The sequence below is a fragment of the Argiope bruennichi genome, chromosome X1 (assembly GCF_947563725.1).
Source record: "Argiope bruennichi chromosome X1, qqArgBrue1.1, whole genome shotgun sequence".
Classification (NCBI taxonomy): Eukaryota; Metazoa; Arthropoda; class Arachnida; order Araneae; family Araneidae; genus Argiope; species Argiope bruennichi.
In genome coordinates this window covers 35,116,975-35,261,153 of record NC_079162.1, presented here as the reverse complement: position 1 = coordinate 35,261,153, position 144,179 = coordinate 35,116,975, and the positions used below count along the sequence as shown (strand labels likewise).

Sequence of the window (144,179 nt, the reverse complement as noted above, 5' to 3'; positions counted from 1 at the left end):
TTTAAATAAATTTTATCTATATTTCTCCATTATTCATACAGTTACTATGAATCATTCCAAATCATATATTTCAAAACAATATTATAAATTTAAAATATTTCTATACTTTATCGGAATTTTAAGAGTCAAGTTCCCGCACATGCGCAGAATCTATTAATATTCTTAGCATTGTGCTTTTAAAACCAGATTTACACAATACTTAAAACTTATTGCCGAGTCTTAATGAGAATCTTTGACCCTTCAGAAGCTCTCGAGGTACGAGTCTTGGTGGCGAGATCGGCAGCGTGTGTCATTGTATTTTGCTGGTCTTCTGTTCGAATCTCGATATCGACAAATAATTTATAATTTTTCTTTTTTTAAATAAATTTTATCTATATTTCTCCATTATTCATAGAGTTACTATGAATGATTCCAAATCATATATTTCAAAACAATATTATAAATTTAAAATATTTCTATATTTTATCGGAATTTTAAGAGTCAAGTTCCCGCACATGCGCAGAATCTATTAATATTCTTAGCATTGTGCTTTTAAAACCAGATTTACACAATACTTGAAACTTATTCCCGAGTCGTAATAAGAGTCTTTGACCCTTCCGAAGCTCTAGCGGTACGAGTCTTGGTGGCTAGATCGGCAGGGTGTGTCATTGTATTTTGCTGGTCTTCTGTTCGAATCTCGAGATCGACAAATAATTTATAATTTTTCTTTTTTTTAAAATAAATTTTATCTTTATTTCTCCATTATTCATAGAGTTACTATGAATCATTCCAAATCATATATTTAAAAACCATATTTTAAATTGAAAATATTTCTATATTTTATCGGAATTTTAAGAGTCAAGTTCGCGCACATACGCAGAATCTATTATTATTCTTAGCATTGTGCTTTTAAAACCAGATTTACACAGTACTTAAAATTTATTGCCGAGTTTTAATGAGAATCTTTGACCCTTCAGAAGCTCTCGCGGTACGAGTCTTGGTGGCTAGATCGGCAGGTTGTGTCATTGTGTTTTGCTGGTCTTCTGTTCGAATCTCGAGATCGACAAATAATTTATAAATTTTCTTTTTTTAAAAATAAATTTTATCTATATTTCTCCATTATTCATAGAGTTACTATGAATCATTCCAAATCATATATTTCAAAACAATATTATAAATTTAAAATATTTCTATACTTTATCGGAATTTTAAGAGTCAAGTTCCCGCACATGCGCAGAATCTATTATTATTCTTAGCATTGTGCTTTTAAAACCAGATTTACACAATACTTAAAATTTATTGCCGAGTCTTAATGAGAATCTTTGACCCTTCAGAAGCTCTCGAGGTCCGAGTCTTGGTGGCGAGATCGGCAGGGTGTGTCATTGTATTTTGCTGGTCTTCTGTTCGAATCTCGATATCGACAAATAATTTATAATTTTTCTTTTTTTTAAATAAATTTTATCTTTATTTCTACATTATTCATAAAGTTACTATGAAACATAACAAATCATAAATTCCAAAACAATATTATAAATTTAAAATATTTCTATACTTTATCGGAATTTTAAGAGTCAAGTTCCCGCACATGCGCAGAATCTATTAATATTCTTAGCATTGTGCTTTTAAAACCAGATTTACACAATACTTAAAACTTATTGCCGAGTCTTAATGAGAATCTTTGACCCTTCAGAAGCTCTCGAGGTACGAGTCTTGGTGGCGAGATCGGCAGGGTGTGTCATTGTATTTTGCTGGCCTTCTGTTCGAATCTCGATATCGACAAATAATTTATAATTTTTCTTTTTTTTAAATAAATTTTATCTATATTTCTCCATTATTCATAGAGTTACTCTGAATGATTCCAAATCATATATTTCAAAACAATATTATAAATTTAAAATATTTCTATATTTTATCGGAATTTTAAGAGTCAAGTTCCCGCACATGCGCAGAATCTATTAATATTCTTAGCATTGTGCTTTTAAAACCAGATTTACACAATACTTGAAACTTATTCCCGAGTCGTAATAAGAGTCTTTGACCCTTCCGAAGCTCTAGCGGTACGAGTCTTGGTGGCTAGATCGGCAGGGTGTGTCATTGTATTTTGCTGGTCTTCTGTTTGAATCTCGAGATCGACAAATAATTTATAATTTTTCTTTTTTTTAAAATAAATTTTATCTTTATTTCTCCATTATTCATAGAGTTACTATGAATCATTCCAAATCATATATTTAAAAACCATATTTTAAATTGAAAATATTTCTATATTTTATCGGAATTTTAAGAGTCAAGTTCGCGCACATACGCAGAATCTATTATTATTCTTAGCATTGTGCTTTTAAAACCAGATTTACACAGTACTTAAAATTTATTGCCGAGTTTTAATGAGAATCTTTGACCCTTCAGAAGCTCTCGCGGTACGAGTCTTGGTGGCTAGATCGGCAGGGTGTGTCATTGTATTTTGCTGGTCTTCTGTTCGAATCTCGAGATCGACAAATAATTTATAAATTTTCTTTTTTTTTAAATAAATTTTATCTATATTTCTCCATTATTCATACAGTTACTATGAATCATTCCAAATCATATATTTCAAAACAATATTATAAATTTAAAATATTTCTATACTTTATCGGAATTTTAAGAGTCAAGTTCCCGCACATGCGCAGAATCTATTAATATTCTTAGCATTGTGCTTTTAAAACCAGATTTACACAAAACTTAAAACTTATTGCCGAGTCTTAATGAGAATCTTTGACCCTTCAGAAGCTCTCGAGGTACGAGTCTTGGTGGCGAGATCGGCAGGGTGTGTCATTGTATTTTGCTGGTCTTCTGTTCGAATCTCGAGATCGACAAATAATTTATAATTTTTCTTTTTTTTAAATAAATTTTATCTTTATTTCTACATTATTCATAAAGTTACTATGAAACATAACAAATCATAAATTCCAAAACAATATTATAAATTTAAAATATTTCTATACTTTATCGGAATTTTAAGAGTCAAGTTCCCGCACATGCGCAGAATCTATTAATATTCTTAGCATTGTGCTTTTAAAACCAGATTTACACAATACTTAAAACTTATTGCCGAGTCTTAATGAGAATCTTTGACCCTTCAGAAGCTCTCGCGGTACCAGTCTTGGTGGCTAGATCGGCCGGGTGTGTCATTGTATTTTGCTGGTCTTCTGTTCGAATCTCGATATGGACAAATAATTTATAATTTTTCTTTTTTTTAAATAAATTTTATCTATATTTCTCCATTATTCATAGAGTTACTATGAATGATTCCAAATCATATATTTCAAAACAATATTATAAATTTAAAATATTTCTATATTTTATCGGAATTTTAAGAGTCAAGTTCCCGCACATGCGCAGAATCTATTAATATTCTTAGCATTGTGCTTTTAAAACCAGATTTACACAATACTTGAAACTTATTGCCGAGTCGTAATAAGAGTCTTTGACCCTTCCGAAGCTCTCGCGGTACGAGTCTTGGTGGCTAGATCGGCAGGGTGTGTCATTGTGTTTTGCTGGTCTTCTGTTCGAATCTCAAGATCGAAAAATAATTTATAAATTTTCTTTTTTTTTAAATAAATTTTATCTATATTTCTCCATTATTCATAGAGTTACTATGAATCATTCCAAATCATATATTTCAAAACAATATTTTAAATTGAAAATATTTCTATATTTTATCGGAATTTTAAGAGTCAAGTTCGCGCACATACGCAGAATCTATTATTATTCTTAGCATTGTGCTTTTAAAACCAGATTTACACTGTACTTAAAATTTATTGCCGAGTTTTAATGAGAATCTTTGACCCTTCAGAAGCTCTCGCGGTACGAGTCTTGGTGGCTAGATCGGCAGGTTGTGTCATTGTGTTTTGCTGGTCTTCTGTTCGAATCTCGAGATCGACAAATAATTTATAAATTTTCTTTTTTTTTAAATAAATTTTATCTATATTTCTCCATTATTCATACAGTTACTATGAATCATTCCAAATCATATATTTCAAAACAATATTATAAATTTAAAATATTTCTATACTTTATCGGAATTTTAAGAGTCAAGTTCCCGCACATGCGCAGAATCTATTATTATTCTTAGCATTGTGATTTTAAAACCAGATTTACACAATACTTAAAATTTATTGCCGAGTCTTAATGAGAATCATTGACCCTTCAGAAGTTCTCGGGGTATGAGTCTTGGTGGCTAGATCGGCAGGGTGTGTCATTGTATTTTGCTGGTCTTCTGTTCGAATCTCGAGATCGACAAATAATTTATAATTTTTCTTTTTTTTAAATAAATTTTATCTTTATTTCTACATTATTCATAAAGTTACTATGAAACATAACAAATCATAAATTCCAAAACAATATTATAAATTTAAAATATTTCTATACTTTATCGGAATTTTAAGAGTCAAGTTCCCGCACATGCGCAGAATCTATTAATATTCTTAGCATTGTGCTTTTAAAACCAGATTTACACAATACTTAAAACTTATTGCCGAGTCTTAATGAGAATCTTTGACCCTTCAGAAGCTCTCGAGGTACGAGTCTTGGTGGCGAGATCGGCAGGGTGTGTCATTGTATTTTGCTGGTCTTCTGTTCGAATCTCGATATCGACAAATAATTTATAATTTTTCTTTTTTTTAAATAAATTTTATCTATATTTCTCCATTATTCATAGAGTTACTATGAATGATTCCAAATCATATATTTCAAAACAATATTATAAATTTAAAATATTTCTATATTTTATCGGAATTTTAAGAGTCAAGTTCCCGCACATGCGCAGAATCTATTAATATTCTTAGCATTGTGCTTTTAAAACCAGATTTACACAATACTTGAAACTTATTGCCGAGTCGTAATAAGAGTCTTTGACCCTTCCGAAGCTCTCGCGGTACGAGTCTTGGTGGCTAGATCGGCAGGTTGTGTCATTGTGTTTTGCTGGACTTCTGTTCGAATCTCGAGATCGACAAATAATTTATAAATTTTCTTTTTTTTTAAATAAATTTTATCTATATTTCTCCATTATTCATAGAGTTACTATGAATCATTCCAAATCATATGTTTCAAAACAATATTATAAATTTAAAATATTTCTATACTTTACCGGAATTTTAAGAGTCAAGTTCCCGCACATGCGCAGAATCTATTAATATTCTTAGCATTGTGCTTTTAAAACCAGATTTACACAATACTTGAAACTTATTGCCGAGTGGTAATAAGAGTCTTTGACCCTTCCGAATCTCTCGCGGTACGAGTCTTGGTGGCTAGATCGGCAGGGTGTGTCATTGTATTTTGCTGGTCTTCTGTTCGAATCTCGAGATCGACAAATAATTTATAATTTTTCTTTTTTTTAAAAATAAATTTTATCTTTATTTCTCCATTATTCATAGAGTTACTATGAATCATTCCAAATCATATATTTAAAAACCATATTTTAAATTGAAAATATTTCTATATTTTATCGGAATTTTAAGAGTCAAGTTCGCGCACATACGCAGAATCTATTATTATTCTTAGCATTGTGCTTTTAAAACCAGATTTACACAATACTTAAAATTTATTGCCGAGTTTTAATGAGAATCTTTGACCCTTCAGAAGCTCTCGCGGTGCGAATCTTGGTGGCTAGATCGGCAGGGTGTGTCATTGTGTTTTGCTGGTCTTCTGTTCGAATCTCAAGATCGAAAAATAATTTATAAATTTTCTTTTTTTTTAAATAAATTTTATCTATATTTCTCCATTATTCATAGAGTTACTATGAATCATTCCAAATCATATATTTCAAAACAATATTATAAATTTAAAATATTTCTATACTTTATCGGAATTTTAAGAGTCAAGTTCGCGCACATATGCAGAATCTATTATTATTCTTAGCATTGTGCTTTTAAAACCAGATTTACACAATACTTAAAATTTATTGCCGAGTTTTAATGAGAATCTTTGACCCTTCAGAAGCTCTCGCGGTGCGAATCTTGGTGGCTAGATCGGCAGGGTGTGTCATTGTGTTTTGCTGGTCTTCTGTTCGAATCTCAAGATCGAAAAATAATTTATAAATTTTCTTTTTTTTTAAATAAATTTTATCTATATTTCTCCATTATTCATAGAGTTACTATGAATCATTCCAAATCATATATTTCAAAACAATATTATAAATTTAAAATATTTCTATACTTTATCGGAATTTTAAGAGTCAAGTTCGCGCACATATGCAGAATCTATTATTATTCTTAGCATTGTGCTTTTAAAACCAGATTTACACAATACTTAAAATTTATTGCCGAGTTTTAATGAGAATCTTTGACCCTTCAGAAGCTCTCGCGGTACGAGTCTTGGTGGCTAGATCGGCAGGGTGTGTCATTGTGTTTTGCTGGTCTTCTGTTCGAATCTCAAGATCGACAAATAATTTATAAATTTTCTTTTTTTTAAATAAATTTTATCTATATTTCTCCATTATTCATAGAGTTACTATGAATCATTCCAAATCATATATTTCAAAACAATATTATAAATTTAAAATATTTCTATACTTTTTCGGAATTTTAAGAGTCAAGTTCCCGCACATGCGCAGAATCTATTAATATTCTTAACATTGTGCTTTTAAAACCAGATTTACACAAAACTTAAAACTTATTGCCGAGTCTTAATGAGAATCTTTGACCCTTCAGAAGCTCTCGAGGTACGAGTCTTGGTGGCGAGATCGGCAGGGTGTGTCATTGTATTTTGCTGGTCTTCTGTTCGAATCTCGAGATCGACAAATAATTTATAATTTTTCTTTTTTTTAAATAAATTTTATCTATATTTCTCCATTATTCATAGAGTTACTATGAATCATTCCAAATCATATATTTCAAAAGAATATTATAAATTTAAAATATTTCTATATTTTATCGGAATTTTAAGAGTCAAGTTCGCTCACATCCGCAGAATCTATTAATATTCTTAGATTTGTGCTTTTAAAACCAGATTTACACAATACTTAAAACTTATTGCCGAGTCTTAATGAGAATCTTTGACCCTTCAGAAGCTCTCGCGGTACGAGTCTTGGTGGCTAGATCGGCAGGGTGTGTCATTGTGTTTTGCTGGTATTCTGTTCGAATCTCGAGATCGACAAATAATTTATAATTTTTCTTTTTTTTAAAATAAATTTTATCTTTATTTCTCCATTATTCATAGAGTTACTATGAATCATTCCAAATCATATATTTAAAAACCATATTTTAAATTGAAAATATTTCTATATTTTATCGGAATTTTAAGAGTCAAGTTCGCGCATATACGCAGAATCTATTAATATTCTTAGCATTGTGCTTTTAAAACCAGATTTACACAATACCTAAAACTTATTGCCGAGTCTTAATGAGAATCTTTGACCCTTCAGAAGCTCTCGCGGTACGAGTCTTGGTGGCTAGATCGGCAGGTTGTGTCATTGTGTTTTGCTGGTCTTCTGTTCGAATCTCGAGATCGACAAATAATTTATAAATTTTCTTTTTTTTTAAATAAATTTTATCTATATTTCTCCATTATTCATACAGTTACTATGAATGATTCCAAATCATATATTTCAAAACAATATTATAAATTTAAAATATTTCTATATTTTATCGGAATTTTAAGAGTCAAGTTCCCGCACATGCGCAGAATCTATTAATATTCTTAGCATTGTGCTTTTAAAACCAGATTTACACAATACTTGAAACTTATTCCCGAGTCGTAATAAGAGTCTTTGACCCTTCCGAAGCTCTAGCGGTACGAGTCTCGGTGGCTAGATCGGCAGGGTGTGTCATTGTATTTTGCTGGTCTTCTGTTCGAATCTCGAGATCGACAAATAATTTATAATTTTTCTTTTTTTTAAAATAAATTTTATCTTTATTTCTCCATTATTCATAGAGTTACTATGAATCATTCCAAATCATATATTTAAAAACCATATTTTAAATTGAAAATATTTCTATATTTTATCGGAATTTTAAGAGTCAAGTTCGCGCACATACGCAGAATCTATTTTTATTCTTAGCATTGTGCTTTTAAAACCAGATTTACACAGTACTTAAAATTTATTGCCGAGTTTTAATGAGAATCTTTGACCCTTCAGAAGCTCTCGCGGTACGAGTCTTGGTGGCTAGATCGGCAGGGTGTGTCATTGTATTTTGCTGGTCTTCTGTTCGAATCTCGATATCGACAAATAATTTATAATTTTTCTTTTTTTTAAATAAATTTTATCTATATTTCTCCATTATTCATAGAGTTACTATGAATGATTCCAAATCATATATTTCAAAACAATATTATAAATTTAAAATATTTCTATATTTTATCGGAATTTTAAGAGTCAAGTTCCCGCACATGCGCAGAATCTATTAATATTCTTAGCATTGTGCTTTTAAAACCAGATTTACACAATACTTGAAACTTATTGCCGAGTCGTAATAAGAGTCTTTGACCCTTCCGAAGCTCTCGCGGTACGAGTCTTGGTGGCTAGATCGGCAGGGTGTGTCATTGTGTTTTGCTGGTCTTCTGTTCGAATCTCAAGATCGAAAAATAATTTATAAATTTTCTTTTTTTTAAAATAAATTTTATCTATATTTCTCCATTATTCATAGAGTTACTATGAATCATTCCAAATCATATATTTCAAAACAATATTATAAATTTAAAATATTTCTATACTTTATCGGAATTTTAAGAGTCAAGTTCCCGCACATGCGCAGAATCTATTATTATTCTTAGCATTGTGCTTTTAAAACCAGATTTACACAATACTTAAAATTTATTGCCGAGTCTTAATGAGAATCATTGACCCTTCAGAAGCTCTCGGGGTATGAGTCTTGGTGGCTAGATCGGCAGGGTGTGTCATTGTATTTTGCTGCTCTTCTGTTCGAATCTCGAGATCGACAAATAATTTATAATTTTTCTTTTTTTTAAATAAATTTTATCTTTATTTCTACATTATTCATAAAGTTACTATGAAACATAACAAATCATAAATTCCAAAACAATATTATAAATTTAAAATTTCTATACTTTATCGGAAATTTAAGAGTCAAGTTCCCGCACATGCGCAGAATCTATTAATATTCTTAGCATTGTGCTTTTAAAACTAGATTTACACAATACTTGAAACTTATTGCCGAGTCGTAATAAGAGTCTTTGACCCTTCCGAAGCTCTCGCGGTACGAGTCTTGGTGGCTAGATCGGCAGGTTGTGTCATTGTGTTTTGCTGGTCTTCTGTTCGAATCTCGAGATCGACAAATAATTTATAAATTTTCTTTTTTTTTAAATAAATTTTATCTATATTTCTCCATTATTCATAGAGTTACTATGAATCATTCCAAATCATATGTTTCAAAACAATATTATAAATTTAAAATATTTCTATACTTTATCGGAATTTTAAGAGTCAAGTTCCCGCACATGCGCAGAATCTATTAATATTCTTAGCATTGTGCTTTTAAAACCAGATTTACACAAAACTTAAAACTTATTGCCGAGTCTTAATGAGAATCTTTGACCCTTCAGAAGCTCTCGAGGTACGAGTCTTGGTGGCGAGATCGGCAGGGTGTGTCAATGTATTTTGCTGGTCTTCTGTTCGAATCTCGAGATCGACAAATAATTTATAATTTTTCTTTTTTTTAAATAAATTTTATCTATATTTCTCCATTATTCATAGAGTTACTATGAATCATTCCAAATCATATATTTCAAAACAATATTATAAATTTAAAATATTTCTATACTTTATCGGAATTTTAAGAGTCAAGTTCCCGCACATGCGCAGAATCTATTAATATTCTTAGCATTGTGCTTTTAAAACCAGATTTACACAAAACTTAAAACTTATTGCCGAGTTTTAATGAGAATCTTTGACCCTTCAGAAGCTCTCGCGGTACGAGTCTTGGTGGCTAGATCGGCAGGTTGTGTCATTGTGTTTTGCTGGTCTTCTGTTCGAATCTCGAGATCGACAAATAATTTATAAATTTTTTTTTTTTAAATAAATTTTATCTATATTTCTCCATTATTCATACAGTTACTATGAATCATTCCAAATCATATATTTAAAAACAATATTATAAATTTAAAATATTTTTATACTTTATCGGAATTTTAAGAGTCAAGTTCCCGCACATGCGCAGAATCTATTAATATTCTTAGCATTGTGCTTTTAAAACCAGATTTACACAATACTGAAAACTTATTGCCGAGTCTTAATGAGAATCTTGGACACTTCAGAAGCTCTCGCGGTACGAGTCTTGGTGGCTAGATCGGCAGGGTGTGTCATTGTATTTTGCTGGTCTTCTGTTCGAATCTCGATATCGACAAATAATTTATAATTTTTCTTTTTTTTAAATAAATTTTATCTATATTTCTCCATTATTCATAGAGTTACTATGAATGATTCCAAATCATATATTTCAAAACAATATTATAAATTTAAAATATTTCTATATTTTATCGGAATTTTAAGAGTCAAGTTCCCGCACATGCGCAGAATCTATTAATATTCTTAGCATTGTGCTTTTAAAACCAGATTTACACAATACTTGAAACTTATTGCCGAGTCGTAATAAGAGTCTTTGACCCTTCCGAAGCTCTCGCGGTACGAGTCTTGGTGGCTAGATCGGCAGGGTGTGTCATTGTGTTTTGCTGGTCTTCTGTTCGAATCTCAAGATCGAAAAATAATTTATAAATTTTCTTTTTTTTAAAATAAATTTTATCTATATTTCTCCATTATTCATAGAGTTACTATGAATCATTCCAAATCATATATTTCAAAACAATATTATAAATTTAAAATATTTCTATACTTTATCGGAATTTTAAGAGTCAAGTTCCCGCACATGCGCAGAATCTATTATTATTCTTAGCATTGTGCTTTTAAAACCAGATTTACACAATACTTAAAATTTATTGCCGAGTCTTAATGAGAATCATTGACCCTTCAGAAGCTCTCGGGGTATGAGTCTTGGTGGCTAGATCGGCAGGGTGTGTCATTGTATTTTGCTGCTCTTCTGTTCGAATCTCGAGATCGACAAATAATTTATAATTTTTCTTTTTTTTAAATAAATTTTATCTTTATTTCTACATTATTCATAAAGTTACTATGAAACATAACAAATCATAAATTCCAAAACAATATTATAAATTTAAAATATTTCTATACTTTATCGGAAATTTAAGAGTCAAGTTCCCGCACATGCGCAGAATCTATTAATATTCTTAGCATTGTGCTTTTAAAACTAGATTTACACAATACTTGAAACTTATTGCCGAGTCGTAATAAGAGTCTTTGACCCTTCCGAAGCTCTCGCGGTACGAGTCTTGGTGGCTAGATCGGCAGGTTGTGTCATTGTGTTTTGCTGGTCTTCTGTTCGAATCTCGAGATCGACAAATAATTTATAAATTTTCTTTTTTTTTAAATAAATTTTATCTATATTTCTCCATTATTCATAGAGTTACTATGAATCATTCCAAATCATATGTTTCAAAACAATATTATAAATTTAAAATATTTCTATACTTTATCGGAATTTTAAGAGTCAAGTTCCCGCACATGCGCAGAATCTATTAATATTCTTAGCATTGTGCTTTTAAAACCAGATTTACACAAAACTTAAAACTTATTGCCGAGTCTTAATGAGAATCTTTGACCCTTCAGAAGCTCTCGAGGTACGAGTCTTGGTGGCGAGATCGGCAGGGTGTGTCAATGTATTTTGCTGGTCTTCTGTTCGAATCTCGAGATCGACAAATAATTTATAATTTTTCTTTTTTTTAAATAAATTTTATCTATATTTCTCCATTATTCATAGAGTTACTATGAATCATTCCAAATCATATATTTCAAAACAATATTATAAATTTAAAATATTTCTATACTTTATCGGAATTTTAAGAGTCAAGTTCCCGCACATGCGCAGAATCTATTAATATTCTTAGCATTGTGCTTTTAAAACCAGATTTACACAAAACTTAAAACTTATTGCCGAGTTTTAATGAGAATCTTTGACCCTTCAGAAGCTCTCGCGGTACGAGTCTTGGTGGCTAGATCGGCAGGTTGTGTCATTGTGTTTTGCTGGTCTTCTGTTCGAATCTCGAGATCGACAAATAATTTATAAATTTTTTTTTTTTTAAATAAATTTTATCTATATTTCTCCATTATTCATACAGTTACTATGAATCATTCCAAATCATATATTTAAAAACAATATTATAAATTTAAAATATTTTTATACTTTATCGGAATTTTAAGAGTCAAGTTCCCGCACATGCGCAGAATCTATTAATATTCTTAGCATTGTGCTTTTAAAACCAGATTTACACAATACTGAAAACTTATTGCCGAGTCTTAATGAGAATCTTGGACACTTCAGAAGCTCTCGCGGTACGAGTCTTGGTGGCTAGATCGGCAGGGTGTGTCATTGTATTTTGCTGGTCTTCTGTTCGAATCTCGATATCGACAAATAATTTATAATTTTTCTTTTTTTTAAATAAATTTTATCTATATTTCTCCATTATTCATAGAGTTACTATGAATGATTCCAAATCATATATTTCAAAACAATATTATAAATTTAAAATATTTCTATATTTTATCGGAATTTTAAGAGTCAAGTTCCCGCACATGCGCAGAATCTATTAATATTCTTAGCATTGTGCTTTTAAAACCAGATTTACACAATACTTGAAACTTATTGCCGAGTCGTAATAAGAGTCTTTGACCCTTCCGAAGCTCTCGCGGTACGAGTCTTGGTGGCTAGATCGGCAGGGTGTGTCATTGTGTTTTGCTGGTCTTCTGTTCGAATCTCAAGATCGAAAAATAATTTATAAATTTTCTTTTTTTTAAAATAAATTTTATCTATATTTCTCCATTATTCATAGAGTTACTATGAATCATTCCAAATCATATATTTCAAAACAATATTATAAATTTAAAATATTTCTATACTTTATCGGAATTTTAAGAGTCAAGTTCCCGCACATGCGCAGAATCTATTATTATTCTTAGCATTGTGCTTTTAAAACCAGATTTACACAATACTTAAAATTTATTGCCGAGTCTTAATGAGAATCATTGACCCTTCAGAAGCTCTCGGGGTATGAGTCTTGGTGGGTAGATCGGCAGGGTGTGTCATTGTATTTTGCTGCTCTTCTGTTCGAATCTCGAGATCGACAAATAATTTATAATTTTTCTTTTTTTTAAATAAATTTTATCTTTATTTCTACATTATTCATAAAGTTACTATGAAACATAACAAATCATAAATTCCAAAACAATATTATAAATTTAAAATATTTCTATACTTTATCGGAAATTTAAGAGTCAAGTTCCCGCACATGCGCAGAATCTATTAATATTCTTAGCATTGTGCTTTTAAAACTAGATTTACACAATACTTGAAACTTATTGCCGAGTCGTAATAAGAGTCTTTGACCCTTCCGAAGCTCTCGCGGTACGAGTCTTGGTGGCTAGATCGGCAGGTTGTGTCATTGTGTTTTGCTGGTCTTCTGTTCGAATCTCGAGATCGACAAATAATTTATAAATTTTCTTTTTTTTTAAATAAATTTTATCTATATTTCTCCATTATTCATAGAGTTACTATGAATCATTCCAAATCATATGTTTCAAAACAATATTATAAATTTAAAATATTTCTATACTTTATCGGAATTTTAAGAGTCAAGTTCCCGCACATGCGCAGAATCTATTAATATTCTTAGCATTGTGCTTTTAAAACCAGATTTACACAAAACTTAAAACTTATTGCCGAGTCTTAATGAGAATCTTTGACCCTTCAGAAGCTCTCGAGGTACGAGTCTTGGTGGCGAGATCGGCAGGGTGTGTCATTGTATTTTGCTGGTCTTCTGTTCGAATCTCGAGATCGACAAATAATTTATAATTTTTCTTTTTTTTAAATAAATTTTATCTATATTTCTCCATTATTCATAGAGTTACTATGAATCATTCCAAATCATATATTTCAAAACAATATTATAAATTTAAAATATTTCTATACTTTATCGGAATTTTAAGAGTCAAGTTCCCGCACATGCGCAGAATCTATTATTATTCTTAGCATTGTGCTTTTAAAACCAGATTTACACAATACTTAAAATTTATTGCCGAGTCTTAATGAGAATCATTGACCCTTCAGAAGCTCTCGGGGTATGAGTCTTGGTGGCTAGATCGGCAGGGTGTGTCATTGTATTTTGCTGCTCTTCTGTTCGAATCTCGAGATCGACAAATAATTTATAATTTTTCTTTATTTTAAATAAATTTTATCTATATTTCTCCATTATTCATAGAGTTACTATGAATCATTCCAAATTGTATATTTCAAAACGATATTATAAATTTAAAATATTTCTATATTTTATCGGAATTTTAAGAGTCAAGTTCCCGCACATGCGCAGAATCTATTATTATTCTTAGCATTGTGCTTTTAAAACCAGATTTACACAATACTTAAAACTTATTGCCGAGTCTTAATAAGAGTCTTTGACCCTTCCGAAGCTCTCGCGGTACGAGTCTTTGTGGCTAGATCGGCAGGGTGTGTCATTGTATTTTGCTGGTCTTCTGTTCGAATCTCGAGATCGACAAATAATTTATAATTTTTTTTTTAAATAAATTTTATCTTTATTTCTCCATTATTCATAGAGTTACTATGAATCATTCCAAATCATATATTTAAAAACCATATTTTAAATTGAAAATATTTCTATATTTTATCGGAATTTTAAGAGTCAAGTTCGCGCACATACGCAGAATCTATTATTATTCTTAGCATTGTGCTTTTAAAACCAGATTTACACAGTACTTAAAATTTATTGCCGAGTTTTAATGAGAATCTTTGACCCTTCAGAAGCTCTCGCGGTACGAGTCTTGGTGGCTAGATCGGCAGGTTGTGTCATTGTGTTTTGCTGGTCTTCTGTTCGAATCTCGAGATCGACAAATAATTTATAAATTTTCTTTTTTTTAAAATAAATTTTATCTATATTTCTCCATTATTCATACAGTTACTATGAATCATTCCAAATCATATATTTCAAAACAATATTATAAATTTAAAATATTTCTATACTTTATCGGAATTTTAAGAGTCAAGTTCCCGCACATGCGCAGAATCTATTAATATTCTTAGCATTGTGCTTTTAAAACCAGATTTACACAATACCTAAAACTTATTGCCGAGTCTTAATGAGAATCTTTGACCCTTCAGAAGCTCTCGCGGTACGATCTTGGTGGCTAGATCGGCAGGGTGTGTCATTGTATTTTGCTGGTCTTCTGTTCGAATCTCGAGATCGACAAATAATTTATAATTTTTCTTTATTTTAAATAAATTTTATCTATATTTCTCCATTATTCATAGAGTTACTATGAATCATTCCAAATTGTATATTTCAAAACAATATTATAAATTTAAAATATTTCTATATTTTATTGGAATTTTAAGAGTCAAGTTCCCGCACATGCGCAGAATCTATTATTATTCTTAGCATTGTGCTTTTAAAACCAGATTTACACAATACTTAAAACTTATTGCCGAGTCTTAATGAGAATCTTTGACCCTTCAGAAGCTCTCGAGGTACGAGTCTTGGTGGCGAGATCGGCAGGGTGTGTCATTGTATTTTGCTGGTCTTCTGTTCGAATCTCGAGATCGACAAATAATTTATAATTTTTCTTTTTTTTAAATAAATTTTATCTATATTTCTCCATTATTCATAAAGTTACTATGAATCATTCCAAATCATATATTTCAAAACAATATTATAAATTTAAAATATTTCTATATTTTATCGGAATTTTAAGAGTCAAGTTCCCGCACATGCGCAGAATCTATTATTATTCTTAGCATTGTGCTTTTAAAACCAGATTTACACAATACTTAAAATTTATTGCCGAGTCTTAATGAGAATCATTGACCCTTCAGAAGCTCTCGGGGTATGAGTCTTGGTGGCTAGATCGGCAGGGTGTGTCATTGTATTTTGCTGCTTTTCTGTTCGAATCTTGAGATCGACAAATAATTTATAATTTTTCTTTTTTTTAAATAAATTTTATCTTTATTTGTACATTATTCATAAAGTTACTATGAAACATAACAAATCATAAATTCCAAAACAATATTATAAATTTAAAATATTTCTATACTTTATCGGAATTTTAAGAGTCAAGTTCCCGCACATGCGCAGAATCTATTAATATTCTTAGCATTGTGCTTTTAAAACCAGATTTACACAATACTTAAAACTTTTTGCCGAGTCTTAATGAGAATCTTTGACCCTTCAGAAGCTCTCGAGGTACGAGTCTTGGTGGCGAGATCGGCAGCGTGTGTCATTGTATTTTGCTGGTCTTCTGTTCGAATCTCGATATCGACAAATAATTTATAATTTTTCTTTTTTTAAATAAATTTTATCTATATTTCTCCATTATTCATAGAGTTACTATGAATGATTCCAAATCATATATTTCAAAACAATATTATAAATTTAAAATATTTCTATATTTTATCGGAATTTTAAGAGTCAAGTTCCCGCACATGCGCAGAATCTATTAATATTCTTAGCATTGTGCCTTTAAAACCAGATTTACACAATACTTGAAACTTATTCCTGAGTCGTAATAAGAGTCTTTGACCCTTCCGAAGCTCTAGCGGTACGAGTCTTTGTGGCTAGATCGGCAGGGTGTGTCATTGTATTTTGCTGGTCTTCTGTTCGAATCTCGAGATCGACAAATAATTTATATTTTTTCTTTTTTTTAAAATAAATTTTATCTTTATTTCTCCATTATTCATAGAGTTACTATGAATCATTCCAAATCATATATTTAAAAACCATATTTTAAATTGAAAATATTTCTATATTTTATCGGAATTTTAAGAGTCAAGTTCGCGCACATACGCAGAATCTATTATTATTCTTAGCATTGTGCTTTTAAAACCAGATTTACACAGTACTTAAAATTTATTGCCGAGTTTTAATGAGAATCTTTGACCCTTCAGAAGCTCTCGCGGTACGAGTCTTGGTGGCTAGATCGGCAGGTTGTGTCATTGTGTTTTGCTGGTCTTCTGTTCGAATCTCGAGATCGACAAATAATTTATAAATTTTCTTTTTTTTTAAATAAATTTTATCTATATTTCTCCATTATTCATACAGTTACTATGAATGATTCCAAATCATATATTTCAAAACAATATTATAAATTTAAAATATTTCTATATTTTATCGGAATTTTAAGAGTCAAGTTCCCGCACATGCGCAGAATCTATTAATATTCTTAGCATTGTGCTTTTAAAACCAGATTTACACAATACTTGAAACTTATTCCCGAGTCGTAATAAGAGTCTTTGACCCTTCCGAAGCTCTAGCGGTACGAGTCTTGGTGGCTAGATCGGCAGGGTGTGTCATTGTATTTTGCTGGTCTTCTGTTCGAATCTCGAGATCGACAAATAATTTATAATTTTTCTTTTTTTTAAAATAAATTTTATCTTTATTTCTCCATTATTCATAGAGTTACTATGAATCATTCCAAATCATATATTTAAAAACCATATTTTAAATTGAAAATATTTCTATATTTTATCGGAATTTTAAGAGTCAAGTTCGCGCACATACGCAGAATCTATTTTTATTCTTAGCATTGTGCTTTTAAAACCAGATTTACACAGTACTTAAAATTTATTGCCGAGTTTTAATGAGAATCTTTGACCCTTCAGAAGCTCTCGCGGTACGAGTCTTGGTGGCTAGATCGGCAGGTTGTGTCATTGTGTTTTGCTGGTCTTCTGTTCGAATCTCGAGATCGACAAATAATTTATAAATTTTTTTTTTTTAAATAAATTTTATCTATATTTCTCCATTATTCATACAGTTACTATGAATCATTCCAAATCATATATTTAAAAACAATATTATAAATTTAAAATATTTTTATACTTTATCGGAATTTTAAGAGTCAAGTTCCCGCACATGCGCAGAATCTATTAATATTCTTAGCATTGTGCTTTTAAAACCAGATTTACACAATACTGAAAACTTATTGCCGAGTCTTAATGAGAATCTTGGACACTTCAGAAGCTCTCGCGGTACGAGTCTTGGTGGCTAGATCGGCAGGGTGTGTCATTGTATTTTGCTGGTCTTCTGTTCGAATCTCGATATCGACAAATAATTTATAATTTTTCTTTTTTTTAAATAAATTTTATCTATATTTCTCCATTATTCATAGAGTTACTATGAATGATTCCAAATCATATATTTCAAAACAATATTATAAATTTAAAATATTTCTATATTTTATCGGAATTTTAAGAGTCAAGTTCCCGCACATGCGCAGAATCTATTAATATTCTTAGCATTGTGCTTTTAAAACCAGATTTACACAATACTTGAAACTTATTGCCGAGTCGTAATAAGAGTCTTTGACCCTTCCGAAGCTCTCGCGGTACGAGTCTTGGTGGCTAGATCGGCAGGGTGTGTCATTGTGTTTTGCTGGTCTTCTGTTCGAATCTCAAGATCGAAAAATAATTTATAAATTTTCTTTTTTTTAAAATAAATTTTATCTATATTTCTCCATTATTCATAGAGTTACTATGAATCATTCCAAATCATATATTTCAAAACAATATTATAAATTTAAAATATTTCTATACTTTATCGGAATTTTAAGAGTCAAGTTCCCGCACATGCGCAGAATCTATTATTATTCTTAGCATTGTGCTTTTAAAACCAGATTTACACAATACTTAAAATTTATTGCCGAGTCTTAATGAGAATCATTGACCCTTCAGAAGCTCTCGGGGTATGAGTCTTGGTGGCTAGATCGGCAGGGTGTGTCATTGTATTTTGCTGCTCTTCTGTTCGAATCTCGAGATCGACAAATAATTTATAATTTTTCTTTTTTTTTAAATAAATTTTATCTTTATTTCTACATTATTCATAAAGTTACTATGAAACATAACAAATCATAAATTCCAAAACAATATTATAAATTTAAAATATTTCTATACTTTATCGGAAATTTAAGAGTCAAGTTCCCGCACATGCGCAGAATCTATTAATATTCTTAGCATTGTGCTTTTAAAACTAGATTTACACAATACTTGAAACTTATTGCCGAGTCGTAATAAGAGTCTTTGACCCTTCCGAAGCTCTCGCGGTACGAGTCTTGGTGGCTAGATCGGCAGGTTGTGTCATTGTGTTTTGCTGGTCTTCTGTTCGAATCTCGAGATCGACAAATAATTTATAAATTTTCTTTTTTTTTAAATAAATTTTATCTATATTTCTCCATTATTCATAGAGTTACTATGAATCATTCCAAATCATATGTTTCAAAACAATATTATAAATTTAAAATATTTCTATACTTTATCGGAATTTTAAGAGTCAAGTTCCCGCACATGCGCAGAATCTATTAATATTCTTAGCATTGTGCTTTTAAAACCAGATTTACACAAAACTTAAAACTTATTGCCGAGTCTTAATGAGAATCTTTGACCCTTCAGAAGCTCTCGAGGTACGAGTCTTGGTGGCGAGATCGGCAGGGTGTGTCATTGTATTTTGCTGGTCTTCTGTTCGAATCTCGAGATCGACAAATAATTTATAATTTTTCTTTTTTTTAAATAAATTTTATCTATATTTCTCCATTATTCATAGAGTTACTATGAATCATTCCAAATCATATATTTCAAAACAATATTATAAATTTAAAATATTTCTATACTTTATCGGAATTTTAAGAGTCAAGTTCCCGCACATGCGCAGAATCTATTATTATTCTTAGCATTGTGCTTTTAAAACCAGATTTACACAATACTTAAAATTTATTGCCGAGTCTTAATGAGAATCATTGACCCTTCAGAAGCTCTCGGGGTATGAGTCTTGGTGGCTAGATCGGCAGGGTGTGTCATTGTATTTTGCTGCTCTTCTGTTCGAATCTCGAGATCGACAAATAATTAATAATTTTTCTTTTTTTTAAATAAATTTTATCTTTATTTCTACATTATTCATAAAGTTACTATGAAACATAACAAATCATAAATTCCAAAACAATATTATAAATTTAAAATATTTCTATACTTTATCGGAAATTTAAGAGTCAAGTTCCCGCACATGCGCAGAATCTATTAATATTCTTAGCATTGTGCTTTTAAAACTAGATTTACACAATACTTGAAACTTATTGCCGAGTCGTAATAAGAGTCTTTGACCCTTCCGAAGCTCTCGCGGTACGAGTCTTGGTGGCTAGATCGGCAGGTTGTGTCATTGTGTTTTGCTGGTCTTCTGTTCGAATCTCGAGATCGACAAATAATTTATAAATTTTCTTTTTTTTTAAATAAATTTTATCTATATTTCTCCATTATTCATAGAGTTACTATGAATCATTCCAAATCATATGTTTCAAAACAATATTATAAATTTAAAATATTTCTATACTTTATCGGAATTTTAAGAGTCAAGTTCCCGCACATGCGCAGAATCTATTAATATTCTTAGCATTGTGCTTTTAAAACCAGATTTACACAAAACTTAAAACTTATTGCCGAGTCTTAATGAGAATCTTTGACCCTTCAGAAGCTCTCGAGGTACGAGTCTTGGTGGCGAGATCGGCAGGGTGTGTCATTGTATTTTGCTGGTCTTCTGTTCGAATCTCGAGATCGACAAATAATTTATAATTTTTCTTTTTTTTAAATAAATTTTATCTATATTTCTCCATTATTCATAGAGTTACTATGAATCATTCCAAATCATATATTTCAAAACAATATTATAAATTTAAAATATTTCTATACTTTATCGGAATTTTACGAGTCAAGTTCGCGCACATATGCAGAATCTATTATTATTCTTAGCATTGTGCTTTTAAAACCAGATTTACACAATACTTAAAATTTATTGCCGAGTTTTAATGAGAATCTTTGACCCTTCAGAAGCTCTCGCGGCACGAGTCTTGGTGGCTAGATCGGCAGGGTGTGTCTTTGTGTTTTGCTGGTCTTCTGTTCGAATCTCGAGATCGACAAATAATTTATAAATTTTCTTTTTTTTAAATAAATTTTATCTATATTTCTCCATTATTCATAGAGTTACTATGAATCATTCCAAATCATATATTTCAAAACAATATTATAAATTTAAAATATTTCTATACTTTATCGGAATTTTAAGAGTCAAGTTCCCGCACATGCGCAGAATCTATTAATATTCTTAACATTGTGCATTTAAAACCAGATTTACACAAAACTTAAAACTTATTGCCGAGTCTTAATGAGAATCTTTGACCCTTCAGAAGCTCTCGAGGTACGAGTCTTGGTGGCGAGATCGGCAGGGTGTGTCATTGTATTTTGCTGGTCTTCTGTTCGAATCTCGAGATCGACAAATAATTTATAATTTTTCTTTTTTTTAAATAAATTTTATCTATATTTCTCCATTATTCATAGAGTTACTATGAATCATTCCAAATCATATATTTCAAAAGAATATTATAAATTTAAAATATTTCTATATTTTATCGGAATTTTAAGAGTCAAGTTCGCGCACATCCGCAGAATCTATTAATATTCTTAGATTTGTGCTTTTAAAACCAGATTTACACAATACTTAAAACTTATTGCCGAGTCTTAATGAGAATCTTTGACCCTTCAGAAGCTCTCGCGGTACGAGTCTTGGTGGCTAGATCGGCAGGGTGTGTCATTGTGTTTTGCTGGTCTTCTGTTCGAATCTCGAGATCGAAAAATAATTTATAAATTTTCATTTTCTTTAAATAAATTTTATCTATATTTCTCCATTATTCATAGAGTTACTATGAATCATTCCAAATCATATATTTCAAAACAATATTATAAATTAAAAAATTTCTATACTTTATCGGAATTTTAAGAGTCAAGTTCCCGCACTTGCGCAGAATCTATTAATATTCTTAGCATTGTGCTTTTAAAACCAGATTTACACAATACTTAAAACTTTTTGCCATGTCTTAATGAGAATCTTTGACCATTCAGAAGCTCTCGAGGTACGAGTCTTGGTGGCGAGATCGGTAGGGTGTGTCATTGTATTTTGCTGGTCTTCTGTTCGAATCTCGAGATCGAAAAATAATTTATAAATTTTCTTTTTTTTTAAATAAATTTTATCTATATTTCTCCATTATTCATAGAGTTACTATGAATCATTCCAAATCATATATTTCAAAACAATATTATAAATTTAAAATATTTCTATATTTTATCGGAATTTTAAGAGTCAAGTTCCCGCACATGCGCAGAATCTATTAATATTCTTTGCATTGTGCTTTTAAAACCAGATTTACACAAAACTTGAAACTTATTGCCGAGTCGTAATAAGAGTCTTTGACCCTTCCGAAGCTCTCGCGGTACGAGTCTTGGTGGCTAGATCGGCAGGTTGTGTCATTGTGTTTTGCTGGTCTTCTGTTCGAATCTCGAGATCGACAAATAATTTATAAATTTTCTTTTTTTTTAAATAAATTTTATCTATATTTCTCCATTATTCATAGAGTTACTATGAATCATTCCAAATCATATGTTTCAAAACAATATTATAAATTTAAAATATTTCTATACTTTATCGGAATTTTAAGAGTCAAGTTCCCGCACATGCGCAGAATCTATTAATATTCTTAGCATTGTGCTTTTAAAACCAGATTTACACAAAACTTAAAACTTATTGCCGAGTCTTAATGAGAATCTTTGACCCTTCAGAAGCTCTCGAGGTACGAGTCTTGGTGGCGAGATCGGCAGGGTGTGTCATTGTATTTTGCTGGTCTTCTGTTCGAATCTCGAGATCGACAAATAATTTATAATTTTTCTTTTTTTTAAATAAATTTTATCTATATTTCTCCATTATTCATAGAGTTACTATGAATCATTCCAAATCATATATTTCAAAACAATATTATAAATTTAAAATATTTCTATACTTTATCGGAATTTTAAGAGTCAAGTTCCCGCACATGCGCAGAATCTATTATTATTCTTAGCATTGTGCTTTTAAAACCAGATTTACACAATACTTAAAATTTATTGCCGAGTCTTAATGAGAATCATTGACCCTTCAGAAGCTCTCGGGGTATGAGTCTTGGTGGCTAGATCGGCAGGGTGTGTCATTGTATTTTGCTGCTCTTCTGTTCGAATCTCGAGATCGACAAATAATTTATAATTTTTCTTTATTTTAAATAAATTTTATCTATATTTCTCCATTATTCATAGAGTTACTATGAATCATTCCAAATTGTATATTTCAAAACGATATTATAAATTTAAAATATTTCTATATTTTATCGGAATTTTAAGAGTCAAGTTCCCGCACATGCGCAGAATCTATTATTATTCTTAGCATTGTGCTTTTAAAACCAGATTTACACAATACTTAAAACTTATTGCCGAGTCTTAATAAGAGTCTTTGACCCTTCCGAAGCTCTCGCGGTACGAGTCTTTGTGGCTAGATCGGCAGGGTGTGTCATTGTATTTTGCTGGTCTTCTGTTCGAATCTCGAGATCGACAAATAATTTATAATTTTTTTTTTAAATAAATTTTATCTTTATTTCTCCATTATTCATAGAGTTACTATGAATCATTCCAAATCATATATTTAAAAACCATATTTTAAATTGAAAATATTTCTATATTTTATCGGAATTTTAAGAGTCAAGTTCGCGCACATACGCAGAATCTATTATTATTCTTAGCATTGTGCTTTTAAAACCAGATTTACACAGTACTTAAAATTTATTGCCGAGTTTTAATGAGAATCTTTGACCCTTCAGAAGCTCTCGCGGTACGAGTCTTGGTGGCTAGATCGGCAGGTTGTGTCATTGTGTTTTGCTGGTCTTCTGTTCGAATCTCGAGATCGACAAATAATTTATAAATTTTCTTTTTTTTAAAATAAATTTTATCTATATTTCTCCATTATTCATACAGTTACTATGAATCATTCCAAATCATATATTTCAAAACAATATTATAAATTTAAAATATTTCTATACTTTATCGGAATTTTAAGAGTCAAGTTCCCGCACATGCGCAGAATCTATTAATATTCTTAGCATTGTGCTTTTAAAACCAGATTTACACAATACCTAAAACTTATTGCCGAGTCTTAATGAGAATCTTTGACCCTTCAGAAGCTCTCGCGGTACGATCTTGGTGGCTAGATCGGCAGGGTGTGTCATTGTATTTTGCTGGTCTTCTGTTCGAATCTCGAGATCGACAAATAATTTATAATTTTTCTTTATTTTAAATAAATTTTATCTATATTTCTCCATTATTCATAGAGTTACTATGAATCATTCCAAATTGTATATTTCAAAACAATATTATAAATTTAAAATATTTCTATATTTTATTGGAATTTTAAGAGTCAAGTTCCCGCACATGCGCAGAATCTATTATTATTCTTAGCATTGTGCTTTTAAAACCAGATTTACACAATACTTAAAACTTATTGCCGAGTCTTAATGAGAATCTTTGACCCTTCAGAAGCTCTCGAGGTACGAGTCTTGGTGGCGAGATCGGCAGGGTGTGTCATTGTATTTTGCTGGTCTTCTGTTCGAATCTCGAGATCGACAAATAATTTATAATTTTTCTTTTTTTTAAATAAATTTTATCTATATTTCTCCATTATTCATAAAGTTACTATGAATCATTCCAAATCATATATTTCAAAACAATATTATAAATTTAAAATATTTCTATATTTTATCGGAATTTTAAGAGTCAAGTTCCCGCACATGCGCAGAATCTATTATTATTCTTAGCATTGTGCTTTTAAAACCAGATTTACACAATACTTAAAATTTATTGCCGAGTCTTAATGAGAATCATTGACCCTTCAGAAGCTCTCGGGGTATGAGTCTTGGTGGCTAGATCGGCAGGGTGTGTCATTGTATTTTGCTGCTTTTCTGTTCGAATCTTGAGATCGACAAATAATTTATAATTTTTCTTTTTTTTAAATAAATTTTATCTTTATTTGTACATTATTCATAAAGTTACTATGAAACATAACAAATCATAAATTCCAAAACAATATTATAAATTTAAAATATTTCTATACTTTATCGGAATTTTAAGAGTCAAGTTCCCGCACATGCGCAGAATCTATTAATATTCTTAGCATTGTGCTTTTAAAACCAGATTTACACAATACTTAAAACTTTTTGCCGAGTCTTAATGAGAATCTTTGACCCTTCAGAAGCTCTCGAGGTACGAGTCTTGGTGGCGAGATCGGCAGCGTGTGTCATTGTATTTTGCTGGTCTTCTGTTCGAATCTCGATATCGACAAATAATTTATAATTTTTCTTTTTTTAAATAAATTTTATCTATATTTCTCCATTATTCATAGAGTTACTATGAATGATTCCAAATCATATATTTCAAAACAATATTATAAATTTAAAATATTTCTATATTTTATCGGAATTTTAAGAGTCAAGTTCCCGCACATGCGCAGAATCTATTAATATTCTTAGCATTGTGCCTTTAAAACCAGATTTACACAATACTTGAAACTTATTCCTGAGTCGTAATAAGAGTCTTTGACCCTTCCGAAGCTCTAGCGGTACGAGTCTTGGTGGCTAGATCGGCAGGGTGTGTCATTGTATTTTGCTGGTCTTCTGTTCGAATCTCGAGATCGACAAATAATTTATATTTTTTCTTTTTTTTAAAATAAATTTTATCTTTATTTCTCCATTATTCATAGAGTTACTATGAATCATTCCAAATCATATATTTAAAAACCATATTTTAAATTGAAAATATTTCTATATTTTATCGGAATTTTAAGAGTCAAGTTCGCGCACATACGCAGAATCTATTATTATTCTTAGCATTGTGCTTTTAAAACCAGATTTACACAGTACTTAAAATTTATTGCCGAGTTTTAATGAGAATCTTTGACCCTTCAGAAGCTCTCGCGGTACGAGTCTTGGTGGCTAGATCGGCAGGTTGTGTCATTGTGTTTTGCTGGTCTTCTGTTCGAATCTCGAGATCGACAAATAATTTATAAATTTTCTTTTTTTTTAAATAAATTTTATCTATATTTCTCCATTATTCATACAGTTACTATGAATGATTCCAAATCATATATTTCAAAACAATATTATAAATTTAAAATATTTCTATATTTTATCGGAATTTTAAGAGTCAAGTTCCCGCACATGCGCAGAATCTATTAATATTCTTAGCATTGTGCTTTTAAAACCAGATTTACACAATACTTGAAACTTATTCCCGAGTCGTAATAAGAGTCTTTGACCCTTCCGAAGCTCTAGCGGTACGAGTCTTGGTGGCTAGATCGGCAGGGTGTGTCATTGTATTTTGCTGGTCTTCTGTTCGAATCTCGAGATCGACAAATAATTTATAATTTTTCTTTTTTTTAAAATAAATTTTATCTTTATTTCTCCATTATTCATAGAGTTACTATGAATCATTCCAAATCATATATTTAAAAACCATATTTTAAATTGAAAATATTTCTATATTTTATCGGAATTTTAAGAGTCAAGTTCGCGCACATACGCAGAATCTATTTTTATTCTTAGCATTGTGCTTTTAAAACCAGATTTACACAATACTTAAAATTTATTGCCGAGTTTTAATGAGAATCTTTGACCCTTCAGAAGCTCTCGCGGTACGAGTCTTGGTGGCTAGATCGGCAGGTTGTGTCATTGTGTTTTGCTGGTCTTCTGTTCGAATCTCGAGATCGACAAATAATTTATAAATTATTTTTTTTTAAATAAATTTTATCTATATTTCTCCATTATTCATACAGTTACTATGAATCATTCCAAATCATATATTTAAAAACAATATTATAAATTTAAAATATTTTTATACTTTATCGGAATTTTAAGAGTCAAGTTCCCGCACATGCGCAGAATCTATTAATATTCTTAGCATTGTGCTTTTAAAACCAGATTTACACAATACTGAAAACTTATTGCCGAGTCTTAATGAGAATCTTGGACACTTCAGAAGCTCTCGCGGTACGAGTCTTGGTGGCTAGATCGGCAGGGTGTGTCATTGTATTTTGCTGGTCTTCTGTTCGAATCTCGATATCGACAAATAATTTATAATTTTTCTTTTTTTTAAATAAATTTTATCTATATTTCTCCATTATTCATAGAGTTACTATGAATGATTCCAAATCATATATTTCAAAACAATATTATAAATTTAAAATATTTCTATATTTTATCGGAATTTTAAGAGTCAAGTTCCCGCACATGCGCAGAATCTATTAATATTCTTAGCATTGTGCTTTTAAAACCAGATTTACACAATACTTGAAACTTATTGCCGAGTCGTAATAAGAGTCTTTGACCCTTCCGAAGCTCTCGCGGTACGAGTCTTGGTGGCTAGATCGGCAGGGTGTGTCATTGTGTTTTGCTGGTCTTCTGTTCGAATCTCAAGATCGAAAAATAATTTATAAATTTTCTTTTTTTTAAAATAAATTTTATCTATATTTCTCCATTATTCATAGAGTTACTATGAATCATTCCAAATCATATATTTCAAAACAATATTATAAATTTAAAATATTTCTATACTTTATCGGAATTTTAAGAGTCAAGTTCCCGCACATGCGCAGAATCTATTATTATTCTTAGCATTGTGCTTTTAAAACCAGATTTACACAATACTTAAAATTTATTGCCGAGTCTTAATGAGAATCATTGACCCTTCAGAAGCTCTCGGGGTATGAGTCTTGGTGGCTAGATCGGCAGGGTGTGTCATTGTATTTTGCTGCTCTTCTGTTCGAATCTCGAGATCGACAAATAATTTATAATTTTTCTTTTTTTTTAAATAAATTTTATCTTTATTTCTACATTATTCATAAAGTTACTATGAAACATAACAAATCATAAATTCCAAAACAATATTATAAATTTAAAATATTTCTATACTTTATCGGAAATTTAAGAGTCAAGTTCCCGCACATGCGCAGAATCTATTAATATTCTTAGCATTGTGCTTTTAAAACTAGATTTACACAATACTTGAAACTTATTGCCGAGTCGTAATAAGAGTCTTTGACCCTTCCGAAGCTCTCGCGGTACGAGTCTTGGTGGCTAGATCGGCAGGTTGTGTCATTGTGTTTTGCTGGTCTTCTGTTCGAATCTCGAGATCGACAAATAATTTATAAATTTTCTTTTTTTTTAAATAAATTTTATCTATATTTCTCCATTATTCATAGAGTTACTATGAATCATTCCAAATCATATGTTTCAAAACAATATTATAAATTTAAAATATTTCTATACTTTATCGGAATTTTAAGAGTCAAGTTCCCGCACATGCGCAGAATCTATTAATATTCTTAGCATTGTGCTTTTAAAACCAGATTTACACAAAACTTAAAACTTATTGCCGAGTCTTAATGAGAATCTTTGACCCTTCAGAAGCTCTCGAGGTACGAGTCTTGGTGGCGAGATCGGCAGGGTGTGTCATTGTATTTTGCTGGTCTTCTGTTCGAATCTCGAGATCGACAAATAATTTATAATTTTTCTTTTTTTTAAATAAATTTTATCTATATTTCTCCATTATTCATAGAGTTACTATGAATCATTCCAAATCATATATTTCAAAACAATATTATAAATTTAAAATATTTCTATACTTTATCGGAATTTTAAGAGTCAAGTTCCCGCACATGCGCAGAATCTATTATTATTCTTAGCATTGTGCTTTTAAAACCAGATTTACACAATACTTAAAATTTATTGCCGAGTCTTAATGAGAATCATTGACCCTTCAGAAGCTCTCGGGGTATGAGTCTTGGTGGCTAGATCGGCAGGGTGTGTCATTGTATTTTGCTGCTCTTCTGTTCGAATCTCGAGATCGACAAATAATTAATAATTTTTCTTTTTTTTAAATAAATTTTATCTTTATTTCTACATTATTCATAAAGTTACTATGAAACATAACAAATCATAAATTCCAAAACAATATTATAAATTTAAAATATTTCTATACTTTATCGGAAATTTAAGAGTCAAGTTCCCGCACATGCGCAGAATCTATTAATATTCTTAGCATTGTGCTTTTAAAACTAGATTTACACAATACTTGAAACTTATTGCCGAGTCGTAATAAGAGTCTTTGACCCTTCCGAAGCTCTCGCGGTACGAGTCTTGGTGGCTAGATCGGCAGGTTGTGTCATTGTGTTTTGCTGGTCTTCTGTTCGAATCTCGAGATCGACAAATAATTTATAAATTTTCTTTTTTTTTAAATAAATTTTATCTATATTTCTCCATTATTCATAGAGTTACTATGAATCATTCCAAATCATATGTTTCAAAACAATATTATAAATTTAAAATATTTCTATACTTTATCGGAATTTTAAGAGTCAAGTTCCCGCACATGCGCAGAATCTATTAATATTCTTAGCATTGTGCTTTTAAAACCAGATTTACACAAAACTTAAAACTTATTGCCGAGTCTTAATGAGAATCTTTGACCCTTCAGAAGCTCTCGAGGTACGAGTCTTGGTGGCGAGATCGGCAGGGTGTGTCATTGTATTTTGCTGGTCTTCTGTTCGAATCTCGAGATCGACAAATAATTTATAATTTTTCTTTTTTTTAAATAAATTTTATCTATATTTCTCCATTATTCATAGAGTTACTATGAATCATTCCAAATCATATATTTCAAAACAATATTATAAATTTAAAATATTTCTATACTTTATCGGAATTTTAAGAGTCAAGTTCGCGCACATATGCAGAATCTATTATTATTCTTAGCATTGTGCTTTTAAAACCAGATTTACACAATACTTAAAATTTATTGCCGAGTTTTAATGAGAATCTTTGACCCTTCAGAAGCTCTCGCGGCACGAGTCTTGGTGGCTAGATCGGCAGGGTGTGTCTTTGTGTTTTGCTGGTCTTCTGTTCGAATCTCGAGATCGACAAATAATTTATAAATTTTCTTTTTTTTAAATAAATTTTATCTATATTTCTCCATTATTCATAGAGTTACTATGAATCATTCCAAATCATATATTTCAAAACAATATTATAAATTTAAAATATTTCTATACTTTATCGGAATTTTAAGAGTCAAGTTCCCGCACATGCGCAGAATCTATTAATATTCTTAACATTGTGCATTTAAAACCAGATTTACACAAAACTTAAAACTTATTGCCGAGTCTTAATGAGAATCTTTGACCCTTCAGAAGCTCTCGAGGTACGAGTCTTGGTGGCGAGATCGGCAGGGTGTGTCATTGTATTTTGCTGGTCTTCTGTTCGAATCTCGAGATCGACAAATAATTTATAATTTTTCTTTTTTTTAAATAAATTTTATCTATATTTCTCCATTATTCATAGAGTTACTATGAATCATTCCAAATCATATATTTCAAAAGAATATTATAAATTTAAAATATTTCTATATTTTATCGGAATTTTAAGAGTCAAGTTCGCGCACATCCGCAGAATCTATTAATATTCTTAGATTTGTGCTTTTAAAACCAGATTTACACAATACTTAAAACTTATTGCCGAGTCTTAATGAGAATCTTTGACCCTTCAGAAGCTCTCGCGGTACGAGTCTTGGTGGCTAGATCGGCAGGGTGTGTCATTGTGTTTTGCTGGTCTTCTGTTCGAATCTCGAGATCGAAAAATAATTTATAAATTTTCATTTTCTTTAAATAAATTTTATCTATATTTCTCCATTATTCATAGAGTTACTATGAATCATTCCAAATCATATATTTCAAAACAATATTATAAATTAAAAAATTTCTATACTTTATCGGAATTTTAAGAGTCAAGTTCCCGCACTTGCGCAGAATCTATTAATATTCTTAGCATTGTGCTTTTAAAACCAGATTTACACAATACTTAAAACTTTTTGCCATGTCTTAATGAGAATCTTTGACCATTCAGAAGCTCTCGAGGTACGAGTCTTGGTGGCGAGATCGGTAGGGTGTGTCATTGTATTTTGCTGGTCTTCTGTTCGAATCTCGAGATCGAAAAATAATTTATAAATTTTCTTTTTTTTTAAATAAATTTTATCTATATTTCTCCATTATTCATAGAGTTACTATGAATCATTCCAAATCATATATTTCAAAACAATATTATAAATTTAAAATATTTCTATATTTTATCGGAATTTTAAGAGTCAAGTTCCCGCACATGCGCAGAATCTATTAATATTCTTTGCATTGTGCTTTTAAAACCAGATTTACACAAAACTTAAAACTTATTGCCGAGTCTTAATGAGAATCTTTGACCCTTCAGAAGCTCTCGAGGTACGAGTCTTGGTGGCGAGATCGGCAGGGTGTGTCATTGTATTTTGCTGGTCTTCTGTTCGAATCTCGAGATCGACAAATAATTTATAATTTTTCTTTTTTTTAAAATAAATTTTATCTTTATTTCTCCATTATTCATAGAGTTACTATGAATCATTCCAAGTCATATATTTAAAAACCATATTTTAAATTGAAAATATTTCTATATTTTATCGGAATTTTAAGAGTCAAGTTCGCGCACATACGCAGAATCTATTATTATTCTTAGCATTGTGCTTTTAAAACCAGATTTACACAATACTTAAAATTTATTGCCGAGTTTTAATGAGAATCTTTGACCCTTCAGAAGCTCTCGCGGTGCGAGTCTTGGTGGCTAGATCGGCAGGGTGTGTCATTGTGTTTTGCTGGTCTTCTGTTCGAATCTCGAGATCGACAAATAATTTATAATTTTTCTTTTTTTTAAATAAATTTTATCTTTATTTCTACATTATTCATAAAGTTACTATGAAACATAACAAATCATATATTTAAAAACCATATTTTAAATTGAAAATATTTCTATATTTTATCGGAATTTTAAGAGTCAAGATGGCGCACATACGCAGAATCTATTATTATTCTTAGCATTGTGCTTTTAAAACCAGATTTACACAATACTTAAAATTTATTGCCGAGTTTTAATGAGAATCTTTGACCCTTCAGAAGCTCTCGCGGTGCGAGTCTTGGTGGCTAGATCGGCAGGGTGTGTCATTGTGTTTTGCTGGTCTTCTGTTCGAATCTCGAGATCGACAAATAATTTATAATTTTTCTTTTTTTTAAATAAATTTTATCTATATTTCTCCATTATTCATAGAGTTACTACGAATCATTCCAAATCATATATTTCAAAAGAATATTATAAATTTAAAATATTTCTATATTTTATCGGAATTTTAAGAGTCAAGTTCGCGCACATCCGCAGAATCTATTAATATTCTTAGATTTGTGCTTTTAAAACCAGATTTACACAATACTTAAAACTTATTGCCGAGTCTTAATGAGAATCTTTGACCCTTCAGAAGCTCTCGCGGTACGAGTCTTGGTGGCTAGATCGGCAGGGTGTGTCATTGTGTTTTGCTGGTCTTCTGTTCGAATCTCGAGATCGAAAAATAATTTATAAATTTTCATTTTCTTTAAATAAATTTTATCTATATTTCTCCATTATTCAAAGAGTTACTATGAATCATTCCAAATCATATATTTCAAAACAATATTATAAATTAAAAAATTTCTATACTTTATCGGAATTTTAAGAGTCAAGTTCCCGCACTTGCGCAGAATCTATTAATATTCTTAGCATTGTGCTTTTAAAACCAGATTTACACAATACTTAAAACTTTTTGCCATGTCTTAATGAGAATCTTTGACCATTCAGAAGCTCTCGAGGTACGAGTCTTGGTGGCGAGATCGGTAGGGTGTGTCATTGTATTTTGCTGGTCTTCTGTTCGAATCTCGAGATCGAAAAATAATTTATAAATTTTCTTTTTTTTAAATAAATTTTATCTATATTTCTCCATTATTCATAGAGTTACTATGAATCATTCCAAATCATATATTTCAAAACAATATTATAAATTTAAAATATTTCTATATTTTATCGGAATTTTAAGAGTCAAGTTCCCGCACATGCGCAGAATCTATTAATATTCTTTGCCAGATTTACACAAAACTTAAAACTTATTGCCGAGTCTTAATGAGAATCTTTGACCCTTCAGAAGCTCTCGAGGTACGAGTCTTGGTGGCGAGATCGGCAGGGTGTGTCATTGTATTTTACTGGTCTTCTGTTCGAATCTCGAGATCGACAAATAATTTATAATTTTTCTTTTTTTTTAAAATAAATTTTATCTTTATTTCTCCATTATTCATAGAGTTACTATGAATCATTCCAAATCATATATTTAAAAACCATATTTTAAATTGAAAATATTTCTATATTTTATCGGAATTTTAAGAGTCAAGTTCGCGCACATACGCAGAATCTATTATTATTCTTAGCATTGTGCTTTTAAAACCAGATTTACACAATACTTAAAATTTATTGCCGAGTTTTAATGAGAATCTTTGACCCTTCAGAAGCTCTCGCGGTGCGAGTCTTGGTGGCTAGATCGGCAGGGTGTGTCATTGTGTTTTGCTGGTCTTCTGTTCGAATCTCAAGATCGAAAAATAATTTATAAATTTTCTTTTTTTTTAAATAAATTTTATCTATATTTCTCCATTATTCATAGAGTTACTATGAATGATTCCAAATCATATATTTCAAAACAATATTATAAATTTAAAATATTTCTATACTTTATCGGAATTTTAAGAGTCAAGTTCCCGCACATGCGCAGAATCTATTAATATTCTTAGCATTGTGCTTTTAAAACCAGATTTACACAAAACTTAAAACTTATTGCCGAGTCTTAATGAGAATCTTTGACCCTTCAGAAGCTCTCGAGGTACGAGTCTTGGTGGCGAGATCGGCAGGGTGTGTCATTGTATTTTGCTGGTCTTCTGTTCGAATCTCGAGATCGACAAATAATTTATAATTTTTCTTTTTTTTAAATAAATTTTATCTATATTTCTCCATTACTCATAGAGTTACTATGAATCATTCCAAATCATATATTTCAAAAGAATATTATAAATTTAAAATATTTCTATATTTTATCGGAATTTTAAGAGTCAAGTTCGCGCACATCCGCAGAATCTATTAATATTCTTAGATTTGTGCTTTTAAAACCAGATTTACACAATACTTAAAACTTATTGCCGAGTCTTAATGAGAATCTTTGACCCTTCAGAAGCTCTCGCGGTACGAGTCTTGGTGGCTAGATCGGCAGGGTGTGTCATTGTGTTTTGCTGGTCTTCTGTTCGAATCTCGAGATCGAAAAATAATTTATAAATTTTCATTTTCTTTAAATAAATTTTATCTATATTTCTCCATTATTCATAGAGTTACTATGAATCATTCCAAATAATATATTTCAAAACAATATTACAAATTAAAAAATTTCTATACTTTATCGGAATTTTAAGAGTCAAGTTCCCGCACATGCGCAGAATCTATTAATATTCTTAGCATTGTGCTTTTAAAACCAGATTTACACAAAACTTAAAACTTATTGCCGAGTCTTAATGAGAATCTTTGACCCTTCAGAAGCTCTCGAGGTACGAGTCTTGGTGGCGAGATCGGCAGGGTGTGTCATTGTATTTTGCTGGTCTTCTGTTCGAATCTCGAGATCGACAAATAATTTATAATTTTTCTTTTTTTTAAATAAATTTTATCTATATTTCTCCATTACTCATAGAGTTACTATGAATCATTCCAAATCATATATTTCAAAAGAATATTATAAATTTAAAATATTTCTATATTTTATCGGAATTTTAAGAGTCAAGTTCGCGCACATCCGCAGAATCTATTAATATTCTTAGATTTGTGCTTTTAAAACCAGATTTACACAATACTTAAAACTTATTGCCGAGTCTTAATGAGAATCTTTGACCCTTCAGAAGCTCTCGCGGTACGAGTCTTGGTGGCTAGATCGGCAGGGTGTGTCATTGTGTTTTGCTGGTCTTCTGTTCGAATCTCGAGATCGAAAAATAATTTATAAATTTTCATTTTCTTTAAATAAATTTTATCTATATTTCTCCATTATTCATAGAGTTACTATGAATCATTCCAAATCATATATTTCAAAACAATATTATAAATTAAAAAATTTCTATACTTTATCGGAATTTTAAGAGTCAAGTTCCCGCACATGCGCAGAATCTATTAATATTCTTAGCATTGTGCTTTTAAAACCAGATTTACACAATACTTAAAACTTTTTGACATGTCTTAATGAGAATCTTTGACCATTCAGAAGCTCTCGAGGTACGAGTCTTGGTGGCGAGATCGGTAGGGTGTGTCATTGTATTTTGCTGGTCTTCTGTTCGAATCTCGATATCGACAAATAATTTATAATTTTTCTTTTTTTTAAATAAATTTTATCTATATTTCTCCATTACTCATAGAGTTACTATGAATCATTCCAAATCATATATTTCAAAAGAATATTATAAATTTAAAATATTTCTATATTTTATCGGAATTTTAAGAGTCAAGTTCCCGCACATGCGCAGAATCTATTAATATTCTTAGCATTGTGCTTTTAAAACCAGATTTACACAATACTTGAAACTTATTGCCGAGTCGTAATAAGAGTCTTTGACCCTTCCGAAGCTCTCGCGGTACGAGTCTTGGTGGCTAGATCGGCAGGGTGTGTCATTGTATTTTGCTGGTCTTCTGTTCGAATCTCGAGATCGACAAATAAATTATAATTTTTCTTTTTTTTTAAATAAATTTTATCTTTATTTCTCCATTATTCATAGAGTTACTATGAATCATTCCAAATCATATATTTAAAAACCATATTTGAAATTGAAAATATTTCTATATTTTATCGGAATTTTAAGAGTCAAGTTCGCGCACATACGCCGAATCTATTATTATTCTTAGCATTGTGCTTTTAAAACCAGATTTACACAATACTTAAAATTTATTGCCGAGTTTTAATGAGAATCTTTGACCCTTCAGAAGCTCTCGCGGTGCGAGTTTTGGTGGCTAGATCGGCAGGGTGTGTCATTGTGTTTTGCTGGTCTTCTGTTCGAATCTCAAGATCGAAAAATAATTTATAAATTTTCTTTTTTTTTAAATAAATTTTATCTATATTTCTCCATTATTCATAGAGTTACTATGAATCATTCCAAATCATATATTTCAAAACAATATTATAAATTTAAAATATTTCTATACTTTATCGGAATTTTAAGAGTCAAGTTCGCGCACATATGCAGAATCTATTATTATTCTTAGCATTGTGCTTTTAAAACCAGATTTACACAATACTTAAAATTTATTGCCGAGTTTTAATGAGAATCTTTGACCCTTCAGAAGCTCTCGCGGTACGAGTCTTGGTGGCTAGATCGGCAGGGTGTGTCATTGTGTTTTGCTGGTCTTCTGTTCGAACCTCGAGATCGACAAATAATTTATAAATTTTCTTTTTTTTTAAATAAATTTTATCTATATTTCTCCATTATTCATAGAGTTACTATGAATCATTCCAAATCATATATTTCAAAACAATATTATAAATTTAAAATATTTCTATACTTTATCGGAATTTTAAGAGTCAAGTTCCCGCACATGCGCAGAATCTATTAATATTCTTAGCATTGTGCTTTTAAAACCAGATTTACACAAAACTTAAAACTTATTGCCGAGTCTTAATGAGAATCTTTGACCCTTCAGAAGCTCTCGAGGTACGAGTCTTGGTGGCGAGATCGGCAGGGTGTGTCATTGTATTTTGCTGGTCTTCTGTTCGAATCTCGAGATCGACAAATAATTTATAATTTTTCTTTTTTTTAAATAAATTTTATCTATATTTCTCCATTACTCATAGAGTTACTATGAATCATTCCAAATCATATATTTCAAAACAATATTATAAATTTAAAATATTTCTATACTTTATCGGAATTTTAAGAGTCAAGTTCCCGCACATGCGCAGAATCTATTAATATTCTTAGCATTGTGCTTTTAAAACCAGATTTACACAAAACTTAAAACTTATTGCCGAGTCTTAATGAGAATCTTTGACCCTTCAGAAGCTCTCGAGGTACGAGTCTTGGTGGCGAGATCGGCAGGGTGTGTCATTGTATTTTGCTGGTCTTCTGTTCGAATCTCGAGATCGACAAATAATTTATAATTTTTCTTTTTTTTAAATAAATTTTATCTATATTTCTCCATTACTCATAGAGTTACTATGAATCATTCCAAATCATATATTTCAAAAGAATATTATAAATTTAAAATATTTCTATATTTTATCGGAATTTTAAGAGTCAAGTTCGCGCACATCCGCAGAATCTATTAATATTCTTAGATTTGTGCTTTTAAAACCAGATTTACACAATACTTAAAACTTATTGCCGAGTCTTAATGAGAATCTTTGACCCTTCAGAAGCTCTCGCGGTACGAGTCTTGGTGGCTAGATCGGCAGGGTGTGTCATTGTGTTTTGCTGGTCTTCTGTTCGAATCTCGAGATTGAAAAATAATTTATATATTTTCATTTTCTTTAAATAAATTTTATCTATATTTCTCCATTATTCATAGAGTTACTATGAATCATTCCAAATCATATATTTCAAAACAATATTATAAATTAAAAAATTTCTATACTTTATCGGAATTTTAAGAGTCAAGTTCCCGCACATGCGCAGAATCTATTAATATTCTTAGCATTGTGCTTTTAAAACCAGATTTACACAATACTTAAAACTTTTTGACATGTCTTAATGAGAATCTTTGACCATTCAGAAGCTCTCGAGGTACGAGTCTTGGTGGCGAGATCGGTAGGGTGTGTCATTGTATTTTGCTGGTCTTCTGTTCGAATCTCGATATCGACAAATAATTTATAATTTTTCTTTTTTTTAAATAAATTTTATCTATATTTCTCCATTACTCATAGAGTTACTATGAATCATTCCAAATCATATATTTCAAAAGAATATTATAAATTTAAAATATTTCTATATTTTATCGGAATTTTAAGAGTCAAGTTCGCGCACATCCGCAGAATCTATTAATATTCTTAGATTTGTGCTTTTAAAACCAGATTTACACAATACTTAAAACTTATTGCCGAGTCTTAATGAGAATCTTTGACCCTTCAGAAGCTCTCGCGGTACGAGTCTTGGTGGCTAGATCGGCAGGGTGTGTCATTGTGTTTTGCTGGTCTTCTGTTCGAATCTCGAGATCGAAAAATAATTTATAAATTTTCATTTTCTTTAAATACATTTTATCTATATTTCTCCATTATTCATAGAGTTACTATGAATCATTCCAAATCATATATTTCAAAACAATATTATAAATTAAAAAATTTCTATACTTTATCGGAATTTTAAGAGTCAAGTTCGCGCACATATGCAGAATCTATTATTATTCTTAGCATTGTGCTTTTAAAACCAGATTTACACAATACTTAAAATTTATTGCCGAGTTTTAATGAGAATCTTTGACCCTTCAGAAGCTCTCGCGGTACGAGTCTTGGTGGCTAGATCGGCAGGGTGTGTCATTGTGTTTTGATGGTCTTCTGTTCGAATCTCGAGATCGACAAATAATTTATAAATTTTCTTTTTTTTTAAATAAATTTTATCTATATTTCTCCATTATTCATAGAGTTACTATGAATCATTCCAAATCATATATTTCAAAACAATATTATAAATTTAAAATATTTCTATACTTTATCGGAATTTTAAGAGTCAAGTTCCCGCACATGCGCAGAATCTATTAATATTCTTAGCATTGTGCTTTTAAAACCAGATTTACACAAAACTTAAAACTTATTGCCGATTCTTAATGAGAATCTTTGACCCTTCAGAAGCTCTCGCGGTACGAGTCTTGGTGGCTAGATCGGCAGGGTGTGTCATTGTGTTTTGCTGGTCTTCTGTTCGAATCTCTAGATCGAAAAATAATTTATAAATTTTCATTTTCTTTAAATGAATTTTATCTATATTTCTCCATTATTCATAGAGTTACTATGAATCATTCCAAATCATATATTTCAAAACAATATTATAAATTAAAAAATTTCTATACTTTATCGGAATTTTAAGAGTCAAGTTCCCGCACATGCGCAGAATCTATTAATATTCTTAGCATTGTGCTTTTAAAACCAGATTTACACAATACTTAAAACTTTTTGACATGTCTTAATGAGAATCTTTGACCATTCAGAAGCTCTCGAGGTACGAGTCTTGGTGGCGAGATCGGTAGGGTGTGTCATTGTATTTTGCTGGTCTTCTGTTCGAATCTCGATATCGACAAATAATTTATAATTTTTCTTTTTTTTAAATAAATTTTATCTATATTTCTCCATTACTCATAGAGTTACTATGAATCATTCCAAATCATATATTTCAAAAGAATATTATAAAATTAAAATATTTCTATATTTTATCGGAATTTTAAGAGTCAAGTTCGCGCACATCCGCAGAATCTATTAATATTCTTAGATTTGTGCTTTTAAAACCAGATTTACACAATACTTAAAACTTATTGCCGAGTCTTAATGAGAATCTTTGACCCTTCAGAAGCTCTCGCGGTACGAGTCTTGGTGGCTAGATCGGCAGGGTGTGTCATTGTGTTTTGCTGGTCTTCTGTTCGAATCTCGAGATCGAAAAATAATTTATAAATTTTCATTTTCTTTAAATAAATTTTATCTATATTTCTCCATTATTCATAGAGTTACTATGAATCATTCCAAATCATATATTTCAAAACAATATTATTAATTAAAAAATTTCTATACTTTATCGGAATTTTAAGAGTCAAGTTCCCGCACATGCGCAGAATCTATTAATATTCTTAGCATTGTGCTTTTAAAACCAGATTTACACAATACTTAAAACTTTTTGACATGTCTTAATGAGAATCTTTGACCATTCAGAAGCTCTCGAGGTACGACTCTTGGTGGCGAGATCGGTAGGGTGTGTCATTGTATTTTGCTGGTCTTCTGTTCGAATCTCGAGATCGAAAAATAATTTATAATTTTTCTTTTTTTTAAATAAATTTTTTCTATATTTCTCCATTATTCATAGAGTTACTATGAATCATTCCAAATCATATTTTTCAAAAGAATATTATAAATTTAAAATATTTCTATACTTTATCGGAATTTTAAGAGTCGAGTTCCCGCACATGCGCAGAATCTATTAATATTCTTAGATTTGTGCTTTTAAATCCAGATTTACACAATACTTAAAACTTATTGCCGAGTCTTAATGAGAATCTTTGACCCTTCAGAAGCTCTCGCGGTACGAGTCTTGGTGGCTAGATCGGCAGGGTGTGTCATTGTGTTTTGCTGGTCTTCTGTTCGAATCTCGAGATCGAAAAATAATTTATAAATTTTCTTTTTCTTTAAATAAATTTTATCTATATTTCTCCATTATTCATAGAGTTACTATGAATCATTCCAAATCATATATTTCAAAACAATATTATAAATTAAAAAATTTCTATACTTTATCGGAATTTTAAGAGTCAAGTTCCCGCACATGCGCAGAATCTATTAATATTCTTAGCATTGTGCTTTTAAAACCAGATTTACACAAAACTTAAAACTTTTTGCCATGTCTTAATGAGAATCTTTGACCATTCAGAAGCTCTCGAGGTACGAGTCTTGGTGGCGAGATCGGTAGGGTGTGTCATTGTATTTTGCTGGTCTTCTGTTCGAATCTCGAGATCGACAAATAATTTATAAATTTTCTTTTTTTTAAATAAATTTTATCTATATTTCTCCATTACTCATAGAGTTACTATGAATCATTCCAAATCATATATTTCAAAAGAATATTATAAATTTAAAATATTTCTATATTTTATCGGAATTTTAAGAGTCAAGTTCGCGCACATCCGCAGAATCTATTAATATTCTTAGATTTGTGCTTTTAAAACCAGATTTACACAATACTTAAAACTTATTGCCGAGTCTTAATGAGAATCTTTGACCCTTCAGAAGCTCTCGCGGTACGAGTCTTGGTGGCTAGATCGGCAGGGTGTGTCATTGTGTTTTGCTGGTCTTCTGTTCGAATCTCGAGATCGAAAAATAATTTATAAATTTTCATTTTCTTTAAATAAATTTTATCTATATTTCTCCATTATTCATAGAGTTACTATGAATCATTCCAAATCATATATTTCAAAACAATATTATAAATTTAAAATATTTCTATATTTTATCGGAATTTTAAGAGTCAAGTTCCCGCACATGCGCAGAATCTATTAATATTCTTAGCATTGTGCTTTTAAAACCAGATTTACACAATACTTGAAACTTATTGCCGAGTCGTAATAAGAGTCTTTGACCCTTCCGAAGCTCTCGCGGTACGAGTCTTGGTGGCTAGATCGGCAGGGTGTGTCATTGTATTTTGCTGGTCTTCTGTTCGAATCTCGAGATTGACAAATAATTTATAATTTTTCTTTTTTTTTAAATAAATTTTATCTTTATTTCTCCATTATTCATAGAGTTACTATGAATCATTCCAAATCATATATTTAAAAACCATATTTGAAATTGAAAATATTTCTATATTTTATCGGAATTTTAAGAGTCAAGTTCCCGCACATGCGCAGAATCTATTAATATTCTTAGCATTGTGCTTTTAAAACCAGATTTACACAATACTTAAAACTTATTGCCGAGTCTTAATGAGAATCTTTGACCCTTCAGAAGCTCTCGAGGTACGAGTCTTGGTGGCGAGATCGGCAGGGTATGTCATTGTATTTTGCTGGTCTTCTGTTCGAATCTCGATATCGACAAATAATTTATAATTTTTCTTTTTTTTAAATAAATTTTATCTATATTTCTCCATTATTCATAGAGTTACTATGAATCATTCCAAATCATATATTTCAAAACAATATTATAAATTTAAAATATTTCTATATTTTATCGGAATTTTAAGAGTCAAGTTCCCGCACATGCGCAGAATCTATTAATATTCTTAGCATTGTGCTTTTAAAACCAGATTTACACAATACTTGAAACTTATTGCCGAGTCGTAATAAGAGTCTTTGACCCTTCCGAAGCTCTCGCGGTACGAGTCTTGGTGGCTAGATCGGCAGGGTGTGTTATTGTATTTTGCTGGTCTTCTGTTCGAATCTCGAGATCGACAAATAATTTATAATTTTTCTTTTTTTTTAAATAAATTTTATCTTTATTTCTCCATTATTCATAGAGTTACTATGAATCATTCCAAATTGTATATTTCAAAACAATATTATAAATTTAAAATATTTCTATATTTTATCGGAAATTTAATAGTCAAGTTCCCGCACATGCGGAGAATCTATTAATATTCTTAGCATTGTGCTTTTAAAACCAGATTTACACAATACATAAACTTATTGCCGAGTCTTAATGAGAATCTTTGACCCTTCAGAAGCTCTCGCGGTACGAGTCTTGGTGGCTAGATCGGCAGGGTGTGTCATTGTGTTTTGCTGGTCTTCTGTTCGAATCTCGAGATCGAAAAATGATTTATAAATTTTCTTTTTTTTAAATAAATTTTATCTATATTTCTCCATTATTCATAGAGTTACTATGAATCATTCCAAATCATATATATTTCAAAACAATATTATAAATTTAAAATATTTCTATATTTTATCGGAATTTTAAGAGTCAAGTTCCCGCACATGCGCAGAATCTATTAATATTCTTAGCATTGTGCTTTTAAAACCAGATTTACACAATACTTAAAACTTTTTGCCATGTCTTAATGAGAATCTTTGACCATTCAGAAGCTCTCGAGGTACGAGTCTTGGTGGCGAGATCGGTAGGGTGTGTCATTGTATTTTGCTGGTCTTCTGTTCGAATCTCGAGATCGACAAATAATTTATAATTTTTCTTTTTTTTAAATAAATTTTATCTATATTTCTCCATTATTCATAGAGTTACTATGAATCATTCCAAATCATATATTTCAAAACAATATTATAAATTTAAAATATTTCTATACTTTATCGGAATTTTAAGAGTCAAGTTCCCGCACATGCGCAGAATCTATTAATATTCTTAGCATTGTGCTTTTAAAACCAGATTTACACAAAACTTAAAACTTATTGCCGAATCTTAATGAGAATCTTTGACCCTTCAGAAGCTCTCGCGGTACGAGTCTTGGTGGCTAGATCGGCAGGGTGTGTCATTGTGTTTTGCTGGTCTTCTGTTCGAATCTCTAGATCGAAAAATAATTTATAAATTTTCATTTTCTTTAAATAAATTTTATCTATATTTCTCCATTATTCATAGAGTTACTATGAATCATTCCAAATCATATATTTCAAAAAATATTATAAATTAAAAAATTTCTATACTTTATCGGAATTTTAAGAGTCAAGTTCCCGCACATGCGCAGAATCTATTAATATTCTTAGCATTGTGCTTTTAAAACCAGATTTACACAATACTTAAAACTTTTTGACATGTCTTAATGAGAATCTTTGACCATTCAGAAGCTCTCGAGGTACGAGTCTTGGTGGCGAGATCGGTAGGGTGTGTCATTGTATTTTTCTGGTCTTCTTTTCGAATCTCGATATCGACAAATAATTTATAATTTTTCTTTTTTTTAAATAAATTTTATCTATATTTCTCCATTACTCATAGAGTTACTATGAATCATTCCAAATCATATATTTCAAAAGAATATTATAAATTTAAAATATTTCTATATTTTATCGGAATTTTAAGAGTCAAGTTCGCGCACATCCGCAGAATCTATTAATATTCTTAGATTTTTGCTTTTAAAACCAGATTTACACAATACTTAAAACTTATTGCCGAGTCTTAATGAGAATCTTTGACCCTTCAGAAGCTCTCGCGGTACGAGTCTTGGTAGCTAGATCGGCAGGGTGTGTCATTATGTTTTGCTGGTCTTCTGTTCGAATCTCGAGATCGAAAAATAATTTATAAATTTTCATTTTCTTTAAATAAATTTTATCTATATTTCTCCATTATTCATAGAGTTACTATGAATCATTCCAAATCATATATTTCAAAACAATATTATTAATTAAAAAATTTCTATACTTTATCGGAATTTTAAGAGTCAAGTTCCCGCACATGCGCAGAATCTATTAATATTCTTAGCATTGTCCTTTTAAAACCAGATTTACACAATACTTAAAACTTATTGCCGAGTCTTAATGAGAATCTTTGACCCTTCAGAAGCTCTCGAGGTACGAGTCTTGGTGGCGAGATCGGCAGGGTGTGTCATTGTATTTTGCTGGTCTTCTGTTCGAATCTCGATATCGACAAATAATTTATAATTTTTCTTTTTTTTAAATAAATTTTATCTATATTTCTCCATTATTCATAGAGTTACTATGAATCATTCCAAATCATATATTTCAAAACAATATTATAAATTTAAAATATTTCTATATTTTATCGGAATTTTAAGAGTCAAGTTCCCGCACATGCGCAGAATCTATTAATATTCTTAGCATTGTGCTTTTAAAACCAGATTTACACAATACTTGAAACTTATTGCCGAGTCGTAATAAGAGTCTTTGACCCTTCCGAAGCTCTCGCGGTACGAGTCTTGGTGGCTAGATCGGCAGGGTGTGTTATTGTATTTTGCTGGTCTTCTGTTCGAATCTCGAGATCGACAAATAATTTATAAATTTTCATTTTCTTTAAATAAATTTTATCTATATTTCTCCATTATTCATAGAGTTACTATGAATCATTCCAAATCATATATTTCAAAACAATATTATAAATTTAAAATATTTCTATATTTTATCGGAAATTTAAGAGTCAAGTTCCCGCACATGCGCAGAATCTATTAATATTCTTAGCATTGTGCTTTTAAAACCAGATTTACACAATACATAAACTTATTGCCGAGACTTAATGAGAATCTTTGACCCTTCAGAAGCTCTCGCGGTACGAGTCTTGGTGGCTAGATCGGCAGGGTGTGTCATTGTGTTTTGCTGGTCTTCTGTTCGAATCTCGAGATCGAAAAATGATTTATAAATTTTCTTTTTTTTTAAATAAATTTTATCTATATTTCTCCATTATTCATAGAGTTACTATGAATCATTCCAAATCATATATATTTCAAAACAATATTATAAATTTAAAATATTTCTATATTTTATCGGAATTTTAAGAGTCAAGTTCCCGCACATGCGCAGAATCTATTAATATTCTTAGCATTGTGCTTTTAAAACCAGATTTACACAATACTTAAAACTTTTTGCCATGTCTTAATGAGAATCTTTGACCATTCAGAAGCTCTCGAGGTACGAGTCTTGGTGGCGAGATCGGTAGGGTGTGTCATTGTATTTTGCTGGTCTTCTGTTCGAATCTCGAGATCGACAAATAATTTATAATTTTTCTTTTTTTTAAATAAATTTTATCTATATTTCTCCATTATTCATAGAGTTACTATGAATCATTCCAAATCATATATTTCAAAACAATATTATAAATTTAAAATATTTCTATAGTTTATCGGAATTTTAAGAGTCAAGTTCCCGCACATGCGCAGAATCTATTAATATTCTTAGCATTGTGCTTTTAAAACCAGATTTACACAAAACTTAAAACTTATTGCCGATTCTTAATGAGAATCTTTGACCCTTCAGAAGCTCTCGCGGTACGAGTCTTGGTGGCTAGATCGGCAGGGTGTGTCATTGTGTTTTGCTGGTCTTCTGTTCGAATCTCTAGATCGAAAAATAATTTATAAATTTTCATTTTCTTTAAATAAATTTTATCTATATTTCTCCATTATTCATAGAGTTACTATGAATCATTCCAAATCATATATTTCAAAAAATATTATAAATTAAAAAATTTCTATACTTTATCGGAATTTTAAGAGTCAAGTTCCCGCACATGCGCAGAATCTATTAATATTCTTAGCATTGTGCTTTTAAAACCAGATTTACACAATACTTAAAACTTTTTGACATGTCTTAATGAGAATCTTTGACCATTCAGAAGCTCTCGAGGTACGAGTCTTGGTGGCGAGATCGGTAGGGTGTGTCATTGTATTTTGCTGGTCTTCTTTTCGAATCTCGATATCGACAAATAATTTATAATTTTTCTTTTTTTTAAATAAATTTTATCTATATTTCTCCATTACTCATAGAGTTACTATGAATCATTCCAAATCATATATTTCAAAAGAATATTATAAATTTAAAATATTTCTATATTTTATCGGAATTTTAAGAGTCAAGTTCGCGCACATCCGCAGAATCTATTAATATTCTTAGATTTTTGCTTTTAAAACCAGATTTACACAATACTTAAAACTTATTGCCGAGTCTTAATGAGAATCTTTGACCCTTCAGAAGCTCTCGCGGTACGAGTCTTCGTAGCTAGATCGGCAGGGTGTGTCATTGTGTTTTGCTGGTCTTCTGTTCGAATCTCGAGATCGAAAAATAATTTATAAATTTTCATTTTCTTTAAATAAATTTTATCTATATTTCTCCATTATTCATAGAGTTACTATGAATCATTCCAAATCATATATTTCAAAACAATATTATTAATTAAAAAATTTCTATACTTTATCGGAATTTTAAGAGTCAAGTTCCCGCACATGCGCAGAATCTATTAATATTCTTAGCATTGTCCTTTTAAAACCAGATTTACACAATACTTAAAACTTTTTGACATGTCTTAATGAGAATCTTTGACCATTCAGAAGCTCTCGAGGTACGAGTCTTGGTGGCGAGATCGGTAGGGTGTGTCATTGTATTTTGCTGGTCTTCTGTTCGAATCTCGAGATCGAAAAATAATTTATAAATTTTCTTTTTTTTAAATAAATTTTATCTATATTTCTCCATTATTCATAGAGTTACTATGAATCATTCCAAATCATATATTTCAAAACAATATTATAAATTTAAAATATTTCTATACTTTATCGGAATTTTAAGAGTCGAGTTCCCGCACATGCGCAGAATCTATTAATATTCTTAGCATTGTGCTTTTAAAACCAGATTTACACAAAACTTAAAACTTATTGCCGAGTCTTAATGAGAATCTTTGACCCTTCAGAAGCTCTCGCGGTACGAGTCTTGGTGGCGAGATCGGCAGGGTGTGTCATTGTATTTTGCTGGTCTTCTGTTCGAATCTCGATATCGACAAATAATTTATAATTTTTCTTTTTTTTAAATAAATTTTATCTATATTTCTCCATTATTCATAGAGTTACTATGAATCATTCCAAATCATATTTTTCAAAAGAATATTATAAATTTAAAATATTTCTATATTTTATCGGAATTTTAAGAGTCAAGTTCGCGCACATCCGCAGAATCTATTAATATTCTTAGATTTGTGCTTTTAAATCCAGATTTACACAATACTTAAAACTTATTGCCGAGTCTTAATGAGAATCTTTGACCCTTCAGAAGCTCTCGCGGTACGAGTCTTGGTGGCTAGATCGGCAGGGTGTGTCATTGTGTTTTGCTGGTCTTCTGTTCGAATCTCGAGATCGAAAAATAATTTATAAATTTTCTTTTTCTTTAAATAAATTTTATCTATATTTCTCCATTATTCATAGAGTTACTATGAATCATTCCAAATCATATATTTCAAAACAATATTATAAATTAAAAAATTTCTATACTTTATCGGAATTTTAAGAGTCAAGTTCCCGCACATGCGCAGAATCTATTAATATTCTTAGCATTGTGTTTTTAAAACCAGATTTACACAAAACTTAAAACTTTTTGCCATGTCTTAATGAGAATCTTTGACCATTCAGAAGCTCTCGAGGTACGAGTCTTGGTGGCGAGATCAGTAGGGTGTGTCATTGTATTTTGCTGGTCTTCTGTTCGAATCTCGAGATCGACAAATAATTTATAAATTTTCTTTTTTTTAAATAAATTTTATCTATATTTCTCCATTACTCATAGAGTTACTATGAATCATTCCAAATCATATATTTCAAAAGAATATTATAAATTTAAAATATTTCTATATTTTATCGGAATTTTAAGAGTCAAGTTCGCGCACATCCGCAGAATCTATTAATATTCTTAGATTTGTGCTTTTAAAACCAGATTTACACAATACTTAAAACTTATTGCCGAGTCTTAATGAGAATCTTTGACCCTTCAGAAGCTCTCGCGGTACGAGTCTTGGTGGCTAGATCGGCAGGGTGTGTCATTGTGTTTTGCTGGTCTTCTGTTCGAATCTCGAGATCGAAAAATAATTTATAAATTTTCATTTTCTTTAAATAAATTTTATCTATATTTCTCCATTATTCATAGAGTTACTATGAATCATTCCAAATCATATATTTCAAAACAATATTATAAATTTAAAATATTTCTATATTTTATCGGAATTTTAAGAGTCAAGTTCCCGCACATGCGCAGAATCTATTAATATTCTTAGCATTGTGCTTTTAAAACCAGATTTACACAATACTTGAAACTTATTGCCGAGTCGTAATAAGAGTCTTTGACCCTTCCGAAGCTCTCGCGGTACGAGTCTTGGTGGCTAGATCGGCAGGGTGTGTCATTGTATTTTGCTGGTCTTCTGTTCGAATCTCGAGATTGACAAATAATTTATAATTTTTCTTTTTTTTTAAATAAATTTTATCTTTATTTCTCCATTATTCATAGAGTTACTATGAATCATTCCAAATCATATATTTAAAAACCATATTTGAAATTGAAAATATTTCTATATTTTATCGGAATTTTAAGAGTCAAGTTCCCGCACATGCGCAGAATCTATTAATATTCTTAGCATTGTGCTTTTAAAACCAGATTTACACAATACTTAAAACTTATTGCCGAGTCTTAATGAGAATCTTTGACCCTTCAGAAGCTCTCGAGGTACGAGTCTTGGTGGCGAGATCGGCAGGGTGTGTCATTGTATTTTGCTGGTCTTCTGTTCGAATCTCGATATCGACAAATAATTTATAATTTTTCTTTTTTTTAAATAAATTTTATCTATATTTCTCCATTATTCATAGAGTTACTATGAATCATTCCAAATTGTATATTTCAAAACAATATTATAAATTTAAAATATTTCTATATTTTATCGGAAATTTAAGAGTCAAGTTCCCGCACATGCGCAGAATCTATTAATATTCTTAGCATTGTGCTTTTAAAACCAGATTTACACAATACATAAACTTATTGCCGAGTCTTAATGAGAATCTTTGACCCTTCAGAAGCTCTCGCGGTACGAGTCTTGGTGGCTAGATCGGCAGGGTGTGTCATTGTGTTTTGCTGGTCTTCTGTTCGAATCTCGAGATCGAAAAATGATTTATAAATTTTCTTTTTTTTTAAATAAATTTTATCTATATTTCTCCATTATTCATAGAGTTACTATGAATCATTCCAAATCATATATATTTCAAAACAATATTATAAATTTAAAATATTTCTATATTTTATCGGAATTTTAAGAGTCAAGTTCCCGCACATGCGCAGAATCTATTAATATTCTTAGCATTGTGCTTTTAAAACCAGATTTACACAATACTTAAAACTTTTTGCCATGTCTTAATGAGAATCTTTGACCATTCAGAAGCTCTCGAGGTACGAGTCTTGGTGGCGAGATCGGTAGGGTGTGTCATTGTATTTTGCTGGTCTTCTGTTCGAATCTCGAGATCGAAAAATAATTTATAAATTTTCTTTTTTTTAAATAAATTTTATCTATATTTCTACATTATTCATAGAGTTACTATGAATCATTCCAAATCATATATTTCAAAACAATATTATAAATTTAAAATATTTCTATATTTTATCGGAATTTTAAGAGTCAAGTTCCCGCACATGCGCAGAATCTATTAATATTCTTTGCATTGTGCTTTTAAAACCAGATTTACACAAAACTTAAAACTTATTGCCGAGTCTTCATGAGAATCTTTGACCCTTCAGAAGCTCTCGAGGTACGAGTCTTGGTGGCGAGATCGGCAGGGTGTGTCATTGTATTTTGCTGGTTTTCTGTTCGAATCTCGATATCTACAAATAATTTATAATTTTTCTTTTCTTTAAATAAATTTTATCTATATTTCTCCATTATTCATAGAGTTACTATGAATCATTCCAAATCATATATTTCAAAACAATATTATAAATTTAAAATATTTCTATATTTTATCGGAATTTTAAGAGTCAAGTTCCCGCACATGCGCAGAATCTATTAATATTCTTAGCATTGTGCTTTTAAAACCAGATTTACACAATACTTGAAACTTATTGCCGAGTCGTAATAAGAGTCTTTGACCCTTCCGAAGCTCTCGCGGTACGAGTCTTGGTGGCTAGATCGGCAGGGTGTGTCATTGTATTTTGCTGGTCTTCTGTTCGAATCTCGAGATCGACAAATAAATTATAATTTTTCTTTTTTTTTAAATAAATTTTATCTTTATTTCTCCATTATTCATAGAGTTACTATGAATCATTCCAAATCATATATTTCAAAACAATATTATAAATTTAAAATATTTCTATACTTTATCGGAATTTTAAGAGTCAAGTTCCCGCACATGCGCAGAATCTATTATTATTCTTAGCATTGTTCTTTTAAAACCAGATTTACACAATACTTAACCCTCTGAGCGTTTTCATTCTACGTCTGAAACCTCTAAAAAGTTAACTAAACTTGACTAGTATTCTCTCTCACAATCGTTTCGGTTTTCCTAAAGAAATGTACAGCAAGCGCGAGCACTTTTTTCTTTCCCCTTTTCTTCTTCATGGGTGGTCTACACACCCTGGGGTATGCGCAAATTACCGTTCATTCATGTCAGATCTTATAGCTTTCGTTTATGGCTAGAAAAGTCAGATGGTTTCTAGGAATAGTGTATGGGGATCCAGTTTTGTTGCTTTTTAACCCCGATAGTAGATAATATCGCTCTGTAAAAAGTTGTACAGAGCAAATATAAACAGAAGGGTTTTCTCTTAATTTTTGCTAGGTAATTTAAGCACACAAACTCTCATCGGTCTCACTATATATATATATATATATAATAAGTAATTAATGAGGATTCAAATTCCATTCATATTCCTTTATTATTCTTTCAAATAAGTCATTGTAATATTTTTTACTGAGTAATCAATATTTGAATAGCATTTGTCTAAAATTAGGACTAATCACAAATAGTTATGTCAATCAGATGTGTATAAATAACAATATATAACCGATTTATCATTAAAATAGCATTATTTTCTATTATAATAAAATATGCAAATCAGCAAATTGATTGAGTAGCTTAAAAAATATCCAAATCTAGAGCCATATGATTTGGTACTTATGTATTAATGACCCAGGCTCTAAAATATATCACATCAATTTTTTTTAAAGTTCAATACTTTTTTTAATCATTTTTTTATTGAAAAATAATGGCATATTCGCTTTTAAATGTTTCAAAATAATGAAAATTTCAATTAAAACCTCATCAAATATATCAGGGTAAATGCAGATTAAATGACCTTATTTAAAATTTATTTTTGAAATTATAGACTGTTCTATTAATTTTAAAATGTTTTAGAAATTTATTAAAATTATCGACTTTTTTTTGCTATTTTTTCCCACCTTTTTTCACTATTTTGTGTGCATATTCAAAGAAATTGCTATCTTCAATAATATTCAAAGGAACAAACAAATGATTCTTTTAAAATATTATACAGGAGTATTTCATTCCTCGTAAATTTCGATACATTTATGATGTTCTTTAAAAAAATACAATGGACGTAATAATTTTCTAATTTTCGTACATTCTAAAAAAGAAAACACTATTTATTCATTGCTATTTCTGCTAGTTTTATCCAAAAAAAATTTAAATGACAAAAGTTTCAATTGTGCTTACATATTTTTATAAAATTTACTGTGCAAAAGTAATTGATGATTTAAATATGTAAAATTAAAATTGTAAAGCATATGTTGCATTAACGTATCTTTGCAACATTCCATTTTCTTTCTCTTTCTAATGATCGCTAGGAGTGAAGATAACAATCACCGAAAACATTTTTTTTAACAACAATTCATGACTATGGATTCAATAAAAGAATAAGCGTCTTGCTTTGGTAGGAACCGCAACAATTCCACAATTGAATTAAGAAATTTTATGTCTTAGAACTGTATTTGAAACAAAGTTTGGAAGTTTTAATTGCTTACTAGAAAAGTTTTTACTTTTGTTGATTACCTCCATAGACATTGTAAAAATATCAAACTATATAAGTAAATGGATTTAGTGAAGAAATAGTGATATTCGTATTTCAGTGAAATTGGGATGTATAAATTTTACAAATATTTGACAGCATAGTTTGAAAATTCTCGAAAACCAGCGTAAGAGGTAACTGGTTCCTTATTTAGAAGTAATTACCGGTGTAAGCAATTACTTTCATTTATGAAAGAAGCCTTGTTATATCCAGAATCATTGACATTAGCCTTGAATCGGTTTTGAAATACACAAAAATAAAGTTTTTTTCTTTTCTTTCTTTTTTTTTTAATTAGTAAAAAAAGGTTTAGTAGTTGCGCGTAGGACGTAAACACTTCTTATTTTGATTATAACTTAATAAACCGTATTCTTAATTATATTACAACAATTAACATACCTGAAAATCATAAATAACATTTACATCTCCTGTTCTTTCCTCTAAATAAATCAATATTATGATGTTTGTTTTGAAATCTGTTTTATGATGATTTATGTCATGAGTGCTATGGTGATTTATGATATGATTATTCAGAGCAATTCAAAATAAATCTGAAGATCGCATTTAGTAAATAAACACATTCAATATTAGAAGGAATATATTATTCGCATACCTTAGTTCATTAAGTATGAAGCTATCTTTTACCATAACTAAATAATCACTCTTTGCATTTCGTTATTGAAAAGAATAATTCACAGATTCTCGAAATTCGATACTTACAAAATATGCCCAGTCTTAGAACATCACGTCATATTATTATCAAAAGTTGATTTTAGTTTTTAATCATATTTTTCGTCGAAAATTAATAATAGTGTTTAAACGATTACATCTACTGACTTAATTTCACAAACTTATCAAATTAAATCTTGATAAAAAAAAAAGTCTTTATAAAGCAGTTACTTTCTAATTTGTAAGCTATTCCATTGATTTATGGATCCCCCCCCCCCTTTAAATCAGAAAGACCATTTCGCGATTAACCATCCGCGTGGCCCTAAGGCTCGTCTCACGCTATACGGATTCAAATGCCACCCGTGTCGCTATGAGTTTGGGCCGCCGTTTTTCTACAGACCGAACATTTTACTCAACTCAACATTTTACTCAACAGAACATTTTACTTACTGTACTTCTTGATAACTTCCAAAAGAACTAACCAAAAATTGAAATCTTTTTCACAGTGGTGTAGGATGTTGGATTTAATACAGGAAAACGCATTTTACTTTATAAAAACTTTATATAATTAAATAACAGCCATTTCAATAAAAAAAAGTTGATATACTTTTTAAATATTTTCAATGTGTTGTTTATTCTTGCGTTGTTTCTATATCCTCACAATAAGGACAATTATGAACAGAATTCAACAACAAAATCTTTTAAAAAAAGTAATAGAATGAAAATATTTTAAAAGGAAATACTTCACGTGACAACAAGAATAATAAACGCATTACTAAAATACACAAATTCAGTAATTTTAATTTTTTTAAGAGGAAATACATATATAGAAACCAATACTAAAAAGGAGCCATGCAAAAGGAACAAAAGTATAAATTCATAGCCGCAGTATAAGCTCATAGAGGAATCATGAAGAGAAATTCATTTCAACCTCAAATTCCTGTCGCTTTCTTTTGTCACTTTATAATATATATTATATAAAGAACAGAAAATTTTTAATATATAAATTATTAGAATAATTAAAATATTATGCAGTATAGTTATACCGAATTATAATATTCATTTAACTAGTTTTAAGCATTACAATGCATATCTGCTTCAGTAAAATATTTATAAACTTCAAGTATCACAGAACTGGTTTTCGTGAAATTTATTATACAAAGTTATTCGCATGTTTCGCAGAAATTCTGTATTCACGTTCCCCAGCGCGCAGAGAAACATGGTTACAAAAAAAAAAAAAAAAAAAAAAAAAAAAATGTTTGAAACAAATTGTACCCATCCACAACGCTTGATACTTTATTTTTATAATTAATCAAATATATCTCCAAGCGGTAGAAAAAATTAATAAACTTGATTGAATTGTTGATGAATCATGCAGCCAAATAGTGGAAAGAAATAATTTATTTATTTCAAAATGAAAATACATTAAAAAAAGGCGTTTTTTTCTTCTTTCGAAATTGAAAAATTATATAGAGCAGACGATCATTGATGATATATCTAATGGCCAATGGTTTTATTATGAAATATAAATTGACAGATTTGGTCGAATGACTGGGGTAAGTAGAATACCAAAAGGTTTTGGAAGCAATTCCGCCATAGACGTATCAACTGAATATACTGAGAAGATGTTATATATGATAGGTGATCATTGATGATATATCAATAGTCATTAGCCCTCATATAAAAAGAAAATTAATATATGATTGACAATATTATTTATATAATTGGTTGGTTTAAAAAATAAACAATTGTTTCTCAAATTTCAGTTTAATATAGCATACTGGATATGGCTTAATCCCTTTTTTCAACCCTTTAAAACCCTTTATTAACTTTTTTTTAACCTCCCCATTCAATAGCTTGGGTTAAAAAGGCTGAGGATTCACTAGGAATCATTCCAGTCAAAGAATTTGAGAAACGATTTCTTTATTTATCGTAAATCAACATATAGCAACCTTTCTATAATTAATTGTAATTAATTTATATGTAATCTTATCTTCAAATATTAGATAAACTGACTGATGAGAAATCTGTATGTAAAAGTCATGTATGCATGTACATGATATCCCAAAATGGAAGCATCGAGATAAATTAAATGTATCATGCAATTTTATCAAAATGTAGATTTGTATTAATTTTTTTAAATGTATTCTGACAAAGGATTTATTACACATGAGTGTTTAAATAATTATTTGAAATCACACGCACACGTACAAAATAGATAAATGAAGTTTGGTAAGTTGGTTTGATATCGTTATTGCGAATGTGTCGAATTTTTGCTCCAGTCTGAAAGGATAGGAAGACGCACCAAATTCATACTTGATTCTATTCAAAATGTGCTAAGAAATATAGATAGCGCTACACTGCATAAGCAGATGAATAGGAAAAAGTAAGAATGCTGATGCTACCATTGATCTTTACCTTGATTGTAAACCTTGGATTGCTTTTAATAATAATAATAATAATAATTGTTTTCCTCTTTGGGCCCAACAACCTTTAAGGTCGATCCTGCATTAGTGTGCAGTTTATGAAGTTTTCTTCCATAAGTAACACCAGCATCAGTAACAAAATCTGAATAAAGTAATGCAAAGTAATTTATTTGATAGGAGAAAATAGGAGGTTGTGATTTCAAGGCAAAACTATGAATGCTAAGCTTTTGAATATTCAAAAATAATTTATTATCCATGCACCATTCAGGAATTTATCTGCACCATTTTGTATTAGAACATCCTTAAAAACGTATAGTTAAAACTCATTCTGTACTTAGCACAAGATTCACCAAAAGTTATCTCATTTATCCACTCAGATTTTATTCTATATTGAAGAATGCTCATTAACTTATCTACAAAAAAAAAAAAAAAAAAAAAAAAAAAAAAATACTGCTTCAAAGACCTGTAAAATAAGGACAGAATTTTTGAACTACCTACTTATTTTTTTAGAAGTGCTTTAGAGATCTATAATTTTATCTAAGAAATATATCTTCTTTGATAAACTGTTGAAAAAATATCTTCAGATAGTTTACAATGTTAAGACTTTTACAATGCGATTCGTTTCTTAATATTCCTAACAAAATAAATCAAACCCTGAATTAAATTTATTTTACTATTTGCTTTCATCTACATCAAGGTATATTAAGACTAAATATTAATAATTTTCTGAATAGACATAATTCTTAAAAAAATGTTTTTGTTTCTTTTATGAATTTGAATGAAATTATTCTATTAAGTTCTTTAAAAAAAAACTTTGAAAAGGAGTCGCATTATAAAAAGCGACACATTATTCCAAATTTTTACAAGATAAGAGAAACAATATAATAATATATATTATTATATTCTGTGAAATTTAGACTGCTTAAAAACGCAAAATTCATTTGCATGTATTTACTTCGTGAAAAATAATTGGAGGTATAGATTAGCATAAAAATATAAATTTGAATCATAATAACAGTTGAACTAAGAATGAAAAATATATTTAATATTTTAAATATATATTGATGGCAATTTTTCAAATATATCCCTTTCGAGTTGCTAGTACTTCAATGTGATGTTTAATCACAAGTAAGCATAAAACTGCATTAAGAAAAAAATAACTCAATGGAACTTTGAGGCAACGCTTAGATCAAAGAAATCCTATCCCTATCGATATCAAACAAAAACTATTGAAACAAAATGCAATTTAAATTTAAGTCCACATAGAGCCATTATAGGAGACACAATTGGGGAAAAATTCCTGTTCCTCTTTTCTTGGGCGAGCCCTTTCCTTTTTCACCCCTCATTCTTCCATAACGCCGGCACTATCACAATGCCCTATGCCTAAAGGAATCTTCGGGCTCTCAGATCCTGTGACTTCCTTAAATGGCAGTAAAACTTCATTGTGTTGTCTCCCCTCCAATTCATCAAGATGTCGAAACTGGTAGGGGGAAAGAAATACGTTAAAATACGTCGACACCATCTGCGGTGCAGTAACACCCCTACGTGATTTTCAGTGCAAAACGAATTTGCATCGTTCTTTACCCTACGTTAAAATTCGTGCAGTGCACTTTAAAGACATCTATGGGGCTACGTCGAAATACGTGTGGAACCCTTAGAGGGTTAAAATCATAATTATACTGATATTTCATTTGGGTGAAATCATAGCATTATTGATATTATATTTAATAATTTAATACTTTATTTTTAACTTAATAACTTTGTTGAGTCAGATTTTATAACATTTAAGATAATATAGGCAAATATGCCATAGACTGCTTTGATTAAATTAAATTTAATAGATGAGTTTCTACAGAAAAATAGCTTTGTGCATAATATCATTTAAAATTTTATTTTTTGGTTATTACTGTTGATTATTAAGGTTTTTATATAATATTTTTCATAAATATAATTATTAATTTTTTTGTGTGTGTTTCGAATATAAAATGATGAATTGAATTTCTGTATAATGTAAAGGCCAGGGAAACTGAGGTGTCACTTTCAATATACTTTTAAATTAAACTTACTCAGACACCACTGTAAGGTCTGGTTGTGTGTTAAAGGGCCCCGGCGCACTTCCACGTTTTGCGGTGGATGGGGAATTGTAATGGTATTTTAAACTCTTAATTTAATCCAAATTAATTTCCAAAGCTTTATCTTAATTTAGCCCATAATAATTTCATTCTCTTATTTCCTGATTCAATTCCACTTTCGGTTTAATTAATTCAACGGAAGCTGTGTAAAAATTACTGCGCCATCAATTGACCTTACCAAGGTGAACACTATTCAATTGAAACGTGGCCGGAAATCCCATGTTATATAAGTCTAGTAATCATTTGTTTCGCCTTTCCCTTTTCTTACTTCTGCTTTTGTGGTGCGCTGTGGCGGACGTGCCTCTGCTTGTAAATAAAATTGCCTTCCCTGGATGGATATTAAAATTAATTTTAAAATGTAAAATATTTCTTCACTGCTTGCAACCTGCATTCTTCAACCAAAATAAGTTTATATATATGTAATTAAAATAATTTATGAAGAATTAAATGATTAAATTTTTTAGGATTTATGAAGGATTAAAATTGCCTTCACATTCAATTATTATTCTTTTAAATATATCTTTATTTGTAATATTTTTGTATTGAGCAATCAACATTTGCAATATATTAGTATTTGCCCAGAGCAGGAACTAAATAATTATGGTAATCTCATACTTACAAATAATAGCATGTATTAAATTTTAGAAGCAGTAACATCATCATTTATAATAATAAAACAGAATTTTAATTGCGAGTCAGTTAATTGACTGGATAGCTGGAAAAACAAACTATACTAGAGGCACATAATTTGTTACTTATGTACTATTGATCGATACCCAAAAATATTCCATCTCATTTTTTTTTTTTTTCAAAAATTCGATATTGCTTTTTAAGCATTATTTATTTTTTATTGAAAAGTGATGACATTTTTGCTCTCATATGCTTCAAAATAAATAAATTTTCAGCTTAAAACTTTATGAATTATGCCATGTTAAACGTCTATAAAGTGTTTTTTATTAAGAATTTATTTTCGAATTTCTAAATTGTTCTTCTTATTGAATGCATTTGTGAAATTTAACAAAAATATTGAATTTTTTTCCCACCTGCGTCAACCATTTGTAATAGATTTTAATGAAGTAGTCATCCTCAAAAACATTCAAAGGCAATTAGAGTAGATAAAAGATTCTCTTAAGATGTTTTACATAAGAATATTTTTTTCCTCCCAAATTCCAATTAACTAAGTATTATTATTTAAATGTAAGTTTCTAATATATGTATTCTTTTTATAAAAAATGCAATACAAATGAAGTAAATTCTAATTATCTGCCTTTCTAAAAAAAAAAAAAAAACACTGTTTATTGCTACATTTGCTAGTTTTATCAAACAAGTGATTGACAGCAGTTTCAGTTACAATTAGGTCTACTTTTTTTTAATTTGATGAATTAAATATGTTAAACACTTATGCTATAAAAAAATTTCGCAGCATTTAACTTTCTTGCTCTTATTAGTGACCGCTTGGAATGGAAATAACAATGAAAAATCTTTTTATATTATTATTATAGTTTGTAATAATGGATTAATTGAAAGAAAGCTGTTTTACTTTAAAATGAACCATAATATTTTACCAGTTATCATTTATTAATCATGTTATGGAGACGTACCATTTTAAAAGTAAATGTTTTAGAAGGCAATAAAATAACGTTACATTTTATGTGACAACAAATATTTAAGAAACCGAACTAATATAAAAAATAGAATTAAAAAATTTTAGAACTGAATTTGAAAGAAAGCTTGAAAATCTTAAACACTTAAAAGTTCTCTTTATTTCGTAGATTATTTCCTTAGATATATAAGAAGTACCAAATTATACAAGAAAATGGAGATAGTGATGTTTAGATTCAGTGAAATTGGGATACATACATTTTACAAATGCTTGCCAGTCTACTTGAAAACTCTCGAAAATTGACGTAAGGAATTATTCCATGTTTAGAAGTGTTTATCGATGTAGGCAATTAATTTCACTTATGATAGAAATATGTCCTCTCCTATATCCAGAAATGCTGACATTCACCTTGAATCAGTTTTGAAATAATAAAAGATAGAGTTTTTTGTTTCCGGAAATTCATAAACTTCTATTTTACTAATGCTTCATGTAGGACATAAGCACGTTTTCTATTGACAGAGCCATCATAGACCATGTTCTAAATTAGCTAGCAATTAACATACTTGAAAGATTATTTCATTTTTTTATATACTTTAATACTTTTTTAAATAAATCTAAAGCATACATTTAACAAATAAGTGGACTCATTATTAAAAAGCATAGGTTATTCACATCCTGGTTCAGCAAAGGACGAAGTTAACTTCTAATATGTTCAAATAAATAATTTTTTTATTCTGTGCTTTGTTAGATGAAAGAATAATTCCTGGATTCATTAAATTTTATACTTATATATTATGGTCAGATGCTAAAACTTCTCATTGTGGTTTTAACATATATTCAGTTTAGTTTTCATCTATATATATATATTTTTTTTTTATCAAAAAGGATCGTTCCATATTCTCACAATATGGAACGATAGCGTTTAAACGATTACAGTTACTGACTTAATTTCCTAAATTTATCAAATTAAATACTGATAAAAATGTCTTTATTTTACAATTAGTTTCAAACTTGCATACTGATCCACTGATTTATGATGATTTTTCTTTAGATTTGACTATTTCGCATTTTTTTCTGTTTGTTTTCACAATTTTGAAAACACATTGAAAATGTCGAACTGAAACATACAGCGAAATTATTATCCTCAAGAACGTCCAATAGCAGCTGAAACAAATTAACAATTATCTTAGGAAATTACAAATGATCATTTATAAATGAATATTTCTTTCTACATAAATTTCAGTTTGCTTAGAACTTATGTCATCATAAAAAAATGAAATTAAATATGTTTTATTAATTTTGAAATGCACATATGTTTTATTGCTGTTTTAGATATTTGTTGTTGTTTTAGATATACAGAATTTTGTTAAATATAGCATAGAGATTTAATAATCCTTTTTCTTCTTTGATTCTAATAAAAACAATTTACAAAATTATAAATTTTTTATACCACAGAAATTTCACATAAATTAACTGCTTTTTCTTGAAATAAATATCTAAAACATGTTTTGTATACATATAAATTCATGTCATCCATAATATTTTACATTATATCGGGAAAACAATTCATAAATAAGGTAGTAAACAAAATAGCACTTAAATCTGGTATTCTGAACTTAATTTGAAATCTATTCTATGTTTAACGAGGAAGTGAAACCCACCACTATCCACATTATTTGTAAATATAACAATTTGAAGTATTAATCATTAATTGGTGCAGCCCAATAATTCACAATATTTAACTATAAAAATTGTAACAAACATTCACAATACGTAATAATATAAAAAAATTCACAATATGTAAAAATCACAATTCAAATTGAATAATTTTCACAAAAAATCATAATATAAAATAAAACAATAATTGCACCTGTCGTGATATTTCTCTAGTTGTTCTTAAAGCAACACATAACAAGCTACCATGACTGTATCTCATTCTTATATATATAAATTAACGAATATTATACATGTTTTGTTGTAAGATATGTGTAAGCTTCTTGATATAATTTTCTCACAATATGGAAGTAGAAATGAAAATAATAAAATGTTGCTATTTCCTGGAATATGAATCTAACATTTCTCAATATTTAAAAATAATTTGTTGCTCATACACCGTTGAAGAAATTATCTAGATTATTTTGCCCTAGAGTTCCATAAAAAAACATTTAATTCGAATTTGCGCTGTACTTCATACAAGATTCAAAAAAGCTATTTAATTTATCCATTCAAATTTTATGATTTATAGAAGAATATTCAACAGCATGCCAATAAGAATCTTTTGCTTAACAGAAATATGGAATGAATAGATAAATTTTGATGTTCCTGTTTATATTTTTTAGAAATGTTTTTAAGCTCTATATTTTTATCCCAGAAATATATTATTATTTGTGTTAATTATTGAAGAAATATCTTGGGCTAGTTAAGTTACAGATGTTATCAGGCTCTTTATATTCGTAATAAATTTACTCAGACATTTAATTTGGTATATTTTACTCGTTGTTTTCATTTATTTGAGATAAAATTAATGTGCGTAATAAATATAAATAACTTTCCAAATAATAATAGTTTTAAAAATAAATTTTCTAATTTATATTTTTATCATTTTAAAAGAAATTATTTTCTACAGTTCTTTAAGGAAGTTTAAGAAATCTTCACATTTAAAAAACGAACACAAACACCCATGTATTTGCACGTATGCCCCAAAATCAAAAAGTTTCCTTTTATTAACGCAATATTAAATGAAATAACTACTATAATCTGCAAGAATGAATCTAAATCTCAGTACAGAAGCAATATAACGATATATTTTTATATATTTCTTGAAATTTAGACTGTTCTAATTTTTTTAATTGCATCAGCTCATTTTGTGAGAAGAAAAAAATTGTTGGCAGGGATTAAATTAAAAAATATGGTTTACTATCATAAAAATAGTAGAACTAAGAAAAGAAAAGCGTCGATTAAAGAAATATGTTAACTGAATATTAATAGCAGTTTGTAACCCTTTCGAATTTCTTGTGCTTCGATGCGAGTTTTAATCACAAGTGAGCGTAAAAATACATTTTGAATAAAAACTCAATGAAATTTACCAACAACATTTCGATTAAACAAGCTATTTCTAAGAAATACTACTTGCCGCTACAATTACTACTTGAATATACAATTTCATTCTAAGTCAACATAAAGCCATTATCACTTACGCGGGTAAGAAAATCCCCTTTCTAAAGAATGACCCCTCAACGCGAGTTCCACACCTAAAGGAATAAGCGGGGCGTCGGATTCTATAATATCTATAAATGACCGCAAATCCAGCCGCCTTGTCGGAATTCATTGAATTTACTACCCTTCAATCTATGAAAATGACAAACCTGTTGGGGAAAAGAACTACATTGAAATAAGTTCAAAACCTTTTTCGAGCAGTACGTAAATATTCGTGTAAAACCGAACTGGAGCCGTTACCGATCACCCGTCGAAATGCGTGCACAACGATCTTGAAAAAGGCCAGGGGTTACGTCGAAATGCGTGTGGAATCTTTAGAGGGTTGATTTTAATTATTTGGATAATAAGAGTCAATCCTTTCATTTATTTTAAGGGACATAGTCTTCATTTTTTCGGTTATTTGTTCTTTTATATTTTTTATAGTGGTATTTATTTTTACAGCTGTCGTGTAAAAATAAATACCCCTATAAAAATCAGATTTCTTTGATTGATTATAGATTCGTCTCGCCCCAGCAGTTGTGGCTGTCACGTAACTAGATTTTTTTTGACTGATTATAGATTCGTCTCGTCTCAGCAGTTGAGATATGGTCTCTGCATTTTAGTTCTAAAATGTCCTTTTCTTTCATATAAAATGGACATCTTCCCGATGTGACCTTGACAGTATATGCATTTTTGTTGTGATTGACAAATGCCCGTGTGAGCCGTCACCGTGTCGCCACACAGATGACAAATCTTTGGTTTTTCACATACCCTTGAAGGGTGCGTGAAACTAAAACAATTTGAGCACTGCCGTGGATTGTCAATAAAAGGTTATACTTTTTGATTTGTAAACCAAATCTTTATATCCACCTTCAAGCGTGTTTGAAGTTTCGTGATAAGGGTGGGTGATGTCTACCGGAGTCATTTTGTTTTAGAAATCGCCTATACTCTACAATTTCAATTTCATTATTAGGTTTTTTTTTTTTTTTTTTTTTTTTTTTTTGATGATGATTCTTCGGCAATTTCTAGCAGCGAGACTTAGTGGGGATATCATAAAGGAGAAAACGGGAGCTTATGTTTTCTCATACAGTATCCGTCGCTACTGGAATGTTTACTATGGTGTCTAGATTAAGTATCAGGGCTGCACAAACAGGATCCTATGTTGTAAACATGATTTTTCCATTGCGAGTAAATTTCATGTTTAGTATGTTTGCATGACGGTTTATTTTATCTTTAATGAAAGTTTGTAGCTTAAACGGGTTTATGTGGGGAATTCTTACTTTAGAATCCGCATTTGACATTACAGTATTAATTTCTTCATATTCATTTTGTCCAAGATGTTATACCTGTTAATTTTGGATTTTCCACACTTGAAGAATTTTTCAGAAATTGAGGATGATGTTTACAGCATAATAGATATCATTTTCTTCCATTACAGTAACCTTTGAATGGCTCAGTTTTACTGAAATTCAAAATAGAATTTAAAAAAAAGGACAAAAGTGGACAGGTGTCACCTGACTTCAGTGCATTATATCAAACACTAGTTGAAAACAGAATTTCTACTAAAACAAAAGAAAAAGAAACAAACGCCTTTGCTTCAAATATAACAGTACAAAACTACTCAAAATTCAAAAGTACCGGCTCTCTCGACCAACCAACTACACACCCTGTGATAAATCTACCCTCACTTATGTTGTTTACATTGAATATATATCTTGAATACAAATGTTGTATTCATGAATAACTATTCCATCAAGGGCACTATGTTAATTTAGTTTGATTTTGTATCCAGCTGGTTCTGAACATCTCTAATTCATTTCATAATTAATGATAAAAAAACAAAACAACCACTATTTCTCATTATTTGGAAAATATGCCTTTTTAAAGATTTTGAAGCTCATTTGATTTAATCGTATGTTTAATATTGACTTCTCATGGAGAAATATGATGCTAAAACTATCCCTATCCATTTCATCTGATGGCATTGTAAATGTAATGGCCTTTTCTGGGGCGAGTGCAAGGAAATTAGCTTATTTACCCATTAGTCAAAAAATTGGAAATTAGAATTTTTTTTCCTGATGAACCGATTCCGAGGTTATCTATTTTAAGCCAATGGGAGATGACGATTCGCCTTGGATACTTTACAAGATCTAGCCGTCAATGCTACAAGAATGATTCAATTCCGTCATTTTACCCTTTTGAATTTTTTTAGGCTAACTCTTTATACTACTTTTACTTCTACTTCCTGTGTCAGTTTCCAGTTATTTGTTTATCTGCACAGTGTTATGATATTTTACTATGATTTTTCTAACAAATTAGAATTAACTAAAGTTTTTAATTAAATACGCGTATATTTCTTACGATCAGAGAAAAATCTCGTGATTTGATTCTGTTTTACCTTCCCCATTGTGACAATTAGAAATTCAAAGGTTGCCGGATGTGTTACTAGTTCATTTGGAGCATATTGTTATATTGCATCTTCTAGTAAAAATGGAACATTTTTTGATGAAATTTTCAGTATCTTTTGATACTAGATGTATATAAAATCTGTTTGAAAGTTTTTTTTTCTCCCCTGTTACGGATATAGGAATTGACATGTGTGTTTTGTTTACATTTTTGATGACGGCTTCATTTGGATTTTGAAGGGGTGAATGAATTGTGTTTCTGTATTAATTTGTGTCAGTTCCTCTTTATTTGCTTATATATAGCGCATGCAATTTAGAGCTATTTATATGCTGAAAGATGTCGTTCTTTAGTAATTTTCGGAAGATTTTCAGTATTGGAAATGTTACTGGTTCAGAAAATAAACGTAAGAAAGTTTATAATAATATTAGATTCAATGAAAATCCGGAGGACTTTTGGGAATTACTGGGTGAATTAGGAGATGGTGCTTTTGGAAAAGTCTATAAGGTATAATAACTATGTGTCTATATTTTTATATGTCCATAAAGTCAAGTAATTTATTATTAGGTGATGCCTGTTTTAGTGTTTTTTTTATTTTAAATAATTTAACATATTTATTTTTGCCTATTATGTTTCTTGTGACTGCTTTAATATACTTAATATATCAAAATATAATACTGATATTTAAATATTAATGAATGTTGTAAATCATATTTTGAAATTTACTATGTGCCAGGTTAGTATTAAAAATTTTATATTACCTGTTGATTACACAATTAATTTAATCTGGGCTATTTGATATATAGGTTTGTTATATGCATGCATGTATGTGTGAATGTAAAGTTATATATATCATTTTTATAAAATTAGCAAAATATTTACAGATATCTTTGAAGTAGTCATTGAAGAGTATGTTTTTACTTGAGTTTTCATGTTCAATTTATATGTTAGAAGTTTCAGTTTTGTTTGATTATTTATTTGAAGGTGAAAAGCAAATATATTAAGATACTAATTTAACGATGTATTAAAATAAGGTACTATTTAAAATATTTTAAGCTGAATATTAGATTGATTTTTTATTCAATAATCTTTATTTTTTCATTTATGATTTGTAATAATTCTTTATTCCTGCCTTTTTATTTTATTATGTAAGCTATGTTACTTTTAAGTTTTTTAGCATGCTTTTTGAAGTACTGAAAGATTTATGAAAAGATTAAGTGCTCTCAAACCTTAATTTGATTTGATTGTAATTTTATATAGTTTTCTCCTCTCAATTTTTCATATACTTTTAAATGAAAAAAAAAATCAATAAAGGACTTGACTAAGTGATTTTCAGCTATGCAAAATAATTAATTAATGAAAATAAATAATATATAAAATCTAGTCATCAAAATTTTATGTCATCTTATTAGACAATACTTTTTGCTTTTTGATCTAAAAATAGCTTTTTATTTAAAGATATTTGCAAGGATGTGATTCTTCCTCAGATTTTCATTTTTACGCTTTTAATTTTTGGATCTTTTCATCTTTTCCCATTTTTTTTTAACAAAAACATATCTGAGAAAAATTGCAGTTTATAAAAAAAAAGGTTTTTACTATGATTAAAAAAAACCTGTCAGTAATGTGTTCGAGATATGCGGCAAAGGTCCTTTGGGAATTAAGAAAATATATACTAAAATATGTTAGTGAGGTATATTTGCAATGAAGTACCGTCTTTAACCTCATATTTGTTATCTTATATATATTTAAATTTGTCCTAGGCAATATATTTCTTAAAATGTCTTTGAGAAAAGACATTTGCTATTAATTTCGTATGCTATTAATAGCATATGAAATGCCATTTGCTATAATCATATGCTATTAATTTCTTATTTAAAAAAATATATTTTGAAATGAATATAAAGGCCATTTAGGCTGTAGTTTTGATAATTTTTTCAGTATTTTAACAATTTAATTCCTACTTTTTGCATGTTTTCTTTCATGTGTCGTTTTATTGTTGCATTTTTAGATTTCCTCTTTTTTGCCTTTAGTTCAGTCACATCCCTGTATTAAAATAGTTCTAGTTCTGCCTGTTCAACATTGTTATTCATGTAGATACATTCATTTTTTTAAAAAATGTTAACTTTTATAATATTTTGTCGAAAAGAAAAGGGATTGTATTATAATATCTAATTTATAAAGTTGCCTTTCTTGAGCTAGCCAGATCTCCACCACATTAAAAAAAAAAAAAAAAAAAAAAAAACTCAGAAAGAAAGAAGGGAAAAAAAAAAACCCTTGTAAAGGAGTATATTGTTTATCTGGGTTCTCTCATAGGTGTTGTATGTATTAAAAAGAATTGTCAGGCGTTAGCATTTCACTCTTGGCAGTGATAATTAGATCATTTTGGAATACTATACAATTCTATTTTTAAAAAAATTAGTTTTTTAATTTTTGAATTACAGTTTTCTTTCTACAGAAAGAAAAGATTTTCCATTGTTGATTGTTATCAATACTTCATCAGCAATTTTGAGAAATATTTCTTCTTGAAAATAGCAGATCTCTAATGATTTGAGTATATTCATAAAATGGAAGAAAAGACTAATTTACTTTTTAACTGAATTAAATTCTTATTGATATCCTTTTAGTGTATAATTCAGTTTTTAATTAATGTATAATTCAGTTTTTAATTAGTGTATAATTCAGTTTTTAATTGCTTACATAACTTAAAGTCCCCCCCCCCTTTGTCATCTTTTTATAACCTTTTTGAGCTTGAGTACATTAAATATCTGATAACAATGGGTTGAATAGAAATTTTTGATTATTTACTGAAATTATATTTCAAGAGAAATCCTACCATAAAATAAAACAAAGCTACTGAAAATTGTTAATTTCGCACTTCATTTTTTACCAAGTAATATGTTTGCTTTGAGAATGATATAGGATCTTGTTCATGATATCCTATGACATGGATCATTTTGTCTTTTTTAATTTAATAAGTTTATATTTGCCCAGTGATACTTGAGGTATATGATTTTTTGATTCTCAATTCTTAAATGGTATCTGGGTACTGCAATGTTTTTTTTCCTACCCCCTCAAGGTAATTCATTGTAAAAGCCGATTTAAATGTGGTAATGCTTTGTTCCTATGGCTTTCTTTTCTCTATGACTGACACTCAAGGCATGCATACTCCCCTTGGACCATGGTCACTTAGCTAATGCTTTAGCCTTGTTTCTCGATTGTATTATATATTATATTTTTGACAATAATATTTGAAAAAATATGATTATTTAATTTTAAATTATTTTTCATTATTTCACTTGCAATATAAGTAAATTTCATTTCCTGGTATCTATGTTGTTTTATATCTTTAAAAAGATTGAAGTTTTCTTTCATAATGATTAACTTTCGTGTAGCTTTAAAATTATTTATTGCACCAAGTTGTCAAATTTTTATCATATCTCTTGTAAGACTACAGTGTTTTCAAAGAAGGATATTAAAAATATTTGTGATATATAATTAAATTTTAGACTTAAATTGTGATATAAATGGAAAGACTGACACTAAATACTTGTTTTCTGAACTTGTATGATTGGTTAGTATAATTTATGATAGTGAAAATGATGATGGAATAACGTTTATTGATTAACAGGTTGTATAACATCATTAGGGCGATTCTCCCAAAAGTGAACCATACCTTCAAAAAATAAAATTCAAAAAAAAAAATTTTTTTTTGTTTATAGATTAGTCAAACACACAGTCTGAGCTATTTAATTCATGTATTTTTTTGTTTTTAAACAGTTTGTTTTTATACGTTCATGGAGATCAAAAATAGTGCTTACAATATTGAAAAAATTTTGAATTCATACATTTACACTTCAATAATGTCTGTAAACAAATATTCTACACTTTTATTCAATTTTTGGCTTTTCAAAGTAGCTACAGGTATATTTTTATTTAGTTTCAAAAGGAAATTACTTTCATTTTAATTTTTTCAAATTGTAGTTCATGATTTTAGATATATCTTAAAGGATGTCCCATGCATCACATTAAAACTGCTATAAGTTTTACTAGCAGTACAAATTTTTTTTCTGACAAATAATTTCTAATCTACTTTGTACTTTTAAGAAGAAAAAAAATTCTATTATTAAGACAAATTCATATTAATCATTTGTCAAAATATAAGCATTTTAAATTTGTCCCGTGTATCACACATCCTTATCCTGTGCATTGTTCATGTTAAAATAAGTGTTTAAAAAAGGGGGAAAATAAAAGACATTCAGAAATTTTTGGTGTTTACATATTTATTTATGTTAAATGATAAAAAAAAAGGGTTTTTAAAAAATACAATTTAATTGATTGTTGTTACAAAAACATACATCATCTGTCTTTAATATAAATCTGCAAAACTGTAGTATCCTTGTGAATTTACAATTTCAGGAGCTTTTATCTTTTTTACTATATTATTCTGCGTGTAGAACAGTTTGTCTTCATGTTTAGGCCATTTCCAATATGCACCATTTGTGCTCTTCATCATCACAGATACTTCAGTTTCTGCACCTATAATTTGAATTACCAGTCCAGAGTATTCCTTACCATCATAATTTACCAAGATCCAGTTTCCTATCTTTATGTTGGTATCACTATGAGATTGTTCCTGCATAATTGGGTTAGCTGCATTTAGGAAGAGGGATAGTCCATCATTTCGTGTGCATTTCATTCCGTGTAACTTTGAAATGTTCAAAATAGGCACAGCATTAATCCATACATCATTATTTCGTGGAATATTTCTTTCTTCAACAAATAAAACTTTTGTTGCTGACATTAAAACTTTTACCAGGTAGTAAAAATTGAAAGCAGATTGTACAATGTCGGAAGATGTTTGCTTGCTCATAACTTTTTGACGAACAAGTGATTTTGCTCTTCCCCCTATACCGTCTACAACCTTCCCATGGGAAGTGGCAAAATACTTCCAGCTAAATGTTTTCTGGTATTTAAGGCTAAGTTCTTGTAGAAAAAGAGCCATAAATTTATTCTTGAATTCAGATGATGGGCCAAAATAAATCATATTTTTAAATACATTTTTAGCTGATTTACTTTTTTAAACATTTCAAATTATGCATACACTAGTGCCATCTACTGTCAGTTATTTTATGTAAATAAATATCTGCATCATGTGAATACATTATTAGTATCTCACCTGTCATGTATTCTCTAAATATAACAACCTAAATATATTGAGAAATGTTATAAATCTCAGGTGTGTGCAAACAAATCACACTTGTCCCGTGCATCACAGCCAAAAAATCAACATAAACTATTAATTAAATTTTATATTTACTTAATATTATGTACCACATCAATCTACTGATTGTTCTTCATTAAAAAAAAAATTTATAGTCAGTAAATCCAAGAAACATCACAGAAATTAATATTAATACCAGTATGATCAGAAATTCTGATTTTTTGTGAATCTCGTGCATCACACATGCATTTTAATTTTTTTGTTTGCTTAGTTTTTAAATGTAGAAAAAAAAATTGCATATCATTTTGAAGTGCAAGTTAAGGGCTTATACCTCATAATTTTCAAACATTGAATTACCTTAATTTCAGTAAAATTTATTGATTTAAACACATGTAAATGTCCCGTGTGTCACGCAAGAATAGCCCATTAAAAGTTCTTAAAAAACTGCTTATTTTTAATAATCATTATATAAGTACTAATTTTTTTTAATAGTGCTAATTAATAGTAGTGCTAATTTTTCTTAGATCTTTAGATAGATAAATTTTCTTTCTTTAGATAGATCTTAATAATGCTAATTTTTTTTTGTTGTGTTGTTATTTTTCTTTCTGAAGATAAAACTATTGATGAGGAAACTAAACAGATTGATAGTTATATTAGGAAATTTCCGAAAAGAAACATTGTTTTTTTTTGCATATTTAATTAAATCAGCATGAATTTTGTATCTAGATTTGTTTTCTTGCATCTTTAACCTCTCCCTTTTTTTTTTAAGGAATTGATATCTTAATGAAGTGACAGTTTATTATTTATTTATGGATTTTTTTTGTTTTGTTATGCAGCTGGCTGCAATGTGATAAAGTGATTTTAGATATGCAATGATAGATATGAGATTTAGATATGAAAGTGCATGACTTGGATTTTTTGTAGGAAATATGCATAGAAAAAATTTAATTAACTTAGCTGAACCATTAGTGAAAAATGTTCAATAATTACTGGTGATATTTTGAATTAATATTTGTATAAAGTTAGATAATTTGGTGCCCAACTTAATTTCATTGCAACACATAGTTCTATAATCAAAAATACTACCTTGGTATTGGTTCTTATTTCTCTTTAAAAAGGGCTTATAAAATGCTGATAATTATTATATTTTTCAATATAACGTTTGACTACTCATCCTGATTAAGAATTTATGCAGAATAATTACCAAATATAAGATGGGAAACAAAGTTTGCTTTCCTAATTTAAATTTTTAACTTTGTTATATTTTTTTGTGAAGTTTATTTTAATGAACGCTGAAAAGAAAAGGTCCTACAAATTACCACTAATTATTACTACATTAAACTAACTGTCTAAATATATTTATGATTGCAATTTTTTTCATAAATTATAAATTTATATTAGAAGGATGAAAGTAAATTTCTTACTTATGTATTGCAAATTTCTTAGTTTCAGAATTTGCCAACTTCGATAATTTATTTGTTCATTTTATGACTGATCATAAATGTCTAAATGTAATTAATACTAACTTCTATATGCTTTTGACAATTTTTTTTTAAAATCAGATTATCATGCACTTGAATGATAAACTCTTTAGAAGAGGTACATCAGTCTTCTATAGTGTGTTTGCTTTAAATTATTTTTGTTGTTTCTTAAAAGATATCTATCAGTTAATGAATTCAAACAAAGGCATCACCCCCTCCCCCATGTACACAGATATGTCATCCTTCTCCAATGTAAACTCAAATTGAAAAAGTGAAGGGTTTTTTTTTTTTTTTTGTCAATAACAGATTTATGAGTCATTATTGTTTTAATTTACAGCTTCATTTTGGAGTGCTACATGAATTTATTTAACAGGAAGGCATAAAAAAAATAACAGATATGAATGAATGGGAATAAGTATTAAATTATTATATCTATTTTAATTAAATTTATCATATGCACTATATGGTATCCATTATTGTTCTATCCCATTTATGATTTCTAACCACATTTGCTTAAAGGTAGAATTGGCTTCATTTCCATTCTTTGAGTGATCAGTCCAATCTTTTCTTTTCTATATACTTATCTCCAAAGCTAATAGTTCACAATTATTTCCCCCTGCACGGGCAGGGGGAAAAAAACACCCCTTCATATTTTGAAGATTAAATTGCATATAAAAAGGTGGAATTTATCTACATTATACATTCATTTGTCTGAGCTGAAATTTATTAAATTAAATTGATTATGTGCTTTAGTGAATTAAATATGTCCCTAATGAAACAAACAAAACTTTATTTTTTTTATTTTTTTTATTTTGAAACATTCATGACTTTATATAAGAGAAGATGACAATTTTTTATTAATGTTACCATATTTCAAACATATTTTTTTCCAAAACCCAGAAAATGCTGATTGTAGGATTTTTTGGAAGTGGGGGGAGGGGGAGGGTTACATCACACAGCAATCAAACATTTCATTAAATCGTCTTTACATATGACTAGATGTTTGTTTTATGCAACTATATGTGCTAAGTTTAAGACATATTCCATGTAAGGAAAGATTTAATTTATAGAATATGGCCAATTTTCTACAAAATTAATACTTGACTATAGATTTATCTGCTTAGGAGTGCTGAATATATTCTTCTGTGTCTTGTTTAGTATATATGATGCATATGCAGTCATAAATTTTTGTGATATCAGATTTATATTTTAGATAAGGAGATTTGTATTCTGAAGTTTTTTATCTAGAAATAATTAAAAAATATTTTTTTAAATTGAAGTTTTATTTATTTTAATTTTTGAATAATTTTCATATTTTGCTCATTTATTGTGTTAATTGCTTGTGATATAGGCTATAAATAAGGAAAATAAAGAATATGCTGCTGCTAAGATATGTGAACTGAAAGGTGAAGATGATCTAGATGATTTTACTGTGGAAATAGATATTTTAACAGAATGCCGACATCCCAATATTGTTGGCTTGGTTGAAGCTTTCTTTTATGAAAGTAAATTGTGGGTAAGTTTTTATTTTTTCTTTCAATTTTGTGTTAATTGTAGCTTTAAAGTCTTATTATTTGATTTTGTTGTAGGCAAGCTTGTATAATCTACTCACCTTACATTTTTTTGCAAGTAACCAATTTTAATTTTTTGATTTTGCTTTTTTTCTAGATTTAAAAATAAGAATTGGTGATTAATAAAATTGCTTTTAAATAATGAATATACAATAAAAATGTTTGATAAATACGTTGTCTTAGTAAAGTTTTTTCATAAACTATATTATCATTAATAGAATGACTATAATTTAAAATGAAATCGATTATAAAAAGTTTGTAAAACATTCCTTTACTTAGAGAAGAATTGCATTATTTTTACTGTCATGTTTACATCTTTGATTTCTATTAAAATACAATGTAAAAAATTTTTTAATAAAATTTTCCTTATTTCTTTTGTTCTGAAATTATAATTTCTTTTTCTTTAACTAGAAAATTAAAAAAAAAAAAAAAGAAGAAGAAGAAGCCTTTCATCAAATGAAAGCATCACCTTACAAAACTGTTTTGTCGATTTATCATACATCAGCTTCTTAGCATCATTATAATAATAAAATAATATATTAATTATAACTTGGAGGCTATTTTTAATATGTCAGATTTGTATTACTGATTTTTGATCAAAATTATTGCTTCCGATGCTTTTATTTCATCGTCTAAATTTATTTACTGATTATTTTGCAGATGATGATTGAATTTTGTGAAGGTGGTGCTGTGGATAGCATAATGATAGACCTAGAAAAACCTCTGACTGAACCTCAAATCAGATATTTATGTCATGAAATGGTCAAAGGTTTAGATTTCCTTCACAGCAAAAAAGTTATTCACCGAGACTTGAAGGCAGGAAATGTCTTGCTTACTTTAGATGCTGGTGTTAAATTGGGTGAGAGCTGATTTTTATAATAGTGAATATTTTTTTGAAATTTAAAAGTGATATCATGAGGGACTGAATCTTGTCCTATTCATTGTTTCATGTGTTTTAAATTTGATTTATCTGATATTAGTAATTTTTTGACCTTTTTTCTTTGTTTATTGTAGGGAACAATTTTTATCTTTTTATTTTGAGATAGTGAAACAAGTAGTTGTGTTATTTCATGAACTTGTTACTACACTCCTCCCCATCCCCCCCCCCCCAAAAAAAATTGAATGTATCTCAGTGGCCTGGTTATTATGCTATTTTGCCTAACTTATTTCAGAGGCATTTTTAACATTACATTTTTGATGGAACTGATAACAAAATAATCAGTGACATAAAAAATAAGGGGAAAATTTGTATTACAATGGAAGCTCACTTAACGAGTATAATTCATTCCCGAATCTTACTCGTGATATGTAACATTCGTTTAGCGAAACAATGTTTTTCATAGGATTTCATATTAAATAGAACAATGTGTTCTTTCCGAAAAAACAATACAAACTTATTTATAATGATATAATTTATTATTTACAATGCTTCCTTTTCTTCACAAAGACATTTGTCTTTTACTACACATTAAAGTTTGGCAAAAATGAGATATGGTATATTATCTTTAAATGAATTTGTAACGCACATAACTATTACTTTATCAGGGTATTGCTTCTCTACATATGATACAATACTTTTCTATGCTTTTAGCAGGCTGTTATTTCACTAGAAAGTTGTTCTGTTATGTCTGTTATTTCTTCCTCTCTTGACCAAATTTCTTCTGCAGCTTTTTGCAGTGACACTGAGTGCAGCTCCATAACCTGTTTGGTAGTTCTAGTTATGTTCTGCAAGTTAATTGATGTCGTTACTATACACCTCTAGCTCAAAATTATGGCAGAGAGAAAATCTTGTCTATCATGGCTCCTCAGGCACTTGCTCACACCTCTCGGAGTTGCATTTAACAATGCAATCCAGCAAAAACTACTTTCATCTATATATAAGCACTCTCTTCAAACAGACTGAAACAAGCCAGTTCAGCATGTTATGTCACAGTGTCTCTTTGCCAATGATTCTGCAAAATAACACTTCCTAAGCAAGTCACCTTTTTACATTTTGTTTTGCTTGTTATGTGAAGTTCGACTGTGTGACAATTTGAGATGAGCGAGGATAGAACCTGGGACCTTGTGATTCGCAGCCCAGTAACATGACCACAATACAAAAGCAATTGTTCAGATAGTGTAGCTGTTAACTGACTTATAAGCTTTCACCACAACTGTATTTTTTAAGATGATAGCTAATCTTGTGGATAACTATCAAATTGGTAACCATAATGACAATGTTTTTAGCATTTATGGTTAATTCCTGTATAAAATAACATATGATACAATTCTAAAGTTCTCTGAGAGTTATGTTTATTTTATCTTTATTTTTTCTAAATGGTTTCATTTTTGGACTATTCGATCCATCTGAAAGGAAGCTAATTTTTCAGTGCAATAAGTATGTTTCCAAAATCAAAACTTAGGAATTGTGCAGTTTAGTTTCACAGTAACTTGGAAATAGCTTTCACAGTCGAGAAATTTTTTTGATTCATCGTGCTCAGGCATTTGAAAAATTTTATATCCTGCCCTGAAATCCCATTTTTATTTAATCATATATTTATTAATTCACTAAAAATTATAGATGTAATATATTATTGAATAGAGTTTCAAGTCCTGAGCATACTTCTAGTGTCTCATGACAATTGTTGATTTTTGTTTTCCTTGGTATCAGAAAGGGATATGGAGCACTATTTTTGTTAAGGATTTCTGCTTATGAGGTGATCTTATATAACTTATGTGTTATCGCCCCATTAAATTATATATCCAAACTAAATTGCCACTTAGTATATAGTTATTAAAATTCAGACAAGCATGTTACTTTAATGTGTTTAGCTATCTTATAAATGCAGAATTTTTGAAATTTGATTCATTGAACCATAGACATGCTGGATTTCATTCTGAAATAACTGTCATTATTTCTTGTATCTTTCTACATTGAATGTTTCTCATGTATGAGAATTTTAATTTTTTATTAAATCAGATATAAAAATATCTTATTCCAATAAAGGATTTATAGATTTCTGAAATATAAAGAATTTCTTTACAGTAAAATATAATTAATCTATAAAAGTAATGAACTGAGCATACCTAAATATATCAAAATATACTCACAGAAATAATTCATAAGGTTAAATTTTGTGATGTTAAGATTGAAATGTTCATGGTCATGATTTTAAAAATGGACTTAACTGAATTACTCCAATTTTTATCACAATTGAATAAGTATAGAAATATTTTTAAAATTATATTTTTGACGTTTTAAAATAATTGTATATAAATATTTTACACAGATTTTTCTTTTTTTTTTATATTATTTTAGAAAGTATGGAGTTACATTTTTTTTTTTCAAAAAGTAAATTTAAACTTGAACTGTTTTGAAATTTCAGTGTTGCTTTTCAAACAATGTAAACTTAAAAATTTAATGCATAGAAATTATTATGTAAGTTAAGACCATGAATTAATTGTTCTTAATAATTAAAATTTACTTAAGATATTAAAAAAAAAGATCTTTGATTTGTTCTTTGATGGTAGTGCCTGAATAATATCGTAGAAATGAAAACTTAATATATATTTAATGCCTATTATTAAATTCAACATTTTAAAATGTAGAGAAAAAGCTTAGCCTCTTTATTAATACTAGTTTTATTAAATTGTATCTTTTTTCTTTCAATTGCTGAAAGACATACAGGCATTTTTTTTAAAAAAATAATTTCAGTGGTATTATAAGGACTTGAGGAGTAAAAATAACTTGTCTTACTGAACAATTATTAAATTCATGAAATGCTTATAATTTCATGACTGCATTTATATAAATGGCACTTTTTTAATTCATTATATGGATCTTCCAAAATGAAATGAAATTCTTATAGCTTCTTTATTGGGAATCTGTATACTGCTAAAATTGTTAAAATACAACGATTGCTTTAAAACACATTGAAGCTATGAGTTGTGATTATAAATTTGCTATTATTGGTTCAAAACGATATTATTTTTTTAATTGCATAGATGCAAAAAATGAAATTTTAAAAACTATTTAAGAAAAAAATATTTACATATATTGAATTAATATAAGACTGTTTAATGATTTATCATTTTTACGTTTTTAAAAATTAAATTCCTGCACAAATATTCTTAAAGAAAACGAAATTAATAAAAAGTATAATTTTTTTAAAACTCAATGTGAAGCTTGCAATTCTTTATATTTATTTGTCATATCCTTATTTAAAATAAGTAAATACCATCATGTTAGGAAACTGTTGTAAATACAGTTGCTTTGATTTTTTATTTGAAATTCATTATTTATATATAATTATTTTATGTATAAATTATGTGAAATAAATGAAAAAGAATTGAGTAAAATCTCAAAGATTTGTGTAAATGTTAAAAAAATTGAAGTGAGTTTGAAACCATTAACATGCACTCACTTTATATAAAATGTGCATTATTTTAATTTAGTTATGATAAATACTATCAGTAAATATGAAACAAACGAGATGGAATTTCTTTGAAATGACCATATCATTTGTTCTTTTCTTTTTTTTTAACAATGCACTGTAATATTATTTAACAGCAGTACTTGAAAATTCGTGAATATCAGTATAATGTTTTTTAACCTATCTCTTACCTTGTGTTTCCAGCCCTTTACATATTTTTTTAAATATATTGATATACTAATATATTGCTTGAGATATACTGTAAAAATACTAAAAATTAGATTATTTCCTTTATAATAGTGTAATCATCAAAACGTCTTTTGACAAGCTTTGCGATTTAATGAGAATTTCAAAATTCTACAAATTAAACTGAATAGCATTATGTTAAATTCATTAATAACTTGGGTTTTTAAAACATTTAACATGTGATTTTTAATTTTCTTAAAGCTGACTTTGGGGTTTCTGCTAAGAATAAGGACACTCTTCAGAAAAGGGACTCATTTATTGGTACTCCATATTGGTATGAACACCGATAATTTATGTGCTTCTTTTTTTGGCATTTTCATTATATAATTCTTTTGTCATCTACTTTTTTGTAAATTAACTTAATTGTATTCAGTATTAGTTATTTTTACTCTAATTATATCCATTATTTATTAATTTAGGATGGCACCTGAGGTAGTAATGTGTGAAACATTTAAAGACAATTTGTATGATTACAAAGCAGATATCTGGAGTTTAGGGATCACTTTGATTGAGTTTGCTCAGATGGAACCTCCTAATCATGAATTGAGTCCCATGCGAGTTCTTTTGAAAATACAGAAGTCTGATCCTCCAACTTTAAGCCAACCATCGAAATGGTAACAGTATTTTTTAAAATAATGTAACTTATGTGTTGCTACATTTGGTACTTAATTGTTCACATTACTTATTTGTATTTTCATAGGTCTAAGGAGTTCAGCTTATTTTTGAATAAATGCCTTATTAAAGATCCACAATCCAGATTGACAGCTTCAGAACTTCTTAGAGTGAGATTATTAATTTATTTTTCTTTATTGTATCATAACAAAAGTAAAACTTAATCTGTTGATACTTATTTCCCCTTAATAATACATTTATATTATTTGTAGCAACCATTTATTGTTGATGCGACGGATAAAAAGCCTCTATTTGAGCTCATAGTGGAATACAAAGCAGAAGTATTTGAAGAGGTGATGGAAGAAGTTGATGATGAATCTGTTAGTATATTCTTAATATTATTCTGATGCTAATCATGAAAAAGCATACTTTTTGTGGGTTGAAGATACTAAAATATTTTAATATTTAATTCACTTTTTAAAAATGCTTTGAATTCTTGTTTTTTAGTTTCATTATTTAACTGAAATAAGCATGCATAAGTAACAAATAAAGATATTTATCATAGTCTCTGGGAAATAATTCGATAATTGCTGCTGAATGATTCAATTTTAGAAAGTGATGCACAAAGGCTTATAGAAACTGCTTAAAATAATTAATTCATTGTGAAAAGATTTTTTTTGTGATTAAATTTATCATCACTTGTTTATTTCTAGGAAATTTTTAATGAACTGAAATTAAGCTTAAAGTAAATTGTATGAATTCTTATTGATTTCTTTTTTTTTTTGTATCTGAGTTTTTCTATAAGACTTTTGTACAATCATCATCATCAGCATGAAATAAATGCATAAGTAATACAAATTTAATATCTTTTAAATGAATTTTTAAAGATCAATGTGCGAAAAAAGTGAATTGCAACATAGTAAAATTCTTGCATGGGAGCATAGCTGACATGATAAAATGCTGGAATTAAAAAAAAACAACAAAAAAAAACTGCACATACCCCAAATAGTGTTCGAAATATTCACGAAAATTGTAAAATTCCCTAAGTCCATTTGTAATCCCTACTTTTTGAGGGACAGTATATTAAATTTATTTGTATTTATAGATCTAGTTTTCATGTAGCCCAAGCTTTTATGGCCAAGCTGTTTTAATATCGTAGTTAGTTAAATACTAAATTTATTTTCAGATCAGACAGTTTTAATTTAACATGAATTTTGCTTTCTTTATTTTTTATAAATGATTTTTATTCCATGCATACGATATAAAATTTGATTGCAAGACTGATTGACTATTGGAATATTTAATTAATTTTTGCTCTTTGAAGGCAGTTATCGTTCTTAAATACATACAATAGAGATGCAAGGAAATCCGTGTCATTTCTTACCATTTAGTAAGTTAATTAACGTTAAATAAAATTAATTAGGATATATTATTTATATATTCAATGGATTAATGTTGAGTACTCATTCATAAATTTCTTTAATTATGTTGAGAGTATTTTAAAAATATCCATAAAATGCATATCTCGATTATAGAATAATTTTCTCTTTGCAATTGCATTTATGAAAAAACATAGTTTTCGAACCTCTAGTTCGAAATATTGTAGCATGATAATTCGCTTGCTTCAATTCCTTTGTATTTATTTCTCTTGACTACATCAGCCCTTGCATAACAAAGAATGTCAATCATTCTGTCATTCTTACCGTAGCTTAAAGTTATATTTGAAATAAACTATCTATCCAATTAACAATTGTTTACATCTGATAATACACTCATTTCCATAAATTAAGGATAATTCAGAGTTACGCGGAAATCGGACTCTAAAATATGTATATCACCCGTAAAATGACTACACACATCTTCGAAAATCACATGCAAATTGCAGGAAGCAACCAAATGACACCGATAGTACGTCACAATGACGAGAGTGGAAGAGAGTGATGTATAAAGAATACAGGCAAAGAAGGAAAATTGTACGCAAGAGCTTTATAAGCCTTTCATTGCAATAACCGCTTAATTATGACACAAAGGACGCATTTGGATGATTTTTTACGTAGTAGAATTATCGGCCATCTGGAATGTGGGCGTACCCAGCTGGAAGTATCCGAGGAACTTGGAATCGCCCAGAGTATCATCTCTTGGCTTTGGCAATGATTCCAAGATGATGATAATGTTAGTAGACGTTACAGCACAGGCCCCCCCCCCCGAGTTACAACGCCGAATGAGGACCGGTATTTGGCAGTTACTGCCAAAGGAAACAGATGGAGCACAGCATCAGACCATTTTTGTCAGCTCCTCAGCCACTGGTATTACAGTTTCGAGGCAGACCGTGTACAGACGCTTAGGGCAAATTGGTCTATATGCTCGTAGGCCTGTCAGATGTGTTCCACTTACTGCAACTCACTGTCGCCTGCGGTTAGCCTGGAGTAGAGAGCATGCATTGTGGACGCTGTGGGTGGCTTGTGTGATGTTTTCCGACGAGTCCAGGTTTAACTTACAGTCTGATTCTCGCCGGACTTTTATATAAAGAGCGCCAGGTACCCGCTACCACCAAAAGAACATCATTGAACGACACCGTTACGATAGTACAGGATTGCTCGTTTTTGGAGGAATTATTCTGGGTTCCAGAACTGACCTGCATGTTCAAATTGGAACAATGACAGGTCAAATCGATCGGGACGTCATTCTGGAACAACATGTACGTTTGTTTCGGCGCGCCATGGGTGCAGAATTCGTATTTATGGATGACAACGCCCGTCCTCACTGTGCAAGCATCGTAAACGAATGCCTTCGATCGGAGGATATCACCCGTATGGACTAGCCAGCATCCTCACCAGACATGAATCCAGTAGAGTATGTGTGGGACATGCGTGGCTGAGGAGTTTCTGCCCGTCAACCACCTCCTACATGTCTACCGGAACTTCGGAGAGCATTGCCTGATGAGTGGTGTAATATGCTCCAAGATCAGATTGATAATTTGATACTCATCATGCCTAGGCGTTGTACGGACTGTATTGCATCGTCCGGGAGACATACTATGTATTAACCATCACACCAACCATGTAATATTGGTTTTTGTAAATAGGTTTTTTTTTTTTTTTTTTTTTTTGTAATTTGCTCCAGGGAGCAAAAAAATTACAATTTTTATTAATGATATCAAACATATAGCATCTTTTTTGCTCTTTATTTTTTTAATAAACAGGCTTTACAAATAAGTCACATTTGTTTTGCTTCTGACTCTTTCTTTTCCTGAATTTGCATTATCCTTAATTTATGGACATGGGTGTAAAGGACTAACCTTTTAATATCCGATAGTTTCATTGGCATAAAATGTTCTTTACATATCTGTATTTCATCAACCATCGAATTTTTTCAGAAGGAACAACGCATTTCCTTCACCATAAAAATTAAGATGTATGTTAATTTCTTAGGATGGGATCAATTAAAAAAAACTTAAGCGATGAATTGATTTTAAAAGTAATGGAAAGGCTTCAGTATTTAAATAAAAAGAAAAAAGTATTTATATTTTTAAAAATTTTACTCATATTAAGGATAAATCTGTTTTGTCTGTTCCTGAGAAATTCCCGTAATTAAAACGCGATAAAAGTCGTATTTTGTTATTAGCTAGCTGAAATTTAATTAATGTACAATCCCTCGTGGGCAGGCTGTTTTTGTGTGTAATTTTCAAAAAATAAAATTAAGTATATCACAATATCTACTGTGAATTTCTGAACGAAATTTGATAAACATACTTAAAAAAACCTGATTTAATCGAGTTACTAAAAAAAATCTGAATTTCGTAATAGGAAAATTTTGAGATTGCAATGAACTCAGTTAATCAGTTTGTGTCTCTCAACTAACTTGTCCCTTTCAGCCTTTTGAAGATGCGATAATGAATTACAAAGTTACAGGGGTGTTCCTTTAATTTAATTTATTGCTGACGACTATACCTATAGTATATTCTTATACATAAAGTCCTAGTTTGTTAGAATATTGCATACAATATTTATGCTTTCTAATTTTAATGTTATTTCTTCTATAATACAGATTTAAAATGGTTTCTTTTGTAATTACTTTTTATTACTTTTAGGAATCTACAATATCTACGACATGCAGAAACTCTCAGTTGAGTATGGATAGTGAAGTATTGGACAATGTTTCAAATTTTAGTGAGCCTATTGAAGATATTTCGGGGATATCAAAAAGCGATTACTTAGGTAATATTGCAATTTTTTTTTTATTTCTTGTACCCCCCCCCCCCCCAGTAAATTCTAATATAAGAAATGTTTGCTACATACATTTTATGATATAGGCTACCCCCCCCCCAAAAAAAATAAGAAAACTGAAATAAGCATTTATTTTCCTAAATATTGCAACTAGAGATGCATTTCCCGTTTCAAAGTTTCGTTAAATAAGGTAGGCAATGCTTTGCAAACGCTTTGACTTATGTGGACATAGAAATTAAAAAGTTTAAAACTTAAATTTTTATGCTGGCTCGTGAGCCGTAGGGTTTCAGGTTCGAGACCTAATTCCACCGAAGAATCGGCGTGTAAGGGGGTCTGTTGCACGTTAAATCCGTCAGGTCCAAACGTCCTCGTCATCTGACCGTGGTTCAAAGTTACGAGGTCCGTCCCAAAATAGGTCTAGTGTTGCTTTACAACGGGAAGTTAATATAACTAAACTAAACTAAAACCTCTTATATCACCTGACTTGACTGCTGCTGACTTTTATTTATGTTGTTGCCTACGTCCTTCTGTGTATAACCTCCCCCTGCAGATTCTTCAAATCTTTGAAGATGAATTCAAGAAGCATGTCTTGATGTTACAAGTTATAAACTGGTTGACTTGCATGCAAATATTATTAGAAAAATGCAGTTTTGTCTAGCTGTTGGTGCTCATTTTGAATGTTTTTTTTGCGTACTTCAATTAGTGTTTTATTCGACTATTTTTCAAAATTTAGTGAAAGTTAATAAATACATAATTATTCAAATGCATTATGATTCTGCCTTTTTAATAACCTTTTGTAATATATATATTATTCCTGAAAAAGACTATGAAAGACTGACTCAAATACCTGTTTGAGTTATGGAAAAATGGTCTAAAGTAATAATTTTGCCTTTAAATATCTCAACAAATTTTACTGACAGAAAAATGAAACTGTGCTTGTAGATTAGTATGAAAAAAAAAAAAAAAAACTTTTTTGCTATGAGGACTGTGTAAATATTTAATTTTTGTAAATTTTTATCTCATCTTGAACTGAAGCAGAAATATTTTCACACATTTGGTGCCTTATTTGATAAAAATTTTCCATTGCAAGTACTGTCTGTCCACGACAAGAACACTGCTAGACAATCGTCTATGTTTACTGCGGGCGTTATAGAAACGGGTTCCGGTAGGGACTATCCATTTTGAATGGGTGGAATCGGATAGAAGTCTGGGGGGGGGGGGGGGGTATTCTTTTTCTTGGCGTCAATGTGAAGCGATAAAAGAAAACCTGTTGCTCATTCGTCTTCTCGCTTTAGTCGCAGTTGCATGTATCTTTATATTTGCTTAGCTTATTTCTTTTATATTTTATTAATCTTTTCTTTGGTTAATATTAACTGCATTTTATTATTTAATATTTTTTTTTTTTTGTGTGTCTCTTAAATTTTGACATCCTTTAAAATGCCTTTTCGATTTAAGAAAGGAAAGACTTTAAAATCACAAGCACATTACTATGGGCTAAATTAAGATAAAACCTTGGAAATTAATTAAATTGAAATTAGAGTTTAAAATATCATTACGTATATATATATATATATAATATACTTTTTTAGCTTTTTCTGGATCAAAAACTTTTATTTAATGTTATAAACTGAAATTTAATAAAATAATTGGCGTAAATTAGAACTTAACTTTTTAACATAAATAAGATCACCTTTTGAATTGATCGATATATGGAACTGGAAAATATAGAAATCCATTTCAGATCATATTTATAAAAAAATGAACAGTTGAAACTTTTATAGCAAATTATACTCAGTTGTTTGTATAAGTAAAATTAATTGATTATTGATTTTGAATTTTTTATTTGAAAAGTATATTGAAAATTTATTAAAAAAACGTTCTTGCAGGGAACTTTGAATTTCATTATTTTTAAAGAAGTATATTTTACATTTCAGTATTTTATTTTCATCGAAATTATTGAATAATTTCTTTAAATCTACAGGTATAATTTATTCAGTTACCTCCTAACACAATCATTGTCAAGATAAAAAAAAATGAGAAGCAAAAAAAAAAAAAAAAAAAAAAAAAAACATTGTTTTAACCTTTGGTTCTTAGTGTTAAATAATAATTATGAGAAATTGAATTGATTGTTTTTAAAAGAAAAAAAGAATTATTTTGAAATTAAAAATGTTTCTATTATGCTATATGAAAATATTTAGAGATTAGAACGATTTAATTTCTTTTCTGGAATTGAATGAGTATATGCAATTGTTAAGAAGTAATTCTATTAAATTTTTATTGCGAAATATTATTCAACTATATAATGGTATGAAGAAAATATTATATTATAGGTAGCGCATTACTTTTTTTTCAATAAAATAAAGAAAAATAGTCATTTATTCAAGCTTGTTTTCTCGCCTCCCTGCTGTTTCAATAGCTTTCCTTCTTAACTATGATTCCAAGAATCTAAAACTTTATGCACGTTAATGTGAGTTAGAAGGATTAAAATATTGAACAAGATGCCTTTCTACTCAGGTGAACTGATTGTGATAATAAAACGATAGCAGATAAGTATTCTCAAACGGCATTGATGGGCTTTGAATAGAAATGTGAAGAACATTGGAAATGATAAAATGCATGCAGGAATTTGGATCCTTTATTGCTCGAGCTCATGACTACTGATATACATTGTAAGGAAAAGCTCATTTATCACTCTATTATTTGAATTGACAGTTCGCGAGAAAAATTTTTCTTTGAAATAATTGTATTTCCTTTTCAAGCCGGGGGAAATAAATGGTAATTCTGGGATACAAAAACAAACTTTTACCGCGTTTTCTGTAGAATAATGTAAAGCGCTGTTGGGCTTATTTAGTTGGGTTCCTTTAAGTCCGGGACATCTGGCACGGGCATGAATAAACACTTGAATTATCTTCAGATTCGGAATACTTTTACATATAAATTTTGCGAAATTAATTATGCTGTAAAAAGCTTGTGCATATTGAAAATAAGTTACAAATCAAAGTTTGATTTTAAAAAATATCTGAAAATTGATAGTATGGCAATCGTTAATTTTGTGTTTCGGGAAATAGTATATATATCAGAAAAATAAATAAATATAAATTTGGAAAGGTTTCAAGCATATTTAACAATGAACATTTTACTTTATAACATAATAAAAGCAACCTTTTGTAAAAATTATGAAATAATTACGATTAATTATGTTATAGTTTTTATCTTAAATTAGACAGATTACCTCGCGTTTGCTGCGGAGAATTTGATATTAATAACTTATATAAATTTAAAACAAATGAAAAGAAGACGATTAATGTTTTGTCATGCATTATTTTACTTCTTAATTATTTTTTTCCTTCTTGTGCAATCGTTAGACATACAAATAATTATTCAGTTTTTCTATTTGATTTGTTTTGTTCTTTGAATACATATAACAGGAATATCAGATATTTTCAATATTCCAAGTATGCAAATGATTTTCAGCTTGGTGAATTATTTTTTAAATTTGTTTTCAAGAATTAAATGTAATAATACCAAATATCGCCAATTTGGCGCTAAACATGCCAACGTAAGAAGCTTGAATTAATTTCTACCTCTGCAAAATGAACTCTTCCTACAGTAACCTGTTTCTATAATGCCCGCCGTAAACATAGACGATTGTCTAGCAGTGTTCTTGTCGTGGACAGACAGTATATGCCCAATTGTCATAGTTAAAGAAATAAATTCTTGTTTTATTTTTTTAAGGAACCCTGTGTTGTGCCAACTCATACTGTGGATGTTTCATAGTATAATTGTGAGAAAACTAAGTTTTATTCCATTCATGTTAGAAATTGAAATAAAATATATCAGCTTGTTGAGAAAACTTAAATATTGGATCTATTAATGCATAAACATTTAAGAACTCTTAACAAGTGCGCATTAGTGGTAGGAGATAATGATAACTCATTGGAAAGAATTATATCATCAAAAATGCTTTCAATTTTGTGCAGTAACTGAAATTGCGAAAGAATCTTCAAAAGTATCCTAGATCAGAACCTTTTTTATGACAAATACCATATTTTTTTGACAAAAAATAGTAATTAAAAGTGGTCAATAATTAATAATTAATTTATGATTTATTTTCATTGAGAAACATGAACAAATATATAAAAGTTATAGTTTCAATAGTATAAATGTGTTATAGAAAAATATTTAGATAAATCCAAGTATTGGCATCATACATGAAGTTCTGTTTTTGCTGTCAATAATGAGTTGTATACTGTGAGAAATTGTATGAAAATATTATTCAATAATAATTTTCAGTGATCTTTTCAAATCATGGCTTTATTTTACTTCTTTCTTTAATGTTGGTATTAAAAATATTTAAAGTTAAATTTTTAACAAGAGTTATAAAATTAGATTAATTCTTGTTTTGCAAGTAAACATTTCCAAAATTTTGTATTTAAAATTCTATGTGAAACTGTCATTTATTATGGAATTGATAACGGCATGTTTCTTTAAGTATTGATTGGTATTTGTGATGGTTGTGTGGATTATTTCAGAAATGGCATTTTTTTAGTTTTCTTATTTAACCTGTATTACTGCAGTTTTAAAAGTCTTAGTTTTATTGTTTTAAATTGACAACTAAAAAAATATTTCTTTGTGAAAAAAATTTCACAAATTATATTAGGCATACGCTATTTAACACATACAATACTTTTGTGGTTTTATGTCTTTTGTTAATAATCTTGATGAAATGGTTCCTATTAAATTATATAATTGTTTATTTGATTCTAATATAAATATAAAAAAAATGTTTTCTATTGTCTTTGAAATTGCGAAATTTTTATCATGCTAATTTAAGAATTACTAACAGCTCTTGTTGATTACACCATGCAGAAATTACCATGCATTGTTATTCACCATGCAGAAATTGTTTAGTTATGCTTTGTTCTTTTGATTTTCTTTTATTTTTCTTAGAAAACGAACTTTGATACCATTTTCCCCATGTGCAAATAATATCTTTATATTTCATTGCAAATAAAACTAGATGCTTTAATGGAAAATTTTATTCATTAGCTAATCAGTTTTTTGTCCACTGTTTAAGATGTTATTTTGGATATGAGCCATGAGATGCATACTACGTTGTTTTGAAATCAAATCTAAGAATTTTTGTGTCATAATCTATATTCATTCTATATTTAAAAATGACTACTTCATTTCAATCAAATAGCTTGTGTTTTTAGTCAGAATTATGCCATCATCATATTTTGAGGAAAAAACATTATTCAGTTTTAAGTATTGTATTTAAAACGAAATTTGTGTTTGGAACATAGCTATACTTTGTGAAATATGATATTCAGAGTTTGTTTAAAAATGAATAAATTCTTTAAGTGGTATTATCTCTGTTATTTGCAAACATTTTGTAGTATAAAGTATATTTTAACTTTGTCTTTAAAACAAACAAAATTATTTTACTGACATTAATATTCATTATACTATTATATTATACTCATACTGTTAATGAATATTCTTCTAAAAAAACTTTTAATGCCTTAAAACTTAAAACTTTTAGTACACCTGAAAATTCACCAGTCTTAAAAAATATGCTTTCAACATGCATATATTATTTACAATATTTCTGCAGATATGAACTTATCTAATTACTTTTTAATCTGAATTATTTTTCTTTTTAGAAAATGGAGAAATTAAGTCAATAGCATCAGAAGACTTGAAAACTTCAGATGGAAACGAAGATATTTTTAAACCAGATACCACATTGACAAATGATATGTCAAACAGTACAGTGAGCTCACCAAAAAGTTTTGAATCAGTTTGTTTAACTTCGAATATATTGTCGGAGGCTGAAGATTCAGAATTAAATATAACAATTTTGCACTCTGGTGAATCAAAGAGTGAATCTGATCTTTCCTCTGATGTTAAACAAAAACTGTATAAAGCTCTTTCTGAAAGTAGCTTAAATGAAGTAAAATCTGAACAATTTCAACGATCTATGTCATTACAAAATGCTGAAAGTAATAAAAATGGAGCCGTTTGTGATAATGATAATTTTAGTGATCAGAACTTATCAACAACTATAGAAAAACTGCATAATTCCTCTCAGTACTTGGAACTAGATAAAACTAATTCTATGCTTGAAAATGAAGTTTTATCGGTTGAACATAATGTTGCTGAAGGTTCTGGTCAATCTGATTATGTAGATATAAACACTAATGTCGATGCCGATTTGCTGAAATCTGAAAAAGAAGACAAAATATCAACTGAATGTACAAATGAGTATGTCATATTTGCTAAAATTTATTTTTTAAGTTTTGTAAACTTTTATGATTTGTTTAAGTTAATAAGTGCTTCTGGTTTAAAAAGCTTGTATTAATTTATTACATTTGTTAATAAATTACTAATTACATTCCTTAAATTCAAAATCTTATACAAATAAGGTTCTTATTTATAGGTATTAAAAGTTGATGCACATTGGTATTTTAAAATTGACAAGATGTTTGTTTTATTCAATTCAGTAGTGCCCCCCCCCCTCCCTCTGAAAGAATATTTTAATAATTTAAAAAACATCAAAATTTTGTTTCTAAATCTTTTAGGTATCATTAACTATTTTTTTAAATTAATATTGTTTAGTTATGTAATATGTCATCTGTATAAAGAAATTTAGTTTGCAATGCTGGTATTTTGAAACTGTTTGCTCTTATTTCTCAAACGCTTCTCTGCAGTGAGCTAGAATTTGCTTCTTCTTAAACTGTTTGTTGTAAAACCAAGAAGATTTATATGTAGAAATAACGGCGAATAATATAATTCTCGATAAAACAATGTACTTATTTGAAATTAACATTGTGTTTTGTCAAACAAAACCTGATACAGATTCTCTCCTCCATTCTATTCATGTTATCTGCCTGTGCACTTTTTATCATTATGAAGAAACATTTCTCGAATAGCTTCTGTTGATCAGTTAATGTATTGTACAAAACCTTAGGATTTTGAAGGTGGTTATCAAAATGAGAGATTTGATTTCATTGGGATTTATTATAACTTTAGATGGTGAACTCATTGATAAGCTGCTGCTGAAGTTCTAGGAGCCCATTATTCTTTATGCATTTAAGAAGAATCTATAAAGGAATATCACACAGTGGAATATTTATTTTAGGGTAAAAGCCAAATAAGACTTCCTTTACAAAATCCCATTTCCTTTCTAATAGATTTTTTTTCTTAGAATTGATTAATTTCTGCTGTCGGGAAATTTTTTAAAGAACTCTATCTGTGTAAGAGTCAGTGTATTACTATTGTATAACACAAGTACAAGCCTCAAATTTTATTTCACCCCATAACTATTGGTTTTCCTTGGTGGAAGTTATTTTGACACAGATTTTAGGTTGCTGTATAATGTATTGTGCACATAAAAAAACTATCACACATTTTTATAGCCTACAGTATTTCCTTTTTAATGCAAAAAAGTAATAATAAAATTATTATCAGTATTATTTTTTACTTAAAAAAATTTGTTTCAGATTCTCTATTCTCTGGAATTGTTGAATAAAATGCAAACCTTTGTAAATATTTTTATTCACTTCCAACTCTGGAGGATTCAAAGAAAACTCATTTTCAGATATTTTCTACATGAGTTATAAAATGATACTGTTCCTTAAGTGGTAATATTTACATGTAAAGGGAAGCAATTGCTACATGACCATTCCTTAATTGATGCGATTTTTCAAATGATTTTAAACAAAAAATGACAAGTGTCTATTATATAATGACCATAGCAAAGTGTTGTGTTGGATACCAATATTAAAATGAAATTATGCATCTTTTCTGTACCATTTCATTAAGCTTTATCCATTTATTTGATATCTAAGATATCTCAGATTTCATTTTAAAAAAACCCCTTTTGATGGTATTACTAGTGATCTCCATGGTGTGAATGGAATAGGATTGTGGAAAAGTACATTCTTTGGATCATAAAAGTACATTCTTTCGGGAATCCATTCTTGTTTATAATTGGATTGTGAGACTACCAAATCAAACATCTTAATATATTTTTTATTCAAAATAACTTTGTTATTTTTTCTTTTTCAAAACAGATTTTTAAATGTTATTGAAAATAAACTTGTAGAGAAATAAAAATAAACATATATTGTTCCCTCTGCTAATACATGATTGGGTACATATCTGTAGTAGGTAAAGCCAAGGAAGTTCTTTTGAACTCGTCTCATCTTGATTGTTTATCACTGTTTTAAAATACTTAGTAAACTTTGTGAATTTAGGTTTTAGTTATGAAAAAAAAAAAAAAAACAGCCTTTGAATTGTTCTACATTTCTTAGTATTAAGATAGAAAATTAGTGTTGTATACTGTTTACTTTTTTTATCTTTACTAAAACTCTTTGAAATTCTTTTTTTTTTCTATCAGTGGAAATTGAAAATATATACTGTATCAACAAAGAAAATTGAGTTTGTTTAGGAGCAGTATAGTTAACAGCAACATTTTCCTATCACATATGTGTAATTTTTGTTTTAAAATTTGGTTGTAATGGTTTTGAAATAATATAATGGTGATTTCCTGAAATCTGTGAGAGAAATGAAAGAGCTTCTGAAAGGAAGGGTATATCTTTGAAAGGCACTCTTTACAAAATATTCCTGATAATTGGTCATTTTTCCAGCTAGTTGACTTTCATTGTTTTTACTCATCTTTTAAACCTTGAAATATCTAACTTCTCCAACTCATATCCAGATAGTTGGAGTAAGTGACAACTAACTAAGTTACTTACATTTAATTTTTCTATAGTTATACATAAATGTGAGAGTAGTTTGGCTGTTAACAGTTATTTCCCTGAAAATATTTATTCTTAATACAATAGCATTTTTCAGTTGAAACATTTTTCTTTGTAGTTTTTTTTTATATATATAAAAATCTTACTCCTGCTTTTTTAAAGGTGTGAAAAGGTTGCTGGAAATATTACAGAATCTGAAAAAAAGGAAGAATCAGCTTGCATGATTCAAGAATCTATTATTAATCTATCAGAAATCTCCCACTCCATAAAGCAAGATCATATACCAGGTAAAAAGACTAATTTTCTTATTTAAATTATTCATATAAAGTTTTATAATACATTTCTGAGATAATATGAGATAATGTTAGTATATTTTATGTAAATGTTGTATAGTTACATACAGAAGACAATTTTTGTTCCTTAAAGTCAACTAATCAAATAAGCAGAAAGTTCCTTCATTTAGCCGTTGATTTGTAATTGAATAACTATAATTGAATTAAGTTTTATTTATTCTTTCTTTTCATTATATGACTCTTTTATGAGTTAAATATTTTTTTTAAAAGTATTTTCTCCTAATTGTATTTTCTTTTAAAAGCATATTATCTTTATAAAGCATAATCTCTTTGATAATTATAATAATTATACAATTAAAAAAAGCACCAGGGCAAAACTTAATTTGTGATAAAAGCTATTGATTTGAAGAATTTATTGCAAAAATAAAGCAATAAAATTAAATATGATTTAAGGTATTTCAGAAACAAAATTTATGTGTTGTGTAGCTGCAGAACTGGCAATTTCCAAAAGAGAAATATCTTGAGTAAAGTGGATTTTCTCTCATAATGTGACAAAATGATATTAAAAAAAAATTGCATGGCATTCAAAGTATATAGATAATATGTTTTAGTATGCAGTTTATGTTAATAAGGCATAGTGAAGGGAGAGAATTATTTCATTTTTTTTTGTCTTAAGTATGGCCAGTTTCACAGCTCATTTTGGATATGACTGGTTTTGTTACAATTTGAAATCTAAAGAAATATCCCAAATTGTATAGAAAATGAAATGTATAATAATTTTTGTGAAATTTTATTGGAATTAATAAATATATATATTAATCATAAAATATCGATTCAAATTTAAATAAAAACAGAATATCATAATCATATTTTTTCCACTGTTGTAGAAAAATTTTGCATCTTCCTATGGATTTCTTTTTCTCACTTATCCTTGAGTTGTTGATTATAAAACGGTTCTATAGAAAGTAGTTTTTTGACACTCCATTTTGGTCGAAAATGCTTTGTCAATAATCTCACTAAATTTTTTTATGTTCACAATTAAGCCTGGTGTCCTGACTTTTTAAGTTTTCGTGTGGTAAAATTTTTCATCCTCTTTACTATTGATTTTCTTTCACCTATTTCAAATGTATAAAATTAAAATATTTAATTTTGTTACATTATTAAAATATTGTTCATCAGACTAATAGGAAATGCCAGCTTGCATGTTGTTTCATGAAAATGTGTAAGTTTTCTTCCAGTCATAATTGAGATATTCTCTCCTGAACATGAAAACTGTTCCACTTTAAAAAAAAAAAAAAAAAAATTCTTACTGTTAGTCTCACTCAAGTTTCTCCATTTTCTTCAATTTGTGTGAATATCGAATCTAGGGGAAATACGCACTGTCAGTTTAAGGCGCTCGTGAGTATGCTAAGCCAACCAATATTAGAACATTAACATCAAGGTGGTGTTTCTGTTTTGGTCCATACACATCAGTCATACATTTTGGAGAATGTAACACTTGTGATGTCAATATTCTGTAGCATGTGAAACAATGCTTAAGCAATTTCATTAGAATTGTTTAGGTATTCATGTTCTCCTCACTCTAAAATGAACGTGAAAACATTTTTGTTGAGTCAAAGGATGTTTTAAAGAGTTATATATGACAGATAAATCATGCAGTTTCAGCTACTTACGTAATGCATTGATTGGACAGGCATTTTTGGCGAAGCAATTTTTTTTATCAGTCAAAACTTAAGGCATTATAGGTCCTACCTCTTTTTCCTGAGCAGAGGGAAAAAGTCCAGGCTTGTATTTTATGTTGTATCCATTCATTCACAAATGCCTGCTTCTCTTCATCATTCTTAGCTGCTTTAATTTGCTTCTTCATTTGCAGGTATTATTTCAACTCTGATAAGCACAAACTAATATTGCACGTAGTGTGAAATAGAACTTTGAAATACCAGAAAGTAATTATGACTGACTTATCTTGAGTATCAGAGTTGTGAATTCGCCATATCTTTTTAATATTTATATAACTAATAAGGAGTTTTTTCTCTTAAGTCTTACTAAAACAGTAGTGGGATTCAGTGAATTGATAGTTTTTATGAAAATAATCGAATGCTCTTTTTTGTCTCAAATGCCTTTGATCTTAAACTTTCCCTCTCTTTTATGAGGGCAACAATCCATTATTAGTTAAAATTTGAGACATTTAAAACTAAATCTGATACCCAGAGTACTTCCAAAAATGCTGATCTGTATGCAGGAATATTCACTTCTTTATGCTCTAGTGTATATTAGATACTTCATACTCAACATTTTCACTACTCCCTTCGGTAGCCTGATGCTGACTTATTTCTAATTTCAGTGTATTACTGGATGAGTGCATTGCACCTTGCTTTGCTTTGTCATAAGGATTGTAGAAATCCTGCTGAAACTTGATTATGTCATTTATAGTTAATAAAGAGCTTTCATTTGCTTTTGACAAATCCTCTCAGGTTCGGTTTCTTAGGGCTTCCAATGGAGCAGTACCAATAATGAAATTAATGGCGAAAAAAGTATGCGAACAAGTGGGTAAAAAGGCTGAAATGATGACAGTGAGATTCATTTGAGTGAGGGTGAAAGGAGAAATGAATGAATAAAAGAATTTGTTGTGGAGGATACTGATGCTATTTGTTTTTTTAATTTTAATATTTATATATTATTTTCTTTGTACTATAAATTTTGTTTATTTCGCGCAATGGGTGTATTTTGATAGTTTAGCATTGTTGATGCATTTTTCAACTATTTCTTATTGTTTATGCTGCATATTCTATTGTGCATTTTTATCTTAATGCTTATTAATTTTTATTGTACATATTTATTGTATGTACTTATATATTATGAGTATTTTGTGTTTATATTTCATATATATTTAGTAATATAATAATTTTTTGAGTGCATTATTTATATATGTTTTTTGAAATGTTATTCAATTTAATTATCACTTTTGAAAGTTAAAGAAAAAATATCAAATTAAAACGCATAAGCATACAATCACATTTTGCCATTTATACAGCACTGCTGTATAATTTTAACTGCTGTTTTAAATACTTTTGGCACAAAACACTTCCTTGGTCTCTTACTTCCTCTCACCTTAAAATTATCTTCCATAAACTCATTTATGCATTAATCAAAATATAATTATAAATAGAAACCAACTATTGTTGTTTTCTGCCTTTTACTTCCTGGCATTATTGGATCTCGAACAATTTAGCAGTTTTAAATGTCACTTTTGTGCAAAAAGAATTTGTCCAAATAAAGATTGTAATAGTATTATTTATGAGCAAAAAAAGACAACATTAATGCCTAGTTGTTTTGTTATGTTTTAGCAGCAAAAGAATAATTTTATTGTATTATGCAACAAAGGATCAAATGAATCATTCATCAAATAGGAAAATGAATTTCTGGCTTGTAAAGTTTTCTGTATTACTCTATTTGTACATATTTCAGTTAGTTTTATTTATAAATTCCTGAACAAATGTAATTTAACCTTCCTTTATAGGCTCCAGATTAATTTCTGAAGTTTTATTTTGAAAAGATTTAATGTATTAACTGTTGTGTGATTTGTATTTAACTTATATTAGAATGCTGTAGTTTTGCTAGAAGCTATCCTATAATTAGACAGTGTAGTGTGAAATAAAGGCAGCAGAAATTCTACAGTTTCATTTTGATTCCCTGATTGTTCATTATAATTTCTCATGGAATTTCATTTTATTTTGAAATTTATTTTAAAGGCTTTGTATGCAACAAAGGCAATTTCAGAAAGTGATGAATTATGTGAACTATTATGAAATCAAAGTGAAGAATTATTAAGTGCAGAATTATGAAATCAAACTAATTGTGAACAGTTGTTTTTCTATATTTTTATCAGTATGATTATAAATGTTATCCTGATTGTTAACATAAACTGATTCTCAATGTTTCCTCCAATTTTTATTTCCGTACAGATGCTAGTAATTCCAGTGTATGCAAAATTGCTCAACAAACTGAAGACAATGAAAATGTAGATACTCTTACACCTCCGAGTTCCGAATTTACAGAGGAATCTGATTCTAAGAGAGAATCTATATACAAGTAAGGACTTTTTCAGTAGTACGGAAAATATTTTGGCTATTTTTAGAAACATTTTATGAATTTATTTTATCGAATTTGAAATAAGTGGTATGAAAAATAATTGCTTTATTTTTTTTATCGGCATATAATAAAGCGCATTGAGTTTTCTGATATGCAGGATAAAATACTTATTCAGATGTGATATTTCTTTATGTAAAAAGAAGTTATTCATTGCTAAAATTTCATGATTAAACTTTTCAAGATATGAAATCAAATTAGGTTAGGGGGACTGAGTTTCTCTGTTGATTGCAATAATATTATCATAGAAATCTTGGTCTTCATTTTTAGACATTTTTAATGTCTTCTGTTATTACATGATAATGAATTAAGGAACAAAATATTTTTTTGCATTTCTTTTCACCAGAGAAAAAAAAATTCCTACCTCCATAAGTTAACAAAATTGCTTATTGATTGCATCTTTTGTTTTTGTCATGTTGCATTTGAAACTGTTTGCTATTTGTAATGTAGTAAAAGAAAAATAATGAAAATGGAATGTGCTTAAATGTGACTGTTCCTTTAAACAAAATCTTTAAACATATAATTTTTGAATACACTATTTAGATTAGTTATTATATTTGATTTTAGAATATTAACATTTAATTAATTCAAAAGATGTTCTTAAATAGATTTTGAGTTTTCTTGTCATACGCCAGCAAATTAGGGAAATTATATCACTATGTGTAATTTTGACATAAATATATTTTAAAATATGAGCCAGTCGGTCTATTTATACCCTTTTGAGCCTAATGGCATGAATTTGTACCTCTGCTCTTGGAAGTTGTTTCAAATCCATCTTAAAATGGTTAAAGTTATTACTTTATCTACACCCGACTCAATGCTGCCTCAGTGCTACACTCCAAGACTCGGCGCACAGCGCAATTCACAATCCACTTATCGCTTGAGCTCCACTCAATGCTTGCGCTTCGCTGGACTGATCCAACTAATTCGACGTTATACGACTAAGTATACCACTGTCTTCGACTTGGACTGCCTGCCTTTTATAGTTTCCGGAGTAGGGCAGAGAAGGTCCTCGAATGACCAAGCATAAATCCCCTCCTATTGGTCCTATCGTTACATTTCTTAAAGATTCTGGTATCATCCATTTTGCCACCAAGTCCAGGGATAATTAATCGGGCATTTGATCAGCGTCCAATAGAGTTGGCCGTAAAACTATCTTTCCTACATCTAAAACTAAAAATTAATATCAAAAACTCCTTAAGTTTCTTCAAATACATTTTTTCATATTTCATTTGCATGGTGGTTAATGAGTAACTGAGTGAAATAGTATAATATAAACATCTGATTAATTAACGTTAATAATTATCTTTTTGCCATCGAATCTGCAATATACAGTATATTTTTAATACAGTTCTTATATGAAAAGAGCATTTTTTAAAATTCAATGTTTAATTATTAATTATATTTTTAGTGCATAAATAATGAATTATAATTTCTTTTTCAGTAGAGAAGAAAAAATTGGAGAAGATTGTATTGATAGAGCTATTTTAAAAAGCAATATCGAAGATGTAGAGAAATTTGTTTCTGTCCAGGAAGATAAGGCTGGCAACACTGGTGAAAAAATAGTTATTCCTAATGAACTAGAATCCATTGACACAGATTTAAGCAAAGAATTGCAAATGAAATCTGAAACACGATGTTCATCAAAATTATTCAATTTAGAAGTTGCTGAAGAAACAAGTTTTATTTTAGAAGATAAAAATGTATCAGAGACAATTTCAGATAGTTCAAATTTAATTAGTCCTGAAGCAGAAAAACAGTCTACTTCAAAATCAAATTTAGAGGGAAATTCAAAACATTTAACAGATGTTCCTGTTATTGAGCCCGTGAAAACTTCTAGTATTTGCGAAAAGAATGTTACCATTAATGGGGAAGAAATCTTTAAAACTGACAAAAGTGAAATTCCGAAAGAAAAAGATAATTGTAAAAATAGGAGCGATGAAGATATACCTCTTCCATCGACTGTTAATCAATGTACTAGTGATGCTAAGGATTTGACTGATATGGATTCTTGTGGTAAAACAGGAGGTATGGATATGGCTAAGGACATCAAAAACATTTGCGAACATGTAGAATCAAGTAATAATGATCAAGCTCAAATTATTTTAAGAAGAAAGGTATGAAAAATTGTCTGAATAATTCTGTTTTTCATATTTAATATTTCTCTCACGCCTTTTTTTTTTTTTTTTTTTTTTTTTTGCTGACATACTCCTCTTTTACAATATAAATAATAGAAGTATATATTTGTGGCATTTTCTTGGCCATATTTAAATTTATTCTGCCTTTTCTCCTGAATATTGAGGGAACGAAACACATTTGTTTCCAATTCAAGCTGGAGATAATAAAGTCTACTTCTAATAGTCTGCATATAACTTTGAAATGGATTATTAATTTGATGAATCACATTATAAAAGTGCTATATAAAGTTGTAATGTGGCCAAATTTTTTGTCAAAATTATAAACTTTTAATGCTATTTATATATTTTAATATTACACGGTGAAAGTAAACTTTTTAATTAGAAATATCTCTTTTCACAACAATCATTTGCATGTTTGAAGCAAAAAATTTTTTGTCTGTAAATTAAATTAATTAATTGTTGAGAGATGAAACCATTTTAAAGTATTGATTACTCTGTTCTTAAAACATCAATTATTTTTTTAGTGTAAAACATAATTTATCTCTTTGGTAAGACATTAATTAGATTTTCATAAACATTTTTTATATTCTTTGTAAAATGAAAAAAAAAAAAGTTTATTTTTCAAAGTAATGATTTATTTAGCCCATCTAATTCTTTGAAGCTCTATTTTATTAATAAAAATATTAATAGTGTTGAAAAGGTTTCTTTTATCATTTAAATTTATTATATTGGAACTTACATTGATTTTTCACAGCATTTATTGTGAAACTTGATTTATAGAAATATTAATAAAGCATTTTCAATTTTTTAAGTATTTTTTGTAGAGTTTTTACATTTTTTTTTAAAGTGACATCTTTAAATATATTATTGAACGGTAACTGTCTTATTATCTATAATTTTTGATTTTAATGTTGTTCTTAATTTAATTTTTTAAAGGAAAGAACGCCTGGTTTGCATGTTAAAAGACCAAATGCTCTAAATAATGCCTCACAGAGAATAAAGCAAAAGACACTGAAAAAAACTAGAAAATTTGTTATTGATGGAGTAGTTGTCACAACAACAACAAGTAAGGTGATTTATGGAGATGACGATAAACCAGTGAAAGAAGATCATGTGTTAAGGTATATGAATTGTATTAATTTATTACTATTTGTCATTTGCGTTTATACTATCTGATATACCTGGTGTTGCTTTGGATTAAAATATTTTCATATCTGACATTTTTAATGTGAAAACTTCTTTTGTATCATTTAAAATGTTTTCATTAAAATTGAAATGAGAATATCGATTAAACCAAACGATTTTTTAAAACTTCTGATAGCTAATTTTATCTCCAAATTGTTAATTTTTATTATAAATACTTCAATTTGTTTTTGATGCACGTTTTGAGCCAATTATTAAATAGTTGGTTTTTTATTAATAAAAAATAAAATTAACCAAATAAAAAAATTTTTTAAAAAATAAAACAAATTTCAAAGAATGAATGTAGAGTAGTTCAAAGTCTTGCTGTTTCTTAGCAATGGAGTATCTCCGAATTTCCTTATTTCAAAATCATCAGCATCTGTTCAGTTATTTTTTAAATTTTGAAAAATTATTAAAAATTGAAGGAAAAATTGCTCAAAAATGAAATCGGTATTATTGAAAAGATACAGTTTTGAATTTTAAGAGATTATTTGCTCTGAAAGTGTGAGAGTCCAGCAAGATGTTGATTAATTTCTAATTATTTGAGTATTTAATAAACTTTTGCTGTTTGAAAAGTTGGCAGTAATCTGTCGTATATCTAAAATAATAAATTAGCAAAGTTTTACTAGAATTGATCCAATTGCTTAGGAGATGCGGAATATTCATACATAGTCTTTCATTTATTAATGTCTTTCATAATATTTCATTTATAACAATGTCTTTCATTTATATAAAGTTTAAATTTATGAAGATTAAATGTACATAGTTATGAATTTTCACATATATAGCCACCACGGCTATTAGTTGTATTAATTGAATATATAAAGTTATACACTGCTTGACAATTGCTAAGGAACAGTTACGTTTTTCGGAATAATTAAGCACAATGATTGAAGAAATGAAACGGAGTACGCATTTAGTTGCGAGAATGTGCATTTATTATAGTGCAAAATGGTGCAGATATCGACACATTGAAGAATTAAAAATAAAAAAAGATGCTCCTTTTATGATTTCCAAACAGCCTTACAAAAATTGATCTTCACATCAGAATGATGCAGAGATGAGTACCTTAGTAAGATGTGTGATGACCACGGACTCTAATGCACATTTTGTATCTGTTCTCCACTAAACTATCGAGGAGTTTTTGGGGGATATTGTCCCACTCCTCTCTCAAGGCGATTTTGAGCTCTTGCACTTTTCGGAGAGGAATGGTTCTTTGTGAAACACGTCTGCCAAGAGCATCCCAGGCATGTTCAAAGAGATTTAGGTCGGGAGAGTATGCAGGCCATTGAATACGGACAATATTTTCACTTTGCAGCGTGTCTGATACCTCAACGCTTCTGTGTTACCGCACATTATTGTCCATAAACAAAAAGTGTGGACCTACAGCACCTCTAAAAAGACGAACATGATCCAGAATAACCTCTCTGCAATACCTTTGCGATGTAACGCTTCCTCGCTCAAAGATGTGAAGTGGTGTTCTGTCATTGTGCATGATGTCTGCTCACACTATCACGCCTGGGCCGTACCGCTCACGTTCACTAACTGTTGTGCATAACGTGTTCCACACTCTCTCCACGGTAATTGGTGGCCAGAATTACTTGTCACGCTGAAAACGAGATTCGTTTGAGAACATTACTCTAGGCCAATTTTAGATATCCCAACCATGTTCCTTACACCAGCGTAATCTCTCACGACGATAGCGTAGTTGAAGCGGGATGCAACGAACAGGCTTCCGTGCATACAAACCAATTTGATTTAATCGCCGTGAGATGGTTCTTGCAGAAACATGCGTACCGGTAGCGGTTGCAAGGGTTACAGCTATCTGGCCAGGAGTTAAATTTATGTCCCTTTTTGCCGCAAGGGCTACATAGCGATCCTCTAAAGGTGTGGCATGACCTACTATGATCCCCGGCATGCTTTTGCAAAGCATTTCCACCTTCAGCGGCCTTCTTTAATCACGAGATGACATTCTTTGATACACCCATTGCAGCAGCTACAATGGTGACACCTTGACCTGCTTCCAGTCTTCCAACTGCTCGCCTACGATCGTAGGTACTCAAATGATGTTTTGCTGACATTTTGCTCTTAATTATTGCAACAACCAAACAGAATTTCAGAGAAAAAACTTTTATAATATCCTGCCTACTTTGAGTCAAACATCAAACAGCATGAATTTTCGTATGAATCTTGAGCTTGTATGCAATGTCTTTTATTCATACAGATAACGAGTCCTGGTCTACTACGCCCTCTCAACTTGAATTTACTTTTATTGGTCAGCTGTCTGAGACGTAATTTTGCATAAATCACTTGTTCCGTAGCAATTGTCAAGCAGTGTAAATTTCATTATCAAATTTCCTTGTCCACATGGCTATTAGTTGTATTAAAATTTATTAAATATATAAAATTTTAAATTTTACTATCAAATTTCCTTGTCCTTGCTTACATTTTCTTATCCTTTTGATACAAAATTTTAATAAAAGCTGGAGTAAAAACTTTCATGCAGTCTAAACTAATGATTATAAGCGAAATCGAATATATATTTAAATGTGGCTAGTAATTCTGTGGCTTTTTTAATATCCTTCATTCATTGAAAGCAAACCATAATAAAACACTTAAAAGACTGAAGAAATCTTAAGTTTCCTGCTATGTAAAATGTCTTCCTATTTTGTTTCATCCATTATCAATATGCACTTTATTATTTTTATATTATATATAGTAAAATTACATAATTAATAATCTCCATTTTTTTTTTGCATGCATTTTGGGATTTATTGGCTTAACTTGATAGTATGCAAAAAAGTTTGGGGGAGACCACTGCTGCTGGTTTATTTGTATGGGTATATAATTTTCTTCATACTTTATTTTGTAAAAATTAATGACTCGTGTTTTCAAATTTCAGTCCAAAAATTCATGAGGTAAAAAAAAAAAAAAAAAAGAGATAATGAAATGAAGCAAGTGTTTAAACACAATATGAATAGTTAAAAAATTCTTTTCCCGTTATAGATTTTTTTTGTTATTTGTATTAATTTTTTTATATGTTTAATAAAGTATTTTTTGAATTGTCTTTCATTACATATTTTCTTTCTTGTTTTTTCTACCAGGAAACTGGAACTAAGAGAATTAAAGATGCTACAAAAACTTGAAACCAAACAATTTCAAGATTTAAGTGCTAAAGCAGTGGCAGCTCGTGAACAATCTGAGAAACGTTATGAGCAGGAAATGGCGGTAAGTGTTTATTTCATTTTATATTTTGGTTTCATAAATTTTTTAAAATGTGTAATTGTTTAGTTAATTATATATTGCAACTTTCCAATTTTGCTGCAGTGTTTTAGGAATTTTCTTTTAATGCCTTTTGCATGGCATATTTGAAATCTTGGCTATAAATGTTATGAAACACTCCTTGTGTTTTGTGAAATCATTCGGTCCTTCTTCCATTTTATCTGCTGGATGGAATTTTTTTTTTCTATGCCTGTTGAAATACTTATATAATTTTTAAACACTAGACTAACTGTGTTAATTTATAATTCTGATAATGTGATGCATTAAAAGTTTAGAATAGAGTGTAGTTTTACTCATTTATGTAAAAAAAGAATTTTTTTTTTAGTATTACAAAACTAGTTTCTAAAGAATTGTTATTTATTTGGTGATTTCAGTACGATGCTGAGTATATACTTGAATTGGAACAGTAATTCAATTAATCTGGAGTAATATTATATTTTTTTTTACCTGCAGAAAGTTTTTGGAAGCTGAGCACTGCTTCAATATTTTGCTCTTTTTTATTTGATTTTGTTTCATATGCTGTATTTTTTAGTTTGATGTTAAGGTAAAATGAATAAGATGTTTGGTCTGAATTATTATATTTGACATGTAGAATTAACAAAATTGATATTATTGTTATGCTATTTAAATATGTAGTTTTGACTTTTATAAGTAGAAACTATAAAGTTGGCATTTAAAATTTTGATTCAAATTTTTATATAACAAAAGTCTATAATCACTGATGTAATTTTTAATTTCTCCTTTAAAATATTTCCTCAGTTATTAATAATAATATGCCTAGTTTTATAAATAAAGATAGTTGCCTAGTTTTATAAATAAAGATAATTGCCTAGTTTTATAAATAATCATACTTTGGCTTTTAATATGCAAATTTTATTCATGTCTTAATTTTAAAATATTAATGTAGTATTTTTAGTAAGAATTCTTTTGAACTTGAAGTGTTTTTAATAAGTTTATATTTCATTTTTTTAATTATATGAATTCATATTTATATAACATTCTTTATAAATTTACACATTCTAACACTTTATGTGAAAAACTGCCTTTGCTTGATGACTTTGATAATATATTTCATTTATTATGTGGCATGATCTACTGCTTATATATGATTAAAACGAAATAATGGAGCTAAATTTTCTTATCAATATGATTGAAATTTTCATATCAATATGATTGAAATTTTCTTATCAATTTATATTCGGTTTTCAAAAATATTTTTGTTGTAAATTAATTTTTTATTATATGAATTAAACAATATATTTTCCTTGAAGACACTGATTCGTGGATATGATGCCGATCTGGAAGCTCTAGTTAGACAACAAAAACAACAATTGGATAGAGCTGAGCAACAGCAAGAAATTGATCTCAAAATAGCATCTAAGAAAGTTAGAGCAGAGCAGGTAATTGACCAAATTTATTGTCGTTTCGGAAGTTTCATATTTGCTATGTTCAGCAACTTATAATGTAATCTCATTGTATCTTCATTATTGCATTCTCATTACACAAATAATGAAAGAGTTGGTATCTAATAAATATATTTGAAAGTGTGCTAACCAGTGTTAAATAATGTAATTGGCAAAGTAAATGGCTAATATAATTCTTTTCCAACAACATGAATGCACTCTCTCATACAGAAAAGCAAATGACCATATCTAATAATTTTAGTTAATATATACCATGTTTAGTTAATCGTACCTTATTTACAAATTAGATTTTAATTAATATTCAGAAATTGATTCATAATCGTTATAATATTTAGTACTGTGCTGTTAAAAAAAATCAAGTTCATATTTTTTGCTCTAAATTATCCTGAATTGAATCTTTTTTTTTTTTTTCTTTTTTTTTTCTTAAATTGTCATACAGTGTGTATTTTTAGGTATTCGTTCGGTGCATTAGCCACTGACAATTCAAACAGCTAAAAATTAATTAAAATTAAAAAAAATAATTTTAAATTAATTCAACATAAGCAAAATTTAACACGTTGAAGTCTATTAAAAATATACAAAATTACCAAATCGATGAAAATTTGAATTTCATAATAATACTTGGTGGCAAACTTTTTGAGACCAATAATAGCATGGCACCTATAAGGCAGAGAATCGAGAAGAATTTGGATGAAGGAGAGAGGGATCTTCCTCCTCAAGTTGTAAGAATTTTTCATTGGCATTCCTTCCTACAAGACGACGCTTCAGCTTGGTCCATATACCCTCGTTAATGTTAAGGTCTGACATTTGACAGCTAATGAAAGCGGATCACATGACGGTGGAAGAATCAGTTCTGTATATTCGTGGATCTGTGCGTCGGATCATTATTCTGTTGAAAAATCAGGTCGCAACCATGAGAATTGCGTTCATACGAAAGTGTGGTATTAGCAATTAATATTTGCATACTGAAATATATCCATGATTTCATGTATCCGTCTCAGGGGACCCATGGCAAGGCAAAAGATGTATCCCCAAACCGTGACATTTCCATTCTGATGCTTCATTGTTGGTATCAGATACTTGTAGTACTGGTCTGGGCCGAAACAAGTGCCTTGGGGGTGAAGAATCCGTTGTATCTGTCCCGTACCAAGTAGCAAATATTTGCTTTCATTACTACAAAGGACAACTTCAAACTGTTTCTTGGTACACTTACTGTGCGCCTTCGCCCAGTCCACACATGCCATGCGACTCTTTGAAGAGATCATCGATTTCTTGGCTGAGCGTTTTCCATTCATTCCAACTGCTTGAAGTTAACGCCGGATAGTACGATCGGACAGTTTCGAAATTTGATGGTTGCAAAAACCGCTTCAAATGTCTACAGTTGTGAGATTGATACGAGACTGACGTGTGATATTCCAGTTGAAAAGATCGGATGTGCAAACTTAGGTTGATTAGAGAGAATTGCTTAAGGTTCCTATCTCTTCAAGAATTTCGATATTCCACTGTCAGATATATTGAATTGCTTCTGAAGTACGCGAAGGGTCTGATCTTGAGCTATTAACTATGTCTTCCTGTTGCTGAATAGTCAAATTACGAATGCCACGGTGGAAACCCATTACCGGCAAGAATCAAGGAAGTTTAATTAATCAAAACTTTGATATAGAAGCGACCTTAAAGAAAACTGATAAGTAAAAAGGATATCACCCCAAATGTGATGATATTTCAAATTTTTCGAATTGTTGTTATAACTGTTGTAATTATTACAATAGTAATAATTATTAATATATCATTATTGCTATTTACTACTCTTTCTAATTAGGTTTACGGTACTTCCGAAAACGCGGAATCGTTATTTAAATTCAACTGAGAAATTTAAAATAGTTTCTGGCAGCACTCTAAGAAAATATGCTAAAAAAATGTGAACTTGACACTTTTTTGACCGGAAATGTATGTTTTCTTTTAATATTTTATTGTTTGCCTCTTCCTTTCCCACTTTGGATTCGTGAGTTACTGATAATTTGAAGAATAAATCTGTTAAACATTTATAAAATCTACTGTAAACAACAGTAGTTAAACTAGAATTTAGTATTAATAATTTTTTCCAGTAAATCATCTACACTTCTGTATGCAAATTATTTTTAATTTTCTATTTAAGTATATTCAAAGTAAGAAAGTATAATAAAGTAATTTCTTTTTTAGGATCGAGAATTAAGAGCATTTAGAGAAAATCTGAAACATGAGTTGAAACTTCTAAAACATGAAATCGATTTATTGCCAAAGGAAAAACGAAAAGATGCTTTTAAAGAGCGAAAGGAAAAACTTGATATTGAACATTCAGAAAAGGTAAATGAAATTGCTTTTCCCATAGTAAAATGACATTATAAAAAGTATATACTGTAAAGAAATAGTTTAATAAGTTTAATATCATTCATTTTTTACTCAAAGAATTTACACTTTATCATTTTGGCATCTATTTGTATAATTATTGAATCTTCTCTTGTATGTTGTGCAATGAAAAGTATTTTGTACTTAAGATAAATGGTGAGCGTATTGAAATATGATGCGTCTCACTGATTTATTTTTAATTGTGCATGTATGGAGTAATGCTGTCATTTATTTTTGATTTTTCATTCATTGCAATATATAAGTTCTGAATTTATGAAAAAAAGATCTACGATACTTATTAAAATTATTATTTTTTAGGAATTAGCATTTTTGAAAAAGCTTAATATAAATCATGAACTTTCCATGAAGAGACTGAGTGATAGTTATGCCGCCAAAATTGCCTTACTGGAACGTCAGTTTTTGCAACAAAAGCAACAGCTTTTGAGAGGTACTATTAATTTTTTATTACTTAGTAATTGTATGTACACTGATGTCCGAAGGTAAGCATAATTTGTAAAATGTGAAAAGTGAGTAAATATTGTTAAATTTGTTTTAAACAATATGATGAATCATCTGTTGAAAGTGAAAATTTATCTTTATACGAACATTTTAGTCGATATCTTCATGAGCAGATCACCTGCACACGTCGGAATGCGGATAAACCTGCTTACCCGGTGTAAGTAGTTCAGATAAGTTTCGTGCAATTCATGTGTGAAAGAATGTTGTTAACGATTAAACAGTTTCAGTGTAGCCAGACGACCGGGAAACGAGGAAACTGGGAATGACCAGGGAGTTCTAAGAGATCGGGGAAAATCAAGGAAAAGGCAGGGCAGTTGATCTAAAACTGGATTTAAAAAAAAATCTGATCATTATTATCGTAGACGATAATTAGCAGATATTTTTTTCTATATTTAGAATGGAACATCGTTGGCAGCCAGTAATTCATTTACTGAAGTCAGAAACGGAAGCCATCGGCGTTTCTGCGCACGCACTTGACGGCGGGGTATATACATATAAAATTTCGAGGGTCCCGAATTTTCTTTTGTGTCGGATCATAAGTTCTCGCACCTACTTTATGGTGAATTCTGCGTCCTCTGACTGATTTTAAAACCACTTTGTTCAATGCTTCACTTATATTCTATATTTTACATTTTGTCTTGTTTTAAAAATTTAACTCGTCGCGATTTTTTACATAATTAAAATTTTTCATTTAATTAAGAAAAATTTCATGATAAGAACCACAATTTCACTTTTCATTCTATAATATAAATTGGTTAATCGTTCTGCCATTTGCAGATGATTTTTTTACCATGTGTGACAAGCTGAAATTTAATGCAATTTTGCTGTCGCTGAATAATTTATTTTATTTTGATACAATACCACCTCCTTTTAGTTTAAAAGTACAAAATATTATTGCAAATATTATTTTGTAGCTTTTTTTTTAATATATAATTTTGTGTTAGTAAATGATAACTTTTCTGTTATTATTATTCAGTGTTGGTTGGGTGATAGTAAATAGTATAAATAGAGAAGATTGCACTAAAAGGAAATAGATTATTTAATTCTTAAGTATTCTGCCAATATCCATGTGATTTTGTATTACATCTTTCATGAATAAATTTGGAGGATCGGTTCTGAGCAAAGCCTATCTGGCCGAGTGCACATTTTCTAGGATATTGTATATGTTGATTAGTATGTTTGCAAAAATTCGGTAAACGTTTACAAAAATTATGCTTATACGAAACCTAATGATTGAATATATATATGTAACATTATTTTGTGTGAAGCAGAATGCGGTTTGAAGACAGTGAAGATACTTTTAATTTCGTGAAGTCGTTTTATATCATTTTGAAGAAGCAGGCATATGTACAAGCGATGAGCACACAGAACGACACAGAAAAGGAATGAGGATAAAAGCTCTTGGACATTTTATCCCTGCGCTTATATAACCTATGATTTTGATAGGGAAAATATTTCTTTACAGTGCTAATATATTTTGAGATTTCGATAGGGATTTTCGTTACATGCGTGGACAAGGGATAGGGATTTTCGTTACACGCGTGGACAAGGGATAGGGATTTTCGTTACACGCGTGGACAAGGTAGGGGAAACAGAGGGAGATTTTAAAAAAGAATTTGCCTGATCAGCGGTATTTTATCTCTTCACGCGGAGTGTGGGAAAGTTAGTTTTAGCTGATTCAGCAGTTTAACAAAGCTTCTCTTGAATTAATTAAGTAGAGACAGTGGAATTGGATCACGAAATAAGAGAATATTTTAGAATAAAGTTACTATGGGCTAAATTAAGATAAAATCTTGAAAATTAATTAAATTGAAATTAGAGTTAAAATATCATTATATATATATATATATATATATATATATATATATATATATATATATATATATATATATATATATATATATATATATATATATATATATCATTAAATCTTTATTCTTCATTGATTTTCGTAAAAAATAGTAGAACACTAGTTTTTGCATACTAAATACATAAGAGAAAAAGAAATAAAACAAAATCAATTCTGAAAATTTTAGATGCTTTCTAAAAAAGTTTTTTATAAAACTTGGAAATAACAGGGAAAAGTCATGAAAAATCAAAAAGCAGTAATACTGGCTACCTTGAGATTAAATGATAGCACTAAGACATCAACTGGACATATTGCAGTCGATCACAAACTCGAGTTTCTTGAATTCTGAATGTGCTTTAGCGTATCTCAAGATTATGGCAAATGTTTCTAAAAATAGCATATGTCGGTTAACGACTAGTATCAGGTCACCAAGAGTCACAGCCGTTCACCAAAATTGATATCTGGCAATAATGGCGCGACACCAGAGGAACAGGTGTGTCAGGGAACTTGGTCCAATGCTCACAGATGTATGAACAAACTGCCCAGACAAGCTGTTTACAGGCGATTCAGTCACGTTTGTCTTATGTTAGATCACCAAAAGATTGCATTCCCCTCACATTCCCGCATAAATACGCTCGTTTGAACCAGAATTTGAAACAGTAGTGGAGTTTGGGACAGTGGACTAATGTGATGTTCACTGACTAATCTCGTTTTAGTTTGAACACTTTTTTTCATCGGCAAAATATATGGCGAGAACTTGGAATTTATTTTCACCTTCACGGAAAGATATAATTTCCATTAAGGTAAGTCATTTGGATAGACATCTTACTGGACGATCGAACAGACCTCTATATCTTTGAGACAGGTTCTATGACTGTTAAGGAATGAAATTCTTGAGCCTTATGTTCTGCTATTTCGAGGTGCTGTTGGTCCTGATAACATAATTATGGATAATAATGCGCCTTGTAATCATGCGAGCCTGATCGATGACGTCCTTTAAATGGGAAATATTCAATGACTGTGGTGGCCTGTTCGCTCACATCATTTAAATCCTATTACGTGTGTGTGTGTGATATATGCTCAGAAAACAATTTGCAGCGTTTCTGTACCCACCAAACCCCGTTTCAAAACTAAAATGAGATTTATATGAAGTTTGGAATTTTTTGAGTTCGCAATTCATCTACAATGTCATAACAAATATGAGAAATCGTTGTGTAATGTGCTTGGCTGTGAGAGGTGACCATACAATTTATTAAACTGCTGCATCATTTTTTTTATTTATTTTTTATTAAAGTATGAACTCCCTTTATTCCCAGTTTTCTTTCAAACTATTTCTTTGAATAATAATGGAGACTAATATGGTTATTTGCATAGTTTTCTTTTTTTATAGTCGTTTTACTCTAGCATATTACATTTTCGGCTATTCCGACTTCTTTCTTTTTGCCCGTTACCAATACCAATTATGCTAAAATTTTGGATATCAGTATACATATCTTCTCTTATAATGAATGTCCTTGTATATATGTTAAACCTTAAAACAAAAAATGATATTGTTTATTGTAAGTGCAATATACATTGTTGCAATTGTTTTTTGAATTATATATTTTGAAATTAACCCATTTGTTGTTTTGAAGATGTAATAAAAATTATTGAATACTACTAATATTCAGTTACATTGTTTTTTTTTTAAATTTAGTTTTTAGAATGCTGCTGACGTTTTATACTTGTAAAGAAGTGTTCAGTCATCTTGCACTGTTTTATGCTTTCGAACCTTCTCCATTTAGAATGGAGGTATTTTATGAATCAAGTAATTTCAAACATTTAACACCTTTCTCTTAATGGAAGGAGTTAGATAATTAACATTAAGATTTCACTCATGTACACAAGCTCGCAAGCATGCGTATAGCATTGTGGTTGCTGCTTAAATCTCGTATACTCCTCATAATTTCTGAACGTCATCATCTATAGTCATGAAATTGGCGTTTACGGATAATAAACGTCTTCACGTTATGCGGTGAGACCGCTTACAGCGTCATTTGGTGAAAAACTTTGGAGTTAGTCTTCCTATCTCGAAAACGAGCGAATAATTGTTAAAAATAAATTTGTTCATTTTATTGTTTATGTTATCGTGTTTATTTTAATTCTTGGTATTTGTTTATTACAATGAACTATTTTATAAAGTCCAGCTTTCTTGTTCCAAGCCTGTGTCATGTTTAGTTAATTTTAATTTTTCTTTTATAGTAACAACAAATCACCAAGTTTCCTATGCCACTCTCTGGCTTTCGGGCGAACAATTACAGCAGCAATCGTCCATTAAATCATGGACGATTGCTGTTTTTCCTAAATTAAATTATCCCAAAGTGCAACTTTCTCCCTAAATAACATGCTATGCATTATATATTCAGAGAATGTCTCTCATAGTAATAATTCTAGCTTCTGTTCATTTTTTTTATCTGTAGAAATACCACAATTTTGTTTGCCTTACTATCAATTGTTGAGGAATGACTTGACTCATATGCACTGCAGGTGGCAATGTCATTCCTATTTTACTGATATGTTTGCAACAGCGGGCTTTTGTGCCCTAAAACACAACATGCAACATAACCAACTATTTTTACTGTGTGTAGAAATAACAGAAATGATGACCCTTTTGTAGTTTAATATTCTATTACTTTATCTTTTTTATTCGTTTTGGACAATTCGGCAAATTTTTAAAACCCATTAATTGGTCAATCAAGGACAGATTGAAAAATGAGCTAAGCTGTGCTAACCTGCTAATGTTTGAAAACTTGAAACAAATCATAAATATATTGTCTTGAAATTTAGGCTGAATTTTAGAAAAATTTAATTATATAGTTAAAATATCATATTTTGAAAAGTTTTATTTTCGTTAACATTAAGTTCTTTGACCCCATATGGGTATGTGGCATACAGTTTGAGAAATGTGAGGTCAAAATACAGCTTACATAATCTAATCTCAAAATTTGAAGTCAAATAGAATGTTTAAATTGTATGAAATGAAGCATGTCTTTCTATTTTTAAAATGCAAAATATGAAATTTAAATATTAATTGAAAAATTAAAGTTATATTTCTCTTATAATCTAGTTTAAATTAACAGTATTTGATTTTCTGTGTTTTTATTAATGCAACTCTGTGTCTAAAACATTCATAATGCCAGAATTATGAGATTATAAATTATTTTATTAATCGTTAGCTCGAGAAGCTGCTATCTGGGAATTAGAAGAAAGACATCTTCAAGAAAAGCACCAACTATCTAAACGTCAATTGAAAGATATATTCTTTCTTCAGCGACACCAGATGTTAGTACGTCATGAAAAGGTATTTTTTCAAATCATATTTTATCTGTTGTTACTCTGAAGCATATATTATTTATAACATTCAAAATTATTAGTAATATCTTGCCAAAGAGAATTACTTTTAATATCTTGTAGGAACTGGAACAAGTCAAAAGAATGAATACATGCAAAGAAGAAGAATTGCTTAAATGGCAAGCTGTTGAAAGGAGGCAATTGCCAAAGCGCATTCGAGCTGAAATGAAAACTAGAGAGTTGATGTTTAGAGAAAGCTTGCGAATAAGTGTAGCAAATCTTTCTGAATCTCCTGAAGAAGAAAGAGAAAAAATTAGAAAAGTAAATTAGTTTTCTTCCATACAAATTTGTTATGCTTTTTAAGCAGTAAGCTGTGATGTGTCTCTAATATTTGCTAAAAAATTTGGTATAAAAGAAGATTTTTTTGAATTGTTATCAAAAGAAACAACTTTATTTCTTTATTTTAATTATTTAATAAGGTTTATGCTTGCAAATTTTTTAAATGTCTGAATATTGAAAGTTTTTCTAGATAGATGGGCAGAGAGGTAAACATCTGCCTTGTGAAAAATAATTGTTCATCTTCTGTTAAAAATGAGAATTATTCTAAATTCAAAATAAATAATGAGCTTTTTCCGTTCTGCCTAGTTACTTATTTTTTCATATTCAAAGCATTAAACCTATCTGTGCAAATTCGGTTTCATTACAATGTAAAATTTTATAAAGCTTTATTTCATAAAACAACGAAATGTCTATGAATGCTAGCTTTTATATTGTTTCTGAGCTATTAAAAAGCAGTGCCGAATTTTAGCTATTTGCATGTGCAAAGACATACATAATTTGCTTTCTGCTTCAAGAGAACATAAAATTCTGTGATATGCTCTGCATCTACTCATGGTTGCTTGAAAACTAAGATTATTTTAAGGTATAAGAAACAAAATTACTAATTTAGCCATTTCAAACGTATGGGCTTTTTTTGACAGTCATTTCTTTTCTGAAACATGATGTTGTCTGCTTTAAATTATATTAAAATGTTGATAAACGATGAGTACATTTAAAAATTAGAGCAAGAAATGTAGCATGACGTATTTAAGCACGTTCTAAGAAATTATATATTGTACAAGTGGTGAAGGGAAGTTTGAAATGAGTTTTAATGTAAAGTTTACTGATGCAAATAATTTTAGTATGTTGTAATTTTGGTAGAAAATTTAATTTTATATTATCTGTCAAACGCTTTGCATTTTTCTGTTTTCATTTTAAACCCTTGGAGCAAAAACAATTTCATGCATGGAGTCAGGTGATTTTTTTTTCATGTTTATTTACTAATAAAATGTAACAAAATTTGGATGTAAATTGAAAATCCTTTATTTATTTTATTTTCATTACTAAAACTGTTTTAATTAACTATTTTAATTTAGTTTCAAGAAGGAGAAAAGAAGCGATATAAAGCTGAACAGCTGCGTCATGAACAAAAGCAAAAGAAACAGTTGGAAGAATTGCGCATGTGTGCTGAAAGTACTTTAAAAGAACTTGAACAGTTACAGGTATAATATCTAAATTATATCTTCGAAATTTTATTTCATTTTCTGGCACTTACATTTGGTTAACTTTGGTTATTTATGTCAGTTTTTTCGCCATTTCGTTTATTCACTATCAACAATTTGTAAAAATGATATTTTTCAGTGTGACCAGCCGACCCGGAACCGGGAATGGTTAGGGAATTCCGGGAGATCAGGAAAAGTTAGGGAATATATATTCTAAAATTGGAAATTTTTCTTATGCGTTTAATTCTTTTGGAACTTGACAATTCGCTGGTTATTTATTTATTTTTATTTATTAGAATGAAACATCATTGACCACCAATGAAAATTAATTATATACTGCTGATGAAAAACAAAAACAATCCTCGTTTCTATGTAAGCGCCAGGGAACGGGAAGTTTGCATTTCAATTTCTGAGGGACCGAAATTTCGGCTATTTAGTATCGTCAGTGCTGTATTTGAGAAGATCCTTCAGTTTTGAAGAGCAGCTGTCGTGAATCTAGTTTTAATAGATTTTTATTCAATTTGTGCTGGTTGTTTGGTATCAGTTAACTAATTCATTATTTACCTTACTTTTTTGTTCTATATGTTTATCTAAAAGAAAAAATTACTTCTTCACCAAGTTCTTACATTATTTATGGTACTGCAATGATAATCTGATGGTATCGATGGTTTTAGATCGAATCGCGATTGCGGCTAAGTTTAGCATTAGCCAAGACAGTTTGGGTATAGTAAAGTTAACGTTAAATTAACATTTGGAATTACAACAGGAAAGAAAGATTAATCGCTGTATCTATTGCACATATATCATAGTTTTCAAGTGCTTTTTTCTCAGGATTTAAAGTTTTCAAAGCAAAACAAAACCATTTTAAGTTAGCGAAAATGGTTTTGCTTTTGCTGCAGAACTAAAGCCCAACTCACGTTACCTTTATGATTTTAAGCTTTAATGGCCCTCTTTTATTTAAAAGGGAATATATATATATGTGTGTGTGTGTGTGTGTGGGTGTGATGGGTTTTAATGCATCAGTCCACTTGAATTAGCATAATCTTTTATTTCTTGATTAACAAACGATGATTCGGATGGATTTTATAAATGAGAATTCAATGATGAAGGAATTTATATAACATGAAGATGAACAGTTCATGTTGTTTAAAGGATCTTTCCCACCTACGCGTGGTTCACTGGCATTTGCAGAGGAATTCTTCAACGCAAGAATTCCAGTTTCGGCCCTTTCTCAGAGTATCACGTCTTCTCGGTTTCCGGTCGCACCCTTCTCGGCGGACGTCCGTTCTCTCCCCTCGTCTAGTGAACTCTGAACTCTGCCCTCCGACTGCTGGCTATCACCGGATGAACTCAGAGTGCCCTCTCGTGGAGTTAATTTACCACATATATATATTCAAACCTTTTTGAAGAAAAAAAAGAAAAGATAACTTGATCTTTGCCTTTGAGAATTCCATCAATATTAAAGAGGGTTGATATGGGGAAGCTGTCAATAACCAATTTTTACTCTCCATGTAGTTTTGAGGAAGGGGGAGGAGGAGGAGACAAGCAGAATTACCACTACTCCTGCTAATGAAGATTATGCCATTTATTGTGTTTACACAATCCTTTGATGCAGAACGGAAATAGTTTTTGATATGCATGGAAAATCTTTCGTGTAATTTGACAAGAAATTCCAGATTTGTTCCAAGAAATCTTTCCATTCATATATTTCTTCGAAAAGTTCTTTGATTAGCCATTACATAATTTAATTTCTTTTAACATTAATGCATAAAATAAGGGTGTTTAATTTAAATGGTTGTTATAATATATATAGTCTAATGTTTTCCAAAGAGTTCAACAAATCTTTGCAAATGCGACATTATATTCTTTTTCCTTTTTCTTTTTTTAAATATAAAATACAAGCATCCTGGAAAGCAGAAATTCAGTGACTACTTTCAAGGACCATTCAACTGTGAAAGATATTTTATGAGAATTTCATAATTTTATAGACGAATTAGAGATAGATTTCATTAGTCTAAGTTATTACTATTTTATTTACTGGATGATAAAAGGCAAAAGGAAGTTTCAACATAGTTAATAAATGAGAGTTGTGCAGAACCAGATGGCTACAGAATGCAGATGCTGCTGGATAAGCAATTAAATTGTGGGATAATTTGGCATTATATAAATGTTAAGGATGTTGAAATGGATGATTTCCCTGTATCAACATTTAAATCTTATAAATTTATAATAAATGCAGCTGCTTTTTCTGTCAAACTGAGCTTTTTTGTATAACTAATTGTCATCACACCATTTTTAATATTCTGGCAGAGACACTGTCTTAATATATAATAACAAGATGTTTACTGATTTCAAGATATTTCAATCTTATGAAAAATGATGTTTTTGAAGATTTAACACCTGTCTGCAGCATATCCAAATTGGATTTTTTTTTAAAAAACAGATTCATATTCTGATATCAGCAAAGTTAGTGCGAGATTACTGGGCCTAAATCTCATACTAAGGAAAGAAAATAATAATAGTTGAACAGAAACACAGCTGAGAGATTTGAAATGAATATCAGGACTTTGTATTTATCTTTATTTTTAGAGTTTTGGATAAGCTGTTTCTCAACTTTGCACTTACCAGAAGTATGAAATGTTTAGATCTGAGGAGAATGACGAAATAAGGTTATTCCTACTGTAACAAGAAAGAAGCTATTCTTTCTATTTTTGTGAATTGCAAGCAACTGCGAGAAAAAAAAATGATTTAATTTTAATAGAATTTAAACAATTTTTTGAATATGACTCGAGTTCAGTAAATTTGAGAAGTTTGAAATAGCCAAGAATTAAATTGATAAATTTTTTTCAAAATATTTAAGAAGTCAAATGTCTTATCAGAACTTATGAGAAATGATTAGGATTTTTATGATATTGTATTATTGCTAGATTCAAAGATTTTCCTTAAACAAAAACAAAACCGTAAACAAAATCATATTATAATGATTAAAATTGAAGAAACTTTTTGGAAAAGTGCATTTTTGAAGTTTGGTAGCTCAAAACACCGATTTTATTAATTGAAATAACACAGTTATTTATCACTTTTAAGATAATGCATTAAAATATAATAATATATTCTTTATATCGGAATTTATACAGTAACAGCAGTTATAAGAAATAAACGTAAAACATAAGGATAATGACATATGCAAAAATAATCATTTATAGCAATTAATATTTAGATGGACAGCCTTTACCGAGAATTACAGCTTTTCAACACCTTAATTGATTTAGAGATTTTAGTTTCTCACCTGTTGTTATGAAATATTCTGATTGGATTATTGTTTCATTTAATTTGTATTAAGTTCTTCAGTCTGCTGTATAGATTTTCTATTGGATTAAGGTCGGCTATTCCCAAACCATTCCAATATAATTGTGTTGAAACCATACGAACATATAGTGGCATTAGAACATGGAACTAAATCCTGTTGAAATAAATACTTCATTATCTGGAAAATGATTGCAAGTGGAAGGCAGCAGTTTTGGAACAAGTATTTAATTTATGTATTTTATGGGCATTTATATTCTCATTAAATTATACAAATTCTGTCAATGTCTGTTGGTGTTATACACCCTCAAATCATAAAAGTAATTGGATGTTCAGCAGTATGTATAATGCAATCAGTGTTAATATCTCTACTAAAATATTTTAGGCCATCGCTATCATATAGTGAGATTTTGTTGTCATCACTCCAAATCGCATAGACATATTCTTTTAATTATTTTGTTATCACTTGGTGTTGTGCATTTTTCCCTGCCTTTATCATTTTGGTTTTGTGGTGATTGAATGTTCTTGTATTCCTTGAATAATTTAGAAATACTGCCTTTAGTTAGATTTCCACCAATTTACTTACTAATTTCATTGTAATTAACACCTTGTTCATTGAACAGTAAAACTTTTCATCATTTTTTAGGTTGCCAGTCAACTGTTTATGCGATTTCTTACCTTTTACATTTTGACAACTCATAAAATTTGACACACAAAAAAGTGACCAACTTCATAGCATTAACAAAAACACAAGAAAAAACGACTTCCTCTGAACTCCAAAACATAGCATTAATTCCCGAATGCTACTAAGGACAAGATACCACCTTATTGGCTGTCTAAAGAAGCATGCTTATTAGTTACATTCATTATGAGTGTAATAAACGAATTTATTTCTTATTAACTGGATGTATGATCAAATAGAATGTATTTCTGATTAACTGAAGCAAGGTATGCTTCTTTCTTATGGTTATTTTACTTAGGCTACTTTTTTTAAAGTAATAGTTAAGTGAACAAAATATAATGGATTACATTCATGGTTATATTACCATAAAATGATATAAAGCTTTATGGTATTACTGCAAATACTGTGGGTGTTATGCGCCATTAAATTTCCAGCATTTTTTTCATCCAAAAGATTTCCTCTGTTTTTGGCCTCTACTATATATTGCAAGATGTTGGGTTTTAAATAAATTGAAAATATGCTGTAGAGTGGGGAGTTTTCCAATCACAAAATAAATAGTTTAGTGATATAGCGATTGGGCGACAAGGGGATATAGATGTCCAGACTTCAGTTGTAGGTGTCAGCTGGAAGACAAGATGTTATTACGTTTATGTCATTTTTTAAAGAAAAGGTGAAAAATTAATACCATTCCCCAGGTGCAGTTTGCACTTGGATAACCATCACTTGGTTGATGACAAAGAATATTGCGCCCTTTGCACTCTTACCTTAGTTATGCCACTAAATGAGCTTAGATTATATGCAAAAAGTTCTCACTCTAAGTATGTTGAAAACATGGAAAAGCTAAGTCAAAATAAGAAAAGAAAATGCATTACAGATAAACTAAATGATTTATAATTTTTAAAAAATGAGAAAAATATGAGGGTTTTTTTCACTGTAGAAATATGTGAACTAAGTAATTGAAGAGGCAGAGAATGGAAATTTTTAATGGATAGCAGAATCAAGTTAGAAATTGAACGAAACTTTTAAGAGAATAGCTTAAATTTTTAAAGTACTTTAATACTACCCTTTTTGCAATTCATTAGCCTGATTTAAAATAAAGGTTTGTTAATTTGTATCTGTCTCTTCCATTTTTCCTTCATAATTCCCAGAACTGGTAAAAAGTACGATTAGAGATTCTTGTAAGATTATTCTCTTTTTTTTTTAATGCATTTTAAGTTTCAATGTGTTTGAGAAAGGAGCACCCGCTAGTAGTATATGAAATTATCATCTTGTAACCGCGCAGTGGCTAACAATTAGGATGCTTTCATTGTGATCTTAAAACCCACTCTGAGTAGTAAATTTTATTTTATTAACTGTAAAATGAGTATACTAGGTATTCTTAGTATTCTTTACTTAAGTATCTTGAAGTAGTAAGCAAGAAAGTAATGTTGTATTTGAATGTTAATAGTAAAAATGTGTCACTTCATGGTCCTTGAATTTTCTTAGAAAGGTCCTATAAAATCCTTGAATTATTTTCTTCATTAAGAATGGAAACTTAATATTAGCTTTTGGCTCTTTATTGTCAGTTTTTAGGAGCATATATATTGATTGATTTTTTAAAAATGTATTTTTGTATGTATATTGTGCATTTGTATGTACGTCTTAATGTGCTTTCAATGTGTATTTGTCTGTATAAATCTTAAGCATGTTAAAGTTATTGTTGATATTAACCACCTTTGGTGATCACTTAATCTCCCGCCACTATATTGATGGTAATAATTAAGTTTAGCTAATTAAATGTAAATTTTCCTAGTCTTTTAAGATAATAAGCATTTTTCAAGCATTTTAAATTGACAATTTCCAGTAAAGTAGTTTTAAATCAAAATAAACTTATAAGCAACTAATTTTGGAAGATTAAAGATAAGACTGAAGATTCAAACCAGTGTTTATTTGTGAAGTTAGATAGTTTAAAAAGGATCTCAAATATACCTGTGTACTCCATTTTTTTTAATGTTAAATAAAATTATCACAAAAATCTATTGCTAATAATAGAGCATTTTAATGCATTTATTCACTGTTTCTTAAACTTTGTTTTTGGGATGCTTTTTAAAGAACTTAACTTTAACCGGAATTAAAATTATTACTGAAATTCCTCAAAAAGTTTTAAGGTCATTCCAAGGTGAAAACTTGATTGATTATTTAGTTTTGATCATATTTAATAAGGATTACTAATGAATATTTCTGAGCATCTTTTTAAAGTTTTGATTCATTTCCATGTTGAAAATGCTTAAGGTTAATTATATATTAACATTATTATTATGTTTTTATTAAATTGTGTTACAGAATGAAAAACGAAAGATGTTAATGGAACACGAAACGACGAAGTTAAAACAGCTTGAAGAACAACATGCAAAAGAATTACAAGAGTGGAAAATTAGCTTGAAACCTAGGAAGCAGGTAAAATTTTAAAAGATTTGTTTCAGAATAAGTTATTTTAAGTAAAATTTGTGATGTATCCCTAAATTATTTGTTTGATTTAGAGCCTGGAAGAAGAATTTGTGGTGCAGCGTGAAGAACAAGAATCTCTTTTGAAAGAAAGAATGAATAATGATTATAGTCCTCCTTCCATTCCTGAAACTGAAATATTTCCTTTGTCTTGTCCATAATTATATTATATATTGTATAACTGAAAGCTTAATCCTTATTTTAACAAGTGCCTTTTCTACAGTGCCAATTCCTGGAATTCTGTAAAAGAAAAAGAAATTGCTTTTAACCCTTAATTTAGCTTTAAATTGAAAGTAATCTTGAAATTAAGGTCCTGGAAATCAAAGTGAAATTGCTGTGGCTATTTCATTCTGTGATATATTAGAGATCTTTTTGTTCTGCGGTTTCTCCGTATGCTTGTATTACTGGTTTTATTTTGTTTTAGAATAAAGGTTTAAGATCTTGAAATATGTATTGCTATACTTAACCGAGAAAAACTGCTTACATTAGTTTTTCTTTAGTATATTTCAAACTGTACTAATCATTTTATTTGTTTGTGTGCATAATATCTTATAAAATAGACACTAATAATTCACTTGAATTTGATAATTTGAGATTTTTTTTATTTTTTATGAAGTATTGAAAAGTAGAGGCTCTAAAATTACATTCAATTCTATAATGAAAGCAATAAAATGAACGTAGGAAATGTGTTGACGTTTCTATTTAGAATGATGAGCTTATTAATTGTGCTGATATCTTTTGCATTTTAATTTGACATTTTATGTTATAGAACTTTTGATGTTCCTATTGTAGTTGTGTTTTATTCTGTGTTGTATGATTTTTCACATAAAAGTACTTAATGTTAAACTCACACAAACAATATGTGTGAAAACGAGACAAAGCTGAAATATTCATATTGAACCGAAATATCTGGAGTATCGCATTTTTTAGGTATGAAGTGCTTCCACCTCCCTCCCTTCTCAAAATTATTTATGATACTATAAAATAATTAATAATTTGTATAATTTGTGAGTTTTCATTAAGCTTTGCTCTCTGATTTATTTAATTTATGGCGAATATTTCCATGAAGGTGAAATTTATTTTAATTGTTAGTGTCTAATTTTTAATATGTGCCATGTGAGTAATTTTAAATGTTTTTTTTATATATATTGTTATGTGTTGTTTTCTTGTTTTTGTCAAGCAAAAAAAAAAAAAAGTTTACTAAAGGTTTACAGCAAAGTTTAGATTTCTTTATTTGAAGAAGTCTTCCATATTTTCAGTTGATTTAGCTATTAAAGCCATTGAATTGTATGAAAAAATGATTCAAGTTTTCAATTTCTTAACTGTATAAGTTAAGATTATAGATAAAACAAATGAATATAGTAGAATCGTGTTATTTGATAATAAATTTATTTCATTTTAATTAAAATCAGATTTGAATGAATCCATTGTTAATATACTAATTTTTTATTTCATTTTACGTTTTAATCAGTCAGTTTTATTTGCATATTATGGTAATTAAAAGGAAATCTTAATTCATTAGTCTACCGTGCAGAACAACTAAACGAAGTCTGTGACAGTAAAAGGACTAATAAAGTGGACTTGCTTCGATTGAAGAAGCCTTACAATTAACTGAAACAGCAAAAATGGACATATCTGTATGTGATACTTTTCGTGAGAGAGCGTGGTATAGCAGCTAGAAATCATCGATATGCAGGGAAGCAATTTACTATCATAAATTTACGTTTTAATAATGCTTTACCTTTTTTAAAAAATAGGCCTGATTTGTTGCTTTAAAATTTTTATTATTAAAGGGTACAGGATGTTAAAAAAAAAAAAAGGACTCCCCCTCTCTCTCTTTCCACATTGTTTAACATTTTTGCTTATCTGACAGGTTTAATTGGCAATTCAGGGTAATTTCAAATAACTGTGATTCTACTGCATTAAATTTCTAATCTAAGCTTGTAGGTTGGGATGCGTTTGAAAAATATGATGGCCTGTGTATTTTATCATTAGATAATTATTAGTTCTTAGATATGAATCTCGGGAGATAAATGTTTTGTGGTGGGGGTCAAAAGGAGAAAAAGAGTATGCTGCAAGTATTTTTTCTTAAATTTAAGCATTTGTATTGACAGTTTGTTTTAGATCTCGTAATTTTCTTTTATTTTAAGTAAAAATAAGTACATACGGAACATTCACGAATGAATTAACTAGCATTACATAGTATAGTAATTGGATCAAAAGATATCTGTAGAATTCTGAGACTGTAAAGAAGTTTCAATTTCTTATTGAAACTGTGTGTAATCTAAAACGAATATTGAAATAGAAGAAAGGTCGAATAGAATGTATTTTAAATACTTAACGTGCATTTGTTAAAAAGTTGTGTCCTATAAATATTCTATTTCTTGATTATGAACAATGAAATTGACCTGCTTATTTTTTAATCACTCTTTCACTCTCTCGGTGTTGATATTGTATTTTATTTTACTCTGTCAGTCGTGTCGCATTAAGATTTTTTTAAACAATTTGTATTATTAAATTGCTGAGGAAACTCATAGTTCAATGTATAGCAATGCATTTTTCATGTTGAATGTATTTGTGTTTGATTAAGCTATAAATTTTAATCTAGTCTTTTGCATTTGTATGTGTTTTTATCATAATTTTCTTGAATTTGTATCTGAAAACATTAGTTTCACAAGTGAAATATTGTTTTTCAGTATTTGCTTATTTAATATATCTTATGTTCTGAAATCAATATGAATTGATGAGTGAAAAGTAGTGTTTTCCCAAAATTAAAGTTGTCAAATAGTATTTGTATTGCGAGAGCTTTGTGCTGGGCTTTTAAAAATGACACAATAAAAATATCTATTATTCATCCTTTGTCAAATATAATAAGGAATCTAAACCATTTGTAGCATGTAATTTTTCATTTATTTCATGAAATATTTGATACTGATATTAACTTTCACTCATCAGTTCGTTTTAAAATATTAGTTCTAATAGAAAAGCGTAAAATAAGTGTTTCTCCTTTTATGCATGCAAATATTTTATTGCATTTTTATAGTGATATATAAACATTTTTATTTGTATATGTAATTTTAGGAATATAGTAGTTTATTTTATTTCTGTGTAGTTTTTAACTAACTTTGCATTAGGATTCTCTGACAAAGGATTTCAACGACTTAAGAATGAATAAAGTTGAAAATAGTTTTTCGTTTTACAAGATTGTAGTTTTAGTACTTTTTGAAAATAAAATCATTCTATATATGCAAGCTTGAGATATGAGATATATACACAGTATCAAAATTTTCTTTACAAATTACTAGAGAGGTAATTTGTAAACCAGATTCTGGATCACGCATTTCGGAGTGGGAAAGAGCTCATCCAGTTAGTGAGTAGTATATACAGAAAATACCAGAAATTAAGAAACCGAAAGTGAATTAAAGCTTTCCTGTGAGAATTTATGGAACTTTAACTTTCTTTTATTCACCATTCTAGGGAAGCATTGCCGATTTTGCATTGTTTTGTGATTTCTAGTTGTTTGATTATGCCCTATCCTTCTTATAAACTTAGAAATCTGGCACCAGGGCATCCTGTATATATATTTGCATAGCATTTATTGAATTGAAGGTTACATATTTAGGCCAGAATCTCATGAAAGTTTACAATCACTTTTTTTGCTTGTGTTATGCTAAATGTGTTAATGAATGTACAACTTTCCACGATACCTCTTTGTAAAAAATATTCTATCTCATATCAATAGGTATTTTTACTTAATAAATATGAAGAGGAAAAATTAATACTTTTCCACAGTTACAAAATGCTGAATGAGAATGATTGTAATATAATATGTATAGTATGTGTATAATATATGTGTAAGTATCCATGTTTATATATTTCTGAGGCCTTGTTGATTGTTAAAAGAACCATTCTTTTCACCTGTTACATTAACTGAAATGAACAGATCGTTAATAAGATTTTGTCATCGATTTTGCTAATGTTGTGTGTAAAATAGTGCCTTATTATATGTAAACTGTAGTATTTAGTGTTGTACTATTTATATTATTTACTTTTAACTGAAAAGTGTACTTATCGGGATTCAGTTTAATCATTAAGATACTGTGTATCCTGATATCACAACCTATTGAAATAAATGGAATACATCAAGATTCATAAAACAAGTCAAGTACAAAATTAGCTTATATTAATAAAATAAACTAAAATAATATATATTCTAATAATCTAAACTAATATTAATTAATATAAATTAATATACTCAGAGCTGGAAAAGTGTTCATGTCATATGTATTTTGCTGCTAATTATATTTGAATTAAGATAAAAAAAACTATTTTTAGTTAATCCTTAAAAAATGTTATTCTAGCTTTTGCCTAATTATATTTGAATTAAGATAAAAAAACTATTTTTAGTTAATCCTTAAAAAATGTTATTCTAGCTTTTGCCTAATTATATTTGAATTAAGATAAAAAAAACTATTTTTAGTTAATCCTTAAAAAATGTTATTCTAGCTTTTGCCTGAATACTTAAAATTAGTTATGACTTTCTCAAGAATTATTGTGCATGATCTCCTGGGTTTACATCAGAAATACATCCATTCTTTTTCAGAAAAAATTTAAAGAAATAAGTTGAATTATATATTGCTATGCACAACTTTCACCAGCTTTTAAGCTAAAACTACAATAGGTCTTTCTGTTGTTCTTTTCACTATTTTGTTGGAAACAGATGTATGCCTTGTGAAGCAAAGTTCACTTTTCTAAATGAATCTTAGAATTATTTTAGCTTTGATGATACTGAATTTTTTTAAAATTCTTACTGTATTATTTTCTTTTTAAAGAGATAATATTTATTTTGGAAAAAAATATGCAAATTAAGACTTATTATATATAATGTTAATTTTAAGAACTTTTTTTTTGTTGATTTAAGAGAATTTTGTTAATTAAGAAATTTTTCAAAGTATTACATTTTAAAGCATTTAAGGATATACAAAAACAATAGCTAATTTTAAATTTTGAAATTCAAATAATTTCATTATTGCTGAGAGAAGGATACCATGGTTTATAAAAATTGGCATTCTGGATTGGCAATAAAAATTTGTATTTTCTTTACGGTTTTAGAAGAAGTCTATTTTAGAGGCCATATTTTGTTGCAGTTTGCATGTATATTAGAACTTCATCAACGCTAAGAAATAATTGAACTTTACCAACATACAGAGATAAACAGTTTGCTGTTCTTTGGTAAACTTATATTACCCATAAAGAATTGGTTTTTCCGAAATAATGGAAAGATTTCTGAGACAGATATGATTGAAAACTGATTCATTAATTGATACAATGAATCATTAAGAAAACTTGATCTGAATCTCTGTGATATTGGGCATTATAAAGTTTATAATGATAATTGCTATAATTTTTTCTAAATTTTGAAATTTCATTCAAAGTGCATACAAATACCGCCCCCCCCTCCAAAGTGGAAACTTCGAAGTTACTGGATGCTGAATTTTTAAGATGTGGTTTCTTGATAATTTAGAAGAGGCGACATGGTTATCTAATCTTTTGTTAAGCTATTTCAATTTGTTTAAGTATAGTAACAATTCAAGAATTATTCTTGGTAATGAAAAATGATTGCAAAATACATTCTTCGTTCATATCTTTCAGTAAAATATATAGTTTAACAGGTAAATGTTTATATTATTGCAACTTTATCAGTCTTATTTTGTAAGAATATTATTTGTTTCTTGTGATCTGATTAATAGATCAAAACATTTTCTCGGGTGTTTTTAACTTCATTTTAAATTTTGTCAGTTGCATAAATAGCATTTTTAATTACATTACTGTTCCGTCAAGATTTAATTACCATAAGCTAACGCTGCCTTATTTTAGTGATCAGTCATTTCAAACATTTTACATTTTCAATCTTTTATAAAGTTATTCTAATTTCGTTTCTTATACAATCTTAAATATTAAGCACTAGTTATCTTTTTGAATAATGAATTTCTTTATTGCATTTTTTTTCATTTGTAAATTGCATGAAAAATTTTTTCCCTCTTGAGTTATTTTCAGCAGATGAAGTCTATAAAAGAGAATTTTCTAATGTTCATTCCTTAATATAGAAGTGCAATAGTACTATTGATATGAACACTTAATTTATATAAAAATGAGAGAGAAAAGATCTACCTCTATTCCACGTTTTTTGAAGCTTTCTATTAAGAGATACAATGATACTGAATTTTTACTTTTGGGTTTTCAATTTTAACACGCTCACTGCCGATGGTTTTGTAATATATCATGTGGCGTTATCGGATAACAAGTGAGGCTACAAAGTTTGTGAATTTAAAAAAAGAACTTTATTACAAAAACTAAACACCTTAACGCATTATAAACCTATAATGGCAATAAACGTGTTAAATTTGAATTTAATATTCTTTGCCCTAAAATGATTCATTGTAATGTCAATCATATTTCTGATGTAGAATATAAATTTTTATTCATCTTTTTCAATTCTTTTGAAACTGCTTATATATTTTGATTATGCTTTTAAAAAAAATCTGGATTATTAGATGAGCTTCTGAGGTAAAATATGAAGAATATTCAATGATAAAAGTGTAGTCGCATCCATTGGAGAGTTCATACTTTGTTATGTTTAAGGTACTGTAAAATAATTTTTAAACTATTTTTTACAAAAAGACAATGGAATATTTTTAAAGATGTTTTTATTGCCTGGTTAAATTTAATGGATGTAAATAGCTCCTAAAAGATGAATTTAATGTTTTGCAAATAATTTTTTATTAAAATTTATATTTTTGCTGTGCATTTATCTCGGCAAAAATTCGAGCAAAAGATATTTATTGTTGCCATACTATGGTTAATATTCAGACTGTGAATGTATAATATAGTAATAATGATTACATTTTTATTTTCTGGTTGTGTGGAGATGTTAAATGTATTCAAACTAATTTTTAAAAAACTAGTTTGAAAAATTGATTGATTAATTGATTATACTGATATTCTGTATAGATGACTTATGCATCCACTTATGAGTGTATGTGTGAACATTTATCTAATAAAAGTGTGCAGTTTAAAATGTGCTCAAAAAATGGCAACTACATATCCGTCCATTATATTGAGCATAATACGTCAAATTTTAAATTACAATGATTTAATTCTCAAGAAACAAAGTATACAATTTCATGTATTGAATTAATGACTTTATCATATTTGATTAATTTTAGCAAACTAATGAATGTTTTTGCTGCATATTGAATAATTAATATTCAGTATATTATTACATTAATACGATTTAAGAAGGGAAGATTTTCTTAATATTTTATTTTCAGTTTATTTTCTTTTGTTTTCCTTCTGAGTATTATGAAACTGGAATAGAATATTATTTTGAAATATTTTTTTTCGTATGACCTAATTGTTAAATATATAAATCATTATTTATGTAAGGCTATCATTTTTTCTACCATTTTTATCATTTCTGTAAGACAAACTATCTTTCCTTTAATCTTATATCTCACAATACTAAAATGTTACAAGTTTTGCACATAATATTTAACGTTTGTAGCTTCTGTCCACTCTTCATCTGTCTAACCATATTTCATTTTTTAAAATATATTCTATTAAATATATATCCTGATTTATTTTTATTATAAATTTTTTTATTTGATTTGCACTGGAATAATGCTTTTTAAGTATAACGACCATGTGATATAAGGCTTATATTATCTTTTTTCTTTTATAAAATGTTTTATATTTGGTTTCCAAAATTGTGTGTTAATATATTATTGTTTTCATACAAATTTATTTTAAAGAAACTACTACTTGTCCAAGGTATAATATCTCTTCAAGGGAAATAAAAAGAATTGTGATAGGCAATAGTAAAAATATATAAATAAATTGATGATTTAATTTTTGCATTAATGCATTGTCATTTAATGCCGAGATTCCATTTATGGAGATTCTTTAATTGTTAAAAATTTACAATACTTATTTTACAAGTAATTTCAACAGAAATAGTAAAGGTAAGATCTTAATAAATGAAGTAAGATAATTTCATGTCTTAAGTGAATATTTTATAAACGAACTTTTGTCATTTTTATGCGTTTTCCCACTTGTGATAGTGTACTCTAGACGTATTCTTTATTGTTGCATTGTTATTCATTTGTTGTAAATGATTTTGTGTGTAGAAAATGTTGGCATATTATTGCATTATTTAAAATGATACAAATTTAGAATTGTTTTATTGAACTTCCTAAACTGTTTTTTCTCATTTAAAATATGATTACTTTTACTCTTAAAATTATTTTTGTTGTGATTTATGATGCATATGCATGTTTTAAAAGAGCGTTTTGTTTAATTTTTCTTAGAGCATCATACACATATTGCAAAAAAGCACTTTGTGATACTTTTGCTTCATCTTTTATTGACTGAATACGAGTTAAGATTATCAGTATACTTATTTTATTTCCCTTTTAGAAAGTTATTGCTTTTAAAAAGATTGATTTTACCTATAGTTTCGTAATTTTATCTTGTATTAATAGAGAATGTTTATATGTGTATTAAAATATGTTTTCCATACTGTATCGTTTATTCAAATTGTGTTTATTTTTCTTAAAATTATCAATATATGTATCAATTTCAAGTACAATATGTTAATTGCAGTTTTTAAAAATAGCAATTGAAGCACAGTAATTTTTTTTTATTTCAATAATGATGCATTTAATTATATTTACCTTAATAATAAATGAATAAAATTAATGTACAATTTTGTTTTGTCTTCTTATATGATATATAAATTAAATGTAAGTCACTTGCATAGAAAAAAACTAGGAAAGGTACAAATATACAGTATATTAATTAATTCATTCATTTATCGAGAAAGCTGAAGAAACTTTTTGGAATAACTTATTAAATTTTCAATCCTAATTTACAATTAATTGGGTTTAGTTATTTAAAATAATGAGAAACAATTAAATTTCATTATTTGTGTCTAGAATTTTGTTAACTTTGTGTTATTTATACAAATATTCATTTGTTTTCAGCTAGTTTCTTTTATTCTTGGTCTATTCTATGTTACATTGAAAGATAGTTTATGAGCAAGTTCACATTTCATTGGCTTCATACTTTTGAATTATATCCTTCATATTATTGTGGAGTTATTGCCTTTCCTTCCAAATTTTCTAGGAAGCAATCTAAACAGGATTGCATACAGTGCACTTCCATATTTATAGTACACTTGAAATTTTTTTCATTTCTATAGCTTATCACTAAGAACCATTTTCATAGTTGGGCTCTTTTTAATTTTTTAAGAAAACTAGTAATCACTTCCGTGAACATGACATCTGTCAACTGTTTATTTCCCAAGTTTAAACTCTTAGATAGTTTTCTGATGACGATTTTATATTAAAGCGTCAAAAATGAAAACGGGCCAAGGCATGTTTTTACCCCCCCCCTTTTTTTATAATCTTCTGAGCAAAAACAATTGATGAATTTTTTCAACTTCCTTAAATCATAACGAGAATTATTTCGAACTGATGATGCATTAATTAAATTTTCAAGCACTTTAAGAAGAAAAAAAATGACTTTTCGGCCTGATGATGCCACATATCATCATCATGCATTTAATAATTAACTAATGCACTCATATTACTCTCGCAAGTGGCGACATGATATGGATAAAAATGATTAATGAATAATTTTAATTAATTAATCTGGTTAAAATGAGTAATTTTGAACATGAATTATTTCTAAATTATTTCTTGGATATTTATTTTTTACTAAAAATAATAATTTGGGCTAGAGAGGATAGAAGAGGAAGCGAGGGGAAGAAGAAGGGAGGAAGTTTTATGTGTGTACTAGATGTTTTCATTCTCCTATATTCTCGTGAAGGTGTTTAAGTTCTCTTTCAATCATTTATAATGTCTTTACCTGTTAACTTAAGAGAAGCAACTTTGAATTTCAGCTGTAGGAACATTTCTTGATCTATTTCTTAAAAGATGAGAACAGTATTCTGTTAATTGACTATAATATTTTAGAGCCTATCCTTTGAACCAGTTTGACAGCAATTATCCGTTAAGTTCTCTTGGCTGTTGTTTGTATATAATAATCCTCATTTGCCGTGGTTTGACCGATTAACCTGAATTATAATGTGTAGTAATTGTTCCGGCATTATAAAATCTTTTAAAATTGGCGCCCAACAGCACTGTTGGCAGTTTCGAACTCATGAGCAACATCTCTTTCAGCAATGGCCCTCTTCTAACTTACCTTCAGCTCTTCCTGTGGCAAAATCCTCTATATGCGTCTTTTTATACAAGTCCTTTGCTGTAATATAAATCATACGCATAATGTATACACAATATCTTTTTTCAGATTGCTTGTTTTACCTTCTTGTTTGATTGGGTGCTTATTACATGGCTCAAAGTATTTATTTTATTATATTCTTTAACCAATCTGTTGCATCTTTCTCCCATACATGGCTATTATGCCAGTTTCTGTCGGGCACTCACAATTTGCTTTTGTGAACAAAAATTAACATTTTGTGTTTATCTCTTAATTTATGGACACTAATGAACTTTTAGCAATACAAAAAAATTTTTTAGTTTCACTCTCTCTCTGTGTGTGTGTGTGTTTTTTTTTTTTTTTTTTTTTTCCCCTCCTTCAGATTGAGTGGCAAGATATGATTGGCATAATTGCAGAAAATATTACCCGGAACAAACACCAGAAGTATGTCTCGTTCATTTTTTTTTTTATGGAAAGGCGTTTCCCATATTTTTTTATTTTTTTTAATTATGAATGGGGCCTACAAAGGTTGCATTTATAGCTAATTCGTTCTGCTTCTCAGTTATGGTTTAAAAGGAAAATGAAAAAAAAAAAAAGTATTATGACACGAATTTAAAAGTATTAACTTAATTGTCTGGATGAATAGATTGAACAAGTACTGATTTCGAAATTAAGGTATTAATTAAGCAATTGGCATTAAATCATTTAGAATGATGAAAAGAAAAAAACAGATTGCTTGTCACAGTTATTAACTAAAATTATATAATAAAATATTAAATAGGGCCCTGGTGCGCAGCATTTTTATTCAGTATTCAACCATTGTAATTTTAAGCTTGCAGTCTAAAATTAAGTCATTTACAAATGTTATAATTCGAAAGAAAAAGGCTGAATCCTTAAAGATCTCGAGTGTTCTGTGGGCACTTAGTTGAACCAAAATTACGATACATTTTCAGAACATGACATCTCACCGATTTAGATAAAATAGAAAATAATGGAAGTAAGGGGACTTAGAAACGGATGACAGAAGGGAGGGGGAAGCATTAATTATAATATTAACTGAGAAAAAATTGTTTTGGATGGAATTTATGATGCATGAATTCTGAGAAAATTCAAAATAAAATCAGTGTTTTGATTCAAATGGTAACAGTGAATAATTTTATGAACTGAATAGATGGTAGTTCTAAAACATTTTATATAATACGCTGTTCAGCATGAATTCATTTATCTGATCATAATCAGAAAAACTGGATTAAACAATATTTAAAATAAGATTTAAAAATAGATGGTCTGTATATTTAAAAATTTTCTTTGTAGGAAAAACAAAACCATCCTACTCAAAGTTATAAATAGAATTTTTATATATTTTTCTCAGATACAGATTTAAAAAAAAAAGTTGCTACATTAATGCATCTATAATACGAGTGATACATTTTGGGAACTATTTATTCAACTTATCAGTGGTAACTTCAATTTAAAAATTATAACACCATCTGCGGGGGAATTTTTTAAAAAAATAATGCTTAAACTCACATAAGCTCTATACGTATTTGATTTTCATTAAAATCCAGTTTCGCCCTTACTATCCTCCCATTCTGAAGATGTGACTGCGGTATCTGGCTACTATGGTAGTATGGAAAAAACAACTTTCTAAAAAAGAAAACAAACACAAGAAAAGGCAATATTGGAAAGCGAGCGAGATTACATTAACTTGGTTTCAATTGCTGTAAAGCCGAGAACGGCTGTTCTAGATATGAAGTGCAATAAGCAAAAGACATGCTTCAATATCTTTATTTAACCCCACTTCTTTTTTAATGTTTGTATTTAGTTTCATTTAATAGTATTAAGCATCCCATTTTGAAGTAACACTAGGCCTAATTTTGAACTGCGGTCGGACGACAGCACCCCCCCTCCAAACTTTTGTTTCACTTCAGCAGAAGGGCATTTAGTTCCAAAGCATTAGCGCACCATGCCAATTTACACGACGATTTTTCATTACAATCGGCTTTTGAGCCAAGCCCGCAGCCGAAATCTTACCTTCAGGCCATTGCGTCCCTCTTCAGGTTTGTAAAGACCTTATTTCGTAATTGATTTTTCATTCAATGTCAGATAGACTACAAAACTGAAATTTTGTGTATTCTTGCTGACAATGTACTGGTGTTATACTTTAAAAACTTAATTATTCATTAAATAATCTCAGAAAGAACTCAATCATTAAATAATTTAAATTTTTTTCTGTTTGGTCATGAGTTTGAGAGATAATACATTTCAAAATTAAAAAAAAAAAAAAATTAGAAATTCTGCTGGTAAGCGCGTTAATAAAAAGTGTTTATAAGTTTTTTTAAAAATAAAATTTATAGAAATGTTAAAAATATGAAGAAGAAAACGGGTGTAATACCATATAGAAAATTAATCTAGAATTTCAATCCACTCCTGTAACGGTATTTAGTAGGAATGGGATGACAGATACGCAAACAATTTACATTCGCCGAGAAGAAAAATTTTTGTTTTCTAAAAAATGCCGCCATCACACGGCTGTGCACAGCGCATTTCGAGTTTAAATTTTAATTGGACTTGTGAGAAATCTTGAGTGCAGTGGTGGATTTGCATCTAGCTGCCTAGGGCCGCTAGTCTGTGATGGTCCAGCTTGACGAAAAAACTTTATTTTCACAGATGCCAAATAAAAAAGTTTGTAAAAAAATTACAAATTCTATGAATGATAAAATATTAGTGTAATATTAACGCTTTATCATGTATAATTTGATAGGATCCATGTTTTAATTCGTTCATTCAATTTGTTATAATATTTAGAAAATCGAGCATTTGTTCTAATAATATTATGTACAAATGTAAATGCCGAACAGTCTGGTGCCACTTTAGATATATAAAAACAAATACATGCTCCTAAAGTTAATAAAATAAAAAAATATTAACGAAAAATAAGTCATTAATATGTTGATGTGCTGAAAAATTGACTATCTTATTAAAAGAGGGTCTTATGATGTACACTGCCTAGGACCGCAAAATACTTTAATCCTCCACTACATGCATATATATGAAAGGTGTGAGAACGAAATGATAAGGGGGCTGGGGAAATCCGCACATTAGAAATCGCTATGAAGAGTTCGTCAGAAGCTTAAAACTTCCTTTTCAATTAATAGCTCATTCTGCGTCATGACATAAACATATTATCGGTTTTAATCACTAGAAAATTCTGCTCGCTCTGCCATGCGCCTGTCTAATTTGATGACAAATGCAAAAAGGAGATTAAATTTTTACCAAGTTACACAGTTTCGAAGAAAAACAAAATACTACAATTCAAGAAAAAAATAAATAGCAAAAAAAAAAAAAGTCCAAACAAAGAACTCTGGAAGAATGCTCTACTTATTCACTACGGTTCACCATTCGAGTATTCGTTCTTAAGTGATAAACACAAATATTTGGAACGAAAATTCCCTGCACTCGTCAAAATATGTGAATGTTCATTATAAATTGTAACTATCATGTTATGTTTTCTCTATGCTACTGCAAGTAAATTTATATATTTAGTTACGATTTTAAATTCCCCCTATTTAGGTGCAATACCTTCTATTAAAAGGAGAACGAAATCTTACGTTCTTCTGTGCCAAATCTTACTCTCAAGAGAATTCTTTTTATCGATAAATAAATAAAAGTGCCATACAACGGAAAGAGCTATTGCCATTGCTTTAGAATCTTTTCTGTTTCTTCACTCACCATTTATAGGCAAATGCGTTTAGGCAACTATGTACAAAACGGATTTTTTTTTTTAGTTAAAGGCTTTTCTTCAGAATTTAAGTATTTTCTATTGCTAAAATTTAAAAAATTAAACATAACTACTTCTGTAAAATAAAATGTAAAGAAAAAAATTCTATCACGAAAACGGATAAGAAATGAGAATGCTTAAAACTGAGCAAACACCGTTGGAATTGTTGAAATATTAATTTTCTTTATAAATGACAGATGGCGCTCATTCCAATATGAAAAAGAACGGATATTATTAATCTTGACAAGTAAGGTTATATTAAAATTTCAAAAGAACGAAGTACTCTTTCGTTGCACATATATGATTTTTTTTTCTTTTTTTGTTGTTTTCAATTATACTTTTTTAAAAATCTCTGGAACCTCAAATCTATCTTACGAATTTAAATTAAATTTTCGGCATAATTTGGCAAATATTACATGACAGATTACATATCATTTTTAAATAAAAATAAGTTTGTCGAAAGAGCTTTGAGGCTTTTTTGAGAAATAATTGATTTATTAATAGTATTTTCTTAATTATAATGATTTGATATATATATATATATATATATATATATATATATATATATATATATATATATATATATATATATATATATATATATATATATATATATATATATATATATATATATATATATAAAATCTCTCTTAATATCTAATTATGAAAACAAAAAGAAAAAAACATACCAGCAGCATTTTTTTTTTAAATTTTTTTTTTTACAAAAGGTGTCTCTTCTTGTTTATTCTTGTTTCCCGCCCTAAGCTGTTTCTGCTAACGCCATTCAAGGTAAAAATAATTGGAAGGTCTCAGCGCCATCTATTGAGTTAGTAAATATGCAACGGAAAGTCCATTTTTATTTTAGCTAAAGGATTAATCCTAAATCATCTCTTTTTTTTTATTAAAATATTAATATTGCAGTAGTTTCTGGGAATTAACTAATAATGAATTTCCGGGAAACAAGAATGAACAAGAAGAGACACCTTTTGTAACAATTTTTTTTTGCCTGCTGTTGGTATGTGCTTTCCTTTTTGTTTTCCTAATTGGTTATGAGAGTTATTATATAGGTTATTTTATGTTATTTTATTTTTTCTTATTGGTGGTCGTATTGTTTTAATTTATTGTTTTGTCTCTTTTCTGTAAAAATGGTGTATCTCTTAGGCCTTAATTTCAGGGGATTTTCGGTTCATGAGGGGTCAATACTGTTGGACAAAAGTCTGGATTCCTCACAGAAAAATATCCCTTACTTTGAATCCCTGCCTGAGGGTGACCCTTGAGAAAGTCTTCGGGCCGGATTCTTATTTTATTTTGTTTAATTTTGATTCTATTTTCCTATTAAGTTGGTTTTTATTACTAATTATATATATATATATATATATATATATATATATATATATATATATATATATATAACCAATCTAAAGTAAGAAAAAGTTTGAAAACGAAACTAAAATGAAAACGAAACAAAACAGTTTCGAAATCGCAACTAAAATTTATTACCTATTTAAACTAAAACCAAAAAGGAACTTCATAGCATTTAAAGAGCGCAATTGCAGCTACTTCTAAAACACAGATGAATTGATACTAAAGTATTAGAATCAAGTTAATAGGAAAAACAAAAATCAAATAAAAATTAAACCAAAAAAATTACTAAAAAAATATTAAAAAAGAATCCGGCCTGAAGACTTTTTCAAGGGTCACCCTCAGGCAGGGATTCAAATAATCAGGCCGGATTCTTTTTTAATATTTTTTTAATAATTTTTTTGGTTTAATTTTTATTTGATTTTTGTTTTTCCTATTAACTTGATTCTAATACTTTAGTATATATATATATATATATATATAATGATATCTCTAAATCTAGATTAAATCCTAATTATTTACCTAATTCTTATCTTAATTTAGCCCATATTAACTTCATTCTAAAATGTTATCTTATTTCCTGATCGAATTCCATTATTTTTATTTAATTAAAGCAACAGAAGCTCTGTAAAATTGCTGAAATCAAGAAGTTCCCGTACTCCGACTGTAGGGATAACAATTTGTTGATATCAGAATCTCACATTATATACACATCTCACATCACCTCCTGGCATGGAATAAAAGCGAAGTTTAAAAATTCAATATGCCTTCTTTCTCTTCGGCCGCCACGAAACTGCTAAAAAATTATATATATATATATATATATATATATATATATATATATATATATATATATATATATATATATATATATATATATATATATGACATTATTGTTGAAAAGTAGAAGGCAGGTTTGAAGACATAGAAGACGCTTGGATTTTTTAATTCTCTTTAATATCCATTCCGGGAAAGCATAATTATTTACAAGTAGAGACGCGGACAAGGCACGTCAGCCACAGCGGGGCACAAAAGCAGAAGTAAGGAAAAGCGCGAAACAAATGATCACTAGTCTTATATAACATAGAATTTCCGGCCACGTGCCGATGGATTACATGTGTTGATCTTTGACAAGGGTAACGGAAGTATCACTTTCATTTGATACGTAGTACTGATGGCGCATTATTTTTACAAAGGAATTAATTAAACCGAAAGTGGAATTAGATCAGAAAATCAAAGAATATTTTACTATGGCTAAATTAAGATAAAGTTTTGGAAATTAATTTGGATTAAATTAAGAGTTTATAAAAGTTACGTTTTGAATTTGATTCATTTAATCGTTTAAAACGACCAGCGAGGGGTCTCCTCGAAACTTTCTGGCATGTTCTGTAATAAATGTATTTGTGTATTATTACCCGCATGGTATTGAAGAATAATAACTACAAAAGAGTCTATTAGAGTGGGATATTTGTTGATTAATCGCTGAAATTCGGTTAATACACAAGTACCAGTGAATGCTTTTTCCCCCAATTGATTGAAACCAAAATTTGACACAGAACTACAAATGTAGTCGCAAATTCATATACTAAATTTGATACATTTATATCATGACGTTTTTCAGTTATCATGTTTACATGCCTGTGAAAATACATATCAACAATCAATTCTTTAAAGGCAACGTGCAGTAACGCTCCTTTTATAATGAAGACTTCAAGTAAGTCCTATTGGCTATTTTTACAAAAATCATTCAAATTTAAATCGTTATAAAGAATATTAGTATGAAGGGAGGTTAAAAATTAGAGGTGACATTTAGTTCTCTTTTACGATCATTGTAGTCCAAAACATACATTTCTTCGCCCATTAATTGTTCTAAAAAGAAAGAAAGAAAAAAGAAAGACATGTCTTAAGAATGCTTAACTCGCGAAAAGACGAGAAGGGGAATAGAAAATAGAACAAATAAATAAGTAAAAGGAGTGCGGGTTTGTGAGTTTTATTAAAAAACAAAAGCACCTATAATGGAAATCAAAGTAAAATATTAAGAGGAGGCAGAAAAGACAAGTGATATATGAATACTAGTAAATGCTAATTGATTTTGATAGCGATGCTTTAAGTAATAGCGAGAAAAAATGAAAATGAGATTCGCATGAGTTATGTTTTACATATCAGTATGATAAGGCTATGGCTTTGGATTTTACTGTAGTAATCATATATATTACTGTATTTTTAAAGACGAGTTCAAGGCATTGATGAGATTCGAAATCGTAATTTTTGTCTTTACCTTAAAGATATTTTATTAATAAAATAATGAAAGACATATTTATATTTGAAATTTCGTCTTTTTGTTGGTAATATTTGGAATAATTTTACGTAGAAGAAAATATATATATAGTTAACATATTAACACATAATTAACTTATATTCAACTCGTTTCGTATTAAACTATTTCATTATATCCGGTTAAAAGGTGGAAAACACAACTATCAATGAGTTTTAGTTAGATTGACGTCAAGTTTTGAAAGAACTTGAGCGTTATTTTGGGCTAATATCGTCCATATTCGTAATTTCGAGCCATGGTCAGTGAAGAGGTTATATCTTTAGTTTAATGTACAATAAGCCCGAATGCATGGCAAAATATTTGATGAAATCGTGTTTCGAACTTAGATTCCTCCGGTCCCGAAACTGAGAACTTCTCACTATTTTTCCTTGCTGCAACACATTCAACCAGTGATGTAACAAAAAACAACGATGCTCAAGATATAATACCATTTTTTCATCCCTAATCATCATCATTCGCCTTGCAAATTTAAACGGCACCCGGGCCTATGATGATGATATAATCTTTCGCCCTTTCATCATAATTTTCTTTAAAAGGTGATATAAATGCACAAACATTTTGCCGTCATGGCGTCCTCTAAGACTGATGCCCACGGTATCTGTACCCGCCTTCCACCTGTCGCTGAACCACTGCCCTCGACTATCGACGACAATCGAAATAGTAATAAAATGTTTTTTTTTCTTTCTCTAATTTGGCCCTTTTTTATACCACGTTCTTTTTTATTATGCTGAAATGTTTAAACAATTTGTTAACATTTTTTATACAGATTACAACGTGCTATTTTTATCCAACTTTCATTTTCGCATCCGTCGGTTGTAGATATGTATTTTCAGTTACAAAAACTTTCAAATGAGTTATGTATTTACGTTGGGGTATTTTTGAAAATAAAAAAGTTTAATAAATAAACATGAAACATAATTTTTATATGGTTCCTCTTTTTCTTTAGTTTAATTTGGTAATAGTTTACACGTATTCTAACGAATATAATAGAAAAAGATCGACTTCTGTAGGATAAAATTTTACAGAACAGTTTCATCTTAAAAAGTTGAGTTGACTTAGTTTATGAGAATTTTGATGTTAGATTAAATCATGCCGACTGAATGCATCAAATTGAGTAGAATCGACACCCTGCGGATAAAAAAATGCCCAGGAAGAACCGAATAAATGGTATTAATAATAATAATGGTATAATGGAAATAAATGGTAAAGTATGAACGCCAGGTTGCTACAATAGGGATTTTAATAATTAAAATAGCACCGCAGCCACACATAAACTGAGTCACCTCAAATTTTAAGAGGAAATATCTTTATCAATTTTTGCCTTACAGAAGTCAAACTTTTTGTACTGTATTTATTAAGATGCGTGTAAAATTTTACTAAGTGTAACAATAGGAATCGGAGGACTGTATAAAAGGTTATATTTCATAATTTTTATAAAATATTTTTATTTACTTTCAAAAATTCCATAAAATGCATGGTTAATTCATTTGAAAAGTTTTTGTAACTGGAAGTCTATGCCTACGATCGATGATCGTGATAATAAGAACTGGGTAAAGACAATGCCTTGAACCCTGTTTATCAAATAACCGAATACGAAGAATAAAATAGCTATTTATTATGTTAACATGCTTGTTAAGAAAGAAATATTAAGCAATAATATGCTTGCTCAGAAAGAAATATTAAGCAATCATTTTCACTCTTCTTGATAAAAGGACTCATATCGAAATTTTCTATCTTAACTTTGCGGGAAACATATGAAACTTAACTGGAAGATAAATGAAGGATAATTTTATTTAATAATCTTTGAATTTTAAACTATTTTAATTATAACAGCAATTGATGATAATTACGGAATCTATAAAAGTATGTATGAGACTCTTAGTAGCTTAAAAAAACTTGCCTTAATGCAAAATAATTGCAAAGAAAATGTTTTAGTAAAACTAAAGGGAATAAGATTTCTACAATAATACTTAATGAATGATGGCAATAAAAAAAACTTGAAGAAGCCTCTGAAATAACAGAATTTGATGTGATCCTAGTTAAATAAAATAGCTAACATTACATAAAATTTTTTTTATTATTATTTAGGAGGGAAAATGAATAATGCAAACAACTCTTTTATCTACTTTAATCGTGATTGATCATTCAACTTTAAAATACTACAAATAAACAAAATACAATTTCATGATTTATAGGACCGTATTTTATTGTTTAATTTGGTCTGATAGCTTAAATTAGAAATTTTATTTAAAATTTCAATAAAAAGCAATAAAGAAATATAATGGTTGTTATGCACAATTATTTTAGTAGAAATTCCAGTTTGATCACAGCAATAAATCAGATTGCTAATTTATCAAAAGAGAAATATTCTGCCCGTGTACTAATAAAAATCCACATATCTGGTTAATATTTTACTTAGCCATACATATTTTTTTAAATTGAGATTTTCAACAAAAGAACCATTTGTAAAGTATCTTCATATTTATTTAAACTGCACATAATACATTATATCTATAATAAGATAGTTATTCAACGAAAACAAATAAGTAGAATAAATAAATAGTCTTTTAGGTTTATAAGCTTAATCAAGTAAATTGTGTTTAGGCCACCATGAAAGTAAACTGAAGTAAATTGAATTGAATAAAATAAAAAAGGAAAAGGAAATTATCTCATACTAAGAACTGCATTGTAATTTTTTTTTCTTTTCGAAAGAAATGGATGGACTGAATACAAAAGAACTGGTAAATGTTACTTCATTGATCTTCAGTCAACGTGAAGGGGTTTTGTTTTAAGTGCTTTTTATAGTTAAGATGAAAGCTTATTTAAATGCTGTTGTGGAAAGAGTGACTCAATCGAAAGTAGTAGAAAAGTATAAACTAACAATCAACCAGCTTTCAACCATTCTCTTTCCACAACTCATTGAAATGAAAAAGAAAGTCTGTTTTTTATTGTTGATAATGACCAGATGCCCGTACTGCAAATTGTATTAGGATGCAAAAGAGAGAAGTAGTGTATTCAAGACTAGCCGTGGATCGGATATAACAGGGATTCCAGATTTTTAAAATTTTCAAATTCGGAATTATTGGATTGATGACGTGCAGACATACCTTTTCTAAATTTAGTGTTTGGATAAACAGACAATTTAGAGATTATACAAACTTAAAATCTTTAAACTATTTAGTGAAGGGTAAAATTTTTAGACTGAGATGATTCTGTTAATAAAATTTTAGGAATAAATTATTAAAAAGGTAGATATTTTACCATAATTCTGAACCACTTTCTTGTTGCTAGTAGTTCCTGATACTCAACGCTTGTCAATCTGAGCATTTCAAGTTCTATTCTAACACTTGAAGGATATTCATAACCATAACCGGCTACTGCGATCAGCCACCAAGTCACACGGATTTATCTGATTGATCGGATCGCCGCGACAGCAATGTTGGCGGGGGCTATGGTTGAGTTCTAAGGGCCATCACCGGCCGCGGTACAACCCTTCCTGTGGGAAGCACGTCCCGTCATCGGTAAGAGTTAGCCTACCCCCAACATTTCTGTGCCCACCCGAGTGGCGAGAGCCAACCGCCATACCAGAAGCTTCTCACCCTCATTTCTGATGTGACCACAGTGGCAGATACTTGAAAGATAAAGCGAAAAGCCATTGTCTATTCTGAAATGTCTAAAAGGATAAGGAATTTCAACTCCTCTGTAAAGAAAAACATCAATGTAGCAAATTTCAAAACTTAAAGCTCGCAAAAAGAAAGCTAAGTTCAGCAGTTATTAAAAAAAAATATTGAGGAACTATAAACTTGCTAAAGAGATTTTATGAAATAATATAATGAATTTTTAATAATTTTTTAATTAGACTTTTGCCTTCGCTTATGAAATTATTTGAATATATTCATATATATATATACCGTAAAGTTTTACCGCATTATTTGAAGCTATGGATTTTAACCTTATGATAGTCTTCAGGGTATTTGAAACGTGCCTTATTTTTTTTTTGTAACATAAGTATATTTCAAGTAACCTGAAAGGTAGCCTTGATTTTGTGAAAGGGGTTGCGTAATCAGTGGCCTGGATAGCTTTAATAGGACATTAAATCTATCGAATAATTTAACACCACTCTGATAGTGATTAGAAGAGCGTGAATTCAAGGCATGTACATTTCAGACAAGATTGTTACGAAATTCTTAAGACTAAGAAAGTGTTTAACTTCTCCTTTCAAATGAAATTTGAAAGAATTGACACTCGCCTCCAGAATTCTGTCGAAATTTGGAGATGCGGAAGAAAAGAATTTTAAGCCTTGAGAAATTTATGGCAATCTTGTCTAAAGTTAAAGATACCTTAATTTCTGGGTCGCCCTTACATAACTTTTGATGGAATTTTATTATCTCGAAATTTTTATACCTTCTTGACGAATCTTTTTGTTTGACATCTTAAGAAATTTTTTGCTGATTTTCAATTCTTATTTCTTCAATTAAACAGGAAAGCTATTTAAGAAATTCAACAATGTTTATTTAAGAGACAAGGGATGGTGATGGTTGATTCGCTTCCGTACCTTCCATGTTCTCATTTTGATACTATAAAAACGGCATTTGTCTTTTATATAAACTTTGGAAAATCTCCTTCACTGGTATCAGCTTCCTCTCGTTTTAAAGAAGCCATGTTAATATGTATTGTTGTTACATTAGAAAAAAATGTTAAAATTGATTTATAGTAGCATTACATTTACAATCAAAATTAAGGAAAACCCAAACACTACGACTAGATTTAGTTTTCCATTTTGTCACAAATGTTAACCTTCCTCCAAAATGCAGTTTATTTTATTTTAATTAATGTCCGGTTTTAAAGCGGCTATTTTTGGCGAAATATTTTGAATTGTGGCGAGAAGACAAGGGATACCTGAGTCGCTACCCTTTTTCTAAATTTCTTTGTCATACTGGCAGGAACTGGTTCAAGCGCGATGAATTTGACGTGCACTAGACCCGAGTACATGGTTAATCTTTATAATGTGATCGGTCTCGAACCTGCAACTTTCCGAAACCGAAACTGAGCTTGCCATAAGGCCACCGGGGATCTTTTTCTCCGCCCTAAACTTTAATTTCCCATATTGGATTCATCTCATTTCCTTATATCAAAACTTGCAGATTGAACTCATTTTTTTCTTTCTCTTTCTATTCTTTTCAAATCGAAATTTGAAAAAGTATTATAATGACAAGTATTTAAATGACAAAAAAAAAAAAAAAAAAAAAAAGGCATTTGAAAATAATTCTTTGTCTCGCTTAATGTTGCTTTCAATTTTTACACCTGAAAATATCTTAAGTTAATATATATATATATATATATATGTGTGTGTGTGTGTGTGTGTGTGTGTGTGTGTGTGTGTGTGTGTGTGTGTGTGTGTGTGTGTGTGTAACATTATTTTGGTTGAAGCAGAGTGCAGGTTTGGAGACAGACGAGACGTTGTATTTTTAATTTCGTTTTATTCTCTCTTTAATATCCATCTCGGGAAAGCAATTTATTTACAAGCAGACGCAGCGCGGCACAAAAACAGAAGTAAGAAAAAAGCGCGAAACAAATGATCACTAGTCTTATATAACATTGGATTTCTGGCCACGCGCCAATTCAATACACGTGGTGACCTTTGACACCTTTTCAAGGGCATCGAAGGGATCACTTTCATTAAGAGACGTAGTACTGATGACGCATTATTTTTTACAGAGGACTTAATTAAACCGAAAGTGGAAGTGGATCACAAAATAAGAGAATATTTTTAGAATGAAGTTACTATGGGCTAAATTAAGGTAAAATCTTGGAAATAAATTTGGATTAAATTAGGAGTTTAAAATATCATTACAATTTTCCTCCCACCGCAAGACGTGTAAGTATGTGGGGGCCCTCGACACACAGCCATACCTTACAGTTGTGCCTGAGTAAGTTTAATTTAAAAGTATACTGAAAGTGACACCTCAGTTTACCTTACCTTCACATTAATACAGAAATCATTTTGAACAAGATTATTTTGAACATAAAAAAGATAAAGTGATATCTGTGAAAATATTAGATAAATTTAAATATTCAGCAACACCAAAATAAATATATTAAAATGTATAATATAAAAAATGGCTTTCTGCAGAAATTCAGTTTATTGTCTCTCATTCTGTATGGTTGTCTCTTTTTGGTAAGGAATGTCTAAAGAATGCTTGCACACATTGTCCTTTAATAATAGAAGGCTTACCAAAATCATCAAATGGAATATAAAATAATGGAATAACAAATTGAACTTATATAATAATAATATATCAACATAGTTCTGATTTTTGTATATGTTACGGCCAAAGCCCGAAATCGGCCAGTTCACGAATTGGCCGGCCAATTCACGTTTTGGCTAACACTGCTGTAAACTTACCGGCCAATGTCCGATCTTTTCTTGATTTCGGGCTTTGGCCGGCAAATTCGCGACTTCACTTGGGACGATCGGCCAAAGGAGGAAGAAAGAAATCAAGGTCAGATTGTTTTACTCACTGTTAAAAATGAAGTATTTAAAAATGAGTACTTCTGTGTACTGTTTTTTTAAGTACAACTCTTTCAGAAACTAATTTAAATATAAGTGACAGCTCTGAGTTAAAAATAAGCTTGTAATATATAAAAATATAATCTCATGTTATTCTGTTCCCATATTAAAGCCATAACAGAAATTATTCAGTGAACGTATATGCTGTAACAACGTGATAGCTTGAAGATTAGATTTGCGCCCTTCAAAATGACGAATTATATCTTGAGCAAATTCGCTGCGTGTCGTGTTTGAATACAAAGGTAAATTGAGTACTAAATCTGTCAATTACCTTTAAGGATTATCCTTAGTCTTTTTCT

General features: G+C 29.2%; 1 protein-coding gene across 2 annotated transcripts; it reads left to right on the top strand.

Moving 5' to 3' along the window:
- The first annotated feature begins 64,322 nt into the window (after positions 1-64,322).
- LOC129959044 (serine/threonine-protein kinase 10-like) lies at positions 64,323-120,661 on the top strand. 2 transcript variants are annotated; one of them, XM_056071826.1, is made up of 22 exons: positions 64,323-64,962; positions 72,509-72,673; positions 73,389-73,587; positions 77,588-77,660; positions 77,806-78,000; positions 78,087-78,168; positions 78,271-78,378; positions 82,089-82,215; positions 87,891-88,491; positions 91,152-91,276; positions 95,248-95,374; positions 96,879-97,548; positions 98,506-98,690; positions 101,856-101,979; positions 103,305-103,433; positions 105,657-105,800; positions 106,161-106,290; positions 111,426-111,550; positions 111,664-111,861; positions 112,956-113,081; positions 119,392-119,505; positions 119,589-120,661. In XM_056071826.1, exons 1-22 carry the CDS (start codon positions 64,795-64,797, stop codon positions 119,712-119,714), a joined length of 4,041 nt encoding a protein of 1,346 aa, XP_055927801.1. In that variant the 5' UTR covers positions 64,323-64,794; the 3' UTR covers positions 119,715-120,661. The 2 variants fall into 2 exon arrangements, with proteins under 2 accessions (XP_055927801.1, XP_055927800.1); XM_056071825.1 differs by having other exon boundaries at positions 96,876-97,548.
- The last annotated feature ends 23,518 nt before the right edge of the window (positions 120,662-144,179 follow it).

Bases quoted from the DNA above. Each gene is read 5' to 3' on its own strand.
- LOC129959044 (XM_056071825.1), top strand. From the start codon at position 64,795: ATGTCGTTCTTTAGTAATTTTCGGAAGATTTTCAGTATTGGAAATGTT. The intron at 72,674-73,388 runs GTAAGTTTTTAT...ATTATTTTGCAG, and splicing joins TTTATGAAAGTAAATTGTGG to ATGATGATTGAATTTTGTGA. The intron at 103,434-105,656 runs GTAATTGACCAA...TTTCTTTTTTAG, and splicing joins AGAAAGTTAGAGCAGAGCAG to GATCGAGAATTAAGAGCATT.